The following is a 144,179-nucleotide window of genomic DNA, read 5'->3' as shown; positions in this document are numbered from 1 at the left end:
GTTAAAGGGAAAACCAAGGGACTTAAGATTTATCTCAATATCCGACGAATAAATCCAGAACAAACAACTAAAGACAATTATTTCAACTTTGTTTCATGAAAAATAAAAAGCAAAACTTCCTGTATTTACATTTTTTTAAATGAATTGAGATCAGCTGGAAGGGGCTGAATGGGATTCATATGATTGAAGATTTTTCTGAATACTTTAAGCATCTTTTTGTGATCATATCAGATCTATTATTTATTTCCCTACATGTTAAACCAGAACAGATTCTTCCCTCCCATTTTGAGCTCATTTCAGGAATTTGAGAATTGTAAAAACTAACTTGATAAATTTTTCTTTACAGTTCAAAGTGTCATAATCTGTAGATGTTTGGACTTTTAATTTCATCTGTATTTCAGTATTTTCTAATCTTGTTAGTTCTTTTCTGCTTTCTCATGTGTACATCTTGTTCACAGCAGAATAATCTGCTCTGAACAATAAGATTATTTTTTTCTTGCCTATTTCTGACTTTTTAACTGCAGTCTAAAAGATCCAAATCTGACATTTCTCAGCTAATATCAAATGCTTTGTAGTAAAAAGGTGGAACATTTTCAATCTTTCAAACCCAGAAATTTCCAAGTTGTTTTTTTCTTGAAAATTTCTGAGGTTTTTAAACAGTAAATTTTTAACTTCCCAAACTCAGACATTTCCATGTTTTTTTTCTAGAAAATTTCTGACCTTTTTCTTAAGATGTGTGTGTTTTTGGTGTAAATTTACAACTCCTTCTCTTTTTCTATGGCCCTAATTCGCCACCAAAGATTTAAATCTGTCGTGAGAAATTTGATTACCACAATGTATAAAAACACAAGTGCTCTGTCGCAGCTTGAATTCAACCTTGAATCCTTCTCTGCACCATGTAATTACATCCGAGCAGCAGCTGACGCCATGCGGCAAAGTCTCTCTCTTGCAGATCAGTTGAGTGTCTTTTCAAGGAGCACACGCCTGTTGAGGAAGGCCAGATGGTGCGATCAGCTGGCCTCCTCTCAGCGCAGCGTGCATGTGGCTTGTCCTCACTCAGATCCCTTTGTCGTCTAATGCCTTCTTGGATCTCCGTCAACCTGCACCAGGCTGGCTGGATCAAAGAGAATATTTACAAGCCTCTTCCGTGTTCTCATCGTCTTTAAAAAGAATCGGGCAGGTTTCTGCTTCTTCTGCTCTATTTTTTCCTTTTTCAAAAGAGATGAGAGCTGCAGGCTAACCTTGTACTGCTAAGATGGAGGAGGATGATTCTGAGCCTTCATGTTGGCCTGGTTTCTGTCTCTGCTTTGGCTTGATTTAGTGAGAGCCTGCAGTGTTGGGTAGTAACTAATTACACTGCAAAAACACAATCTTACCTTCGAGTGCAAACATCTTAGTACACTTGAAATAAGACAAAGCTAACTTACAAATGACTTTTCAGCAAACATGACTTTTTCTAAGTCAATAATTTTGTAATATTGATGAAAAAGTACTTGTTCTATTGGGATATTATTTCACTTAATAACAAGACATTTTTTCCATGTTTTAAGTGAAATAATCTGCCAATAGAGCAAATACTTTTTCATCAGTTTTAATGACTTGTTGACTTAGAACAAGCTCCTTTATCTTGCTGAAAAGTTTATTGAAAGTTAGTTTTGTTTTATTTCAAGATATTTGCACTACAAATAAGATTAAAAAAAATACTTGGTAAATATCTATCTCGGTGTGTCAGACTGAATTTAATTTCTTTGGTGGCAGCAAAGGTGTCTGAATATGAGATATTTTTCTACTGGTTTGCACATTAAGTGAATCATGTGTTGTATTTCTTCACCAAGAAATTGTTTGTTTTGATTTGAACTGAATGTCTGTCACACTAACAAACGTGAAAATAAAATATGAAGTTATTAAATGAACTATTATGATCTTAATTACATATATTGCATAAACATTTTTCCAGGGGTTTGTGCACTTCAGGATGAACAATTTACCTCACATCATTGTCTAATTAAAATATACATGCTTCATTTTTGTCCTGTTAATTCTAACAAATTTGGTGGAAAACATCCCTGTAAAGAAAGTAAAAGTCTCTTATTCACCAGTGATACATGCAAGTGATGATTTGAAGAACTAGAAGCATATTGGCAACTGTTTTTAGGATTACAGCTTTAATTGAACAACATTATATCTAATGCGCAGTGCTTGTGAACGTGCACGTCAAGCCTCTTGATGTTTTCCCTGAACGCCGTTTTTACCGGTCATTTCCTCAAAGCAGGCGCCATCACCAACATCAGTATTCAGCATCAAGGACATAAATACTCACTGATTAGAATGTTCTCCATTTAAATATTCAAGCTTAAATATGCAAAGATATGCACATGCTTATTTCTCACCTGCAAGCTGTGGCTCGGGGATCTGAGTAATCAACGCATCACAGTTTAATCTTATAACAAAAAGAAGATATTCCCATCTGACTGTGGGATGCGTAACAGAAAAACATCCGTTCTGACACCGTTGTTCTCTGTCTGGTGATCACAAAGTCAATAAAACATCTCACACCTGCTTAACTTTCAGAGGACCAAATTAAATGTACTGCCAAGAGGCATTAATCAAAAGCTCCTCTGTAGAAGGATAAATTTCTAGGTTTATAACAAGACGTGGACAACGAAATATAAGCAAAAATTAGGCACCTTAGGCAGCACAAGGTGACAGAAAAAAATATATATGTATATTCTGTTTGTGGAATACATATCCAATAGATGTTATTGATCCTGGAAGCAGAAGTAAATGAATTTGTGCATGACTTAAGATTACTAGAATATGCTTTTCTCTGGAAAGGAAAGCTGGAAGCCTGATGAGGTAACATTTAAAAATATATTTCACCATCACAATTTTATATAGGTTAATCATTTATGAACAAGTGATGTGTATATATTATCCTGAAATTAATAAAATATTCTATAAAAAAAATAAATGATTGTGGTTTTGAATTGTGTCACACTTTATTAAATCTTTATCGAATCAGGGCGATTCTTCAGAAAAGCATAGTAAGACCAATTGGTATGCTAATACGAGTTTGTGTTTTTACAATTTACTTTGATAAGCTAAAAGTCTCCCATGTTGAAACGCCTCTTTACCATCACCCTAATCTTTAACTCCCTCCACAAACTCTCAAACATAATGAAGTTGGGAGTTTTACTGGGCCTCTACAAAAGTTGATATCATGTCTACATAGCAGAAAAATATTGATAAAAACTAAATACACCAAGATATCTGCTGAAAAGAGCGACCAATTATTTCTCTAAACCAACATGATTTAGATGTATTTCTTATCTATAACTTATTAATGCCATTTTCATGAACTGTCTTGGCATTTATTTAGTTGCTGCTGTCAGACAATCTATTAAAAGCTGCCATCTTAAAAATAATTTTAATGCATATTGTAGTAAAAAAATAAAACAAGAGGACCTGGATGACAGCTGCACACTTCTCTCACTGTATGTGGAAGATTAAACAAAATCATGTCAGTTTTGGTTGAGTTTGAGGATATTTTACATCTCAGCCTGCTAATCTCTAAAGGTCAACCACTTACAACTGTTAAGTACAAGTCCTCTGATACGTCTCTGTCTTCAGACAGAATAATGACTTTGTGATGTGAATAAATGACAGACTGGTCTTTGTGGCACATCGTTGGGTATAATAAGCAGTGACCATGATGATGTTATCTCAGTGTGTAAAAGCTGCTTGGGAGTAAAAACATCCTGGTCTGGGAACCTTCTGCCCTTTCTTATCCTGACTGATGACTAATTGAGTCCCACAGGTCCAGGAATTACCGATGTCTATGTGAGGAAATCAAACCATGGTGTAAAACGATCAGTGTTGCTGTGGACACTTTCCTGACCTTTATCAGTTGTTATTTAGAGTTTTGCACACCTTTCTATGCATCTAATTTCTCCATAAAGAAAATAGATGTGCAATTTTCCTCCTCACACACATACATACACTCAAATGTTCTCCCTCATTATCTCTATTCCTGCAAACCCTAATTAGCTTGCAGAAGGTCAGCTCACCTCTGTGGTATGAAACAAAGCAGGGACTCACTTCATCGGCCCAGTTTCAACACGCTCAGCATACAATGAGCCTAAAAAGGAAAAAGAAACTAAGCAAACAGTTCTGCTTGTCCAATAAATATCCAGATGTTGCTCATGTTGCTGGATGCAACATGGCTTTTTCAACAGAATTTAGCCTCACAACTTGTTGCTAACTGTTAGTGCTAAGCTAGGTCAATAGCATAGCTCACCATATTGCTAACTCGTTGGCGTGTTAGCAGAACTGGTGTTTATGATTAGTGCCTTCAAGTCAAATCAAGTTTTTCTACATTTTTCAGTGTAATAATATGCTAATGCAATTAATATTTTTTTTGTACCACCAGTTACCCAGGGTGCCAATAAGGGAGGAAGGAGTTGTACTTCTGTGAATTTTTATTTACACAATCCATCAGAGAAAGTAGATATATTTGGTGAAAAATAAAAAATAAGCAACAACCTCCTAAGGAGAAATCATTAATCCCAAACCGGCACAACATCTCCACTGCTGTTTGCAGCTCTCTGGTGTTTTCCTGTCAGAAACCAAAGTAAATGCTTCGTTGGAGTGAATCAGACATGCTTTTTGTCCCACAGGGTTGCCTTTACGGTTGAGAACTTCTTAATTGGATCAGAATTTCTGCATTGAGGTGAGACATTTTGAATAGAAACATAGAAAAGACTGGGGCCGCTAAGTGACTAAGCTGCTTCCATGCTAATGATATTTTAATGAAGTGATGGGATGATGGGACACATGGGATGTTGATGCAAATTTTAAATACCTGGGAGTTTTTAATGAAAGAGAGTAGCTTTATTGCAGGTTTCATTTATTCTTGCTATAATCTGAAAACTAATTGAATACAGTCTTACAATTACTATTCTGTATGTCCTTGCCTCATAGGACAGTTGTATCTATGGAAGTGGTTGGATAATAAAAAGTGGGACCGCACTAATTCAAATTGAATTAAAAAGCCTTTTTCTGTTTTAAAGTGAACTTGTTAAGATTGTTGAGATACACATAGTTTTGCTTCAATGAGTGAAACTTGGCCAGAGCAAAGTGAGCAGGATGATAAATGGTTCTACAGATCAGAATCACAACCTGATTGTGATAGCAAAGATAGTATAAGAACTTTATGACTTATGGCCGTGAAGATATCATACGATGGTAGAAAAAAGGAGTGAAAAAATGATGAACTTCCCAAAGGAAAAGCTGATTTTAAATATCAGCCTCAATTAGTTATTTTCAGAGAAAAAGTGCTTTAATCTTAACTGGTAGCGATTCCCTCTTGTTTTCCTGTCAATATCTGCTTTCAGCAGCCTGAATTAATGATGAATTAATTATATTTCTGCTTAATGTTGAATTTAGTCTGTGGTTTGAAACGTAAAACAACATTATCAGGGTTTCAAAGACCTTTTGTGTGTTTAGTGCCCGGAAAAACCCAATAAATATTGGTAGTACTACAATTATTACCTCAAGCGAAACCAACTAAAATGTATTTATTATTAAATAATATCATACTTTATGTGTTTAATGGGACACATTGACATAAAAGTATTAAATAAGCAGCTGTGAGTTTTAGTGGTAACTTTCAAATGCTCATCCTGCAGAATATACGTCTGCCACTTTACCCATTAAGATGAGCACAAATATAAAAATCGAACTGGTTACTGGTAACTGGTTAATTAGTCAGGCTATCTGCTCCAGCAGCCAGCTGTCTAACAAATGTGCTGTTTGTAGCTTGCCAATTTGTCTTCAAACTGTTTTACCATAATAATAAATTCATGTGCAACATATTTACAATTCAAAAATAAAGGTCAAGTGGGATTTCTCTGTGTTTCATATTAAAAGATCTGTGAAATACTGTGATAATTGCTCTTTCATATTTTAACACTTTCTCTTTTATTCTAAATTTAAACCCAGCAACAAGAATATGATTCAGCGTTTAATCGAAGCATTCAAACATTCTCCAGAATGTTTGGAAAATTAGAACAGACGTAAGACTTTGTGTGATTGAAGACCAGAGTCAAGACCAGGGTGCATCTTGAGGAAGGAGCAGAGAAATCCCACAAAAGGGTTTGAACAATACCCAACATTCACATCTCCCCAAACGAACCGGACTTTCTCGGCAAACAAATTACAGTTCAAATAAAGCAGACAAAACCGGACTGCTGTGAATGCACATTAAGTTTCGTATCTGAACTGTGATCCAGTTACTTTATTCCTCAATAGTAGTGAAGCAGGGAGTGAAAATGAAAATGATTTTTTTTCCAGCACCTGAGAAAACAAAAGCAGCATGTGTGATGATGTTCTGGGCAAGATAGTTTGAAACTTAAGCTCTCTTCTTTTTAAGCACAATTTTCTTTTCTTTTTTTAAACCACAAACATGTAGAGGAGCAGCAAGGTTTCAGAAAATTGGAATGAGATTGGAATGTCTTATTAGCCAGCCCACAGCTCTCCTTGGGGAACAAACAGTAAATTAAAGCTGCTTGTTTTGAGACGGAAACTTGCATGTGTTGCATGGGCTTCCCGGGCAGTCTTGACGAAATGTGAGCTATTTTCCCAATTTAAAGGACCAGCGTCGGTGAATGTGCTGCATATAATCCCTAAATCCTCTTAATGTTTTCTCTCTGACAGCAGAACTGCACCAAGTGTTTCTCTGCAATAAAAAAAAATATATAAAAAACCATTAGATGCTGCTGGAAAACCCATGCAGCATAGAGGATTTAGTTACTAGTTATTCATAGAGGGCAAGTTTATCAGAGAATTTGTTGGTGTTAGCATGTTTTATTTCATCGTTTTATTTCATGTCATTTCTAGAAAACTGGAGGTCTTAAATTGAATTCAGAGATGTTTTTCTGCCTTCTGGTATATCCTCTTGTCGGCACCTTTTTGATCTCGTATTTCTCATTAATTTGACTGCAGCCATTTTGCTTCACGTTTATTTGGTGCTTTTCTTCTTTATAAATGCTTTTAAGCACCTTTTATTTATTAAACTAAGGCTATTTATTAGCTTGTTGTTTTAATATGATTGGTATAGAAGATTTTATGTCTGTGACTTTACAGTATTCATGTAATTATTGTCTAGAACAGTCATGTTGACTGTCCTCAGTCAAAATGGTTTGTAAAAGTACATGATGGGTTTATTTTGCAAACTTTTAGTCCCCACCGTGTTGAAGGCAATTCAATAGAATAGAAAAGGAGCCATATTTTTGCTTGACTATTGTTCATTCTCTGGTTGTTACTAGTCATTGTCACACACCTGTAGTGATTTATGTCTTTTCCTGGAAAGCCTAAGCTGTTTTCATGCTTCCATGTCAGTTTGTTGACCCTGACTCCTGAAATAGTGAGGAAATATATACACTTGAAATAAAACAAAAGGAGCTAACAAGTAGCTTTTTAGCAAGACGTAGGAGTTTAAGACAATAAATCCTCAATATTGACAAAAAAGTACTAATGATACTGACAGATTGTTTAACATAAGGAAAAAATGTCCTTTTCATAATGTTTTAATTTCCATCCATCCAGTTTTTGATGCTTCAAAAAGTCACTGGGCGAGAGGTGAGGTACATCCTGGGCTGAGCTTTCAAAAGTCTTTCATGACATTTGAGATAAGTTGGACGATGGAGTCTTTGTGCTTCACTGGGGGTCATTCAAAGTTACAGAGAACAATTAACTCACTTTTACAACCCACATTTACAGCAAGGCAGCAATTACTGATGATGAGCACAACAGGTTGAAAGGATGGATGCGGAATTATAATTTGGTCTTTCCACAGCGTGCGTTGATCTTTAAGGTCATGAACGTAGCAATCACACAGGTTTTCACATTCACAGTCGGTGAAGCAGAATGGTTGTGTTACCATCGAAACACTGAGATGATAATGCGACAAGAAAAATACAGGCTTGTGTGACACAGCTGTGCCTTTCAGCTATGAAAAATAATATACCTGTAGGCGCGGTAATTAAAGATGTAAAGGTCAACAAGAAGAGATTGATTATAAACAACTAGATTTCTCTTAAACCTATCTTTGACATTATAAATTCAGGAACTTCAATAAAACATGCTTATCTATGAAAACAGTTTGATTTTACTTAAACTTTCAGTTTTTATTTACTTTTGTTTTATGGTGATTGGCATTCAGCTTAATTATGCTCTACTGCCATAGAAAACAGATTATAACCTAATAAATAAAGCAACACAAATGCACTTCTTCCATTTTCAACATACGATCCTGTTATATACTATGAAAGTTCCCACACCAGATCTCACCTAATAATCCATTTAAAATGAATTCCTTTATTCTTGGCTCCCACATCCTAATTCTCACCCTCTCTCTGGAAACTAATGAAACACTTGTTATTCTTACTGTTTTGTTTAATGCACATGACCTCAACCTGGAAAGTATTATTTCTTTTCTCGTGTGTCCATCTCCTGGTCTGACTTACACATTTGGACGAATATAACAGGAAAAGTTTCACTTTTGATCTTCATCCCAGTCATGTTGCCAGAGTTGAATCCTGCTGCCTCTGAACATGATACTTCAATCTTTGCTTTATTAACGTTGACCTGATTTTCTGCTTTATCTTCTCATAAGTCTGAAATATCTTAGCTGAAATATCTTTCTCATTTCTTTTGATTCCTGCTGGGAACTATGGAAACAGAGTCTTGCAGATTGAGAATAGAACTGCATAAAGCATTGATGATCTTTATTTTCATCCACTCCCCTCGGAGGTGCCGCTGTCTTCCACATTTCTCTAATCCTAAAATGACTCTCTGCTCGAAGTTCTTCCATTTCTACCAAGCAGACTGATTCAGGTAAATCCCTAAATCTCGATTGCATTGTGTCAAAGCTTGCATCTGCATAATATCTCATTTGTGTAACAGTGATTTGACTGCTGATCCATAACCTACACTATAATAATGCAGAACACATCTAATCAGGGCCGACTTTCTCCAAGTTAACTGAGATGAAAATGAACTCATCCTCCCACCTGCCTCAACCCTCTGAGGCTCATTTTCATTGTTCATTGTCAGACATACTGTATGTCCCGTAATATAGCTCTAGGTTTCATTTTTTTCCTTTAGTGATGAGGCATACTGTCACAAGTCACCCTATGGATTTATGGATATCAATTTGCATCTTTTTTTAAAATGTAATCTTTGATCAGTCCTGAATGTAGACCATAAAGTTATATAAATTATTATTCCCTTCAGAGCCTGAGTTTCCTGTCTAAACTGTCTGTGATTTGAGATGCATGGATCAAAATTTGATGGCCCATTTTCTAACTTTACAAATGTTAAAAGCTGAAAATGGTAAAACAGACCAACCTGGCTTTACTTTCTCTCTCTTACTGTAGTGGTCAGAGTTATGCCAAACGATACTTGATTTAGTTCATTTGCTTTTACAGATTAATCACATTTTCATGCTTTAAAATGGCTTCTTAGATCCTTTGATTTTCTTTTATACACCTCAGTGATATCGATAATTGTTCATTTCGAGTCTTTTTTAACACAGTAATAGCTTCCAAGCCAAATTTTCTTGCTAGCTGATTTCTCTATGATTTTCTACTTGCTGACCACAAATATATTTTATTTCCCTGCTTTTGAACCCAACAGTGTTTCACAGACAGTCAGTCTGTGGCAGTATTTCCTTGATGGGACATTTGAATTCACTAGTTGAGTTTGATAACATTTCAGACACCAAGACCAGTTTATATCTCAAGTCGAGTCTTGGAGTTGTAATTTATCTTACAAGTAACATTTCAGCACAACATAAAAGCTTATTTTAAGTAAATAATTAGTTAATATTGATGAAGAAATGTTAGTTCCACCGGCAGATTATTTAATTTTTATTTAAATTTAGCACATGTTGTAAAATAATGTATTGGTGGAACTAGTGCTTTTTCATCAATATTACAGAATTTCTGACTTGAAACAAGCTGTCTAAAAGTAACTTGTAAGTTTGATTAATCTAAATACATTTACAGTACATAAAATACAGGAAATCATAACAGTTTCCATCCTAAATATTCACTTATTAAATGTTGAACTTCAACTCCAAAGTAATCTGATGATCTTTATCCTGTTCTCTAACTAAAGTTTGGGCCATTAGCAAGTGTATTTGGGGGGTTGTGCTGACTGTGAGGAGGAAGTGAAGGTTTTTTTCTCAACATCCATCTGTCTCTAGTTTGGATCATCCAAAAAATCTGAAAGATGGAGGATGTGCTGATGAAGTAGGAGGAAATGGGGGCTCAAATCACAGCCAACTGGACTCACACAGCAGTACTGCAGAAAACATCTGTGCATCTGTGTGATCACTTTTTCCAGCTTTACTCACTGCAGAAGCAGTTGTCAGGGTTTGAAGTTTTTTTGTGGTAACTTTTCTCCCCCTGGAGTTGCATCAGGGATTAGTAAAGCATCTGAACATCAAATATACATGAGATGATTATTGCATATGCTTGATGTTTCCAAGTGAGGGCTTCATTAATTAACCCTCACCCCCATTTCTGTGCAGCACGTGTGTTGTCGGCTGGTGGGTGTTGAGCTGCAGATGGCAGGGGAGCCTTCGGGGATCCGGTGTGGGCTATTTGGAGCTGCTGCGTTGGCGAGCTTATACTCCAGTCCGGTTCCCCAGGCCTGCATGTGAGCAGTCAATTTTCTCAGGGATAACAAGGTGCGAGACAAACGGTGAGAGCAAACAAGGTTCAAAGTCACTGTAGTAACAAATTTTTTTCTTTTAAGAAATTGTGCATTAGTGTCAAAGGGAAGTTTCCACTAGTATTGAGCTTTGATAAAGGCAGATTACTGTAATGTTTTCTTAAGTGTGTCCTATTATGGTTCCTTGAAGAGGTGAGGTTAGGACAGCTCTATGGACTGTACAAAACATGTTCATTTAATTTTTTTTTAGCACAAAATCATTCTTAGATAATCAGAATCCAAATGAGCTGCTGTTTGCTTTGTCCCCAACTCAATGTTTACACTCACATGTGAAAATGGCTGCAAACAGATTTGCAATTATACAACTACATCTTTGAAAAGCAGAAGTAGACCCTCCTGCACAACCAAGAAGAATGGAGCTGAACAAATCTGCTGAAGCTCCATTTGGCTTGCTAGGTAACGGCACAGTGCCCGTCGATTGTGACTCAACAATAAACACGAACATATTGGCAAAAATGGCCGGGTGTTTTTCTTTAAATGCTTGGGCTGTTTTTAGAAGCACTTGAGATCCAAATGGAAGTGCAAACCCATGTAAAATTTGAGTTTTCCATAATAGGTGCCCATTAAAGACCAATTTATGAAGTTTATCTGCAAAAAAAAAAAAAAAAATTTGGTGTTTACCCCTTAAAAAATGGAACTGCTGCATAGTACAATAAAATATGACAACATGCCAAAGGTGAGTTACAAGTACAATACATCCCTTTTTATTTCACATAAAAAGCATTTCTCTAACAACTGAAGATAACATTACCTGATTGTGATACAAAATTGCACTATGCAGCTGTAAAATACTGGACCTTTAAATTAAGGAAAAAACATTAAGAATACACAGTTTATGTGACTTGATGACATATAAATTGCGTTTCTTTGCAGTCTTGTTTCTGATGCCTATGAGATGCTTTAAAAGAGGCTGAACTGAAAGCGAACACTGGGTTGCTGCTAAGTAAGAGCTGGAGAAGCTTCATTATGACAGAACAAATCAGCGTTTCACACCCGAGCACAGACTTCCACGTTGTCAGAATCAGGAACAGTCAGAGCTGTGACTGCGGCACGGAGATGACTGGATCAGAGCAGCATGCATTTATTGCTGATACGAATATCCACCTGAAAATGTCACATTAGACAAAGTTTTCTCCTGTGCCCACGACCACGACATATTATTGAATCGACTTGAAAGTTGGGTCGGATTCTCCGGTTCGGTGCTTCCAGACCTCTCAGGTCTTCTGGTTCTGGTCTGCTCTGCATCCCCAGAACCAGAACCAAGAGAGGAGAAGCAGCTTTCAGCATCTATGCACCAAAACTTTGGAACAAACTTCCAGACAACTGTAAAACAGCGGAAACCCTGACTTCTTTTAAATCGCAACTAAAAACACACCTGTTTAGAATTGTTTTTGAAATGTAATATGTAACAATGTATTGTCTATTCTATGTTGCATGACTTTGTGTTCTTGTGTTTATGATGTAAAGCACTTTGAAATGGCTTGCTGAAATGTGCTATACAAATAAAATTTGATTGATTGATTGATCTGTTTTTGCTAAGAGAAATGCAGAACTGATGTAAACTGGTCGTCTGCGCTCCTCTTCATGGTCAAAAGCTAAAAACTGGAGTCAATGTATGATTTTCTCCATCCATTGGGCCAATATTCATTTAATTTATACTGTGAACTACAAACTTCAACTACTAATTTATGTATAATCCATTTGTGTATTCATTCTTGCTTCCAAAATTAGGATTTAGTACTTATTTCTAAACTCAGTATTCAGTTTGTGACCAAACTTATACAGGAAAGTATCATTAAATATAAACATGTTTTTAAAGATGCTAGATCCTTAATATATTACATTTAATCTGCCAAAACAATTCAACAGAACGACTCTAATGAAGTCAGAGAACTGTGATTTTTCCTTCTGTGTGGTCACGCAAGTGAAAGGAAGCATCTTCCAGTGTTTTGTGGCTTCACAGAATGCAATTAGAAGCAGGGATGCTAAACATAATTGTGTGTGACACATTTTAATTGTCTTTCATTTACACAATTTTGGATCCACGGCGTAGAGCCGGACGGAAGGGCAAAAATAGGAGAGGATGCTCTTGGAAGGCAACAAGTCATTATGTCGCTCTGCGAGCCCAGAATGCCAAATGTGTGAAGTCAAAGCCAAAGAATATCACAGCCTGATTTATTCTTCTCAAAAATAAAACCCCCGACGCTGTTATTGATGCATCTACATCTCTGAAATCTGAAATAAACACATTTTCCTCATAATTTAGTGAGTCCAGGAAGTCTCATGTATCCTGATAGAGATTTGACAAATGAGAAAAAAGTGGCCAAAAGAGAAACAAAACAAGCAAATCGATCAACATTTGAACAAAATTATCATTTTTGACAGCAGGGTTAAAAAAAGGGAAAAAATCCAGATTCATACAAACTGGAGAAAAAGCATGTAGGGAGCTGAAAGAGTGCAATCTTTTCCCTCATTCAAGTTTGAGCAGTGATTCATCTCCATTCACGCTGAGCTGGAAAATAATATATCTGACCCGGAGAGACTCCCTGCAAGGAAAGCAACAATAAAGGCAGCCGGTCCGTCCTGCAGCCTGAACTCTTATGGAAGATGAATCTCTATACAGAAACTCCAACACGCTCACATCTGCTGGGCGCTCTGGACTTTAAAGGGGCAGGATTATGTAAAACCATGTTATAAAGTGATTCTCACATACCTGGAGTGTTACCTTGATTGTTTCATGCATGTTAGAGGAATGGTTCCATGGCAACCATTCAGCTGTGCAAAACACCGAGTGGATCTTGCCCCGCCTTCGAGGTTAAGGGCCCCCTGCTGTTCATAAGCTTCTGCCTGACAGAGAAACCCTCCCATGCCATCCCCCTATTCAACTCCTTCAGACTAGCCAGCAACAATTAGCAAACACCTGGAGGAACTGCAGGTTAAGGTTTTTCACTATAAAGATTTTAATCATGAAATCCAACATGTATGAGCGGCTAAACCCACATTTTTAATTTTCTGCTATAGAAACTGCTCAAATAAAACTACATTCAATCTTTTGCAAGTCTGGAACTGGATAATTAACCATAAGCTGCATTATTTATGACTTTTTAAAACATATATGTCAACATGTCAGGGACGTAATTAGACCTTAGCCTTTTATTTTTAAAGGAAGTTCGTTGACATTCAGAAGCTTTATTATGGAGAAATATTAGAGCCTAATGATCAGAATGAGTCACTGCTTCGTGCATTGATGCTCTACCACACATTTACTTCTTGATCAGTTCTAACACACAACCCTAATTGAATATAATGAGGTTTGGGCAGAGCCCGCATAGCGCTAATATGCTGTCATAATCAAGTTCTCAATGCAGGTCCCATGTTTATGACTCAGGGATGGAGGCCAAATTGGATTTTCTCTTCACAGGAAAAAATGCTACAACTCAATGTGGAACTGGAATAACAAAACTCATTAACTAACATTTTCCACAGCTGGAAAAAAATAACATAAATACACAATCATAAAAATGTGCAAAACTTATGCAATTAAGTTTAAACATATATATTTGTGAAATTAAAACCTTTCCAACTTTCACTTGATTTATCTAAATATATATTTCAAGAATTACAAATAAATACAAATAAAACATAGCATTGGCCAGTTGAAAGCTTTGCTGCCATAAATGTAAGCAAAATTTATGGACATAAATTCAGAGAAGCTTTGTTTTAAGTTAAAACATCTATTCTTAATATTTGGCAAATTTCTGTCTCTTATGCTATGTTCATACGTAAAGCAAATGTGACCCAAATCTTTGGATCTTCAAACAGTCACAACAAAATAAAACATAGTAACAATGAAAACCCCCAAACTATTATAACTCTGCTCCTGTTGTGGACCAAAAACCACAGGAAAGAGCTGGGTTTTAAAAAATAATACTTATATCTTGGTTGTAGATTTGTATGCCAGTTCTCTGTTCTTTTTTTAATTATGCTGCCACATCTTTTTAAAAGAATGTTGCCATTCTGCTGCAGGACTAACATAGGTTCCCTTCAGTGTTTTCTGTGCAATGAGAGCTTCTGTTGCTTCCATTAGCTAACTTCCTCATGCTCAAGACTTCGCCATAAATGATTCCTGCAGGTCCAATGGAGGTCACAGATCACCAAATGCCCTTTTAACGCTGCAGCTGCTCTTTATATTTACAGCTGCAGCCTGCAGAGCAACATGCTCTTCAAGGCACACATAAAACTCATTTGTTTTCTCCACATTTGTTGCTCTTCGTTATAAAAGGAGATAATTACCAGTTGTTATTTTCTGCTGTTTTATTCAGCCTGAAGGTTAGCTGAGCAGGTGCAGTGTTTGGCTTTGTGTTTGAGATTTAAATTGTTGTTGTAGTTTATGGAAATCAATTTTTCAAGCTGTCATGTATATGAGGGGATGATCTGATATTTTATTCCTAAACATGAAGATTTTAATCATAAAATCCAAAATGGCCCAAATAAATGTTCACCCCTAAAGCACCATCTACATCCTGAAACCCAGTGGTGGCTGAGTCAGTCATGCTGTGGGTAGAGATGGATCGATACTGTTTCAGTTTCTTTCAAATTTACTAAAATTCAAGTTGTAATGTTTTCGCATATTAGTGTACCCCTGGGATTTGAGCAGAGTTATCAAATGAATTTGTAATTCAGCACATTTTATGTCTGTTTTCTTAAAAGAAATTAATATCTTAAGTCTATTCACGCTGATTATCTGTATCAGATTTATTCTAAACCTCAGATATCAGACTGTATCAAAAGTGATATGAGTGAATATTTGCGTAGTTAAATCATCAAGAAATACAAACCTGATACAAAAGACACTGAACTTATTTGGCTGCTGTTATGCAATTTAAGATTTTTCCCCCAGATATTCAGAATCTGATGCTAATAACAGAAAATATATGGACAAATGCCAGAGTATCACCCACACTGTTTGAGTCACAACTGACCAAATTGCAAACCACACCACAAAGGCTTCCAACACACAACTAGAAAATATAGAAATAACAACTTTCTACCCTTATTTCACAGCTTTGAAGCTTCACCAACATCAGGATGACCTTACAATGTGGAACAACAAGCTGAAATGTTTCTTTTTGAAACATTTGAAACACAAACTGATCCTCTAATTGTGGGTGAAACTCTGTGGGGACCGTTTTCCTCGTGCTGGGTGCCATTCTGATTCTAGGGTGTAATAATGGAGGCAATCAGAGGCTCACACCGTTTCTCCCACTGAGCTCCCAACCCATTTGTGACATGTTTACCCTCAGCTATGAAAGCCTCCACCTTTCAGTTTGGCTTTTTGCCCACGCAGGAATCGTTCACCATCAGTTTGATTAAAAGAAACTCAGAAATCATGCAGGGAACATTTGCCCTGCTATCAATTTAGAACAAAATGATTAAACATCTGCTTGTGTTATTTGATCAGGAGCATGCAGCAGAGATTCATCTGAGTTTTAGCAAACATGTAGCTACTCCTTCCTTCAAAACTCAGTTTTATAAATTAAAATGGTGAATAGGCTTTTTCTTTTAATAAAAGGTGCTATTAATCCATTGATTGTCTGTTGATGCAGCAACCCAAATCATATAATTTATTCCAATGTAGCTGGGACTTTTAAATGATCAAATAAATTTTTTTAACACCGTTTTACACAAATGGTGTTTTTGAATCCCTGCCAAGGGTTAAACACAAGAGCAAAATGTACTGATGATAAAAAAACTTAGAAACAAATGGCGATTTTTCAATCAACGGTAATCCATTGTTAGCTGAACACTATCTAAATGTAATTAAAAAAATATTAAAATTACTGTTCTTACTTCATTGTTTTGTAATGATAATGAACAAACATAAAGAGTTAAAGACTGAATAATAAACAACCTTTGGAGTATTCGACATTAAATTGATCTGGCCTGAGAAGAAAGACTGAACTAAGTTGTGGGTTGTGGGCATTATGAAAGAGCAGCTTTCATTGGTAATATGTTCCCTAAAACCAAGTATTATTGATTATTGTGGAAGCAGTATGAGGACTTCATTTTGTTTTAACTTGTGGTTGTGATTAAAGTCATGCAGCAGCAATAAAAAACAATAGTCTGCAAATTGTGCTTTTTTAAGGGCCAAAAATATTAATAACAGTTTGCAAATATTTTTTATGCAGAGCAGCCTGCATGAAGGAAACAAATGTATTTAATATGCTGGTCTTCCAGTTGTTCCCCAGAGGTTTGGAGGGGCTCTTACTATGAAATGACTCAACTTGCAATGGTGGTGTTTCTCGCTCCTGCTGTTGTGCACTGAAACTCCCAAAACGAGGCTTTTAAATGTTATGAGTTTTAATAAAACACAAGAAGCCTAAAGTCTGCAAACGTTCTTAAGATTAATATTATCCTCTTCACCTTTATAAATCACTTGAGTTGGTTTGGTTTGGATACATAAGTTGACTTTATAGCATAAGTTTTAGCTCATAAAATGTATTAATTTATTCTTTAAGATTTTTAGATTTAAATGTCAATGGAAATCTACTTATTTCTGCAATTAATATCGCTTGTATTGAAATGACTAGAGTTTATTTGAATGGACCAAATGTACTTTTTCTGGCAGAATTTCGTTTCTTTATTTTGCAGACGGTCAGTTATGAGCTACTTTGTACCAGATGAGTTTCCGGCACCACACTTTGGAGATAAAAACTGTATAAATAAACTGTTATATGGCATAATTTATTACTGTCATTAATAATATTTTGTGGTAGTATTCTACATAGGAGGAACAAATAAACTTAAAATATAACAACATTTTATGTTTTGAAATGATAATCAAATAGAGTATAAGCTTATCTTTTAAATTTGAAGAAATTTATACAATTTTTTTTTAGCAAACTTAAAACCTAAAAACAAAAGAAGTTGAGCCTGGCTTAATTTTAGATGATGATGGTCTTTTCTTTAGATGTATGTAAACTTCTGACTTCAACTATAAATATTGCTTTCCACAGTCAGGATTTTGATCTAATGTTAAATTGTGCAGTTTGACTATGAAGGACTTTCAAGGACTTCTTTATACGAATACAAACATTTTCCAAACCTTGAAAACACCGAATTGAAATTAAAAAGTTTTCAAGAATTTCAATTATTTGCTGGGTTCATTGTGTGCTGAATGAATCCAGCACTTACTATTCCAATAAATTACACTGATGCTTTTAATGTGATGAAATGTGAATAAGTTCTACATTTGCAAGGAACTGTATATAATGCAGTGGTTTCTATGTAAAATACATGCATATAAACAGCAGAACTATGGATTTCTGCAGCAGCAGACGCAAGCCATTAAACACTGCATATATGTCAAACTAAAAGATAAATTATTGAATACTGCAATAAAGTGCATCATTATGCATTTTCTTTTTTTTTTTTACAGTTTTTTTTATGTTTGCTGAATATTTTCTTCTCTGTAGTTGTTCTCCATGGCCTGTAGTTGTGGCAGATTGAATCACATGCAGCGCAACAAATTTCATCTACATCAATTTGGAGTCAAAGGTAATTGAGGCGCCATGAGAAACAGGAAACTGTATGGCATTTATCTTGCCTCCATAGCACATTGTTGCACACACTCAATTGTGAAATAATGACTTGATTAATTATCTGTGGGATGTTTAACACTGAGGTTGTTGTTTTTTAACCTAACCATTTTTTAGACTTGTTCATAACTTTATATTTGATCTCACTGCTGTGATTACTGGCCTTCATGATTAAGTTTCTTCACTGATTCTGGCTGGATTAGTCTGAGATTAATCTCTGAGTTTATACTCTGTTTACAAATTGATGACGTCTGAATGAAATTGATTTCACTGAATTTAATTGCGAGGTACCTAAGAAAATGAGGAGTAAAAATTCACTTCACAATGCAAACATTTGGAGCGACAGTTCGAAATCTCTTTAGACATTCTGGCCCCAAAGGCTCAGACAGCACATCTTCTTCTGAAAGTTTTCCACGATACTTTAAGCACTTGACACTGACAACTCAACCAGAATACTGAGCAGATTTTATATCCCCAGGCCTTTTAAGTAAGACACTTCACAAAAGGCCTGATTCAGACTAAAGTTCTGTGTAACAAAGCAGCAGCAATGCCTGGACTGTACTCTTATCAAATATTTTTATCTGGTTTCAGCGTGCAGAAAGGCTTCAGAGGTTCACTACACAGAGAGGAAGCAGTGTCTGCCCTCTTGGAGACCCTACTTTTTCATAAAACACACAGACAGTTCTCTACCTTCTGCTTTTACAACCCAGGTCTCTTCTGAACCATTTAAGTTGTTTTCACATCTGTTAGTCCATTAGGCTATCAGGTTTGATTAGAGAAAATGGCAACACTTGTTACATTTTCAGCTGGTGTGGTTTGCTTTCACATTGCACTGTGTCAAATGATGCAAACTAATTGAAGAAACATGTTCTCCCTTTCTCCTGTGGTGATGCTGCACCAAGAACCTGTGGAAGAAACACCAAAACCTCTGAAAAAGACACGAGCTGTGTTTCATTAGGCATAAAATTGCGAAAATTGAAATTCTGATTAAAAACACGCCAGTTTCCACAAACTCACTTTTTTTTTATGAAAGGTTTGAGCTAGGATGAGGTGATTTTTCAGCTGTATGGAAATGGAAAAATGTTGCAAAACTGCAACTGAAACACTTTCTCTGCATCACAGGAGTCGGATGATCAACAGCCGGATGAAATTGAAGACTATGACAAGAAGTAGGAGGAGGAAGATATTTTGTTGTTTTGTTTTTCAGACAATGTGCAGCTGGCTCCACCAGAGCCCTCTCAGCATCGCACAGTCCATAAAAAGTTGGGTTTCATTCAAACATGTTGAATCCAAAATAGCTCCATAGCTGCTCCCCTGTACGAGAGGTTAGTCACTCCAACGCCTGCATAAGACACTGGCATCTCCACTGTTTTCTTTTTTTGGTCCGATTGTGCCTTCACACCTCACCAAACCAACTGGACTTTGATTGAAGCGGACTAAACAGGGCTGGTGTGTGTCTGCACACTTAATCTCCATGTGTATGAATTGCCTCAAACTGCAACGACACTATGTCATTGCTCATTCAATTTTGAATATTTAACCACTTAGAATGAAGGGTTTGTCTGCTTTAGCAACCTGAAAAATTTTACAAATCTGTTCTGTTAGCGTCAGAGATTTGGGACACACTTGAGATCCCGCTGGTGCCTTTCTGCAGCACCCACAACGTGCATGAATCATTAAAGAGGACGGTTTGCTTTGATGTTCATCAGCGACAGTCGGATGATTCCTCTATGCATTTCCCTCAGGAATGTTTTTATTCTTCTCATCCAGATATGGCTGCAGCCTGAAACAACCCCATTCTTTCATGTGATTGCAGGCAGCCAATCAGGACAAAACATCAGTCGAAGTTCATTATGTATGTTTCTCAAATCTAAATTGATTGAAAGCTTGGCTTATTACGTGGATTATATTTTCCATTGTAATCAAAGATGATATCTTTATGTTTCAGTTAAAGAGTTTATGATAATTTGAACCAAAATCCAAATTTTTGAAATTGTTTTGTCAAATTACAGTGCTCCTCTCTCCCCCCAACTCAACGGGTTACCTTGTAAGTGAAAATGGCTGCAGACAGATGCACAATTATACTACTGTAAATCTTTGAAAAGCAGAAGTGGAGTCTCCTCCACCACCAACAAGAATGAATAGTAAGTCATCAACAAAACACTTGTCTTTTCCAGCAGCCATTATACAGCGCATACAACCAAGCCTACATTCTGGAGGTTTTTGAAGCGGCTAGTTTTTCAGACATGAAGAAACATTAATTTATCGCCAAAAAATGGCTGGATGGTTATTTAAGTGCTTGATCTGCTTTTAGAGTCAGTAGAAACCCAAATCAAAGTACAAAAACATGCAAAATGCCAATTTTACATTTTGGAAATCTGAAAGTAAAGTAATTTCTCCCTATTGCAAATGGTGTTTTTTTTTCTTAATCTTAAAACTTGAAATCATTCCTACTGACAGTGAAATACAAGCCTGTGTATTTAATGCCTTTTGGCAGAATCTAGCACTTACTCCTAAAAGGGAGTCTCACTCACTCCAATCTGCACATATTTTCCTTTTCTGATGAAATGTCACACGTCTTTCCAAGTGGAAATAATCTGTCTTTTTCTTTAGCACAAAAAGACGCTCTGACCCATCGTTTTCCATTTCTGTCCTCGCTGCAGTTTCTCTAAGCTCCTTATGTGGTGGACAGGAGGAGCTGTCTGCTGCAGTTCAGCTTTGGGAAGGACAGATTACTAAACTACTAATGCAAGTGAAAGTTCTTCACATACTGACCCAAAAAGAGGATATGTAATAACACTGAGGCACATATTAAACATAGATATTCAGCCTGGAGCCCAGTAGGGTTGTAGCTTTCTTCAGAAAAACATGAGCTGGATTACTAGTGAAAAACTGAAAGGTTATTTGCCAATGTGTCAGCTTGTACCTTTAGTTGATTTCAATGCAAATAATACAAAGGAACACACTATGTGCTGGATGCAGTTTATCTCTGCTACCACAGCTCTTTCTCTGACTGAAAAATTATTCAGTCAAAGGTTGGCAAAAGAACAAAGTGAGCAGCGATAGGACCTTTTTCGATCTCCCACTAATATCCCTCCTGAGCAATCAGACTATAGTTACTCGCTTTTTATGCAGATAAGCTCATGAATCATTTCTGACCACACAAGTTGATTTTACCCAACAGAAAGCAGTGACTTTAACTTCATAGAACATTAAGAGAAGCATGTTCTGTACATCCAGTACTGACAAGGAGCAGATAAGAAATCAGACTTCCAGGTGACAAAATTACACAAATATAGCTTTTCTTGCACTAAAATGTAAAAGTTTAAATGTGTAGTGCATGCAAATACTTCAGATTTCATCCATTTTTCCTTCCTCTGTCTCAAAACCATTTTTTCACTCCGTATTATGGATACCGGACTATCAGATGTGAGAACACCTTATAACACAAAGTATTACAATAGGAACTTGCTTTAAGTCAATAATTTCTTAATATTGATGAAAACGTACAAGTTCCATTGGCAGATTATTTCACTTGTGACTAAAGTGGAAAAAATGTCTTACTGTAAGTGAAATTATCTACCACAAATACTTTTTAAAATCAACATCAGGGAATTATAGACTTAAACAAGCTACTATAGCTTCCTGAAAAGCTACTTGTAAATTATTTTTCTCTTCAAGTGTACTGACATATTTGCACTAGAAACTTGACCAAAACACTTAGGTTTTTGTGTAAAGTGACTGAAAAATTCTTGATACATTACTTTAGTTAAACGTAGTATGCTGACATTACAAATAAACAACTCAAAGAAGCTGGTTCTTGGTCCTGTCATGAGAAATGCAGGTGCATCATGGCAGCGATAGCGCTCTCTTCTCAGTCGCTGGCAGTAGATCTAATAGTTTGGTGCCAGAAAGCTACGCAGCAGAGGAGAGACAGTGGATTCACACAAAAAAGAAACAAGGTTTATTGTGGCGCTGTGACAATTTCATCGGAACACATTTTTGGAAACAAGCCTCTCACGGTCCACGCAGCGGCTGTGTTTAGTGGTCCCTTTGTAAATGTCAGGGATGAAGCTGAAATGCCAGGCTTCTGTGTTCTTCTGGCATTCATGTGTCCTGCAGCAGAACAACAGCAGATATTTACATAAACACGGTACCAAATGTCTGCCCTGAACAAAGCTTGGCAGCATCAATTTCAAACAGGAACGTCCAAATCTCTCTGATCACTGTTTAGATGCTACTTTGACCTATCTGGAAAATGTTTGCTGTTCTTCACTGTTTCTGTATTTGAAATAGGAGAAAATTCTTAGTTTGTACATAAATATTTCAATAAAGTAATTTTGGATCGGAGTACCTCGTTAGCTCTGTTTCCCTTGACCTTAAAATGCATTTGCTTAATAGACCATGTCAATCAAGGAAACCCTCAAATTTTTTGTTTACAAATTATATTGTAATTCACAACAGTAATTTTTTAAAACTGAAATAAATTAAATGAAATTAAATAAATAAATAGTGAAATAAATTAACTCAGAATGTTTTAATCTTTTTCTGCTTAATTCCACAATCAGACTTGGCAACAGCTAACAGCTAGTGTTTACTTTCTGCTAAATTAATGCCACTTTCTTCTAATGAAATGAACCTGTTTTTATGCAGACGCTTGTCTTTCCTAAAGCTTATTTTGGTAGAAATATTAGATGTTAAGACCTTTCAATCAAGATTCTACCCAGCTTCTTCTTCTTCCCACTTGTTGGAAACATTTTCTTATTTGAGTTTCCTTATAATAAAAATGCCTTACTCGGTTGGAACAACAATGACCCAAACGGAGAATGATTTAGAATAAATTTAATTTATTTCTCCTTCTTGACAGTCTATACAGGTTGAAGAGTTGGCTTTCAGTCATGACCTCTAATTAAAATGTTGCAGGAGTTTCCAAACAGCTTAAGAAAAGCACCATTTAAATTCCTCTCAGGTAGTAAAACTTTGCATCTTTAAAAGATGTTTTTGTCTCTTGGAAACTTCCAGTTTGAATATTTTGACAGGAGCTGAAACTCAGGAGTTAAAGAACTGAAATCCTCTTAGCAATTTTCACAGCAGCAACCTCTACCTAGTCCCATCGGATTTCAATTATTTAGACTGTGAAGTGATAAAATTGGTGACCCTGATCATTGGTATTTGACTATATGTGGAGCAATTACAGGCCCAATCAATTACAGAGCGCAGACAAACATAAATGGAGATGATTCACCTAATGGGAGGCAGAGATGAGCATTATCAAGACATTCAGCAACAAAACATGAGCAGGTTCTTTTTGTCCTTTCAGTTTGGTATATATGTAGTATTTTACAATCTGGGCCACTCTGTTGCTGCAGAGGAAACCAAAGTGATGGACATGTATGTTACACACCCTGCACTGTATGCAGAATCATAAAACATTCAAACCAAACCTGAGGGGGTTTTGTGTTGTGGTGACATGTTGATTAATTTAGTTCAGAGTTCAGGTTGCTGAAGTAACTGTATGGAATTGATTGATATAGTTCTTTGCAAAAATAGACATTGTACACATTTTATTACAGTTATTGGTGCTGTTGACCGGATATGACATAAAAGGCGACCTGCTAGCTGGAGGTGCTCACTAGCTAATCAACCACCGCTTGTGTCCAGGTGATCTCTTATTGATAATCACAAAATAAACATCAAACTTAAAAACATAAACCTATTAGTCCTCTTTTTTTGCATCTTGAATGAACTGATAGAAACTGAACTGTTTACTGATTTAAATGCAAAAAGAATACACAGTTTACATATAAAACATTAAGTTTTCTCAGCTTTAATTTAAGTCACATTTTAAGAAAAACAGATAAGAAAAAAGGGGACTATGTGCATTTCTGTGACAAATTTATGCACATTCTGCTCTTTGTAACAGTATCATTTTGTTGACATGACTGAATGCACAGTAATGGCGCCTGCAGGAGTGTCACTGTCTCTACCAGCTAATTGGCGATGTTTTATCCATCAAATTATGTCCATGCAGCTCAACATGCTATATGACTGCATAACCTCATAGATGCTTCATCAGTGCCTATGGTTACAATACATTACAAACACAAATTTCAAAGTATTTTAATGGCATTTTATCCAGTAGACCAGCCCAAAAAAGCAGATAATCAAGTTTTTATTTTGTTTCTTTGCTTCAAAACTGAATACTTCTAAGGGAAACACATCTCTCAGAAGGTTGTCATACAGTGTCATCATTCTTAAAATATTCACATATTATTTGTTGTTTTTTTTCCCCTGAAGTTTTTGGGGAAGCAGAACCAACCGCCTAAATGTGACAACAGTTTCTTTTTTACTTTTCATTGCTGTTAAGGTAATGTTAAGATGAATGTTTTCTTTATCTCTAGCTCCATTATCTTGCTTCACCATTGAAGTGTTATTCTGTTTGAAGGCAAGTTATGTCTTTGTGATTTTTTTTCTCCGTTCCATCTGAGAGACATTAGAGGAAGAGACCAGAGAGGTAAAAGTTGAACCATAAACAAAAAAAAAAAAAAAAAAACTGTAAAGGCTTTGATCAATAACATGAGAGCAGATTTAAGGACATGAAATGAAATAAAGCCAAATCTTACAATTTCTTTTTAACAATTCTGAATTATAGGAATGTCCATTAGGTTTACCATTGAATAAAGTATTGGACATATTTATAGAAAAAAAATGTTACCCAGTGATTTGTGTCCTATTGTCAAAACATGAATTTTTCACAGTTAAAATGTTTACTTTTAGAATTTCCTTCCTTTTTCTGTTATTTGTACTCCACAATATGAATGAAGAGTAAATTGAGTGAGCTGATCCACCTCATTTACTTTTTTCTTTACGTTTCCAGGCTGATTGGTCCTGTGGGAATTTATTTGAATCATGACAAGCCCAGGAAGTGCCATCAATATAGACTCAAGCTTCCAGTCATCAGTGGCTTTCTATTCTCTTTAAGAAACACATTGACACTGTAACAGTGGAGACAATTTATTTCCCACATACCATGATAAATAAAGTGTTGGCTCACCCACTGCCACTGTTCCTATTCATCATCAGCTACTTTTCTCAGTGAATCCATGGATATGAGCCATCCATCATGTCCTCCACTCAGATTAATTCTCCTGTGAAAAATGTAGCTTTATAGTTGATCCCTCATCTTAGAGCAGCCTTATCCTCTCAATCTGTGTGTGTTGCATTTCCTTGGAAAAACAACAGCATTCCCCAAACATAAACGTGTGTGCGCCAGTACGGAGAGAATATATTTTCATCCGCTGTGTGTGTTTCTGAGTCTGTGTCTTTGTGTAATATCTCATTGTTCTCAGTCTTTTGTCTGCGGTAATGAGCCGTTTTGTTTTCCATGGGTTTATTCCCCCCCTTCATCCATCCATCAGTTCTGCCTCTTACCTAATAATTCATCTGTGGGTTTGTTTTCATCAGAAACAGACAGCACTACCCACTGATTTGTAAGCTTTTAATTAAAAACATCAGCCAGTTTTAGAGGTAATGTTGTGATAGTTAATCTAAAACTAATCTATCAGAAAGTGTCTTGTTCTGTTTAATAGACTCTCAGAAATCATTCTGCTATACTTATTTACAGAAAATAGAAAACATGTTCATTACATTTTTTTTCATAAAATTGTTCTTAGAAAATGGGATTTTACAGCAGTTTTTGGGTGTCTGCAAACATGGGCAATTGCACAATCATGCATCTTTGAAAAACAGAACTGGAACCTGCTGCACAACCAACAAGAGTGCAGCAAGCAATTTCTGGATACGCAACAATAAAACACTTGTCTTTTCCAGCAGCCGTTGCACAGCGCATAAAGTGGTAAAAATCACCTGACCAAATGTGCTGGAACTCTGCTTGTATTGCTAGGTGATGGGTTGGGGTTGCCAGGTTGCTAAGTGAGGGACATTCAAGAGGTTTTTGAAATGGCTCTTTTGCCAGATACTAAAAAAAACATGAACTTATTGCCAAAAACCAGCTGGATGTTTTTTCTTTTTTAAGGGCTTGGAATGTCTTAGAAGCAGAAGAAACCAAAATGTTTTTTTTTTTTTACATAATACGTCTCCTTGTGAATTTTACATAATACGTCTCCTTTAAGTCCGTTTTTTGGCTACAAGTCTCTTATATTTATAAATTCCACCAAACCTCAGTGGTACCATCCTGGAGGTGGTTGTGGGCAGAAACAGGAAGCTCGGCGCTCTCAGCACGGAGGTGGCAGATAGGCAGGGAGCTGTTTGGCAAGAACAGAACATCTCTGGGTGAGCTTCATGTTCCTCTGTTATCAGGAGCCTTCAGTTGTCTGGAACAGCAGGAAAGACTTTCTTTCAGTCTTTTTCACTAATGCACAGGACAATGGGTAAGGCAGTTTATTTCCACATCACTGTCAAGCAGTCGGGGCAGTGAAAAATGCAGCACTTTTATGAACAGGGCATTATGACAGGGTATAGACGGCACTTAACGCAAGATGAAATGAAAATGTTTCAGAGGAATAAATCTTTAGCTTTGTTTTCAACACCTGAAAATCCTTTTGTGGTTTTAATTCAGCTTTCAAGAAGTCAAATATTGAAGAATGTAAATTAATTTTAGCTTCCACATTTAAATAGTGACATTCTTATGACATTTTCTTAGAATTTGGGATGCTATAATCTGAGCTCATGTATCGCCGATGGGAGAATAATCAAAGTTGAAAACCAGTGCAGCTGTCTTCCAGGAAATTTTAAAGCTCTTCAAGCATCTGCCAACAAGCTTCATGGAGATGCTGATTTTGCTTTAATGGTATTTATTACAGATCCAACCACAAAAATGCCAGAAGCTGAAGATAAAGAATGGAGTATTTAATAAATAATTAAATGGGAAATAAAACTTAGAAACAAGCCAGGGACAATGAGCAGCAGGTCACCCAGAAGAGCTGATCAGAGGTAGGAAGAGGCAGCTGGTGAAAAGAAAGAAAGCTGAAAGCTGAGAAAAGAAGAACATAAAAAGGAAAGGGGGTGTGGAAAATACCAAAAGTGTCAGACTGTGCTTTGTGGATTTCGCTGGATTGTGATTGGCTGGTCTGCCTGTCAATCATGGTCGACAACACTAATCCTATATGTTCTAGAGAGTGTGCCGAACGGTGTTTTTTTGTTGTAGTAATTTTTGCCGTAGTTCAACAGCTTAGCAATTATATTATCAATAGAGGAGTTCTAAGTGTGATGTCTGCTGATTATTTAGTTTTGTTGCATCAAGAATTGTAAGCTGAGCAATAATAAAAGGATGCCACATCTTTGACCGGATGCCTGCAGTTTTTTCAGATACCAATCACCACACACTTCAGTTCAAAACAGTAAACAAAGAAACACTAATCTAAAGAATGTTAATCTAAATGTACAAATTAAAAGAACAAGAAGGGGAATAAACAAACAACAAAATCAGACTTAAGGAATTTAGAAATGAGTATAACCAGAAACACAAATGAAACTAAAAGTATGAACACCTATGGATAATGACAGATTTCATTTTCCAGCAGGACTCGGTACCGACCCATGGTACCAGCGGTACCTGATTTCATAATAGTCATGGTATCGCTGTGGTTGATTAAACTAACCAGTCAATAATATAAAAGATAAATGGAGTTTTTTTTTAGGAACATAAAAGAAACTAGAGACAACAATTTACTCAACAATTAATGTTATGGATTGGGCAGCCATATTGGATTTTGAAGTTGAGGTTGACAGTGCAGCTGTTATTTCAGTTTCTTGGTTTAATGAAAATTCTCATGATTTTCCTAACATCTGTCATGTTTGGTGACATTTCAGCAGTGACATAAAGTTTCCTAACAGTTAACTCATAGTTTGCAATATTTCAGCTGTTTAAATGCTTTGTGATAACCACATTCTAAATAATGTAGAACAAAGCAGAGAAGTGCCAGAGTTCATGTAATTATCTGCATTTTTTTATTCATAATGTTAACCATTTTCAAGTTTTCCCTAAACACCATAGATTTAAAGACATACTTAATGAATGGTCCATAAATTAAACACAGCATATAATGAAAGAACAACTCTAGTTATTCTTCATCTGCAAGTTAATTAAATGCAGCTTCTCTGAAGCATGCTCTTTCCCTTTTTCCTATTTGTTCAGCTAATTTTCATTCAGTTTCTTCATGTTTTCCTACAGAACAATCGCTTTTATCTCGGCACAGCAAAAACATCAAAGATGCTCTAAATGCAATTCCCACTCCTATACTTGTTCCTTATTTCAGTTTAGTTAAATCTCTAAGAGCAGCTGCTGCTTCAAATACGTAAAGTAAAAAAAAAAAAACCCTCATGTCTGCAAATTGAATTGAGAAACCATCCATCAACCTTCAGCTGGTACATCCTGACAATTCTTTTGATTCAACCTTTTAATTAAAAACACTAGCAAAGTAAAACGTCTGAAATTATGTGTTTTCATTTGCAGATGTTGATTATGTAAAGATTAAAGGTACTTTCAAGCCTCGAAAACAAAATACAGACAGAAACTGCAGCATAGGAATGGGAATTTATTGCATTACTTCAATAAATTTCTTATCCTGATAAGAATTTTGATTTATTTTTGTCATGATAAATTGCATTTAATAACGTTTTTAAAAAAGAAACTGTCCATAATATTGGAATTGTTAACTTTAGTATTTGTTCAACAAACAAGATATCAATACTTACCGCTACTTACATGTGAAGCCAATCTTATCCCATGATCTAATCTATTCCAGTAAAGGTCTAAAAATCAGCCGCAGTCCTTTTCTGTTCTCCACTGAAAGCTTTGACTGACAGATCAGTTCACCAGGTCATGTCTGCATGTTTGCAGTTAACTATTATTACTCCACCGTTACCAACTCAGTGACTTTCTTGCTATATTTAGCAACATTTCAGACAAAATAATTAGTATTGGTCAAAATCAGAATTGGCAGGTCAGGCTTTTTAAAGATTATAAGAAAACTCCAATCGGCCCAACCCTTATGTACTTCACAAAACTGCAATGGAAACATTTTTTTCGCATCATACAAATCACGTGACCAAATTCAGATGTTTCTACTGACAGAAAAAATAATGAAAACATCAGGAAGTTGTAGGAGGATGATGGCGCCACATGCTTAATGACTTGTTGAATGAAAAAAAATCATTCATATATGATTATTCATAATTGTGTGTCAAATTATAAATTGTGTCTTTTTGACATTAGCAGAATATTGCCAAAGTCTTGCATCCATTTATAATGGAAATGCAGCTAATATTCAATATGCATTTGTATATCTGTCCTCAGGCATCAGAAAGCATGCACATGTGCTGCTGGTGGCTCCATCACGTCGTATGAACATCATTTGACACGCTGCCGAAATCGATCGAGGGTAATGGCTTCAGCAGCTTACACATTCGGAGGAACCACTGGTGGAAATCCCGTGGGGAATTGGAGCCGTTATGAAGATGTAGCCAGCAACTCCGCTGGCCACATCTGTGGTGTGTGACCTCTAAGAGCAGGGGAGACAGTTAACAGCAAATGAAAACTGTGGAGAAGAGCTGATTGGATTACTCTGCTGCCTCTGCACTGAGTGTTCTTCTTTTTTATATTTTGGCAGGAGAAAATGAGGGGGGCGATACGGCTTAGAGGGAGAGACCTATTTTTGCCTCAATTACTGCTCCATTGCTGTTCATCTGGTGCTGGTGTGATGGGGAAGTGTACCTGGCAGGCCTTGTACAGAGCACATTTCAGGCTTTGAGGGGCTAAAACATCAGATCGGGATGAGACTTCAAAGGTTTTTGTCATCATCACAGAGAACCCCAGAACAGGTGTAACACCTGCAAAGACCAAAGCATATGAAGTGTGATTATTTTCTTTGTGTTCCTCTCCCGTGGTCCTTTCAAAAAAAAAAAATTGCTGTTGAAATACTGGGAATTAGACATATTTCTTCCATAAAGATGGGGATTGAAACACATGTGGATAAGCACATTTATCTCTGTAGCTCCTGACAGTGATCAACTCATCACTTTACACAAACGTTTCTCTTCCATGATCAATAAAATAAACCAAAATGATTAATAAATTAATAAATTACAAGGCTTTGGTCTGTTGGAATCCATCTTTTCTCTGTTAAGTCACTTTTTGTGATAATCTGGTAATGTAAAAAAAAAACAATTTGGCTATTTTGGTGTTTCCATTAAGTAAGAAACATAATTAAAATCACGTATGAGAAAGTTCCTTCACATCATAAGTTGTCGAAAAATGTACCGTGCCATCCTTCTCCTATCAATTCCTGTTTTATGGTTGATGGAAACACAGCTTGTGATTGAGGTTCTTCAGAAAGGGTGGGCAATATGGACATACAATCTATTGCAAGTTCAAGGGTGCCAGTATATGTATATGTATATATATCCGTATATAAAGTGAAAACCCATTTAAAAGCCTGTTATTTATTCCTCTGGTTTGAAGGTAGACTAAACTAAGCAGGAAGGTCAAACGTACATGCAGTGAATAATTCATCCCTTGAACGCTCATGCAAATATGGATTGTTTGTCTTTTTTAGGATCAAACACAAACACATCTGTGCAAACTTGCAGAGCCAGAACAATATGCTAAATGGAAACCTGTAAATAATTGATATCAATCGAAAGCATTTTTCAAACTTTCACACCAGAGTTTTCTATAATTATTATGGTTATGAATACTTAAAAAAAGTTATGTTTATAGGATCTTTTTAAGTTTATGAAAGATTGAAATATCAAAGAATGCCACATAAAACCAAAGCAGATTGGAAAATTTCACAGATCATTATATATTTACTTCTTATAACAAGCCAACACTGCAAAAACACAAACCGGTATCATGTGTCTTTGGTGTAATTTAGTTGAGAAAAGACAAAACTAAATTACAGTAACTTTTCAGCAAGATATTAGAGCATTTTAAGTAAATAATCCCTTAATATAGACAAAAAAAATACATTGGCAGATAATTTTAAGTAGCAATACATATTTTCCCATTTTATAAAACTTATAACAAACATGAGTTAAATGATGGCAGTGGTAGCAATACTTTTTCCATCAATATTAAGAAATGATTAACTTAAATCAAGCTCTTATCTTGCTGAAAAGTTACTTGTAAGTTAGTTTTGTATTATTTCAATTGTACTACGATTGAAGTAGAAATGTACCAAAAAACTGACAAAGTTGACAGTTGTTAGCATTAACCTGCAACTCTTAATCAGTTTAATTCTCCCATCTGAACACAGAAGTACTAAAACCTATCAATAGACTTATAAGGCAAAATTTCTTAAAAAGCTTCTCACGCTCTGAAGTTGACCTTTAAATGAACTGCTTGTCACCCAATGAGTGAAAATTGCTTCTGAAAGACGCAGAGTGATATGAAGAGAAGCTAATTTCCATCATTGACTGTAATTTCTCTTTCTCCTCCTGATGGCTGGGTAAGAATTGAGAGGCAGAGAGCCATAAATCAATCCACCAGGACTGTGCCTCAAGACAATACTTTTAGGGTGCACAATTTAGCACTGCAGTCACAGTGCTAAATTGGTTGGATAAGGACAAAGACACAAGATTCAATACTTTTCATGAAGCCGTGAGTTTCAAGCAGTGACAGAGACGCATGCCTGTGTTGAATAAAACTCCTCTCAGTCATTGTGCAGTAACTAAACTGGCAGTCCTGTCCAAATAAAAGGATCTTGAACGTTTAACTACATCTTGCTGAGCCATGAGAAAAGACTTTGGAAGGGGCTTCATGTTCTTTTCCCAAGAGACGATTTTGTTCTTGGAAAGCAAAAGCAACTAATTAATCCAATAACAGACTGTTCTGGTGGACAGGAACGGAAATTTACTGCAGTCACAGAATCTTGGAGACCTATTAACTCTTATTATTTAATGTCCAGATGCAAATCAATTCTTATTTTGTTCGTCTTGTAAGCATCAAAAGTATTAAAAGGGAACAAAAGGTGCAAATGTTTTCTCATTAAAAATTGTAAACTTATGGTGTTTCCTATGCATTGGCAAAACATTCACACGCTTATAAAATTTTTAGGTTTTGTTACACGATATATAACATGTATACAGTTTGGATTTCATGCAATCGTTGAACACAAAGCTACTATTTTTATGTTGGAGGAAAATCATTCATGATGTTCAGCATCACCTGGTTCATTCTCAGCAATAAAAGATGAAACAAAAAGAAAAGGCGTTTGATAAAAGGAGCAGCCGCTCTATTTGCTGTACTATGATTTGGAGGGGAGTTATGGTTTTTTGGTAGTTAACATTTTAACTGGATAAACATAACCACATACAGTACAGACCAAAAGTTTGGACACACGTTTTCATTCAATGAGTTTTCTTTATTTTCATGACTATTGACATTGTAGATTCACACTAAAGGCATCAAACTATGAATTAACACCTGAAATGGTTTGCACTTCACAGGTGTGTCCTGTCAGGTAAATAAGTGGGCTAGTTGCCTTATAAATAGTCGTGAAAATAAAGGAAACCCATTGAATGAGAAGGTTGTGTCCAAAATTTTGGTCTATATTATATAATAAGCATATATGAAAAGGACCTTTACATATAGTAATAAACATTTCCACATATCATCTCTTCATGTCACAGATCTGAATAAAACTGTAAAATAGCATTTAAAACCCAACATAATTTGGTGCATAAAAATACTGAATTACCTCCTGTAGCATCAATGCAGGTGAAATCTCCTCTATTTAGGTTTGAAAACGAAGCTCATTGCATTGCACTGCTGCTTCTTTGTCCACAGTTGTTCACATCAGGGATCGACTCCACATGATACAATATGCATTTCTGCTTCTATGGAATGAGGGGAAAAAATTTAAATATTCTTTTAAAAGCATGAAGCTGTAAATGAGGTATTTCATGTCCACGTCTGTCTGCACTCTTTCTCTGTATTCATAAAATGAGAGCAGTACACTTTGAGTAGATGGAGCGTGCAAAAACAGCAGACTATTACAGTGTGCACCAGACCGAAAAATGTGTTTCTTGCCATGACTTATCACGAAAAAGTTGTTTGTCTTATCATTCTACCTAAGCCTTGGGGCGAAAGACTATTCCCATCTGAGTCCCTGGTTAGAAAGACCCAGTATATGTGCCTGAGGAAGGAATCAGTTCTTAAAGATCAAAAAACAAACTAGTGCTATAAAATACTGCTGGAAACTGTATAAAATCAGTAGGTGGACGAAATCTGGGATGTCGGCCCTATACAAACCCACCTCATTAGGTAGAATTTAAGATTTCACACAGCAAAAATTAGTCTTAATCACTTTAATTTGTACTTTTTTGACACCACTTTAGTTTTAAAATCAGACACTGTGACAAGAAAAGCTCTGGGTGTTCCCTGCAGACATTTTTCAGAATTTGCACCACATAAACTGCCATAAAGATCACCTTTAATAATTAAGTTAAATAATAAATCAGTTGTTAAACATTGCTTTTGGTTTGGACTTATTTTATGCACAAGCGATGTTTGACTGAAAGAAAATCTTGTTGCACATCTGAAGTTTCATAAAAGCAAAGCTGAAGCTATTGGTGAGTCTGGTGGGAGTGAAATGTTTGGACACAGAAGGGGTGCCGCCTGATCCAGCTGCACTCATACCGACTGGCAGTAATAACCCTGTAAGAGTGCTCTAGTGGACTTAATCTTGCCAGGTGCAGCTGTAAATTTAGGTTAAAAATAAGTCAGTGGAGGTCCATTTGATTATTTCCAACTAATGACCTCACAAGGCTTTTCTCCCTTCAGGCTTTGACATGCCAGTCAGCAGCAACTGATGTATGTAACCCTCCACTCCATCTTCTAAGGGCTGCAAAATAAAAATAAAAAGTTCAGCTTGTCTCTAACTATTGCTTTGGGAAATTCTATGCCTGGTTTTTTGAACCCAGAGGAGGCTATTTCTAATTTTAAACCTAATAAATCGATGGATGTATGACGCATTTTCTCTGAACCTTTAAACAATATAACGTGTGATGTGTTTGGATTTTGGAGGACATCTACATCTTGAAATAAAGCGCCACTTTTTTAATGAATCCTCTCTTCTGATCATATCGTTTACATTTGCAGGAGACTGGGGTCATCAAAAGAGAAGATCAGCCATACATGAATTAGAAATCAAAACACCTCTGCGCTTCCACATCAAGCGTTGCACAACTAATTGGGAACCTTAAAGGCAATAAACAGACACTGTTAGGTGAAAGCTGTCTTGACGTTATTGAAATGCAAAACAGTAGCCCCATGGGGGCATTTTCCACCTGAATAACTTCCTGGTGTTTTTATTAACCTTTATCAACGCAATAGATGAGGACCATGAACTTTTTCAGTGACCTTTTGGTGTCATTTGTTAACAGTGGAGCAGGAAGTGTGAGCGTTTGCCAACAATTTTCAATTTGTCTCACTTTCTGAGAAGGTCAGGAGTCGAATGTCAGAAAAGTTTGAAACTTTCAAGGTTCTTGGGAAATGGCACAATAATTATTCCCGTGCTCCCACTGGGTTTCCACTCTTTACATGATTCCCTCCCTCACAAAATCTGATCATCTCATTAGAAGCAGAGTCGGAGAATGAATCCCTGATTTTCTGATTGGCTACAATTCATCATTCATTTTGATGCCAACAAAATCTTCATCTTGTTAGTCTGGTGAAGTAACACGTGTCTGTCTGTTCCCATTTTTATGCTTTTTTCAAACGACTTGAAGAGGCATCAATGCACTTTCTAGAACAACTCTGAAAATAATGAAAACATGACATCACTTTCATGAACAAATCGACAGAAACTCACAGCTTACAACAGCTGCTGTCAATGCTTCATTAAACAAAGTTTGTAATTACTGAATTGACAACAGAACACGTCTTTCTTTTCAAGAAAAACTAACTTATCTACTGACAAGTTAAGCTGATTTCTCAATTTCTTTTTTGAATGAAATGTTTTCTTTTTTGTATTATAAACAAATACATTTTATAATCTCTTTTTTCTTTTTGTTGAGGGATAAAACCTCACCCAGCAGCCTAAGGTTACACTACAACAATGAAAGATGCATTTTAAGAGACCTGCAACATTAATTTCCCATTTTCCTCTCAATCACATCTCAATGCGTGTGTTTGGAGCGACTGTGCTTCACGGGAAATCGATTAAATTATGCATGATACTCTGAACTAAAGGTGGTCCTTGTCATTAATTCCTCTGCTCTTCATTAGCTTGTTATGATTCAGATGAATAATTGAAAGGTCTATAGTGTCACTAGAACCAAAAATGCTTCTATACACTCTTTCCTTTTACTTTATCTGTTATTCTTCAACAGTGGCTTTAAATGTAAAAGATGGTTTTCTACAAGAGTCATTAATGTCTTTGCACCAAACTCTATGACGTTTCATCAAAGTTATTTATCTTTTGAAATCCATCTTAAAGTTTTTATTACCCTTCAAATAATGAAAGGTGTGTACACACAAACCTCGGTTATTGCTATGCTTGTTTGCATGAAGGTAAATCTGTGATTATTTACCCTCGTAAATAATTGACTGGTAATAAAATCAGCAAAAACAACAAAATGTTTTAATCTTTGCTGGAGCTGTATCTGTTGTTTTCACAGATCTGGTGTGCAGCAAATCTGCAAAGAAAAAAGCAGAGGGCGTTCATCGGGGAGAAAGTAATGAGCTTCACTGCATCACTCCATCAATTTGGGTTCCCAGTCGTTACCACACCCACTGCATATTGACACAACCGATGCTAACATGGTCACAAGGCTCTCAGGATGTTTGATTCAGAGCAAAATGTATGGATTTTCTCTTCACAGACAACAAGGGGCATCCTTAGTATCACTCCACTGGTCCTGTAAATTATTTATTTGCCGTCTTTCCTCAGCTATATGAAGGTCAACATGTCTGCCAGCATGTCTCACTGTGGCAGACAGTGAGACATGCTGTATGGTTTGAGATTAGCGCTGTCCAAACTTCGTCATATACGCCAAAAGCATCAAGTCAAAAGCTTTTGTGGAAAAGAAAAGCAAAAATCAAACATGTCAAGTAGTCTGATCTATTTATCTGTTGTTTTTTTTGTTGGAAATTTCTGTTATTCATTATAGATCAAAAATGTAAAAAGGACTTTGACATTTGCTGTATTAAAGGCATCTAGTTTTAACATTTTTTGGGGACTCAAAAGGTCATTTTCTTTCAAAATGTTTTCTACATTTAGCCAAGTTTGATTTGATCGAAGTCGATTTGAGGGTTTTTCAGTAAAAGTGTCTGGTTAGATGTGGTTCTGCTTATTATAAAAACTTATTATATACTTTATTTAATTTCTTTTTGAAATTTTAGATGAATAAAATTTGTTTTGTTGTGCTGTCTCAAGAAAACAGATTTTCATAATTATGCCCTAAACTTAAACTGTTCTTTTCCTGCTTGACCAAGACATTGTTATCGAAATAATTTGTATATCATAATCCACAGGTGATTATATTTGTTTACTAAATACTTCTGAGTTTATATAAATTAGTAATGTCTTCCCATATTCAGTTGATTCCTTGTGTTGAGATTATTTCTTGTGCTCTGTTTTGGTTTATTCTCCTACATTAAGGTAGATTGATTATTATTTTTTTATCTAGTTAAGCTTCCTTTGTGTTTCTGTATGTTTTCTGTTTTTATATGACATTTTTAAGTTGCAACAATGTGGCTTAAATTTTTGTCTTTTTCCTCCATGCTTCTGAGACAACCTCACACTTAATGACACAATGTGTCTTCTTTGTTATGGTTTGATTAATATTCAATTTGTGTGACAGAATCAAAGATATTTGGCAGCTTTTGCACATCATCAGGGACAGAGAACAGAAAGATCTTAAGGGTCTGTGTTAGAAAAATTAATGAGATCTCTCCAGTTTTGTCACAGCTGGACTTGGACTGCTTCAGTGCTCTCACTGGGGATCCAACTCCATAAAAGTTGTTATTTGTGCATTTATGGATAACTATGGCACACCACGCTCCTGAGATTAACCATATGCTTTGTTTAATAGAGAGGAATTCAAGCAAAACTCTTGCAAAAACTGAAATAAAAATCTTTCACTCTCGTCCTATGAGGACTGATTGGGAATCATAAAAAGCTCAGACTTATTCAGCATGATGGATCCTCCCTGAAAGTCTTTGCTGGAGGTGCCTGCCGTTCCGGCTAAGGGACGAGAACATGGCTGCTTTCTGCATCAATGTTTCAGGATCTGTTCACAGATCCTGAAACATAGATCCTCTGCTCCCCACAGAGACAAGAGCACTTCTGATTTCGTTCAGGCTGCCAGCAAACAGATCAACAGCTCCGGAGGTTAACAAAATGTGGTTTCCTGTAAACTGATTTGTACTACAAATGGTCTTTTGGTAATGAACTCATTACTTCATGAAGTAATGAAGGTAAACAAAACAGAAAGATGGATATTCAATATCTAAGGTCCTGATCTCTGCAAAAAGAACCCAGGAAAGTGTCAAACATTGAGCTGCTATGTTATTTCCCTCAGTGCAGAATTATAAATCTGTCCATCCACAAACTTTAATGCATTTTTATCAAATGATTTATTGCAGACCAGCGCAACTAACCAAGTAAACAGGGATTAAAATGTCTTATTTTCTTCTCTACGGTGTATTATCAAAAATACGACAGGCATTTTAATAAATAAAATAATTATTATAAAAATGTATGACATTTAACATTCATTAAACTATTGTATTTCAAGTTGGTAACATTTGCTGATAACTTTCTGAACTGTATTAAAACAGAAAAGATTTGGCAACTTGCCTGTCATTTAATTACAGTTGATGTTTAAACGCTCAAGTTTAATCAGAATAATGAAGAATAAACTGAATATTTATGAAGCCCAAGGACAGGTAATATGAAATTATCAAAGTACCAAATGAAATTTAAATGAGCACACTAATTAAATATACGAGGACTTCTTTCATGAGGGCAAGAAATGCCCCAAGAACTAGAAAATATTTTTTTTCTGAATGTATTTATGCTGTGCTGAGAGATCTGCTTCACTGCCAGTACATTACTTACTTTTAGTTTTCAGTATGATTAAATTAAAGGGCCTAAAACAACAAATTTCTCTGTTTTTGTATCCTCAAACAAAGAAGTCCTTTAGTTTCCTTATTCTTTGCAAAATCCCTTGTGACTTCACAACACTTGTTTGCAAAACAAATCAATCAGTCTAGACATGACGACGAGCAACTCCCAGAATCAAGATGCAATTTAATCAGCTTCACAGATAGGAAGCTGGACGTTGGGTCACAACCAGAGCCTGAGACCGATGGAGTTTAATCTGAACTTTAGAAGAAATCCAATTAAGAGCAGACACTAAAGAGACTAATGAGAGATGGAAATATCCTGTGCTACACCTTCTCGGTACAATAAAAACTATATCGTGTTTTCTCACTGTGGCACCTGGGGAAATAAGGGCCATTTGCAGCTGCTATTATCAAAGCCAGGAGTCTCTTCTGTGTGGAGGAAATACGGATCTCTCCCTCGGTACAAAAACTCTTTGTTTATGTGCTTAGTTTGTTTTTCTCAGGTTATATTTGGCTGTTTTCTTTCTCTGGAGAAAGGTAAGTGTAACAAAGAGATGCTATGGACTAAGAGTGTTTCTGTTTTATACGATCTGTTGTTGTGAGCAGAGAGCAATTTAAACCTTCACTACAGTTCCCCTTATTACCTTAAATATGGATGTGCAGTCACTTCAGGCTTTGTGCCAGAGTGACACTAAAACTTACTGAAAATAACAGCTAGCCTCAGGAATGTTAGGGGTTTGCTACAAAATAAAGCAACATGCACACAAAAAAATACAATCTACTGGTGTATAAGTAGTTCTGCCTTTTGGGCATAATCTGTGTGAAAGATTTAAGATAAAATTCTCTCAAATGCTTATAATTACTTTTTGACTTAGATAAACACAATATGGAAACATTAAAATTCAAAAACTGCATATTTGCCTTTTGATTTCTTCACATACAAGTCTATATTAAAGTCCATATTAAAGATTTATAAGTTATATTCCAGTATTCTAAGGAATGCAAACAGATTTGGTAATCCTTATTGACCGGAAACCGAAACAGGTTTAATGTTGGACAGTGAAAATAGTCAATATATACATTTACGTAAATATTTGTTTTTCTAAATGTATGTTTGCATTTTTTAAAGAAATATAATCACTATATCATCAAATATTCATCACTGTATTGGGATTATGCATCATGAAAACCCCACAGGTTTCTGAACATAGTTTCTGTGCATAAATCTTGGTCCATCTCAACTTTGTGCAGCACCGAGTGTCTTAAATAAGATTGAGACAGTTAGGCACCTTGCTAAATTTGAATTGTTTTCCAAATGGATCCAGAAACTAAATCTCAGGCCAGGATAAAAGGGCATGTGGGTGGATTAAGGGCTGCAGCTGCAGAGATGGGCTAAGGAGTCCCATATGTTTCAGCTAACAGGCTCAATAAGAGCCAGTGCAATTTTAATAACATGTTTTATTACATTTTTCGAGCCTGCCTTTGCTGCATGGTAAACCTTTCCACCCATAAGTTGATTTAATTTATACCGCTCAGTTGCAAAGCTGCTTCAGAATCAAAATTCAGACATCAGGCTTGGGATGCTGCTGTCTGTTACATCAAATTTCCGTACATGGTGCCAGTTCAATTTTGCAGCTCAGCAGAGCTTAATGCAGAAAGAGCATCTTCTAGGGAAGTAGAGCTCACATTTAGCTGAATGAACTCCTTTTACAAGCAACATATCATGTTTGAAGGGGGGAAAAACAAATCTGTGATGTTAAACCAGGAGCTTTTTTTAAACATACAACACTGAGCAAGGGGTTTTGGAAAGGCAGTCAACCAATACTAAAGTTAACTTTATTAACTTAAAGTTTCTTTTTAATTGCTGCTCTTTCATTTTATTTTTCAGAAATGCTTTAGAGATCTTTCTTTGTCTCATTAATTGTTGTGTAAAGGCTTATGTAAATTAATATACTTTTGCTGACCTAATGAAATGAATTATATTGAATCATTTTTGAAAATTAAGTGTTTTTTGTCCACCCATTTTACAGTCACTGCAGCTATATTGTGTTGGTCCATCACATAAAATCCCAATGAAAATATATGAATAAAATAGTTCCTTCAGTTTTTTGCGAATCCACAAATGCATCAGTTCAATTCACACCAAATCAACAAATCTCCTCCTTTTTTTACGGTAATGCATAATTATGAGTTTATCACAAAGTTCCTGCAAAAGTAGCTCAAACTGTTAAGTTTAAATGACTGGTAACTCCGACCAGAAGGTGGCAGTATTTCTAACTTCTGCTAAGTGAGGCTGCCTCTGCCTCACTTGATGGTGTTATAATTTGTTATCAATATGTTGAGAATCAAAAAGTCACTTTCATACATGAAAGGACAGTTCACTGTTCTTCATGAGAATCTGGAAAATTATTTTGCACATTTTACAAAATGGAAGAGAAGAGAATGGAAAACCTTGCAAATAGTTCTTCAGTTTCTCCTCCACAAATGATGATTTTGATTACAACAAATCACAGAAACAATCACAAAATCCAGGAGGGACTGAGCAAACACCGTTGTTTCACCTTGACCAAATGTCAAAAATCTAACAAATAATTTTTCAATTGAACTGTTTAATGAAGTAGTTTATGGTTGGGAGATGACTTATGCATGAATTTTCTCTGCACACATTATTTAATCATCTGATGCCTAAAGCATGATGAGCTGTCACAGTGTTAAGGGTTTTCCTATTATTTTTCAGCATAAATATCAAAAACAAGCGGAAACAACAGTTTCAACTATCTTAACGTTTTTATTCAGATCTGCTCTACACCTAGTTTCCTGGTGACAAGCATAGCAGTGCACAGCTGACAGCTTCACACAACAAAGAGTGTTAAATGCAGATAAGTATTTATAGACTGAACAGAACGTTCTGTTTACATCTTCATGAGCTTCACCTACAATATTCATACCTTCAGTCTGTGAGGATTTATTTGCAGACAGATAAAGCCAAATTCTTGGCATCATCATGCAGCAGCTAGCAGCTAAGACCCAGGGGAGGAATACTCACTAATTGAGGTCAGGAGTTTTCCTTACCGGACATTTAAAATCCGATTTCAGCTCATTTTGTCTGCACTTTCTAACACGGCGAAATGGAGGACTGTCCCCTTGGAGAGCTGTGTTTAAATTGAATGCCTTACGTCAAACCTCTTGTCACCAAGGTGGATGGAGAAACAGCTCCCATGCCAATTGCTGATGTGGGTGAGCAACGTCTCAGCGCTACTTTATTCATTAAATAGACCTATAATAGCTTCATCTGAGCTGCTGCGGCTGCTGAGATTTCAAGGCAATGGACTTGTCAATCAGAGTCTCTCTGGGATGCGGCGATAGCTATTCAGGTCCTGTAGATTCGGAGCTGGAAGGCGGAGGAAGAAGCATTTCAAGAGTCACAGCAGTCAAGCAGCTGCCTGATGGAGTTGATATGACTCAGAAAATCTCACAAAACTTCATTTGAATAACAGCATATGCAAATAAGAGCAGAATCAGCATTCATAGTAAAACACGTAATCCAGCGATATGTAATAATGCAATAAGACTGGCTTCAAAAATAAAATACTTGAACACATTTTGAATCATTTTGCATTGTCTGAAAAAGAAACTAAATGTTTGCCATTTAATTACCAAAATTTCATCTACAACATTATCTTTATTAGAAGTATAATAATAAGGATGAACACGTAAAGTTAGTCATTGTTTATCTCCACATTATTAAATGATCATTTATAGAACGTCAAAATAATCAGCAGTGCATTTAATAATGTTATTACATATTCGGCAGAAACTATTGCAAAATATGTTCAAGAAATTGATTGCATTTTTCATCTTTATATGATGTGACATGAATGGTTTATTACATTTTGAAGCCTGATTCTGCTATTATTACACATTGTGGCATAAATCTTTGTGTATCAATTTTCTAATAAAGATATGTGACAGCACTGATGGAGTTATTATGCACAGTGTGTTTTTTCATTATTATGATTTTTCCCATAAATCTTAAACCAAAACTAAAAAAGACTACATAAATCAAAGCTTCGGCTTATTCTTCTGATTCTTAGTAGGATTCAGGTCTCCATTACAAATTTGTTTTGTCACAAAAATGTGTCAATTGCTATGTTTTCATTGAGAAAGAAATTGGATTAAAATCACACTTAAATAAGTTTGTTCATGCAATAGGTCATTAAAAAACATTCTCAGCCATCGTCCTCTACTTTCTGTTGTCATCTTTGTTGTTTCCGCCAGTAGTCAGTGGAAAAGGCAGCTACTTACAATCAAGCTCTATTTAGTGCCTCAGTTCCTTGAACGGATAGTTCTGACTATCTATTTAAAGTGAAAACCCAAAACTGAGGCTTCAAAGTGATAGACATCTTATCTCAACACAAAAAGAGCAAATTAATTTAATCACAGAAAAATCTAAATTAACGATTGTTATTATAATCAACTTTCTCAGCTCTAAAGATAAATTAGTGTCTGGATGGTGCATACCAGCTGGGGTACATGACTGTGAGCCAGTGCCCAGCGGAGAGTGATTAATTGACAGTGACTGTTTCATGTCTACAGGACAGCAATAGAGCTGTGACTTTCCTGCAGCCAGAGTGCTGTTCAGAGAGCACAAAGGCAGCTTGGTCTGAAAAGGCTACCTCAAAGCATGAATACTAATGGAATTGATTTATACCTCCATTTCCTGCTGGGAGACTTGAGGAGGCGGCGTTCTCGTGTGTGTTCAACAGCCTGAAGTGGCGGAAAGGCAGGGGCGCAGTAAAACCACGAGATATATCGCAGTCCTGCTGCAGAATGAGCAGCCAGGTTCTGAGCCATTAACAGTGTTCAGAGGAGGTGGATTAGGTGAAAATCAGGGCAATTAGATGGAGAAATGTTGAACTGGAAATGTTGCTGCGTCGACTGGTGTCAAAATGTAAAATGTATGAGAGAAAACTGGTCGTAAATCAGATCATAGTTTAGCATTTTATCTGTCAGTACATGACAAAAATGCTCCTTTTGTTGTGAAACAACAAAAGGAGCATAAAAACCTTTTTTCACTGTTTGAAATTAGATACATTTTAACATTTACCTACAAATAAATGACATAATAGCAAAGTAGCTAATTTCCATCTTTAGTGTATGATTAATGAAAGGAAAGGATGACTGCACAAAACAGTTAATTAAACATTTGTTTACAATCTGTAATCTATAATGGTTCAATAATTTTCACTTTAAGCTGATCAGATGAATAGTTAGCAAAACAGCACTAAAAATAGCTATATACAGTTAAGCTATGCTAAGCTAAACAGGATAACGACTAGAAAAATGAGCCTGTGTCCTAAAACACTGTGACTAACAAATCTACTGCAAACTGTTCACATCCCGAACAGAACTATGTGTTTTGTTTGGTTCAATAAAATTTTGCCCAGTATTGTGTATTTAGGTTTAAATTGCAATTTTAGAGAGCAGTTTGTGTTCCTGCTGTCCCCCCTAAAACAAAATAAATCACAACACATTCTGACATCTGCTTCATTGCTTTTGCCTTTATTGCCACAGAAGCAGTACCTGTAGCATTTTTAATGCTTTGAACTGTTTTCAAACATCTGGATTTTGAAGTGGTTGACACTTTTAATTTATTGCAAAAAAAGCATCCAGTGGTGCCACTAAGAGGTTATGATCAGGGTGAAAAGTCCACTTTAAAGATCCCCAAAACTACTCATACCCCAGGCAGAATTACACTTAATCTTGTAAGTGTAATTCTTAATATTCGCGGTGTGAGAATGACCCAAATATGTGGAGGAAGATAAAGATTAGGGTGATGGCAAAGACCTGAAGCTTATTACCGAGGACATTTCACCAAAACAGTTTGGTATTTTCACAGCAGTACCTGCAGATGTGAAGATAATATAACAGAATGCTCCCTCCTCACAATTAGCAATCCACTGGCTAATCTTAATTAAAGTGATATTAGCAAGAAAAAGAAGAAGAATTTGAAAGGTTATAGTTCAAATTAAAACTGCTTATGGTTTAATTTCACAAATATTAAAACTTATATTAATTTGCTAGACATATTTCTGTTTAATTTTGCATAAGTGCCCATTTGACGAATCTATTTTGCATATGAGGAGCTGCATGACTTATTCAACATCTGTTGCAGCAGCCAGTAAGAAATATTTAGCTTCATCCAGTGCAAGGAACAACACATGGAGCCTAATTCATCATGCATAAGAAAATGCTTTTATTTTTACTGTGTTTATATGATTTGCTGGATTGACTTGTTTGCAACACAAAATTAAAAGGTAATTTTCACAGTAAAAATAAATAACTTCCAATCTGGGCTAAAATGATCATTTTATGAACAATTTATTAGAAATAAAAATCTCACAAATAATAAAAAGCTAATTTAAAGTTCAAACCTGGTTACCTAACCATTGGCATAACAATCGATTAATTTTCTGAGCAGAAATAAACCAAATTTAAAGAGTTGTAATCCATAATCCTTGCGTGGCATTTGAATTTTTGGGATTTTCTCATATCAAAGACCCACTTAGATCAAACAGCTTATACAGCAGAGATGCTAATTTTATCTGTTTGATGTCCATGCAGTCACTGTGAGACAATCATAAGTCAGGTCTGTCTTCAGTCATGATTTGAACGACACACTGCATTCTGTTTACAGCCCTTTTCAGTTTTATTGATGTTAAAATCCCAGTTAAAAGAAAAAATAAAGCCATGCCGAGAATGAAAAACAGTATTTACTGACAGACACATTTACATGTGGGTTACACTAAAGGTTGAGCTGATCGTCATGCAATGGGATGAACCACAACCATAAGGCTAAGTCCTAGTCTCAGAAATATAGAGTTGATTTTTACCAGAAAGCAGAAATACCAGTGGTTTCAAAACCAAATACATAAAGTGCAAAAACACAACATCTTACGGAGATATTTTGGTCTTGTTGAAACAAGAGAAAATGTACTTTTCCTCAAGAAATATGAGCTTGTTAAAGGTCAATAACTTCTTAATATTGAAAAAGTACTTGTTCTATTGTAAAATTATGGGGAAAATGTCTACCAATAGACTTAATGCATTTTCATCAATATTAAGAAATTATTCACCTAAAACGACCTCTCATATCTTGCTGAAAAATTGCTAAATTTGTTTTCTCTTATTTCAAGTGTACTCAAATATTTGTAGACCAAAATTATTTGGTAAGATTTTGTGTTTTGCATTTTGCATTTTAACAGTTTGAATGCATAAACACAAGACTATAAAACATTATATGAAATCACTTTATTCTCAGTGTGCAGTGATTCCACTTTTGCAGGAAAGTTACATATTGAAATATTTGTCTAAAATAGCATGCAGTGAGGCTAACAGGTGGAGCTTTGAAACACAGAGGACACGAAACGTTTATATCCAGTACCTTGCCTACATCGCACACCAAAAGCATGCATACACTTTTGTCAACACATAAGGAGGATACAGAGAGGAAGGGGCTGGGAGAAAGGTGAGGAGATTTTTGCAGTACAAAATAATGCAGCAAATAAACATATTTCTTTTTTTCTTTTCGACAGAATACCAGCCACCAGAGGACAGAAAACAGGACTGACAACGGACAGGGAGAAAAAACGGCACCAGAAATAGCATCTCCTCAGCACATACAGAACAGAGAAAAGACAGATGCAAGAAGAGAGAAATGTCAGACACTTACATTCAAGTCACATCAAAGGATTATTCTTCTAGAAGCCATGTTATTCATATTCAGGCAGTTTTTAAAAACCCACTAATGAGTGTATGAGTGACATTAATAGGTGACTTTCAACTGTTGTGGGCTTTTGACTCAACATTCACAAAATGGCAACATGTTGACTTCCACCAGGGCTTGGGCAGTTTGTTTGGGCAGCAGGAGAGCAATCAATTTTCTTTTTAGAAGATAATGACAAAAATGTTCATGACTGTATTTGGTGGAATATTAGATGCAGACAGTGATTGGGTTTTTATTAATTTGAAAAATACTTTTGAATAACATGATTTTTGCTAAGATGTTGTTGTTTGGCATCATTACAAGGGCAGTAATTGTAGCTTTCTAAAACATTTTAAGACCAAACGTGATAAAAGTAAATGTCACTGTGGCCTAAGTAAGAAAACCAGGTCACTAGCGATCAGACTGTTTTTAAGGCAGTTATTAAGTTTCTAACAAATCTGGGATTGAAGATATTCCAAAATAAAAGTTAGTATGTTAACTAAAAGGCAATAATTATAACTTTCTTTTTTAGATCAGGCAGTTTCTCACTATTAGCAAGGGCTTTAACAAGGGCAGGATTTGTAGCGATCGAGTTGGGCAATAGATTCAAAAATCATAGTTAACTATCTATGTATTTCCTTTATATCAGTCAAAATGTTACAAGCGACAGGACTGCTTGATTTAAGGGAGTAATAAAGTTTCAAAAATATTCCCGGGCTAAGGATTTTATTAAATTAAAGTTAATATGCGCTAACTGGCTTGCCATCAATAAGGTAGGATGCAAGAAATGAAACTACTTTATTAAAGACATAAATTTATATTAATAAAATACCATTAGACCAACAATAAAAACTTGTTCACAACAAAACAAAGACTTTTGTTGTGAACAATAAAGGTAAGTTGCTAGCAAATAAATTCACCAGTTTAAGTTTTGTTGCTTGGGAACTTATTCAAGGCAGGAATAGAAGCTTTTAAAATATTTTCTTGAGTTAAAGTATTAAAAATCAAATGTCATAATAGAGCAACTTGCTTGCTTTAAATAAAGCTAGGTTTTGCTAGCTAAACTAGCTAAACCCAATTTAGACAAGGTTAGCTAAACCTAGGTTTAAAGAACTAGCTAAACCGAGGTCGCTAAAAAAGCTGTCTAGCTAGCTAAACCTGGTTTCTAGCTAGCTGTGAAACTGGACTTCATGCCATCAAAATCCATCAGGTTTAAACCAAATATGTTAAATATGACTTCCTTTTTTTTACTTTTATGTCACTGCTTAGCAGTATTTTAGGTAGCCCAACTACTATTTAGATGAATGTATTCAAAACTAATAGTAGCTGTTGACAAGCTAAGTTGTTAGCAATGAAACTAATATGTCTTTATATTGACGGTAATTCAACAACAGCTGTAATTAACGCCTACTAATCAAACATCAAGCTATAATACCTGAGAATTTACTAAAACAAAAATGAAAGATCTTTTACTAAATCTGCTATCAACATCACTATTCTTTGGTATAATTAAATAACTGCTCCCCAACATGGCAACAACTATCAGATGGTTGACTGCTAACATAATGTTGCCACAGCGGCTGGCAGTTTACAAATGCCGTGAAGTCACAAGACGTTAAATAAATGTGCTCTATGGGTGGCATTACACCAGTGTTGTGTGTTATACTGTATTTTAAATAAATATACAGTTTACAAAACACAAAACAAAAACTAAAACCCTTACAGAAGGAACAGGAATACACAAGTTCTGCAACATCGAGGCAAAATGTGTGGCTTTTAAAACCTCAGCTACAACTACACCTACTGTGCCCAAGTGGATCACAAAACATCCAGTAACAAAATCTACCACAATATCTAAGTTACTGTTTTCAAAAGCGCATTGATGATTACAGAGATTTGATTTTGGGCTTTTCTGTACATGGCAGCTAAAATTACCCTTTAATTGGCACACATCTCATCTGTTTAACTGTAGATTGGAGTCAATCTTAAATTTTTGACTTATAAAAGCACAAATAGTTTAAGGTTTACATTGTGATGTATTTGTCTGAAAGGCAAAAAAGGCATTGACTGAGGCCTACTCCAATCATCTGTAATTAAGTAGTTGGATTACCAGCATAAATCTGGTGGAATGTCAAGAAATATCTGGAATGTTCGACAAGATACTCTGGAATGAAGTAAAACTAAAAACAAAGGCATAAAAAAAGAATTTGTACAGGTATTTGAATTTGTGCAGCTATTTCCTGGCACAACAGACTAGAATTTGTCGTAATATTAAATATTGTGCCTTGTTGGGCCATGAAGCTTTGTGAATCATTTCTCATTGTGTTAGCCTTCCTCATTACAGTGAACAATTTCCAGTTGATAAATGCTCATGTGATTAAAACACTTTTATGAGATGAAGCAAATTGTCCCACTTTCCCTCTTTAATTAAATGTGTCTGACCTACAAAACTTTCACTGCTACAGTACGTTGACATGTGTGTTAACATCGACTAACACATTTAGGGGTAACTTTGAAACACAAAACAATGAAGATTGTCTGTTATTGCTGATTTGGGACTTCACTCCCATTTGTTAAACCAACAGACACAGGACAACTTCATTTTGAACAAGATATTGCACTATTGTCACTGTCTGTCCACATATAGTGTTTACACAACATAGTTGTGTTTGTGAAGTTTCTATTCTTTTTCTTTTTTTTACATTAAAATAAAATAAGAAAACACAGAGATGTTACTCACAGCTTCAAATTAACCAGCCAGGTAATTTTTTTTTACATGTCTTGCTTTAAAAGAAGACTAATTAACACTGGCAAAAACAAAGTTTTCTAAGCCACAATCAAATATAATATAACCAGTGAACTTTTTGAATTCATCTAATTTTACCCTCCTGTTTTAAAACAGGCTTTTACATATAGAGAAAATGTTTCTCCATGGAAGAACATTTTGAACAATCAGTTATCTCCTAATGTACAGTGAAGCTGAATGAAATATTTTAATTAAATAATTTATTGCCTGAAATACCAACATCTTCTCTTTCATGACTACAAATGAAATCAGCATATGCACATCGCCTCATAGGTATTAAATGCATGCATACAAAATAAACAAATTTCAACAGAAATAAATTCCTTCACTTCACAAACTTACTTGACTTTGATTTTACACATTTAAAATGTCATGTTCATATTTCACATTCACATAATGATCAATTTAAGGGTGAATGGCCACAACGAAGAACCAATAAAAAAAATGCATGTGTCTCTGTACACTATGTATCAAAAATTAGCAGGAACGTAAAAGGAAAATTAAATGTTAATTAAATTTGATATGATTTGGATAATTCCCTAAAAGTTAAAAATATGGCTTATACTCTTAGTATTCTTGTTATATATCATACAGTATTTCACTCATATATAGTACTCTTTTATATTATTTAGGCTATTTACAAACAAAAAAGTGGTTGTCGGCAATGTTTGGACTGATTCTGAGAAATGGATTGAAAAGATGTTAAATAAAGCGATATATGTAGGTGTTTTTGTAATTTTCAAACCCGATAATTCTCTTGTCATGATATTAAAAGTATGAATCACTTTCTGAGATTGGCTAGTTCAGCTCAAAGACAAAATCATGGCACACTGCGTAATTCCAGGACACTTAGTATTTGGTTTGATGGGATTGGACAAGTGTGAAGAAGAGTGTGACGGCAGGTTGGAGTGGGACAGGCTGGTACAGCATTAATTAGAAGGATTTTGTAAGAAGTTAACCATATTTCCAAGTAAAACCCTGTTACTTTTTATTGAACATATCCATCAGAGGGGCTGGAATGAATTTCATGACAGTATCCACAATGCTCTCCTCTTCCTCCTCGTTGCCGCAGCCGGCGGGGACGGCCTTTTTAGGGCGGGTAAGGCTGCCCTCTGAGGCCTGCTCCATGGCAGCAGCCGCCTCGGCTTCCTTCTCCTCCTTCTTCTTGATGCCATACTGCAGGAACAACAAAGGATAAACGACGCAGCAGGCCAGATTTTAATAACATTTTGTCATTAATTTGTCAGATTTTAATAACATTTTGTCATTAATTTGTCAGATTTTAATAACATTTTGTCATTAATTTGTCAGATTTTAATAACATTTTGTCTTTAAAGAACTGAACATGTGTCGTTAAACACTTTTCATTGTTGCATATTTTAAAGAATACTCGTAAAAGAGGTTGAATGTCACATATTGATTTATCTACGTTTTTATTGTCTGAAATTTTTACACCTTGTTTCCATTGAGATTTTTATTTGCTGGACGGTTTATGAACGTATCAGGGATTGTAACCATTACTCAAACAAACAAAAACAACTATCAGCTATGTCCACCTATGTGGTATTGAAATGAAATGAAATTGAAATGAAATGAAATTTTATTCGAACATGATACAAATATAAAAATAAAATAGTGCACAGTAACAAAAAGTGCATAAGAAAGAAGAGAAAATACAGATTTTTTGTTTCAGTTGACATATCATGCTCAAAATGGGGTAGGAAGAAGTGAGAACTTATAAACTCCTACCCCTAAACACTTGAGACTGTAGAATCCTACTGTCATTAAAAAAAATCAAAATCAAAGTGTCAGTCAGAAGTAACAGTTACTAATATTTACCTATTCATTTTCCCATTTTATACTGGTTTGTCTTTCTTAACCCTTACACCAAGTTATCTGCAATACACACCTTATTGCTTTCTATTACACGTATGTGTATCTATTGAAAATTACCTCTTTGTACTTTCTTTTGAATTGCGTTAAACTGTTGCTTTGTTTTAAATCTTCATGTAACTTATTCCATAACTTTACACCTGTAATTGAAATACAGAAGCTTTTCCTTGTTGTTCTGAATTTGCGGATCTTGAAGTTTGAGTGACCCCTCAAGTTATACCCCCCTTCTCTTTCAGAAAACGTGCTCTGTATGTGCTCAGGTAACAGCTGTTTAGATATTTTGAACATAAATTGAGCCATTTTAAATTCTACAAGCTCGTCGAATTTGAGAATTCTGGATTTTATGAAGAGCGGATTTGTATGGTCATAATAACCGACATTATGGATGATTCTAATGGCTCTTTTCTGTAGGACGGTTACCGGATGTAAAGAGCTCTTGTAATTAACTCCCCACACTTCACAGCAATATGATAGGTATGGTAAAATCAGGGAGTTATATAGAATATGAAGTGATTTAGCATTCAATACATGTCTAGCTCTAGCCAATATGGATATACTTCTACTGAGTTTACTCTGTAAATATTTAATATGAGGTTTCCAACTGATTTTGTCATCTATTATTAAACCGAGGAACTTATTAGCAAAAACCCTTTGTAGAGTTACGTCCTCTATTTGAACTTGGATTTCAGTATTTTTATAACAGTTCCCAAAGACCATGATTTTCGTCTTGTCCAAATTTAGGGATAATTTGTTATGGTCAAACCATATCTTTAACTTACTAATCTCTGAAGTGACTGTTGAGAGAAGATGTTCTAAATTGTCGCCAGAGGCTAGAATATTTGTGTCATCAGCGAATAAGATAAATTTTAATACATTGGACACTTTACTGATATCATTTATATAAAGATTAAATAAAACTGGTCCCAATACTGATCCTTGTGGTACTCCACAGACAGTCTCCTGCCAATCAGATTCCACCTCTCCCAATTTCACAAATTGTTTCCGGCTCTTTAAGTAACTCCTCATCCAGTCAGAAACTACTCCCCTAATTCCATAGCGTTCTAATTTTTTAAGTAAGATTTCATGATTTATTGTATCGAAAGCTTTCTTTAGATCTATAAATATCCCTACTGCCAGTTTTTTACTATCTGTTGCGTTGGTTATTTCTTCTATTAAGTCAGTTACGGCCAGTGATGTTGACCGGTTTGCTCTGAATCCATATTGACTGCTGATAAGTAGTGAATGTTTTTCTATGAATTGTTCCAGTCTTTTCTTAAATAGTTTTTCCAGGATTTTAGAAAATTGTGGGAGAAGAGACACAGGCCTGTAGTTAGTGAAGAGGTGTTTGTCGCCAGTTTTATACATTGGTTTGACCTTAGCTATTTTCATTTTGTTGGGAAATAATCCTGTTTGAAATGATAAATTGCAAATATAAGTTAGTGGTTTAGAGATACCTTTAATTACTATTTTAATAGTTTTCATGTCCAGATCATCACAGTCAGTGGAAGTCTTATTTTTACCGTTATTCACAATGTTTATGATTTCTTCTTCTTGTACAGGGCTGAGATATAAGGAGCTGGGATTATTCTCAATTAGATATTGCTGAGTTGCAGTTTTTGTAGTCGGTATTTTTTCTGCTAATTGAGGTCCTATATTAACAAAAAATGTATTAAATTTATTGACGACACTTTTCAAATCGGTAATATTCTGTTCATTATCTATGAAATAGTTTGGATAGTTGTTATTGTTAGATTTTCTAATAACTCTATTTAAAATATTCCATGTTTCCTTAATGTTGTTTTTATTCCTATCCAGTAATGTATGATAATAGTCCTTTTTACATGTTTTTATAATATTAGTTAACTTATTTTTATATTTTTTGTATTTGTTTTCTGATTCAGACGTTCTATGTTTTAGAAATTCTCTATAAAGTTTGTTTTTCTTTTTACATGCCTTTTGTATTCCTTTTGTGATCCACTGTTCATTTTTTTGATTACATTTCCTGTTATATTGTTTGAATGGACAGTGCTTGTTATATAATATTTTAAATGTTTTTAAAAATTCTTCATATGCTGAATTCACGTCATTCATTTTATATATTAATCTCCAATCATAGGCTAACAACTCAGCTTCTAGAGCTTTTAGTGTCTCTTCAGACGTAACCCTTCTGTAATGTGTCTCTATTTTTTGATCGTCTGTTTTGCACTTACAGTCGTAGACTATGAACACTGGTAAGTGATCAGTTGTGTCATTCATTAATATTCCACTAGTTAAATTATTTTCCAGCACATTTGTAAAAATATTATCAATTAAGGTAGCGCAGTGCGATGTAATGCGACTGGGCCTGGTGATTTTAGGATACAGGCTTAAACTGAGCATGGTGTTAATAAATTCTTCAGTCATTCTATGTTTATTTGGATTGAGAAGGTCAATATTGAAATCCCCACAAAAAAATGTTATTTTTTGATTAATTGTTATAAATTTTTCTTCTATCCAGTTGTTGAGTACTTCAATGTTTGATCCAGGGGCTCTATAAATGCAACTCACTAAGACATTTTTCCTTTTTTCCACGAGTATTTCTATAGTCACACATTCAAACATGTTGTCCATCACAGTTGACATTGTTTCGATCAACTTATAATTAATCTTCTTGTCAACATACAAAGCTACTCCCCCTCCATTTTTGTTTTCTCTGTTCTTACAAACCATTTCATAACCATTGATTTCAAAGTCTATGCCCTTATCACTATTGAGCCAAGTTTCTGATAAGGCAATAACATTGAAGGTCTGTGAAAGTTGTTGGAGGTATTGTTTGATGCTGTCAAAATTTGCATAAAGGCTTCTGCTATTAAAGTGAATTATTGACAGCTTTTCTTCCGTGCTGTTGTGAACTGATCATCGCTGTAATAGTGACAACTATCATTGCTGACATTATAAAGTTGTAATCAGGATCAATGTCAGTTTCAATATCTTGCAGATGATAGTTTCTGTGTTGGAATACGGGTAGCTCTATATCCTCATAGGCCGTGATCTGTTGCATGTTTCTCTTTCAGAAGTGAACGTCAACTATGTCTGGCTGTCTGTCATACATTGTTGGATAATTTAGGGGTACTAGTACGTGGATGCGTGATCAACTTATCATAACGTAGGTAAGCAATGTCCCCTCTTTGACGTGCTGCTTTTAAGTCCGGCATTAGTTCCGCCCTCCTTTTCCTTACTGCATCCGTGAAGTCTTCGTTAATGAAAATCTTAGATCCCTTAAGTGCCTTGGTGCTCTGCAGAATAGTTGATCTGTCCTTGTATCGTAAAAATTTGACAACAATGGGCCTGGGTCTGTCTCCTCTATGTTTACCGGTGCGGTGAGCTCTCTCAATGTCAACCTTATGTTGAAAGTTTAGCTTTTCAATTAAAATAGTTTTCACTTTCTCCTCAGTCTCAGCCCAAGTCTCATTTGGTGATTCAATAATTCCATCAAAAACCAGATTATTTCTCCTTGATTGCCCCTCAAGGTACTCCATTTTATCAGTGATAGTCATCATACCCTCACATACTTTAAATATGTCTGACTGCACCGTGTCACTTCGGGCCTTGTACTTAGCACTTTCTACTTTAATGTCGTCAATGTCTTTCTGTGTAAATTGCAGGCTAGTTTTAATGTCCTGTAGTTCTCGTGTCATCGCGTCCATTCTGGTGTTAGTAGTGTCCACAATGATTTTAACAAAACCCTTAAAATTGTCCTGTTGTTGTTGGAGTAACTCCATATAAATTTGCTTTTGCTGGCTCAGCAACTCTTTGACTTGCGTGAGTGAAACATAGTCCTCATCTTGTCTCCCGTCGGTCTTGGATCCTTTTGGAGGCATTATTTCGCTTCTTTTTGCCTGTCGCTTCCTTAAGGCTCCTGCTCAGCAGTTGGAGGCCACTTCGCTGTCTTTCTCTGCTTGCTGTCAATCCAACGTGTCGTTTTCCACTGGTTTTCCTCTGTTAGGTCGGTTAGCTGCCGGGCGTTGGCCTCGTCCCGGTTAGCAGCCGCGATGTTAGCAAGCTAGCCACAGCAAGCTAGCCGCACTGTCGCTCTGTGAACACAAACACCCTGGGCCAGACGCGTTGTCCAAGCACAGCCGATCTCTCGCTGTTCCGCTGACTGTGGTGGATAGCGGTACTTACGGACAAGGCAGCGATGAACGAGACAACGGTGTGGCCATTTCCCGTCACGACATGATCTCAGTCCAGGGTTGCTCCATTAGTCTCTTCCCATTCGCTTCGCCTGGCTCAGCTGTCATGAGAGCGAAAGCGTTCATCTTGTTTCTTGTTTTTAATAGATCTTGTTTCTTGATAACATATTTGTTATCAAATAACTGAAGAAGTTTTTGTCGTTCCATCTACTCTTTGTTAGGGTCTCTTAATGCTCTAGACATTGTTACCGACTATTATACTTGTCTACTTCCAGCAGACTTTTTTTTTAACTTTAACTCTTAATTTTTTTTTAAAATATGCCTAATTGATGATAATATCTTATATATTTTAATCAATTAATTGATGATAATATCAATTATCATGGAGGCTATGGACCCTTTGCATGTTGTTTACATCCTGAAATTTTGTGCATTCGCACAAAGCTGGAGGGCTTTTCTTTTCCATGCTGTCCACAGCCACGGTGCTGTGGGAGAACAATAACGTTGACTAAATGAAACCTGTTGAGTCAGGGCAGTGCGGCACAGCAGAGGTAAAAAATAGCACAGAAAAACAAGACCAACTTTTTTTTCTTGCTCTCTGTGTCGTAGATTCAGCACCAAAAAAAAAAAAAAAAGCATTCAAACATTTCCCATGCAAAGAACAGAACATGCAATCTGTTACACTTTTATGTTTTTAGGCTTGATATGTATTTATTAATAAGTGCTTGTTTTGGTGGATTGGCTACTGATCCTAGTAGCTAAGCTAATACTGCGGCGGTTGATTAGCTCATTTAAACAAGTGCGCTGCTGACAATTTGTCAACGTTGGTGTTATTTTATTTTTTAACTGAACCGAAACAAACCAAATTTCTTGTCTAAATCTTACGATTGTTAAAGTCAAGCAAGCATAACATACCCTCTCCCTCACTATTTATTTTGTTTCTAAAAGCTTTTTTCTGGCCTTGTTATAGTTGTCGTAGTGTTTTTCTTTTATATATCACACCTACATTTAAGATTTATGTTATGTTGACAACTTGACAGCTAAACCCAATGGCAGTCATTCCTTCTGCCTAAGTACTTTGACCAAAAAGTTTTGAGAACGAGATTCAACATATAACTTGGGAAGTGTTTCTAACAGCGAAAGGCCACTGAAGCAATTGTTTATTGATATATCTGTTGGAGATCTTCTCTTTACTTCTCCCTCATGCTGCTTTAACTCGACCTCCTCCAATCTGTCTTGTTCGTCTCTCTCTCGCTCTCAGGCTTATTCCAAAGCAACAAAAGGCTTGCATCAGTTAAAAGTGAAGACCGTTACGCTCAGTCAGCGCCTCTCCGCAGAATGAAGTCAAACATTCCCTCAGACTCGCTGTCAAACCAGACTTTATCTCTCATCTTGTTTCCCCTTCCCTGTCTACGCTGTGGAGCTCAGAGGAGATTCTCCAACTCTTCAGAGTCTTCCTATCAAACGTTTAATGCATTATTAGCAGTGTCAAGAGTAATATTTTACCAGAAGCGTAAAACACCTGTAGAGGGTAATTAAATATTAATCATAAATCTTTGCAGTTTGAAAGATCATCAATAAACAAAACCAATCATTTTAGTGTTTTTTAAAGCCTTTAAGGTTCTAACTTCACTTTTATGCACAGAAAAGAAAATTTTAACTAATAATCTTGCGGTTTCTTTTAAGGGAAATTTGAATTTAAAAGAAATTTGGAAATTATTATGATGGAGTGATGTTGAATAAGCTGATGTTTTGTTGTGTATTTTTGTTTAGTTTACAGTTTAATCAGTTTTGGCCAGCTTCCCAGTATTCCCACAGCATGATGCCACCGTTATGCTTCACCCTGAGGAAAGTGTGTTCAGGCTAAAATACATGATTAGTCAAATATAAAGTCAGCAGGAAGTCAGAAAAACATCACTTTAGTCTCATCTGTTCAGAGCATTTTGTATCTTTTAAATAGCAACTTGGACTAGGTTTAAGAAATTACAGCCTGAAGGAATTGTATTTCATTAGACATTCGTTTATTTCCTTTTTTTTTTTCAATTTGTACAAAACAAGAAAAACATCATGAAGCCTAATGTCAAAACTTTTGCTTTACATATTGAAGGTTGTGGGTGGATGTGTAAACTTAAATCAATATTCCCACTCTTTTTCCACATACATAATCTGATATTTATTTCTTTGTGAAACAATTTTTTTATGTTTTTCAGTAATTTGTGGATTTGTCACAATCCACAAAGAGTCAGTTAATTTTACATAAAATGTGTTTTCTAAATATTCCACTTTATGGATTACCCTTATTTTTATTTTCTAATAATATTAATGCTTATATTGCAGATTTGTAATTATTGCTTGATTTCTCCACACAATAACTTAGGATTAATGAGCAATAGAGCACATGAAATGCTTTTTACAGGATAAAATTGTAACTGCTGGAGCTACCATTTATGGCAGGCTCAGCTTTCTGAGATAATTTTGGTAATTTATCATTTTTGACTGGACATCAGCCCCACACGGTGTAACTGTGAGGAGGCTGCAGAACATACTGCAGACAGGTAAAATCAACTGTTGTATCTTTTTCTCTTGCAAGTTCTTGCTGTCAGTTTCAGCAGGAGATGAGATGGAAAACATGTTTTTATTCTGCCCAGAAAAAAAAGTCATCCATGTCTGCATTTAAAGACCCTTGGATGTAAAAATCTGTAAATTATGACCAGGGATAGAGCCAAAAAAAAACCTTTAGCTAATTTAAATTCATGAATAAAAGAGTTGAATGACAAATTTATTGCACTGAAACAAAAAAAAGAGAAAATATCTTACGTTTTATTATTTCTTTTTTATTTTTGGTTTAGAATTTGGTAAGTTTAAGCTCCTTATTTCACATTTTGACCAAAAACATACAGAAAATGTCCAGATGTATTTCCTGACCTTGTCCCTGATGCCCTGTCGGATGTTTTCCCTCTCTGCCTCCATTTTCGCATATTTTGCCTTCCTCTCCTCTTCTTGTTGCCTCAGTGCTTCTTGCCTCTCCTCCTCTTTCTTCTGAGCATCAGGGTCCTTCTCCTCCTCTCCACCAAGCATTTTGCCCATGTCTTTAGTGGCCCCTGTTGACAGAAGTAGGAGAAAAGAGACGGTTACGTCAGTGAAAGCAATAAACAATTCTTATTTTTGGTGCTGCATAACTTATAGGAGCAGTGGTACATTTAATAGTTTTATAATTCAAATTTCAAGCCGGTAAAACAGCAGCAATATCTCGCTTTGACAGAAAGCAGGAGCAATAGATGGAACAAGTGCCACAATCACGACCCAGAGATAAGAGACGCTGTAATTTCACTAACAATTCTCCTGATTGCTTTGTTGTCCTTTGTCATCTCCAACAGAAATTTATATTCTCATGCAAAGAGTACACTTTGACCTTGGATCAAGGCCTGAACAAAAGGCTGTTGAAATACAAAAACAAGGGCCCATTGCGACTCAACTTGTTGCTAATTTATGATTATGATACACACTAAAGTGTGTGCTACCATCAAGTTTGTTGTTGTAATATGATAAAATATTAAGAATCTTATGAATACTTTTGCAAGGAAGTGTTTCAGCTGTCTTGAAATCATTAGGATATTTTTTAATGAAGTGCTATCTTATCGCATCAATCCAAAACTTGAAATTAAATGGAGTTTATTGTTGATGATGCAATCATCTCTCAGATTAAAGAGATACCAGAGAGCTGAGCAAATGAAGTCATTACTCAGTGAGTCTGTGCTTACGAAAACATCCACAGGCAGTTTTAAAGCTGTGCCAAGAACCAATCTATCCTCACTAAGAAAACATTTTCTGTTTGCTACTGGTACCAGCTGACACGGCTGATCTGTGTGCATTTATTTTCATGCTTGATCGATGAAAATAAAATGTTATGATTTTATGTAAAGATGAGGTGTGAAGATGGGAAAACATAATTATTTGTGATAAGAGGAAGTCTGAACTTTTATTAAACATAGAAATATTTGGTTTGTGTGCACTGCCAGAGGTATTACGGTAAGATTATTATTTATTTACACTGAAATGAATCATTTCTGTAAAGGGTGCATATTTTATATGAGTGTGAGAAGCCATATCGCTCATGCAGATGTCAAGAAACAATATATATGTTTTATGGGAACATCTTAAATATTTCTTACTTTTTAATCAACAATCAATCATATTTGTTTGAAGACCACAAAATAAAAGTCATATATATGTTTGATTTTTAACATAAAATATGATAAATATTTCATGTTAAGTTCTTATCAAGCTTGCAGTAAAGCAAAAATATTCCTGCAAATTTGAGAAATAGAGTTTACAGGATATGTTATTAAATTTTCTGAGTTTGTTATTTCTGGTTTTATGGTCTCACTGGGTCGACTGGGAAAGTTTTAAACTGGAAGATTCCAGTCCGACAGCTACACAGACTCATTTGAAGAGTCAGTCTGCACGCTGAGCTCGCTGCCTTCTCTTGGGACTCCGTCTGTGCGCTCTTACTCTTGAGATATTGGCTCTTCTTTCCGGCTCAATGGCTGGAAACAAGGCAGTGCTTTAAGTGTGGTAGGACGAGTCCTGAACCTTTGTTTCTGCACTCAATTCCAACCCACAGAAAAATAAGAGATTATAATGAGAACTGGGCCTTCTTGAGCAAATTTGAAATCCATCCCACACCCATATTGACCTCAGTAGGGCACTCTTCTTGTCTTTATTAGGGCCTTTGTCTTCACCTTGGTCTCTGCATGTCTCTGGTGAAGAGACTTGCAAAGTCTCTGGAGGAAGAACTCAAAAGCAGAGCCATCTGGCTTTGCATGGAAATTGATGAGACAGTTCTAACCTTGAGGTTCCCTGCTGACGTCTTGAGCTTGCCATATTGTACCAGAACAAGCCCCAGACATTCATGAGGGGACTGCTAATTAATTTTTATATATATATAAAAAAATATTCTTTCATGAGTCTGAACCAGCATATTTTAGCCTGATAAAAATGCATACTGTGGAACAATTTGAAGAATTTAAAACAGTAAAAAATGGATTTCAGATGGAGGTTTGCAGTTTTCATGTTTCCCAGATATGACATATAACATCCTATGTGCCATTAAAGCTGCATTATGTTAACAATATATATTTTTGAAGTGATCACTTCATGACAGTATAATATGAGACAGATAATTTGTAAAAAAAAAAAAAAAAAAAAAAAAAAGAGCTCCTTTGCTAACTAGAATCAACCAATCAAAGCCAGGAGACGGGTCTTAGTGCTGTCAATCAAGCCTGTGTGCATGCAGCACACAGGCATGATTGTCCTTTGTCATCTCCAACATAAATTTATATTCTCGTTTATATTCTCATGCAAAGTGTATACTTTGGGTGTTGACTAATCATGTATTTTAGCCTGAAGTTTCTTTTCTGTAAGAAACTTCTATTTAATTATTTAGTTTCTATAAATGTGTGGTAAACTTGCTCATGTTGTTTTTTTTAAACTCTCAGTAGATGCTGGCTCAGTTTTCCGCTGCTGTCTCAATCTCATTATTCTGGTTAATCACACACTTTGCATGCAAACACCAAGTTACATTATTAACGTGTTTCTGAGGAGTCACAAAAACAGCAGTGACTCTCTCAGCCTGGAAATAACACCCACAGGAGTTTATTCTTAAACATTCTGCTGCTCTGTGCTTCGCTGGAAGACAAAGGAGAAGTTAAACTTTTTCTGTCTTTGTTCCTTGCAGCTTGAGGAGATTTTCCAAATCTTGCATGAGTAGCAAGATTCACAAAGCAAAAGACTAATATTTTGCATGACCTCAGGTATGACAGAAAGTTTTCAAATATAAACCAGTCTTCTCTGCACCGACACTTTAAAATGAGGTGTGACACACAAAATTACATTGTTCGAGCTCATATCTTTTCTGTCCTTCCATTATGCATGATGCTGAATTTATATTACACTCACACAGAAATTTAAAATTGGATTACACTGCAGATATTGCGCAGTATTTTCTCTCCCTAATACAGACAAGAATACAAAGGCAAAATAAAATCATCGCAGGTTTAAAGACAAATCATGAGGTTAAAAACATTTTAGCTAAAGTTGGTGCATACATAAATATATATCTTAGATTATGAATTTACTTGTTGGTTATTGTTCCTTTCATTTTTTTCTCTGTCTTTGCCATATGTTGATGTTTATTTTTACTTTCTCTTTCAAACCTCCACTTGTGTAATCTTGATGCTCAAGGCTCATTAGCTTGTCTGATTGTAACAAACTTGCTGTGTGGAAATCTGTGACAGGCGTCATTCCCAAAAGTCTTGGAGTCATCAGAAACTGCCTGTGGTGGAGTCTGTATGTTGGGAGAGCTCCAGAGTAAAAGATGAGAGCGTCAGCTTCAGCAAGAACATCCCCCCCAAAGAAACAGGATGTCAGAGTCTTAATTAGAGGAGATCATGAGCAGCTCTGTGTTTTACTTGTGAATTGGTGTTTTTCCTTTAAATGGTAGTAGATGGCTACGTATTGGTCTGATGTAATTGGGCACTATTACTCTGAAATGCAATTACTGATGGAGCAAATGATTACCATCTCTCTTTGTTATTCAGTATGACTTGCATGCAAAGATAAATTTCACGCAAGTGCAACTTAATAAATCAGAATGTCATCATAGAGTTAATTTACTTCAGTATTGTAGCTCAAGATATAAAGCTGATGCAATATATAGATCTCAAGAGTTTATTTTCAGAAAATAGTCGAGGTGAAGCCTTGTGCCACACTTTTCTTTCACTGAACTTTCCATATAATTTGATGCAGTACTTCCAAAACACTGCAGTCAGAATCATGAGATCGTCTTGCAGCAAATTGTACACAAAACTGTCAAAATTTACTAAGTAACATGGAGACACACCCTAAGGTACTACTTTAGACAGTTAATCTGCAAAAAAATATATATTATTTGGGTTTTATTTATTGTTTAAGAAACAAAAAATGCTCATTGGGTTGGCAGCTAGAGCACTGAAAAAAACTTCTAACTCTTAATTAATTTAGATCACAACTGAAGTGTTTAAAAACCGTTTTGTCTGTTGCTAAGCGAAATGATTTCTAGGGATCTGAGTTCATTCCAAGTCAGTTTCTAAACAAAAATGGAAGCAGTATTGTTGTGTTTTTTTTCTGTATCAAACTTGTTTCAATGTCAGAGCAGCTAACACACTGAGCTAGCAATAACTCACTTCAGCTTTGAAGCAGCTTTCTAGGTCAGCGGAGGCCTCAGGACTAATTTTAAAGTTGGAAGAGGCTTAGCTGGAAGAAGCATGGAAACTAAAAGAAAAACTCTCAGAAGTTATGGATGGTTGGATCAAGAAGTGGATTAGAGTGTGAGCATTTACATAAAGGCTGGGTTTTAATTTAGAGAGCATGGGAAAACATAAAAAGATAGCATTAAATGTGTGTGAATAAGCCAGAACAGAAATGAGAACAAAATGTACAGCTGCTGAATCCCTGCATGCTTCTGTGCATGGATGGCTTTGCTACCATCTTGTTCCTCTGCTATTAATGCATGATTGAGTGAATTTCCTCCTGGTGCTTCTAGGCTGCTGCTGCATGTGGATATCTGTGTGTTTTCATTTATATGTCACATGTAGCTGCAAACTTTAAGGCTGAAACCACACAGGCACCAGGCACAGAAATAAACAAAAACACAAAAAATTACCAAATATTTTTGATCAAGTTTCTATTGCAAAATATTTTATTATGCTTCAAATATGACTAGTAAGAAATATGGGCTTATTTTAAGTCAGTATTTCCACAATGTTGATGATAAAGTACTTGTTCCATTGGGAGTTTATTTCACTTACAAGGTGTGAAAAATGTTTTGCTTCAAGCAAAATAATCTGTCAATGAAACAAATATTTCCTCTTCAATATTGAGGAATTACTGACTTGAAAAAGCTCCTATTCTAAGTTTAACATTACAAATCTAATGCATAAATGTTTTTAGGATTTTATATTTTTATATGATTAAATACAGCATCCCAGATTCACAATGCAATATTACTGATCAAAATTTAGTTTAAAAACATGTTTCAATTCTTCCATCAAACGTACAGCATGAGATCATAAAGTGACACAGTAACATGTTTTGTATTTGAATGTTAACTTACTTGTTTTGTTATGTATTTTCTTTCTATCATGTGTAGTGCAGAAGACAGAGCAGAACAAATAAAACAAGAGATGATGAGAGACAGGAAACAACAGAATCAGCTCAAGGACTGTATTCCTGCTCCCCCATCTGTCACCAGTCCTCAGCAGGAACATGGCTGCAGACCGGCGGGTCCCGGCTTCAGGCCCCCAGGCTCACAGCAGCCGTCATCAGTGCCCTCCTGCTCCAGGCTCGGCAGAAAGGTGGACTGAACCCCAAAGGAGAGACCGCCGAGGGAACCAGGCAGGCGACACTGCTCCACTTAGCAGGAGCAGCCATGTCTGCTCATTTGACTGCTTCCCACAAATTAAATGTCAAATTTTTTTCTGTCATAAATGTTCTCTAACACATACAGAAGGGAACTACATCCACACAAAAAAGAAGAATTTAAACTCTTTCTGAAAATGTTGACTTTTATTTCAGAATTATGATGTCAGAATTCTGACTTGATATCCCAGAATTCTGGAATTTGGACTGAAATCTCAGAATGTTTACGTTTTCACACCGTTTTCTCAGAATTTTGGCTTTTTTTCAGAATACATATTGCCACTTGAAGTACATTACCCAGTTATAATATGTACACATTATCCTATTTAAGTATTATTTCTATGCTCAATATTGGGGGGAAAACATTTATTTGAAAATGTCTCTTCTGCCCAAATATTATTTTATATTCATTTGTAATATTGTTTTTAGCTCTTAAAGTGCCAGAATTTGCACATATCCTCATATTTTGTCTGTTTGATAATATTTTAAAACATTCGATCAGATGTTATGATCAGCATCATTTTTCCCAAATACTATTTTTATTTTTGCTTGAGTAAAAATATATGGCTCTAATAACTACATATAGATGCAAAACATGCATAAAGTCCTGCAGATATTACCCTGACTAATCTACTCATTTCTGCGAATAACACAATAATAAATCTGTTTCTGCAAATAATGAATGGTGCTGCTCTTACCCACCTTATCAACACAATGCTTATCTATACATATTTTCTGCTTTTCACTGGTGGAAAAGAAAAATCGGTGTCAGTCCTCAGAGTCAGTTTTTCCTCCTGAACTTCATCGCCTTGTGCATTTTAAAATGTGTGTATTGTGCTGAGGTTTGCTCAAATGTAGGAATTGATAAAGTGAAAAACAAAACACAAAAACCTTGACAACTTATTAAAGTTGTAGAAAAAGTCTTGCACACAATGTGATGTCTTGAAAGAACTGCGTTTTTTTTACTCCTACACGAGGTTTCCTCAGTGGCACACCTTAAAAAGATCTTTTGTTGAAGCAGCACTGACTCACTCTTCACACTGAGCTGTTCATGCTCACCCTGACTGTTTACTGGTCGGGCTTTCTGGAACTCAGCTATCCTTAAAGAGCTCAAGAGACAGCGTTTGATCATGAAAGGATTATTTTTTTGTTGATGTTTACTCAGGTAAATCTCCAGTGAGTCGTTATGTAAGACATTTTGCTTTATTTTTTATCTATGTATTAGCCTAGAGACAAGAACTTGCATTAAAATAACCAACTTATTATTTAATTTACATTCATAAAAACTGTAGAACTCTAGAGGATGAAGAGCAAACTCACATGTATATTGACGGCAATATTCAAAAAGCAATGCATTTTGCTCCACTTTTGCACATTTTCTATTTACTATAATTTTGCACTAATAACTACATATAGATTCAAAACATGCATGAAGTCCTGCAGATATTATATGCATGCTTTTGCCACTTCAGCCACGGCAGGGACAGACATGTTCAAACAAATGGAGAAAAATAATTATTCACAGGAAGCATAGAGAAACAAGAATATTGTTCAAAATGTTTCTGTATCAGTAAGTGTCGTGGATGTTTTTAATTTGCATGTGCTAATCTAATGGTAAAAAACATTAAAAGGTTGAGCCCTCTGGCTGATTTATTAAAAAATATACATAAATATTGTAATATTTTCCCCTGAATGCATGCATTATTCCTCTGAGAAATGCTGAGAGATGTAAAGTCATAAGAGGTAGATTAATGCAGAAACTCTGATTTACACATGCAAGTGAGGTTTTTGCAAACATATTTCCATCCCTTTGGGTGCCTAACATTGATGCTAAATACATGCCTGCATGGCTTAAATATGTCACATAACAAACTTAAGTAAATGTATTTGATAAAATACTATTCAGCATAATCAGACAGCAGAGATTAAAAAAGTAATCTAAAGCTTAATACACAAAATCAGAAACAGTAAGTTAATTTCTTTATTCAACACATGCAAACTGTAAAGATTTAATTAAAATCAGTTCACAACATCTCCGTGCTGCAAAGCTCAGCATATCTCTGTGACACGTGGGAACAGGTTGTTAGACTCGTCTTTTGTTTGGTTTGTATCACCTTTGTCAAAAGACGACAGCCTCACAGAGTCCAACCTCATTTATCACATTCATCAGGTCTGAGGTCACCACCAAGGACAAGCTCAGTCATTCATCCACAGAAACAGAGTGTTACTCCTCCAGTGTTTCTTTACATTTACTGGAAAATACAACAAGTTGAGCAAAAATACTGTCAGGAAAATCAGCAGCAATAATGTGAAATCAGTTCTTTTCAGTTTCTCCTCCATTATTGTATAAGAAAAACTATTCCTACTAATTTATATCTGGATTTGGATACGTTTAGTAGTACTTTACGTTTGGATATAATCTATAATATATTTGTGATGAAAATAATCACATTCTCAGAGACTTCAGCATTAAAAATGCGAAGACATCTGGAAGAGACGGAAAATGGACATTTTGGTTTAGGTATCTTTTTCTATTTGATTTCTCCCTGGAAAAATTTAAAAAGTGATTTTGCAATAGGTACTGAAAACAGGGAACAAATTACTGCTAATCCATAAAGAATTTTCTGCAGTCTAACACCAAGTAAACTTATAAAACTGATATGAGCATTTAGCATTATAACATAAAAACCCTTTGACTTTTAGCAGAGCTGCAGACCCTCTTCCAACCATAAGATGATCAGGAATGCGATTTATAAAAAGTACAACCTTTTCTTCTCTAGGCAACCAGTAAGGGACATTTAAGCATCACTGATTGTATTTAATTTAGGCGTAGTTAATCAGGACCTTTTATACTTGAATGTTAATTATTACTCACATAATTACAAATACAAAGACTTTTCTTTCTTCTCCAGCTTCTCCGTTCACATACTGTGATCCAACACAAGGGTCACCAGAGGTTCAGCTCCATTATTTAGTCTAATTAAGAAGCTCAGCTCATTAGGAAATACTAAAACACTACACCAGTTGTCAAAAATGAAAAAAATAATAGAATAAGGATAATTACAAATTTCATCATTTCTACCCTGATTTATCACTAAATCACCTTAGAACTGAAAGTTTGAGTCATATTTTTTCTGCAGGCTTTATCTAATTTAAAACTGTTCTGTTTATGCAAAACAATAAATATTTTTCTGATTGAACATTCTGTTGCTGGTTAAAAATGAAGCTCAAATCTTAGAATTATGATTCTTTCACAGAAAAACAATCCAGTTCTGCAGAAAAAGTTGAATATGTGACAGAAAAAGGTGAAAAATTATTTGGCATCATTCTGAAAAACACATAAAATGTTGCCCCATGATAATTAATAGTTAATAATTATTTTATTCCAGGGTTTGGTAACATTTTCAATGAGATCATATGTGTGTTTTAATCTTAATTTTACATCATGCTGTTTCATTGGGACTTTAATTATTCACTGGATATTTTAAGGCAATAAGTGCCTGTTAAGCGCAGCCTGAAATAGCGTCTGTTCAATATGCAACACAAACAGGTGCTGTTATCCATCCAGGTCACTCAGCCACCTGGATGAGCATTGATGCAGTGACAAATCACATCAATCAAACCAAAATGATACAAATTAAGAGAGATGCAGCAAAGACTGAGAAACTGTTCCTGCAATAGACTCATATTGTCCTGCAGCCTCTTTATTTCCTCCTGTTCCTGAGATCCTTCAGCCTTTGATAGTGTGTTCATTTTATAGCACAATCAAGTAGCTATATTATTTATCCAAAATAATTTAAAAGAAATTTGACTTCCTAATTTAATGCTTTGAAATTGTCTCCTGTCTCTTTAAGAAGCTACTACTCTTTTAGAGTCTCATCACAACGATAACTTGTAATATAAAGCCCAATTTAAAGTTAACGTAAAAAGTAGACAACTTATACCTTCAGACAGCCAGGTTGTTTTAGATGTTTTGCTTAACTTTGTTTTTTCCAATGATTAAATGACTTGAAAACAGTTTTTTAAAGCGACCCAAGTTACCTTGTACATGCTTAAAGATGTCTAATCTTTCTGCATCCGCAGGAAATGTTTACGCTGCAAAAAACAAACACAACAAATGCAAATGTTCCCAAGAAATGTAAAGGAACTTTCCATTAAAACTTTTAACAGTTTTTTGCCTGTACTTTCTCCTTCATGTCAATATTTGTGAGATACATTTTAAAAATTCAAATGATTTCAATTTTTAAACAACAGAAATGTTGGTACCAGTTCTGCACTGTAAAAATATTTTTTTCTTTTCTTACATGTAAACTTTTCTTACAGTGTATGTTGTATGACAGACAAAGGAAACTGTTGTTAAGTTTGATGTTTCCTTTAATCCACCAAAAAATCTGTGAGGAAGCAACGTATTTAATGAAACCTGCTTTGTGGTTATTTAATTGAAGCTCTGTTGTAACTTTGCCTGTCAGTCAGTGGCGGTCATGGTGGCTCATTCTCTCAGTAATTAGGCCAATTCAAAACCTAATTATTTCTGCTTTGTTGTGCACTGCTGCTGTTCGCTTTGTCCTGTCAGGTAGGAGTCCTGCAGGCAATTATGTTCATGTCAGATGTCACCAAAAATTGTTTAACCATTTACAGAACTGCATAATTGATCATGGTGAATCCTTCAATAATGTGCAACGTCTGGTTTAAATCGAGCTGCTAACATTAGGAGAGCTTTGGAGTGTCTGTAAGTTATTTTATGTCGGGTTATTTTTATATTCTGTTCACACATTCAACATACCTGAGATGTGACTTTTGACACCTTTGAATTCTAATTAACAGGTTCACTAATTAACAAGTTCCTCTCTATTCTTTGTAAGCAGATGAGCACAAAACTGAACGACCAATCCTTCAATTAAAGCTGCGAATAACAAATTCTGTTCACGCCATAGTGGGAAAATAATTAAAATGCATTTTTTGCTTTTTAAAATTCTACTTTGTACCAGATGTTGGAGTGACAGTCCATTGAGAAATCCCCAAATAGGTGAAATCATGACTCCTGAACTGTGAATAGCTACTTTATATGCATGTTGTTGTGGAGTTACTACAGAAAATCCCACTAAAAACATTAATTTTATTGTTTGAGAAAACAATAAATGCATTTTGCAGTCAGAGCTGTTTCAGAGAATGTATTCGTCCTACATTTGCATTTTTCTTTACGTTTTTCCTAAATTACCAAAACAGCACTGCAATGAAATTCACCACCAGCTTTTCATCTGACAGACTCTTAAATCTAACAACACTTCTAAAGAGCAATGATCCAATCACAGGATGATTACATTAGCAGAGAGCTGCATGTGAAGGTGAGGAGGAATGCATTAGATTGGGCATTCATTTAAAACGTGACCACATACGGCACAGAAAATATGAGAGAGAAAGTGTTTAAGAACATAAGCCTTAAGCAATATAGTGTTGCCAAGCTGTAGAAAAATAGAAAAAATAAACCTAAGAAAGATGTTACTCGCTCGAAAAGTTCTTGAAGTGGGTCAAGAACTGTTTTTTCTTTCTTTTTGGTTTCAGACTTGTTTACTTTTTTGGGTGAAGAACTGGGACGCCATGAAAGTCCCTTTATCTATTGTAAGACTTTTAATAAAGAGCAGACTTTAGTTGAATTATATCTGAGATGTACACAGAGTCACAATTGTCTCCCATACACTATGTAACTTTTATAAAAATTGTTTTTTAACATATTTGTAAAAATTATCATCATCTGGTGACAGTATTAGACAGATAATCTGAAAAAATTGAGCTCCCCTGCCTTCTCCCAGTGACTTTGAGTGCTAACTCTAGAAATACACTTCTCCATCAGAAATGTCCAATCAGAGCCAGGAGGAGGGTCTTAGTGATGTCAATCACTCGCATGTACTTGCCAGTCACTCAACAGTTGTTGCTAGGTAACCCAAGAGTTAGTGAGTTGCTAGGTAACCCAAGAGTTAGTGAGTTGCTAGGTAACCCAAGAGTTAGTGAGTTGCTAGGTAACCCAACAGTGATCCAGATAGTTGACTCCACTCATCTAGCTTAGCTGGCTGTGAGAAACTGGGCTGCTAAAGTCTTCCTCTGCCTACATTCCCCAGAATGCTGTGCGTTTATGGAGCAGAGTTCAGTTAAATTATTGAACGCTGTATTGATCTCTTGTTGTGATTTATATTGTTATTGTTTTATTTTTCAGCCCTAGAATGAGCTGTGATGGTTTTCTTCACTCCATGGAACTAAGCTTAAGGAGATTTGCTTTCTGTGTATCGGCAGCGTTGTGCACACCAATTGATTCCTAAGACCCAGAGCAAGGCTTCCCTCTCTGCCCAAAGTTATGCTTTTTAGCTCTAATTTCACCTCCTGCCTCTGTGATAATACCAGGAGACGTGATTCGGTCCTCTCTGCCTCCTGATGACTTCGGAGAGCCCTGGCGTGCAAATTAGCTTGACGGGTTCGAAGCTTCCCGTGATGCATAATCACTCTGGCCTCCTCGTCCTCCCCTGCTACTCCGAGTCTACTCATCGATCACACAGGGGAGATCTGATACCAGTGATAACTAACTCCATCATTCAAACATGAGATCATGCTGACTGCCATGCTGCCACACTCGCTGTGCAGCTCTGTGAAATATGAAAATGCAATTCATACCAATCCCTCTTGCAACATGAGTGGCCATGCAAATATGACATACAGCAAAAAACTGGAGAGTTCTGCACACCCCAGATTACTGTGATCTGAATAATAAAAAAAGAGTTACAAACGCCATTCATTAAATTCATGAAAGCCCGAAGCGATCAGGGAGAGAAATAAAAATGACTCACACTTTAACATTTTCAAATCAAAGGTGCAAAATACATTCAGTGATTATTGCAGAATATCCAGCAAACTTTCATGTTGTTGATTCACTCGCTTTTATCTCATCGTGAAATAATGTGACAGCTGGTAATAAAACAGAACTGAGCTGAATAACAGAATAAATGTAGTCTCACTCAGACTCTTCAACTGCATGAAAACACTGAAATATTACAGTACAATCAGAAAATAGCAAACAGATTATTGTTGGTTTGCAATAATAATCTGTTATGTCGCAAACAGATGCATTGTTAGCAGCTTGCTAAATTTATTTTGAACACGAATAAACAGCAATTGAAATAAGAATTTAGTGATTAGACATTAGTTACTTTTAAATTGTTAAATCAGAAGTTTAAGCAAGTCTGTATGTAATCTATGGAAATATGCTAAGGTATGATAAGATCACCAAGTGTTTAAGAATGAGCACTTCATTCAAATACTGGGATGGAATAATCCAATCCCACTACTTTGAAACAATAAAAAAGAAATCACCAAATAAGATGAAATTAGATCTTATTTAGTTAAGTTTATCACTGAAACTTTCTGTTTTCTTTCAGTAAACTGTGTTTAACTAAGCAGCTACAAATGTTTTTCTGTTAATCTCAGAGCATCTGGAAACAAATTGTCAAACCAAATGAAATGGATGTTGACAAAAACTCTTTGCAATACATTGTATATATATTTTCTATTTAAACATTACAATCTTTTTCAACTTTTAGGTGAGGAAATAAGCATTTAGAAATCAGTTTGCATAAGTGGACTGACCTTAGCAAGATAGACAGTTTTATGGTTGTCTAATCTTTATTATTATAATGATAATAGATGTAGGGAGTAACAGAAATGCACAGTGCATAATGTAGCTGAAGTTATAAATGTGAAAATAAGTAGTGGTGAGGAACTTTCCAGACTAAAACAACCTTTTTGACTCCATCCTCTCTCCATAAAAGCAACTCCCACTTCTCTCTCCATGTAAGCGATAAGTGGGTGTAGTTGAGAAAAACCCAGATGAAAAGAAGCAGAATCATGAGCTTTCCTCACCACACACTCTTTGATTTCACTTCTCAGACTTCACTGCATTATTTTATGATAAGAAAGGCATGAAGCCGCAAATACCAGAAATCAAAGGTATGGTAGCTTTTTCACACATTACATACTTTTTTCCCTCTAAATCTCCTCTTGACCTCGACTTTCATGAGTTTCATTGCTGTCTGACCATTGGGTTATTTATGAAAATTGACTGCAGAAGAAAATTTAAGTCTGACCTATTATTTCAAAGCAGGGTTTGGGCATTCCTGCATGTCCTCTTATGTTCACCAGGAGACCCAACTTTCCAACATCTCTTTGAAATTTTTGTGCAAAGAGGAAAAAAAACCCAGAGAGTAAGAAGTAAGCACCAAATTTAGGTCAGCTTCAGATTCCCCTGTTTCACTACTGCAAGTCATATTTGTGGTGAGGCACTTCCTGATCTGCTTCTGCAGTTTTCAGAAATTTTAACAACCATGTGAGAAGAAAGAGAGAAAAAAAGAGTAAAAAAAGTAAAAAGAAAGAGATGCTGAAAATCAAAGATGGTAAGAGTGACTGAAGCGTTGCATGGAGAGGGAAAGGAATGGGGAAAAGTGGAAAATTGTGGAGAAAAAGAGGCTGGGAGGTAATTGTGATGGAGGAAGATAAGGAAGTAGAGTGTGACGGCGGGCTTTGTGCTGCTGACTCATTTGTGTCGCTGACCTTGGCTGGCAGAGGAAGGAGGACAGAAAGGAATATCAATGTTTTCTCCACTCATGTAGAGCGGAGTGAGCCGGGCCAAATTTTACAAGTTCTTAACAGTGTTTGACAAGTCTGGCTGTGGCTCACAAGGCCTTTGGTGAATTAAATAAACAGAGCAGTAAGAAAAAATGGCAGTACTAAAGTTTTATGAAAACTGTGCATGCAAAGTGAAAGCTTAAAAATAAATAAATAAAAACCAACAAACTAAAATATTATTTTCTGTGCACCAATTTGCTTTTCTGTTATGTATGAATAAAATGTTAAGGTAAGGAAGCTGTTGGATAAAAGTGGATCCATCCATTCAGACAAGAAAATACTGAAAACTGCTTCTTTTGGCTGGCACATTCCTGTCAAATCTGAGGAATAACATCTTTATTTTCCCTATTTCATGTGTAAATGTTTTTACCAGATCATAATATAAGTTACTTCCTGTGTTTTTCAGCAGGTCTGTTTTTAAGTTGTGTATCCTTTGTTATTTTGTAAGACCCTTTTGAGTGGAGTTATATTTCATTGATCTCTTTTATGGACCCATAAAGACACAGTTTAAAGACATTTTCTGTGTCCTTTATGTTTTTACTGCTTTGTTCCTTACTTCTTGGATTTCATATGATATCCTGCAAAAGGTTACAGATCAGGGAAGTTTAGCTGCAAAATGTTATGCCTCACTACCCCAGTGTTTATAGAATATCTTTAAATGCCAACTAGTCTATCTAGCTAGATGTACTACAACTAGAGTTTGTGTTTTGGTGTTGGAAAGAAAACAGTGGCTCATCCCTTTAAAACCAGTAACTGCTATTGCCAATGTAGTAATAAAACATTTTACCACTAGAGATAGTGAAAAAAGTAATAAAATGTATTTTGCCAATTTTTCCATGGTCTCCTAAAGCAGATTTAAGAGGTAATGTTCCTCTTACATGTTGCCACATTCTGCTGATACCAAACATGAACATGAAATCAGTGTTTATTCAACACAGGTTTTCTTATCTTTTCTGCCAAGCATTGGTCAACAACTTTTTTGAAATAAATTTCAGAAGGTGGATCAGATCAACAGTGTCCTAAATGACAGACAACAATGAGAATTTCTAAAAATTTGTCTACACACATGGCATAAAATGCGCCGTTTATTCCAGTTTTGCCTTTGGCTTGACCTGGAATGGCTTTTGTTTATTTCTATGAGCAGCTGGTTGATGTTACCTTTAGAAATAAAAAAAACACTTCAGTCTGATTAGGAGCATAAAGGCAGAGAGTCCCAAAATTGCCCTCCACTTTGAGATTGAAGCAAATTGGCCAGTTGCTGATTTGCTTGAAGTCCTGCTGATATTTTTCTGATGTCTGGTATTAAGGTCAAGTTTTTACTTCTGCTCTCTTGAGTTTATTAGATTTAGCAAAGCCAACCAGTGTGATGATAGCAGTGAAAATATTTTAATGTTTTATACCTTGAATATGCACCTGGAGAGCAGCATCTTGTAAACCATGACTTGGCCTTTCATTGGGAACTATTGAGCTGAAGTCGATCAGTTACACAAATAAAACAGATGTTGTACTTTGGAAGTCTGACCTGCATGCATCACTAGCATATACACAATCTGTGCATCCCTCACATAAAGAGGCAAGGTGTTTCACAGCATAACAATCATATTTCCATCATATTAAGCAACTTGAATTGCCGGTTGCTGAAATGTTCCATAAAAAATTTACTTGCTTTGTCTGACAGGTTGGAAATTTCTACTCAAATAAATGATTTTTTCTAATATGAGGTACCAATAAGTGTGAATGCCTATGTTACCACAATTAAATTACTTCTTATTTCAGTTTTAGTAACAGTTTTATGTTGTGAAAATATTGTTTTTTATGTGCAGAGGGTTTTTTGCAGCGCCAAAAGATGTTTTCCCTTCATCTATCCTGACGTTGTTCTCATCTAATGAAGAGGCAACACCTCCTAAAGCTGCCGCCTCAGACACCCTTCTACCCAGATCTCATGTTTCAGTTTGTTTTCACCGAAACAAATTTTATTTGTATGATGACAATAAAGGCTGATTCTGATTCTGTAGTGGTTGGACAAAGTACAAAACTAATCATAGACAGAGGCATCACATGTAGTATATTGTAAAGAGAAGAGAAGTGTTTTAATTGAGCTGAAGAATCATAACCAGGTGGTCTTTGAAACATTACTGATAATCACAGTATAGTAGGTCAAAAGACACAGTGTCTAATTAATCTGTCTGGCAAAAAAAGACAGATTAGACAGAATATTTTCCAATTTCTTCATTACGGCCTTTAAAGGCAGTGTTGTTTTCATGCTGTAGTGTAGAAACCAGCTCTCCCTCTTTCATATCCAATCTCTCTGCTCCCTCATTCTGTGCTGGTTAGCAGCAGCTAAACCAGAGCTCAGTGAACTCTTCTGACAGGCTCGATGTCTGGGAGTCACCCTGAATCATGCACGAGTCATGACCACATAAACTCTCCGCCTGCAGTCACGCACGGTCCCACACACAGCTGCAACGTTGTTTATGAATCAGCATGTTTAGACTGGAGACGGGAGCAGCTCACTCGGAAAATTAACCTTTATTCCCCAGGGCTGAATGCTGAGAGCTGGTGGCTGGCAGACTGTGTTAAGGCCTGGGAGGAGAAGCTCATGTGTGCCAGGTTTAGGAGGCTAAGTAGACCCGGAAGGTGCAGGTCCAGAAGATGGAGAATAAACAGATGTCAGAGCAGCTTAGATCACTCTCATGGCTGACTATTAAATCCCGTTGACACCATGATGTCAAAACAGGAGCAGCTGCCTGCTGTACATCAGCTCCAACAGATCAATATTGAATGAAAAATATGGTCTTTCAAACATTTTAAGTTGGTAAAAAAAGATTCGTCACAAAATATATTTATTTTTGACAAGATGCAAAAAGAGCTAATCTAAACACTTTGTTGATCGCAAAGTAAAATTAAATGCTGTCGTAAGTCACATTTATTCAAATTTTTCAGAAAGTTATTTTCCTGTAGCAGTCTGTATTTCAGGGATTTTGAGGAAGCCTCTGACTGAAAGGCTTTATTGCTTTGTGAGCATCCCTGACATATTATTCCTAAAGTTAAACATAAAGTTGAAACATTTTCTTGTTTTACTATGCAAAGTTAAATTAGATCGAACTTTTCTCGCTTTAGCTACATCAACCAAAATATTTGTATTTGCTAAATGTCAGACATTTAAAAAAAAAATAATACTGGATGCGGACCAAATTAATGTAAATATTTGGAGAGTTACAAAAAATAAATTCTGAAAAATGCTCGTCTGTGAAAAACAGAGGTCAAATAATAAACCAAATTTTGTTAAATGCTACAAAAGTGTGTTGTCAAGTTGATATGGGACATTTTACCAAATATTTGAGCTTGAAATATTTGGGTTGGTGTGGATTTTAGAAAAGTCATGTTCACCTCAAATTTGAGCACAATGAGCTGTTTTTACATTTTAATGAAACTACTCATTATATAATTACTCCAGTGTGGAACAGAATGGTTCAAATGAATAAAACAATTCATCCCAGTGATGCTACAAAGTTAATTTTCCCCTTATAATACAGTAACACCAAACCATTGCTGTGGACCACAGCTTTTTGTTTAAGGAATTGTTTTGAACCTTTTGACACACACAGAGTGACGACCCATCAGAACTTTGCAGGCTTTCCCTTTAAGGAGAAGAAAAATAGGCCAATCAAGACTTCTTGTGTCAAATGTCTTGATATCATCTCCATTTTCCTTTCAACTAGAAACCCCAATAATTAGCGGCCTCAACATTTGCATACCATCAGCAGAGCATTGAAAATTGGTCTCTCTCATTTGCATGCTGCTCATCACGTCTTCACACTCTCATTAGTTTTTTTCTCTTTCTCAGCCTTGAGATGAGCTTGACAGGCACAAAGGCAAACACACCAGTCACACACTTTAAACCTGTTCGCACAGAAATGTGTGAAAGACTTGCTTTTTTGTAAGGTGTGCTTGTCAGATCCAGAATCCCAGAAACAATATTAATCAAAACGAAAATAATGTTTCCAGGGTTGAATATTCTGTTTCCTCGTTTTAGTGCTGTAGCAGAAATTTAACAGTTTGAATCAGGTTCGTTGATGCAGGGATGAATTCAAAACGTACAGAACAAAGGCAACAGATGATAAGATTTCGGGAATAAAAGATCAAACACAAATGCAGACTAAAACTCGGGATGCAGGCAAATTTACATTGCAAAAGCACCAAATTTTTGTTTAAATTCTAGTGCAAAGATTTATTACATTTGAAATGAGACAAAAATAAGTTAAAAGAGCAATTTTGAAAAGATAAATGCTTATACTTAATATTTATGAAAGATTTTAAAAAAAACATTCTGGTAGATTCCTCCACTTACGACAGGAAAAGTGTCTTGTCATAAGTGAATAAATCTACCAGGGGAACTAGGACTTTTTAAAAACTTCAAGGATTATTGATTAAAAAAAATAAATAAAAAATCTGTATCTTGCTGAAAATGTCAACTTTAAGTTAGCATTGTCTTACTTTAAGTTTACTTAATTATTTAAATAAAACTCAATAAAAATACTTGGTAGTATTTTATATTTTTGCTGAGTTGAAAAATTTTTTTTATTATAATTGTCTTATCTTTTTAAACAAAAGTTATTCCTCTTCTGAATGACTTATGTCACATAGTGCAAGTCAAAATCTCAATTTGATTTATTTAAACATTATGTGAGGAACATCTGAGTGAAACTGAGTCTGCCTCTTGCATCAGTGACGGGAGATTTCCAGCGACAGTATTTTTACTAAAAGCTGCTTTCTGTCAAACTGAAATCCTATCTTTACAAAATGGGGGCTTTAAAATAATTAATTGTCAAAGTCAAATGTTCTTTTGAACATATTGGATGATGGAATTGATATATTCTCAGCTGCAGCCATCTCTATCAATCGTTTTCCATCAGCATGCTTCACTCTGTGCTTTGATGCCGCTCTTTTTGCCGTTAGGACAAACCTCTTTTACAGCTGCAGTAGATATGGATTGAACAGTATTGTACTGTCTCGGAGGGCAAAAATTGGCATTGATGTCTGGACTGAGCGTTGTCCTGATAACAAAGCTGCCAATTCACTCCCATAATGACTCTGGCAATAGAAAGAGCAATTCTCCCCCTAACAGCATGACACTCAGGTTATGTTGTCTTTTTGTACCTTCGTGGAGTCAGCAGGGTGACGGGATTTCAGCAACGCAGTGGAAGCTGTTAGCTAATATCGAGCCACATTTTTTCTATGAGAGGACTCACTTCTAGGAGGAAGTTTTGTCTGGACTTTTTTTTTTTTTTGCAGAGAATGGTGGGTTGGCGTGTTCACTTGAACTTCCTGCATGCAGGAACTAAAGTCGCTTATTGAACCACTGGCCAAGCATTACCAGAGTCTTTTGTCATTACACATAACACACTGACAGAAAAACCTCCATGTCTTTACATTACATTACATTTGGATTTATTAAATATGCAAATCGTCTGATTGAACTCATACAAAGGGAACCTATTTACACTTTCATGTTGTAGTTTTTTTACTTCCATTTACATGTGGCAGTGTTTTGGGGCAATAAGTTAATGTTCTTTTGGTATCTGGAAAAATGTTTATTTAAAATATCTTCTGACTGTGGCGTCAACAGGCGCTGACCTCTGACCTAGTAACCCCAGCTAAATGAAGGCCATTGCCTAGCAACCCAAGAGAAGTGCCAGGATGTTTGTAACTCTGCTGGAGTTTCAACACAAACCGCGTTCGCATCTTTAAAGATGAACAGATGTTTAGTTGAGTATCTGTCTGCAGCCATTTTCATGTATCAGGATAACTGTTGAGTTGAGAGGTGTGGCCACAGCACAGATCAATTAGGTTGAATTAGGAATATCAATCAACATATCAGCAGTAAGCATCAATAGAGAGATAGCACAGCAGCTAACTTTCAGAAAGCGTCCAACAAGACAAGGAATGGAGAATAAAACAAAACAAACATGAAATTACCATGAATATAGGAAGCGTTAATAAAACCAAATCTTATCAACGCAGCTGCTGACAAAACTGAAGTCAATCATTTGAAAGGTCCTCTTGACGACTGCTCTTTTTCAGTCCTTTTTTTAAAAAAAAATACAACCTAACTGGGTTTCCTGCTCACATTCAAACACTAATGAACACAGATGTTCGACTGATTTATTAAATAAACTCAAAAAGAAATGAACTAAGCAGACTAATATCACAAATTTATTCCATCCTGCAGGCGACACATTTAACTGTCCCTGAAATTGAGGTCTGCAAACTAATTAGTTTTCCATGGCACCATCTTTTTTTATTGGCTTGAGATCCTACAGAGGAAATATTTACTTTGCTCTATAAAGAGGCGTTCACTGAATCAGCATTCCTGTTCGTTACAGCCTTTCACACAGTCAGAGCATCTTCATTACTGAGAAAATGCTACAAGGTGGCACAGCATGCTTAAAACTGAGAATATTGTTGAAGCTATCTCACATTCCTCTTTTGCAATCTTCATTAAGGGAATTTTTTATGTTGGTATGAATAGAAGAAAGAAAATATCAGTAGCACTGCTGTGAAAACATGGACTCCAGATCAGTTTAACCTGTGAGCCAACTGCGCACGTAAGAATAGTGCGGTCTGGTTTCAGCAATCCCTGCCGCTGCTCTTTAGGCGCAGCTCTTCAAGAAGCTTAATAAAACATTTGAGCAATCACGAGAAGTTTGCATTCCCATTCACAGAAGCCCAGCAGCCTTTTCTGAACACCCACATCCGATGTACCTTCACACAGATTCACAGTTATGAAGGCTACAATTTACAATATGTACAGAGAAATACAAATGAGTTGTGATCTATTGGAAAGTTTACGTCTTAACTGCTTATTGTGCAAAACAAACAAACTGCTGCAGAAAACATTTCTGTATTACAGTTTAAACTATTTACAACATGAGATCAGTTAGATAGATTTAAGAGGAAAGCATCAGATTAGCTTGTTTTACCTGTTCAGTATTTAGTGTTTTACACGTACGTAGTACTGTTTGAAACTGGGGTATGCAAAGTGTGAGCTGGGGCCATTTTTGGATTAAAACCTTGAACGCTTAAAATTTTAAGACTGTTGTTTTGGCTTCCAAATGTCTGAAGGAAACATTGAGAATTTGTCAGCAGTTGTCCAGCAGGAAGATGTATATAGTAGAGATGGACACAACCCACTAAGATATTAATGGCTTGGGCATATCAAGTCTGACAGTTTAGCTCAACTTCAGGATTGGTGAGTTTATTCCCCAGACTCACCTGAGCTCATGATTTTTCTGGAGGACACATTGATCATGCCATGACTCAATGATGGAGGAGGGATATGTTGGGAGGTCTCCAACAAACCACAACAACAATTCCAACACATGAGCACATGGAAGGCAGCCCACAATTTAACTACCCAAATAAACACAAAAAAATGTTGCATTCAGATCAGATTTTTATATTTTATTTAAGCAAAAATGTTTTATTGAGATTAAAATCTCATTTTCAAGAGAGACCAGGACTCAAAGATACACATGAAACAGACCAAAGTTATCAAATCATATCAACTGATATTCAGCATAGATTAGAGCACAAACCTTAAGCAAGCTGCAGAAACAACAACAAAAAGAGTCACACAGACCAGGTGCAGTAACTAGTTTTGACAATCATCTGTTAACATAAATCAGTACAGTCGTCAACAACATGTTGGATGGTCTTCTTCAGAGGTTTTTGTGTCGTTACTTCATTTTGTGCTGTGGTTCTTGGTGCAGCGCCACCACAGGACAAGAGAGGAACAGATTTTCCAAAGGGTTTGGTTCGTTTGACTCAGTGCAGTGTGAAAACAAACTGCACCTGCTGAATATGTGACAATTTTCTATCAGACTATTGTAAAATACATCACACCTGAACTAAACTGGCTCCTTCATCGAGGTTGTTCTTTATTCTTTTAATTTTACTAAAATCTTACCAAACAGTTTTTACTCAAATATATGTTTTACAAATTGTGAACAGCAACAGAACCCCAACTCATTAGAGACAACTATAAATTAGCTGGATGTCCTACTAATAAACCAACAGCAACAAATACCCACGCCAATAATATCTGTATCCACCAGACTTTTAAGAATTTTTCTTCTTGCAAACCACACAGAAAATTTGACTGATGAAGAGTTATGATATTTAAATATCAAGTACTTGATTTAAAGACTGAAATCTAATTAAAACTTCAAAATCAGACAATAGTTTTGTCTTATAACAGTGAGAAATGTGGTAACCTGTATATGTTTAGCTGTGAGTGCTTGCCTTGCAGGTACATCTGCCTCTGCATTTTGTCTCTTTATATTCTGTTTCTATAGTGAGGAGGAATTTCCCAGCAACAGATGGCAGATGACGTGTACTCCATCTTATCAGCAGAGCTGCGGCAGTGTTGTGTGCTCACCATCCCCGCCTCGACCAAGCTGTCCTCGTCCTCATGTCCAACTCTTTACAGCCGCGGGATCAACCACCACCACCAGCTTTTACTCCACGGCACCATAAAAATCTGTGACTGCATACATTTTCTGCATGGCTTGGCTCAATAGGAGCAAAACCATAGAAATATTGGCAAGTTTTTTGAGGCTACTTGACATATGGCAGCCAGTAGGATAAAAAGCTTGTCCTGTACAGATCGAACCAACTAACTTAAAAGAACCAGAAGGATTTGGAAGGAAAACAAATAGAGGCTCTTAATTAGTACAATATATCAAAACTTGCTTACTTTATTTTACATGAACCGTAAATTAAAGCTATAAACAAAGATTTCTTACGTCCTATGATCTTGTTGGCTCTTACTGCTGCCAGCTAATCAGTGACTGAAGTACACTTGGGAAGCCTTGTCATGCTGTTAACACCTTTTAATTACATTAAAAACAATCACACAATGTGTACGTTGCACTGGACAAGACGGCAAAATGACTGAAAACATTTGGTTTAATGCTGATCTATGATTCATGAAGTGCATTACCCTGAACATCTATGCCCTGGAACTTGATAACCCCAAACATTTTTTTCTGTGCATTTGCTGAGTAAATTAGTACTTTGACTTTATGAGGTCAGGCTGATTAACGTTCAGTTGTACAGTCCAAAAGTGTGCCAGTCAATGTATATCTATTCATCTGAATCTATATCATTCATCTGGCTTCATTAAGCTGAGGAGATGACCCTGCACCCTGCAGGCAAGGAAACAGAAATTAAACTAATAAAGAAATGTTAATCTAGACTGCTAAAGCACTAGAGCATTGTGAAAATCTATAATTGTAAGGTATATCACATGAGTTGTGCTGATCATAACTTCCTGGGAAGGGGAGACAAAAAAGAGGATTCTGTTGCCAAAATGTCCCAATTTTCTGCAATAAAACTGTTTATAGTTTAGAAAATTTTAGAAATATTTCCTTTTGTCCCAAAATTGGAAAATGTATTTGTCTCATCTGCAATTTAAGGTAAATATTCACAGGGAGGGGAAAACAAATAAATTGTATAGTAGGATAAACTTACAACCTAAGAAATACAAATCTGTCTAGTTAGTAAAAATAGTCTATTCATATTAAAAGTAATGCACAGCTGATTAATTTAGAGAAAGAAAAATCTACCGGATGAAAAAAAAGATCAACTGGAGTGTATGTATAAACTCAGAAAAGTGACAATTGTCTCCTTAAAAACATAATGGCAAATAAGGGACAATTAATATAATTGAAAAGATTTTAAGAACTTCAACCTGAAGTAAAGATTATTGATTTAATTATCACTCTTGTGTATGGCCTTAAAAAGGATTCTGTGTTTGGAGTAATTGATCAATTATCGAATATTAAGTAAAACAATTACTTATAATATTGAAACAAATTTCCTTACAGCAAGAATGTTTTTCCAGTGTCTTTAGTGAAATAATCTGATAGTTGCACTAGTACTTTTTCATCAGTTTTAAAGTTGATGAGAAGCTCCTATATTTTGCTGAAAAGTTACCTTTAAGCTAGTTTTGTCTTATTTTAAGTGCACTAAGACATTTGCATTAGAAACAAGATCAAAATGCTTGGTAAGATTTTGGTTTTGCATGAACTTCTTTTTTCTATAGATTTCTCTTGCTGTGTGTGATCATTGTTTTCAGCTTGATGTTTTGTTCCATCAGGAGACTTGAGATAAGTAGCTTCATAACAACTCTGCTTTCAGGTTGAAAATCTGACCACAGCTTCTGGGATAAAAGCAACAGCCTTGACTGAAACCTCAGTGGGTGTTTGACGGTGTCTCTTTGATCCGCAGGCTCTCAGCTGAACCTTGTGCTGTTTATCAAACAGAGTCAGTGCTCTGTCGAGTTCAGATCCACATCAGCGCCACTAAGCATCTGCCAATAAATTCCCATAAGCCAGGGGAAGATACCCAAATCTGCAGGAACCATTTTTTTGTGCTCTTCCAAGAGGTCCTTGGATTTATGAGTCCTCAAAATAAAAGGGGGTGATAAAGTTTAATGGACCTACAGCAGCTCAATTTGCAGCATAGATAAATGACAGGCCTGTTTGTCTATTTCTCACAGGTTACTCTGTGTGAGTATGTTGATAAATTCACAGTAGAACTCAAGGAAACTCAGTCATATTCTTCTAAGAGTTTACTCGTGATTGAAAAGCTACAGCCTGGGATAGTGATGTAATGCCAAGATAACATACGGAAGAGGGCGGCCATTTTGGAGTCCCGTCAAGAGGCTGCAGTTAAGGTCAGCTGTTCCTTTTCGTTGTCGCCAGAGAGCGACACATTGTTCTCACTGGGCAGCGAAAACACAGCATGCTGGACTGGTTAGCCAAGTGGAAAATGATCAGTGATAATCTAATATCAGATCACGTCACAGTGGTTATTTTTGGCAAAAGAAGTTCCTTTACATAATCAGCAACAATATTTGCATGAAATTCGCAGTATTAGAAAAGCTAAAATACAAAAGTATGCTAAGAGTTGTAAAATCACATAATAAGATTAAAAATTATTAAAAAAGAAAACATTTTTACCTGTTTAGATATTTAGACATAAGGTTATCAGATTAGATTCTAGTTGTACATTGTTTATATGTTTGATAATTCAAGACAAAAGATTTGCTTTCAGTTAATTTATTATTTATTTATATTGGATTTTAATTTCATTTTTAATAAAATTTGTCCTTAAAAGACACCGTTTTGCAAAAATCTCAGTGTTTTCTATAGTAAAAAGAAAGTCTGTGTCACCTTATTCTTTCGGTTGAAGCTGTTCTTCTATGATTGATTTCACTTGTCCTTTCTTAGTCTTTTTTAGTCTGCTTTGTGCTATTTAAGAAAATTATCTTTGATAATGCATTTTATGAGTTGGTGGATTCTCATTCTGAACTAATCAACTGCCTTTACAAACTATTTTCATTTTTATTTCAACAACAATACATTATTACATTTCTTCTGGTCAGAGATACATTTGCTTGGTTAACTGCATTTATTTATTCATTTATTTAATGTCTTTTGGATTGGGTTAGCAGTGCATTTTCTGCACAGAGATGTACACAGTATGTGTGTGATGCTCATAAAGATGCATCAAAAGGTTTCCCAAACGAAAATGAATCCAAGCTAAAATCTAAGCGTGACTCTCTGTACCTTTAATATAACCACTGTTTAGAGAACATTTGGAAATAGTTCGACAGAACCACTTGTGTTTTAGATCTTTGTGTTCTCATTCAGCTCTGATTTTATGGCAGATGCGCTTCAATATTCTCTCTCCTCAATTCTTCTGACCCAAGCTAAACATTGCCGTTTGATGTTAAATCGGTAATAAATGGACCGTGGAAGTCGGCACAGAGATATTGCATAATGTAGGTACAAACATTCAGGCCACACAGATGACTCATTTCCTCTCTTCACAGTTACTGCAGAGGTGGAGAGGGAGCCCATCTGGGGGGTGCGTTTGTGTCACTAATGTGCTGCTCTGTGAGTCTCTGCACACATACGTGTTTTAGACCAATTTGTGTTTTCAGTTTTAGTTTACGTATGTATCAGTGCTATCATCATTGGTCTACATTTCCTGGTAATTTCATGATCTCAATGATGCATACAATCATTTTACAAGTTGGAATAATTTATAGCACACAACTTTAATAAATTTGGTGAAAAAGTTTGAATTATTTAGCTTTATCTAAAATTGAAACAGGGTCAAAATTCACACACACATTTTGTTATGATAGGCACAATTTGAATTGTTCAGGTTCCTAGCACAAACTCAACTTTTAAACCAAGTCAATGAATTTTAAATTGGTTTGAGGTTGGTTGCATCACATTCCTTTGTGAATCTCATCAGGACACATCACCGATTCCTTTGATTCCTTCTGCCCTCTGTTCAGAACGCAGTGACTGCCAGCTCAGGTGTGTTTGCTAAGTAAACAGCTGCTGACCTCTGCATAAAGACCTGCATGCTGCTGGGCCAGCTGACAGAATGTCTCCCTGCTTTCCATCGACATGCAAAGTCAGAGCTTTCTGAAAATGTTAAAATGCAAACCACATGCTGTGTTAATAGCAGAAGGCTGATGTATGCAGGCTACATTTACAGTATTTTTCAATGCAGGACTGTTGCACTCAGCAAAATGTATTTTATCAGAATGTCTCTTTGTAGTACATCAGTATGAAGACAAAGGAAACGTGTGCATAATATAATGTTTGGGTGAATATTTGTAGAGCTACTTTTACTTCAAGTACAGCAGCAACTTTTAGAGAATGGTGCTGAACAAAAAAGACAAAATATGTTTAAATCAGACATGTTAAAGCTGAGATGCATAAAAATGAACAACATTGTTTTTTTACAGACCATGTGAAAAAAGGTAACAGTAAAACATTTAAGATAGTCATTTCATTAGGATGTTTCTTCTCTGAACTTTTGCTCTGAAGGGCTCATGATCTGAAGTGGCCAGACATCAGAGAAGGATGCAGCATTATTTCCAGCATCATCCTTTATTTGTATGAGATGGTGACTCATGTCACCTGAAAGCAAATGGCACCACAACTATGACATCCATTAGCTTCTCCTCGGTCACTAATAATGGGGGATGCATGCTTGCTTTATTAATCTCATTAAATATCCAAGGTTTTGTGAGAAGCACTAATCATCTGCAAGGGCCACTCCAGCATTGAAATACTCCTGAACTTCAGATCCTGCAAGATAAATAAAGTTTTTAGAAACCCAATCTAATATTTTTTTTATGTTGAGCACTATAATAGCTTGATAAAAAGCAGCCACACACTAAATTAAAGTAATATGTGTGCACTGAGTCAGTGTTTTTAAGCAAAACTCTTTGTTATCATGTAATTTTGGAGCTAACATTCTGGATATGCCATTTTTCTTGTTCTTTTGTGCTCAAATCTCAGCTATTATCTGAAAAAATGAGATTGCTTTAACACAATCATTTTTTAACATGGACACTGTTCTCTTTAATCCTACCCACCCAGCTGCCTGGAGGAGCCTGGCAGGATGCCATCTGGTATTGTTAGATTCCTGATATTGATCTCTCAATATCCAGCCGGCGAACTACAAGAGTACCATACCATCCATCAATTCATGCAAAAAAACATATCTTGCTCTAACGATTCCAGCTTTAAAAAATTTACTTCAAACTCTCTGACAGGGAGCGTATTGGATCAATAGAAACCCCTCAAAGGAAAATAATCCAGGTGACATTTGAATTATGGTGATTCACATAACAGAGCTGCACATGCAGCTCCCTACCAAAATGGACTCTAATGTGCTATACAGCCATCCTCCTCACAGCAGCGTGTGGTTAAGGCATCATGCAGCCAGAGTGCAGACCATTAACCACTTTGTAGGTCAAATGCTGAATCATAGTAAGCCTCACTGACTGTCATGCAGAACAGAGTCTCTTGACAATGCAAGTGTTTCTAAATCCCAAACTCTGTCCCGGCAGCAGATTAAAATTGGAATCCATTTAGAGAAGTAATTAGCACAATGAAGTAAAAAAATCAAGGTGCATGCAGGTTTAACTTAAGAGAGACTTATTTGTCTGCTGGGATGAGAGACTGAGTTATTCTCTTGACAAAAGCGCTATAAAAATGTGATTTATTATTATTATTATTCACTTGTTGCTTGTGGGTTTATGTAGGCTTCCATGTTTATTTGTCATGCTGACAGCAAACTCAGAGGGAAAATATTTCATTTTAATGTCTTAGTTTTTTATTTTACAAGTGCACACATCTAAAAGAAATATATGCACTTATTATGCTTTGTTTTTTAAAAGGTTTGAATAGATTTATGGACTATACAAAACATGTTAATTATATTTTTTTGCACAAAATTATTGTTATATAGTAAGATTTTAGTCTACTCAGTTCTGCATAACTTGAGCTTCTTTCATACTGAACTGTTTTACAGCATCATGTCACTTTAACTCCAAATAAGCTGCTGCTGGCCATGACCCCCAATTCAAAATTTATGTAAAAATGACAAGCAGGAGTAGAGGCTCCTGGACAACCAACAAGAATGCAGCAAATGCTTTCTGGATGGTAAATAATGGCAGGTGCCTGTCGACTGTGACTCAACAATCAGGAGGCTTTTGAAACAGCTCATTTTCCAGACACTAAAAAACATTAATCTATTGCCAAAACAAAAATGTGAGTGGATTTTTTAAGTTCCTTGGATATTTTTTAATGCAGTTGAGACCAAAATGGAAGTTTAAAGACATGCAAAATGTGAATTTTTCAAAATTGGCCCTCTTTTGAATGGTGCTGATTGCACTTATATTAACTTATTTACTCATTCACTTGTTTTGTTTCAATATCCAATATCCAAAAATAAAAAAATTGGCCCATCAATCACTAATACACTCTGGTTAGACATATTAGAATTATTATTAATACACAATAAAAAAAAAAACATGTCAAATTGCTCTTCGCATACTCCTATGAAACAGTTTGCTTGGACTTGTACTCTATGCATCCATATCTTTGTGTTCATGCATTACAGCGGTCCTGCCTTTTGTTAGTTTAATGCTGTCCCGTTGCTCGCCTTTGTGCTGAACACATTCAAAGAGTTGTGGACTTCTGAAAGTTGCTTTATTGCCACAAAAGTGAAACTTTGTTGTCGCTTTTCTGGTCCGCAGACCTTTGACTTTTTTCTCGTTCAGTATTTTTCCTCTTACAGCTTCTTGTATTTAAGCTTCAAATCAGCTTCACCAGACTTGCCCATCAATCACTCAAGAAAACCTGGTTAATGCTAAAAGGCACAGGAACATTTAACATTTTATGAAATCAGCCTGATCACTGATTGAAACCACTGAACTACAAAAGCAAGTTGTCAGTCAAAGAAGGAGCGTTTGGGATTTTGCTTTGTACAGAGTAGCTGTGTGTCCCACCTTATTTTGCACATTCCTTTCATGTCAGTTCAAAAATGCTTCTGGAGAGTGGATACCTCAGGGACATTTGGTGTTAAAAAATGAAAAGATTTGATCGACGGGCACCTCTGCCACATGGGGATCACCTCGGCAGCAGTTGGACTGTTTGCCTCCGGCATGCTGTTGAAGGGCAAAAAACCCCCACAGACAGGAAAATGTCAATTTATTGTCATTATAAGATTTAGTTTAACAGCACTAAAAGAGTGTAGAGGCTGAATCAGAAATTGGTGTTGAAAATAACCTGACAAAAATTGTCAATTTCAACAAGATTTTGAGCAACTACTGACATCTTTGTTTTGTGTTTTATTTGCCTAAATCTTCTCTTTTAATATAATAAATCTGCATCCCCAAATGTTTTTTTAAAAAATCTTCAAACTACATAACACATTTTAAAAGGGCATAAATAATAGTTTTACACTTCATTTTCAACTCTAATCTGAAGTGTGAAAATTATAACTTAACCAAAAGTTGTGATGCTGTTATAAATGCAATACAAACAACTAACAAATAACATAAACTTAAATGAAAATTAGAAATATCTAAGTTTCTTAATTTCAGTTCATGCAAAGATGATTTATAAAGCGGTTTATTCAATAACGAGAAAGAAGGAATGAAAACTATTTCCTTAAAAGTAACAGCTTGGAGACCTAACAATCCAGAGACCTGCAGAATGATTTACATCAAATATGCAAATGAAAGCCTCACTTTTCTCCACATAATTCAAGTCACTGCAGAGAGTGTTTTATCAAACCTGCGTGAAAACACAGCAGATGGTTTTTTAATTGCTATTATTTTGCTTTTACCACCTAAGATGGGATTTGTTAAACATGGATTGAAATAACCCACAATAACTACACAATTATTTAAATTCAGTTAGGAAACATTTGGTCTATTTGTGAAGAAAAAAAAGATTTTGAGTTAGTTGAAAATGTCGTTATAGTCTTGCCTTGTTCATGTGAAGTCAGCGAGCTGAGTATGTCACTGCAAAAAAATAAAAAATTGATTGTTGAGGCTTGTGTGTTGTTTCATCATAAAAGCTGTGTCTGTGGACCGCAACTTAAGTTTACAAAAAATCCCCCGGGTCAGTCCCTGTCATTTCCTACCTGATCACCACACAGATGACACCATAAGTGTGACATAAAGACCTTCAGGGCTGAGTTACTGGACTGTGGTGGCAAGTAAAAACATCAGCCTCAGCTGTCATCAAAGAGTCATTTGAACTACTTTGAACTTCTCTCTTCTGTAGAGACTGGAAGAGAAAAATGTCTTTTCATGTGGCTTTTAAAGCAAAGGTAAAATGTGTTGTTTAGAACAACATAGATAATCATACATTAGCGATATATGTTGAAACATTACAAACATCGAGAGGTAAAGGGAGAAACTTCCTCAACTCCTTATGACGAATCACAAGAAAACCTGAAAGTTCACATTTGGCAAAATTTTAACACTTTTGCCAGAAACTACATAAAACAAGCTTCAATATTTTATAAATTAATATTTTATTATATACTTTTATTTCCCCTTGGAGACAATATATTCTATTGCATCTTTTCTATTGTCTGATGTTCCCAGAGTGAGGGTGTCCAAACTTTTTGTTATGTGAGTCAAAAGTAGTCATGGCCTAAGAGAAAAAATAAATAAATAAAAATAAAATCTGTGTATATATATATTTTTTTTGTAGGATCACAAAAAATATTTTGCATATTTACTGTATTAAAAGAAAGGTCTAGTTTTAATTTTTTATAGGATCAGTTAAACAAATTGATAAATATATTAAATAAATATCACTTCATCAGTTAACAAAGTAAATACAAGCTGATTTGGGTGCAGCAAATCAGCTTCAGCAGAGCAAAATCAGCAAAGTTGATTTTCAGTGAAAGTCACATGGTTCAACTGATGAAAGTTTGGTTTTAAAAAGATTAATACGTAATGTTGTAATTTCAGTTATAAGAAAATTATGTCAGTAAAAATGTCACCCTGATTAAAAATAAAAAGTTGAATAAAAAAATGATACAAATTCATGGAGCCACCTTTGACCTTTGGACACCTCTGCCATAAAGCCTGAGAGCTCTACAAGCACCAACCAGAATCTGATGGTATCCATGGAAACCAACTCACACACCCACCGATGCACACACACACCCTCACACACCCACGCACACACACCCTTACACACGCACACACCCCCACGCACACACCAAAGTGATATAACATTCAAACCAGTTTTTACTAATGTTTCCATTCTGTGTCTGTAATGGTTTCAGTGAGATTGAGGCTTCTGGTCGTAAAGTTACAGTTGGCTGATGCTGCATAACAGATGGAGTTTATCTTCTGACTGAAAACTGAAACATTTTCTCCGAACTCTGTCTCACATCCTTGTGTTTCGTTCATAAAAATACTGCGGAGGGAAAATTTCTTTCACATGTTGGATTTTTCAGTTTTGATAAGATAGAGTAACTAAATTAAAACAATGCTATAATTCCTCTTTTTTCATGGTTTTTAGTTTGTTTTACCTGAATTAAATATTATTATTGATATTATTCACATCAAAAGTGAAGCAAAAATGTATATGTTTTGCAGTTGGTTATAGTAGTTCTTAGTGAAAATCGTCACAACCTTTGAACTTTATTGATCATAGCAAAAAGGTTTTATATAAATTGGATTTTTGTGTAAACTGCATAAAGTATATCTTCAAAAGAAAGCAAAATGATATACAGTTTTTATTTTCTTAAAACTAAAAATCTAAAAAGCGTGACGACGCAAACATGCATCTTCTGTTTGCTGCAGAATTGTTGCTCATTCTACTTTGTAAAGTAGCTCAAGCTCAGTCTGCATGAAAAACATGCAAATAGCCATTTTTAAGTCTTGCCATAGGTTGGATTTAGGTCTAGACTTTGACTAGACCACCTAAGCAATATAACTGTTGCTCTGTCTGAATGTTTTAAGATTGTTCTGAACCTTCATCCCAGACTCAAGAGTTTTCTATATTAGCTAAGTTAAAATAAATTAGTAGATATTGATGAAAAATCATGCAGTACTGTCATCTGACTTTATAGCTTCTGTCTTTTATCAAGTTAAATTACCTTTTTCATATCCCGAGTCCTTAATAAAACTGTAATAAAACAGACAATGATGAATCACTTTACTGCCAGAGCACTTCCCTGCAAATTCTGGCAAGTCATCAGTGTTTTGATATAAATTTGTCCTTTTCTAGTCAAATTCAGGCATGATGGACCATCAGAGAGAAACATTAAGAGCAAATGTGTGACTCAGTTCATCCAATTTATCAGAATCCCAAATTGATTAAAACACTTAGTCTGTAATATCAGTACTCCCAAAGGAACGAGGGGAGGAAGAATTGGCTCTTTAGCATCTACTTCATTTTTTTCTTTTTTTTACTAATTATTTTATTAAAACTCTAATTAAGATCATTACTTTTGTTTTATTGGAAGATTTGAAGGCTTTTAAGTTTTATATTGAGCTTTACACCATCAACCCACTGTACATATTTAAATTAGATAAAAATGAGCCTGGTTTTCTATTCATAGATTAAGTCTAAATCTTATTAGAAAATCATGAAGCTTCAGATCTGATTGGCTTATTATATAATGAGAAATGTGAATCTTATGAATGTAGGCACAATCTGAAAGTAGCTTATAAAAATGTGAATAATTTAGCGCCTTTACCCAACACATTCTGCTTTCCCTTAAAGAGACAGGAACTAACTGACAATGATTTTGTCTGTCTGAGGAGGAAGTTGAGTAGGATGCAGTGATATATTCATGTATTTAAAAATATTACCTTCATAAAGAATTGGAACCACTTTAAAGGAAAGGTGTGCAAAGGATTTATGCAATAATTTGGCTTTTTTTTTCAATAAGGACAAAAAATAATTTTTTTTCTACTTTATGTTTTTGGGTAATAGTCAAAAAAGTGAAAAAGCATTTAACTTTTTTAATACAATCTAAAACAGAGAAAATAGTCTTCAAAGTGAGAGGTGGAGCTGAAGATGAAATTCTTTCTCTGCCTGTGCCGTTCTCAATTGTTTCTGTGACTTAATACAGCATGGGATTTAAGAATGTTTTTGATAAAGTAACAGCTTTTTCATTAGCTTAATTATATTTTTCTTAATCATAAAAAATATAGTTTTTATTCAGTCTGATTTTTTTTTTCCCACAGAGGCAAATTTTTCTGTTTTTGTTTATGTAATACTATATCCTACCACTGGAGGCACTGTGGTGGAACATCTGGACTCATCTTAATGTGTTGACACATTAATTTGACACCCCATGTTTTAAATACAATCATTATTTTAAAATTTAGGTCACGTGACTTAAAGATGTACAATCTCAGCTAAAAACTAGTCACAAACAAGAAAACACATAAAAATATGCATCACTTAGCTAAAAATATATTGTATGTCGGAGAACAGAATTATCACAATCAGATTTTATAAATGTTGCAACACAGAAGCCAAACTCTCAAGAGATAAACATATCTTACAAAGATGGTTAAGATGTGAAAACATCCCTCTAAAGACGATGATGTGCCATAGTTGGAGCCAACAGGAGTTTAATCTGTTCCTCCAGAATAAATGAGAAGAAATCAGAGAACTTGGCATCACTGCACCTCAGTTTATCAGAATTACATTGCTTTCTCGTTTTTGGCTCATTTATTCAAAATGGCTCAAAGTGGGATGATATTCTCTGTGAAATATTATGATTTTCTTTCAACTCAGTTGCAAGCCAGTTAAGTGTGAAGAAACCAATCAGAATTGCTCACTGTCTACTCAGTCATGTGCAAAGGTTTAATATGAAATCCAGCAGGAGTCATCTGTTAGGCTGAAATTATAGTTTGTTTCTATGTAAACTTCTGGTTAAACAGTAAAAGCTCAAACGATTTGCCAGATGTTGCTGGTCTACTTGCAACATGTGCAGATAGAAGCAGAAAAACTTTTGCATAAATTCTCCTCAAATTGTTCAGAATCAATGTTCAGAATCATTTCCTCAACAATTCTGAGACATTAGTCTCACAATTCTGACTTTAATCTAAAAAAATCTGACATCAATCTCACAGATAAACAAAGAACTTTGACTTTCTGAACTGAGAATTTAGAGAATAAAGTCAGAATTCTTTTTTTTCTCAAGTCTGTTCTACACTTTGCATTTTGTAGATGCATTTAAAAAATTGGAAGAGTAGCTCAAGTTTTTGATGCATAAAAAAGTTACAAATTCTGGTAATGAGGAAGTAAACAACCCTTTCACCAGGGTTGCTGGAAAGGCCAAACAAGAGTTGTGTATCTCCATATAGCCACTTGTCCTCCAGGGTTCTTCAGCTAATCCTAATTAATCCTTGAGGATAATAATGTGCTATCTCCTATGTGACCACACAACCACAGCACAGGGAGTTCCGCTCTGCTTTTTCACGGTTACACTATCAATATTAGTCACGGCACTTCACAATTAATGCATGGATCTAACATCACACTGACTCTTGTTATTACACACAAACATGACCCATTACACCCACAGTGCTTTAACAAATGTGTATTTGTGTGACTAATTGTGCCAGCAGCTACTGAAACTGCTACCAGGCCTTTTATGTTCGAGAGGCTCCATTTTGTCACCAAATGAGCTCGTGAATCCCTTCACTGAAGCCACTCAGCTTGTTCATAAACAGATGTTACAACAAATTTAAATATGCAAAAACTTTTCATCAAAAGAGATGGTTTTGCTGTTGAGCAGCAAATCTTGTCGTAATGTCCTCCAGTGTGATTATTTTCCTGCAGAATGGACGGTTTTATAATTAGAAGTCATTCTTTTTTTTAATGACCTCAGACATTTTGGATGGAAGCAATTAGTTGTAAATATTGTAAATATGATGTGGGTCTAGTTTAGTTGCAAAATCAAATTGATTAACGTTGGTTTAGAGCTCATGCCTGAAAAGCTGTATAGACCAATATCATTCAATTCTAATGAATTCAGTTTTTTCTCAAGCTAAACCTGAAGATACAACAACGAGTCCTGCGCTGCAGAGCTGATATGAAATGGATATAGATTCATTTCTATGACCTTTACAGGCACCCACAACACTTAATGTTTAATCTCTGTTTCTGTTTATTGCATAGTTATTGCTGGAGTACAGATCAATACTAAATACATGCTGGGCCAACAAGATATTAGATGGTCTACATGATTTCCATTCACAGGAAATCCATCAGAGGAAAGTAATGAATTTTGGGGTATAGATAATGTTTGTTGTTTCTAAAAGACACATTAAAATCCCAGATCAGGTCAAACATTCACCTCTACAGTTAAAGAAATGTTCGACTCAAGTGGCTTAAGGTTATAACCTAAGCAAAAGGTCACTTAGGGCCCAGTTTTTTTTATTTCTGTTCAGTTACACAGTAAATCACAATGAATTTATTTGCAATGATGCAATATCTTTCGATTGACCGGAACATTTTTCAGTCTCATGTTAATTTTTAATTTTCCTTGCTTATGAGCAAAGAAGATACATTAATGTGAAAATGATCAAAGCACACAAGTCATTACTTCTTAACTCAAGCAGCATTTTTTTCAGTGATTAAGTCATCAGTAGAAGTTGAGTTTGTCTGCTAAGTTTGTCGGTTTTCCCACATATCTAGTTTTAAATTTGCATATAAAAAATATATATTTGTATTTTAATTATTTTTAAACACTGCACATTTATAGACACAATGACATATTTTAGAAAGCGACTGTTTTAAGTTATCAGCAGAAAAAAATCCGATTCGAAAATACATCAGATGTTTAAATTGCTACATTGTCTCTAAATCCTGTATCCTGACTTTTATTTCAAAGTTTAAAAAAAGTTCACTTTGAGATAAATAGTTAAATACAGATTAATGCATTAATGTATTCAGAAACTTGTGTCATTGAGTAGGTCAGACTAGAAATAGAAACAATTTTTAAGATAAAATAAGATCAAATTAACTTACAAGTTACTTTTCAGCAAGATATAGGAGCTTGTTTTAGGTTAACAATTCCCTAAAAATGATGAATAAATACTAGTCATAATCAAAGCAATCTGTCAGTGGAACAAGACATTTTATCCATATTATAAGTGAAATTAGTGAAACTAGTACTTTTCTAACAATATTGATAAATTATTGATTTAAAACAAACTCATATTTCTTTCTGAAAAGTTATTCTTATTTGTCTTATTTCAAGTGTAACAAGACATATGTACTATAAACTAGACAAACATACTTTAATGTTTTGTTTTTGCACTGTATGGTTCTCCATTTTTGCTACATTTTGTTCTTTGTTTTTTTGGTCAGATGCAAAATCAGAAGCTTTATTTCCTTCAGACTGCAATCATAATTGTTTGAAGTAAAACATTCTAGGCTTTAGAGACTGTAAATATGTCTGCCAAGTCTGAATCCTTGTAATACAATTCCTGCATAAAATGTAAACTGAAGCCCAATAAAGAGCTTTTTTGTTCGCATAGAAATGCAGGGTGTATGTTTACAACATTCCTAACTTTATATTCATCAGACCCATATTGGACATTTTCTACAATAAAGTGTTTTTTATTTCCCAGAGTGAAGTTTCTTTCCTTCAGGGATTGTTTATATGTTTGCCCAGTGGTTGTGTGTAAATGGCTCAGCTGCAGGCTGCTATATCTGCACTGTTGTGGTGCTTCTCCCCCTCCTGTGGTTTTCAGCGGGGTGGGAGGTCTGTCGCATCCCACTGATTGTGATTCCCAGCGTGTGTCTGTGTGTTTGGGTTTGTTTATCAGTATGTCAGGAAGTTTGAAATTTGATGCCTTTGTACTGTGTGTGTGTGCGTGTGTGTGTGTGTGTGCAGCCTGCCAGAGGATGTGTGCTTCTCTGTATTTGTGTTTCATCACTCAAACAACTCACACATCCTAACACTTTATCATCTAATGCCAGGTAAACTCAACCACTAAGGTCCATCCAGTCTCTCATCCTGTCACACACAGCTCTCTTTCTAACTCTCCATCCATCTCTCTGTCACACACAAGCAGACACCAAATCATGGTTGCACACACAACCGCACCCTCCCATGTGGCTGCCTGACTGAGGTTTTCTCGCCTCAACCTTTAAATTTACTGTAATAGTAGAACGAGCAAGGAAGGGAAGAAAGCTAAGCTGAAGGATATAAAAACAAAGGGGAAGAGAGGGAGAGTGATGAGGTGAAAGAAGACAGAGTTAAGGAAGTGTGGTAAGAGAGAAGGAGGAAGAGTGACAGAGGTGGCAACTCAGGAGAGAGGAAAGGTGAGGAAAAAAAACGGCAGAGAGTTTGGTGGAAAGAGTGTTGGAGAAGGAGGAACTCAAAGAAAACATCTCCCATTAAAGCGCCTTTAGAGCCTCTGCTGGTCCAGACTTTACAACCTCAGTGTTCAGCCGCAGATGACATAACACCCCATTTTAAAGATCAATTTGTCACTTTTCATCTCCTCCTACAACTTATTTTCCTCCATCCTCCACTACAGGTATGATAGGACTGGCTGGTGGCTCACTATTTACCATCATTTTGGATGAAGTCATCTGGTAAATCTAATGTGCGACCATTTCTTTCTCATTCTCTGAAGCCCTCAAACAAACACAGACATGCTCAGCATCAGTCCTTTCTTTGTTTGCAGTCAGGGAGGCAATTCCCCTGAATGTCACTGATGAGCTATGGTCAAAGTCCAGGAAGTCCTAAACGAATTTACCAATTTATGAAAGGCTCTACATCAGTTTTATTCTGCCCGAAAGCCATAGTTGCTCATGATAACAATCTCATTTTTCCACTTTTGGGGTCACACCAGTTGTACTTTTTCAGTTTTTTCATACAAAGCCCAAACATTAATGTATGTAATGTGTACATTACAAAGCAGGGTACATTTATAAAGTGGAAGCAAAATGATAATTTTCACCAATAGTATAATGTGACATTGTATTAATTCCTCCCAAATCAAAAATTAGTGAAGCTTCACTACAATGCTGCTGCATGTTTTTGGCGAGATGTCTCTACCAGTTTCCACACTTAGAAATTCATGTAGAGCTGTATTTCCCTCTCCCTGCTGCAAAAAAGTGATGACCACAGAATGATACTGCCACCACTTTGTTTCACTGTTGGAATTTTCTGTTTAAGGACCCAGGTTTCCACCACACAATACAAACTTTGTCAATGTCAAAACAACACAATTTTGCAACTGCTGTGTTTAAAGAAGAAACAAAAGAAGTCAAATGTGAATAAGTTTGTTCACACAATACGTTATCAAAAAACATGCCGCGCCACCATCCTCCTGCCACTGAAAGTTTAATTTGTGAAATTATATGGTCAAGAGAAATCATCTACAGTTTTCCATGCAGTTGTTTGGTCACTATTTTGGTCTGGGAAATCTCCAAGATGGTCACAAAACAAGTTAATTTTTGGTTGAAAATAAATTACACAGTGTTGACTTTTAGTAAGGCCACCTGGTTAAGAAAAGATAGCAAATATGCAATAGTTTGTTTTTCTCTTTCACAAGCTGTCAGCACTCACTGATGTGTTTGCTTTGTCACAAAAAGTGATGAAGAAAAAATGGTATTAACCATTTTGTAAGGCATCACAAATGTTGGTTTCTGTAGAATTGATTTGATTTGTTATGTTTTTTAAGGAACACAGCAGTGTAGCCGTCAACACTGAATGGTCAAACCGTTCTACTTGAGCATTATAAGGCATGTTTGTTAAGTAGCGCTGATATGTTAGAGACAAATAAACAGTATTTGGAGCCCCAGTAAGAGTAAGATTTCAGCTATAAATAAATTTACAACAAAAAAGAGAATTTTTTTTAATTTTCACTAAATGTTTTTTTTTTTTTAACTCTTGGCTTATGAAAGGTTTTCAAGCAAACCGGAGCTAAAGAAAGAACAATATTTGGGTGGATCAGGACTGCAAAGTGTTTAAATTTGAGACAATGGACTTCTGCAAAGTTGTTCCAATGAATACAACATTTCTAATGACCATCTTAACTCCATTTAATCCAGTTATTCTGACAAAAACTGGAGCAGAAATAATTGACTTGCTCATAATGAAACAAGATTTGCCAGTTTGAAACAGGTGCAAACCGGTAATGTTAAAGCGCTTGAGATGTTTATCGAGATCAGATTTTACCCAGGTCTAACTGAGGAAAAGACTCATTAAACCTGACAAGGCACCACATTAATGATGGGCCTGTGAGTTTTTAATAATGGGATTACTTTCTCCAGGAAGCTCTGTGACAGCTGGACCAGACTGGCTACTTCAATGTCATGGACTGGCAGGAATTATCCCTGATAGTTACACCGCTGTCCTGTCACTGCACCTTCTCTATCAAGATGCAATCATCATTAAGAGCAACTTCTAGCGATGTACTAGTCTTGCATCTGCAGTCATTTCACATTATATTTATATTTCACAAGTCAAAATTATTTGAGAATTATATCAGTATTACAAGAATACAAGAATAAAGTCTTAATAATGCGAGAAAAAAAGTCATAATATTATGACAAATCTGTTAATTTGTTGTAAAGACAAAAAAATGACTGTAAAATTATACTAACTTTATTAGTTAGTCTAATAATACTGCAACGTTTTTCTCATAATATGGTTTTATTTTCATACAACTTTATTCTAGTAATTTTATGACTTCATTCTTTTCATATTATTATTGAGTATTGCTTTATAACTCTGCTGTAATAAAACTAAATCCATTTTTTGAAAAACAAAACAAAACAAATTAACAGTAAAATTAGGGTCCAAGGATCTTTAAAGTGTTTTGCAGGATATAAATCCTCAAGACAAGAAATACCAACTTACTCATATTATTGATATAACCCTTAACATAAAAGGTAATGAAGCAGTACATTGGAAGATACATTTCACCTTGGTTGCAGCACCAAACAGAAAAAAATGTGATTTTCATGGTAAATAGTCAACTTACTCTAACTGGAAAAGTTTTTGACAATGTTTACAGCGTAAACAGCCCAGAAACGTCTGGACTACAAAGGTGAAGGGGTCATGGCAACAGATGGGTGCTCCTTTAACGCTGAGTCGACCTTTCTCATCATCACTGAATGAAAAACGCAGAAAAAAAGTAGATGTCTAAATTGGAGCAGATGGAGTGTGAGTATCTCCTCGCCGTGCACAGAGAGAAAGAATTTAGATGATAGCCCACAGCTAATCCACCACACACCGAAAACTCATTACTGCTTAAGAAGGTAGCATAAAAACTTGCTCCCCTGGTTGGAAAGAATTACTGTTCTGAAGGTGAAGACCTCGGCAAAAGCTGCATGATTTTTCCCACGTGTGAAATTTCTTTTGTGCACAAGTCAGCGGCTTTGTCTCGTCTGTAATGATGGAAAGCTGACTGGTGGGAGGCACCGGCTGCTCCTGGGATACCCACTAAGGAACCAACAAGCAGTTAAACAACATGATGCATGCCATGCAAAGAGAGCAGCAACTTCAACTTAGCTGAATTGAGCTTCAGCTCCTTTCACTGTAGCTGGTGACATTTTTTTTTTTTTTTTTTATCTGCGAGTCACAAACACAAACCTGTCAACAACAGCTGTGTAAAGCCTTGGCGATAAGCAAGAGAATAGCAAACCATTCACTAATGCAAAACAGGAAGGCAAACCTTAACATTCAGGAAATATTTAAGAAAAAAAGGCTTTTCAAATGGTCATATAATTAGGTTGTTATGGCTTTTTGAAAGCAAACAGGTTAAAAAACGCTGTTTTCTTTTCAATACCAGATTAATTTTAACATCTTATTAAAAGTATGGACAATACAAGTGCATGCAGTTTCTTTCTAATCCAGAATGAGACACGATCAGCGTTTAAGCTCTAAACGAAGTAAAGTTTTTGTGATTTAATACATATCTGCAGAGAAGACGTCTGGGCCAGCTGTGGCGCCTCTTTGCTGATCCAGAGCCCAGTGGGGAACTCCTTCAAATTTCCCTGAAGCCCCCATGTCAACGCCATGTGAAACTGTGGCTTCAAAAAACAGCTGCTTTACCCTTTGATTCCTCATGACAAGAAACATTTCAAGTCAGTTGAGATATTTTGGAGTAACAACTGAAAAGGGCTTCAGTTTGGAAAATGGTGAAGTTTCAGTGCCTTTTAAAAGTATTCAAGTAAACTTGTAATGCATTTCATTGGAAGTTTATGTGATGAATTAACCCAATGTAAAGTTTTAAAGTTTGGAAAGAATGGAAATGAAGTAATCAGTGAATTTTTTGCGACAACTTGCCTTGATCTTTATAGAGACCATTTGTGTGCCATTTGCTTTCAGTGAAGAAAGTCTTCAGAGATTTGTTAGAAAAGATTATCGAACAAAAAGCTTCATGATGAACGATGAACACAGCAGATAAAGTTAAGGAGAAATTTAAAGCAGTACCACAAGTTTTACAAACTTTGAATGTATCATCCATCATCTGCAAATAGAGAGAGCCAATGATAACTCTGGAGGAGATGTAGAACTCTAAAGCTCAGGTGTGTGAATCTGTCGACATGCTAACATATAGCTGTGAACTCCACAAATCTGGATTTTATGTGAAAGTATAACAAAAAGAAAGACAGTGATGAAAGAAAACCATAAAAATCAGTGCAGTTTGTTACATTACCACAAACATGTGAAAAATTGTCTTTTTGTGAGATGAAACTAAAATGGAAACTTTTGGCCAAGAGAAAATACACTGTGTGTTGCAGAAAATCAAAACTGCATATCATATCAAACTCTATTGAGCTCCATGGTAATGGCAGTATAATGCTGTGGGGCTGCTTTACTTCAACAGGGACCGGGAAGATGGACAATGGATCTTGAGATAAAAATTAGCTACTTGAACTTGAACTAGATCAGATCAATTGAGTGAAATACAGGCAATCCTGGAAGAGATGTTTTACTTTTTGAAGAAATACAACCTTGAACACTGAAAAAGCTAGAATTGAATTAACATCTAAGAGTATTTTCATTAGAATGACTCAGTCTTGATCGAAAACCAATTAAGACTCTTTTGGAAAGACTTGAATATTGATTCTCACAGACACTCTTCATCCAATTTGACTGAACTTTAGTTATTTGTCACAGAAAAAATTGGATAAAATGTTCTAAATGCGTAAAGCTGGCAGAGGCATACTACAAAAAAAGTATCAACCCTGTCAGATTTATTACTTAAATATACTTAACAATTATGCATCATTTTCTGTTGTTCTGTCACATAAAAGCTCAAATCACATTGATGTGTTTGGTGTGAATAGTTGTATTAGTAATATGCAACACAGTTTTTCTAGAGCCTTTTTGCCTAAACTCGCAGTAAACAGCAAAGAAGATTGGCTTTTCAGATGACAAGTGGTTCGCATTTTCTCCAAACAAACAGTCACCCTGCTGAGACTCTTGCTCCTTTGTGAAAACCACTTAAAGTCCTTTCACTTTCCACTGCGTCATCCGCATATTCACACAGGACAAGCAGCTTATATTCCTTCAAAATCCATTAATCTGTTATGAGAATCTCCCGTCCGGGGACTCGCTGCAGCACAAGCAATTAGGAACTCATTCACATTCCTGAATGCTGGAATGAAATTATTGAAGATTAGATTCTGTCTCGATTAACGCCCCCATCGCCGTCTACTCCTCCTTCTTCAGAGGGAAAGTGTTCACTCAACATAGAGGGACGAGAGTCACTGCGGCATCCAGTCAAGACGCACCACACAGCAGAAATGATGAGACTGTATATAGAGCTGCTTCATGAAACACAGAATGTCCACAAAGGTTCACCAACCACAATGGAGAAAGCTCAGGGGCCCCTGGGGCCAAAAATTTCTTAAGCATCAAGCAAAACTGGTAAAATAATATATATCCAAAGACAACATATATATATGAAATGAATGCCTTTTGAAAAGGTTGGAACTTACCTCCCAACGCTTGTTTCATAACAAAATTCATGATGATGGCTTTGGATTCCTTGCCTTCCTTGTCCGATCGATGTTACATTCAATTGTTGCACAAAAGTAGAATCCTGTGTTTTCAGATCTAAAAGCAACAACAAAATAACAATTAGGCTCTTTACCAGTTGATGGAAACTTCTTTTTTTTTTTGCTTTCAAAAATACATAACAGATATTTCTGACCTCGGATAGTGAAAAAAAAAAAACAGTTTTTGAAACTGGGCTTTCTTGAGCGTTGCGCAAATTGAAGGACACAAAGGTCAATTATTCAACAGCATCTTGAATCAGTTGTTATCATGGCTTAATTGTTAATCTTATTTAAAATGTAATTGAAGCTTCGTTCGGGTTATCACTCCCAATTAGACGAGTTTTAATGAGGCTCCACAGGACGGTCCGTTGTCACGCATGTGGACTAAACCACTCCTGTGTATTTATCAAGATCATGTGGTAAAACTTTCCATCTTCCATTGGAGGGACCGTGGACACAGCCATCCCACTCCGGGAAGAAAAGCTGCTCCTAAACCACGTTAATCAGGCAAAAATATATGTAAAAAAAATACTACCTGGTGCATGCATTCATTCAAAAAACATCCTGCAAGTTTGCTCAAAGAATCAACATTGGAAGACACGCAGATGGCGTAAAAGCACACATGCACTTCCTTGTACGATCAGAGTGGTTTCAGCACCAGCGCTACCCGGATAGCTCCACATGCAAAGCCGCCTATCAGCGCTGAAGCAGCCGCATCAAACATCGGTTTACCTCCGTCCGGCAGGTTACGGTCCACCTCAGCGAGCGGGGATCACAGAGCGGGGATCAGGCTGCAACACCAGCGAAGTTCTCCTGCAGCAGGCGGCAGCGGCGCGGGCTAATGACTGCTCGTCCCTCGCATCTCCGGCTCCAGGGGCTCCGGGAAAAAAAAAAAAAAAAGAAAAAAGGACGTCCTTGGTGCTTCCTCCTGCTCTCCGATTCGTCTGCACACACACTCACAAAAACACACGTAGGAAGAGAGAGAGAGGAGAGGAGGAGGAAGCAGTGGAGTGGAGTGGAGGGGGTGGTGGTTTGCAGCCGTTTACACCGTGATGGGACCGTATCACATGCAGAGAGAGGCGTCCCGCCATCGTCCTCCTGACCGACACAGAGAGATCAATTATTCAGCCCGGAGGCAGGCTGCCTGCTTCGTTTCTGCAGCGAGAAGATGCAATCGGTTTATAGGCCACCTTTGAAATGCAGACTGGGAGAACATGTTGGCGTCTCTTGCTTTTTCAGCGCGTCTATTCGTTTCGCTCCCAGCTGGAGCTGCTAAAGAAAAATACACAATGTTCCAGTTGGGTGTCTTTAATGTTGCAATGAAGAGATCTGCTGTGTTAGTGCTGTTTTATACCATTCGGTGTTAAATTCAGATTACACCCTGTGGTGCTATATTCGGGCTAGACTGGCAAAAAGGAATCTTTTCTGTGTCAGATTCACCTAAAAGAGGCATTCAGGACTCCCAACCCTCTGACACAAAAAGGAACAAGGAGGACTTGAATTTAAACATTTATCATCATTTAGACCTCATTATCCAAACACCATTATATCTAGATAAGCCTCTGTACTTTGTACATGAGTATAGTCACAGCATGTAACGAGATTTCAGAAAAAATACTCTAAATAAGTCAGGCAATGTTCTAGAAAGATGACCCTCGTCTTTCAACTATTTCGACCTTTTATGTCCTACATTAGAGCTTAACCAAGTCCCAACAAGATGCTGTGGTTACATACACTTCCACTCCTATTGTTAAATGCACACTTCATGGGCAAGGACGGCATTAGCATTGTTTATGTCCAGTATGCGGCATACAACTTCAATTACTTTTCTGTAATTCACATCGTCAGAATTATATGTTATGACATTTTATAGAACAATCATGTAACTGTTACCTTTACTTCTTAAAAGAATTTTGACATCGTAATTTAAGGCCTTGAAATTGGCCCTCTGTCTGCTAAAAAAACCCAAATATTTCTGAAACTCCATCTTCAGGAAGTCATCACAACAGCGTTCCTCCATTACCCATTTAAAAATATTTTAGTTCTCAAAAGTAGCTCAGCAGATGTTGGCTAATTGCTGCTAGCTAGTCTAAAGGGGCACTGGGAGGCAGAAGCTTGGAAACTTAGAAACTGCATCTCTGTTTAATCTCAACATGTCCTTGCCTCATTAATCATGTCAACCACCCATATATAAAACATTTTAAAAATATTTCTTCTAATATGAGGTTTTTCAATAGTTAATATTTCATAGACTTGTGTCTAGATTCTACATTTGGTCACAAAGAACCAAACTTTCTTTGCAGATTCTTGCAAAAGTTTTAAGCTGAAGTGACTCATCTGTCCAAGTTCTGTTATTTCTGATTTTAGTTCACACTTTTACCTCAAAACTGACCTCTAATAATAACTGTGGGAGGAGCAACAGAACCATCACCTCACTTTTTCCTAAGGGTGTTGAGGTTGTGAAGACAGTGTGGAAGAGCTGAAGAAAACTCTCATTGTCACAGACTATCAAGACATGCATGTACACGGGTTCACTGTTTCTACTTTTTTTTTTTTTTTGAACTTACATTTTTATTATTATTTTCTACAGAGCAAATATACAGCCATACATCAGTGGTACATAATACAAATGTTGACAATATGATTTTCATAAAATAAACATCTCAGCATAATATCTTACGACCTCAGCATCACATTTGTTGACGTCTTACTAAACAATCCTAAAATGGAAATAGACACTTCGTGGGATAGTTAAACACCATATGACATACCTATTGGGTTTACATCAACAGAGCTTCTGCTGGGCCCCAGCGCCGACTAAAAGTGTTTTTTTGAAGTCTTAATGAGTATGTTATTTGTTCCATTCTATACAATTCCCTTACTTTTTGAACCCATAAGTCATAGGAAGGTGGCTCCAATTGCATCCACCTGATTGTAATACATTTCAGGGCTGCTGTAAAAAGGATATTTAGCAAATATACTTTAGCCCGTCCTTGCAAACCTTCTGGTATAATACCAAGTAGTGCAACTGTAACATCCTTTGGTAAAACCCCTGGAAAGATATAGCTTATAGCTCCATACACCTCATCCCAAAAGTTTTGAAGTTTGGGGCATGACCAGAAAATGTGTGTATGGTTGGGGATTGCTGAGCCACAGTTTCTCCAACACAAGCTTGGAACCGTAGGGTCCATCTTAGCAACTACATCTGGGGTCCTGAAATATCTGCTAATAATTTTCCATTTAAATTCCCGCCACATGTTCGAGTTTGTAACTCGATGTGCTTCAGTCCAGACTCCCTCCCACGTTTCGTCAGAAATGATTTTGGCCGTCTCTGCCTCCCATCTTTGCTTTGTCCAAGTGGGTTTATTAAGGTTCATTGACAGAAATACACTATATAACTTTGCTATCAGTTTTTTATTCACTTCCCCCTTCTGGAACTGGATTAGAAGATTTTCTAATGGTGTGGGATTTAGTATTCTTTTCCAGTCCCTGTGTGCAGACAAGAAAGAGCGCAACTGTAAATATCTAAAGAAATCACTTTTCTGGAGACTAAAATTTCTACATAACTCTTCAAATGACATAAGTCCGTTCCTGTCAATCAACTGGTGAATGAATATAAGCCCCTGTTCAGCCCACTTAGAAAAATTTCTGTCTAAGAAATTGGGTGTGAAGGATTTGGCATGTCCAATACTTGTTAATATTGATAAACCTCTAGGTATTTTGAATGAAATTCGCACTTTGTTCCAAATGTTAAGAGTGGTTTTAGTCCACAGAGGCAATTCCTTTACTGGAATATCTAAAAATGGCAATACCTTTAATGGTACTGAGCACTTCGCTTGCTCAATACTCAGCCATCTTGTTTGAGAGTCCTGTTGGATCCATGAAATTAAAGGCCTTAACTGAGCTGCCCAAAAATAGTATTTTAAAACAGGAAGATTGAGACCCCCTTCCATCTTACTTCTTTGAAGTGTTTTATATTTTATGCGAGGGCGCTTGCTTTGCCATATGAATTTCGATATCATTTTATCCAATTCAAGGAATGTAGATTTTGGTATGCCAACTGGCACCATCTGGAACAAATACAATAATCTGGGTAACAGATTCATACGAATGGTTTCAATGCGGCCGAGGAGGGACAGAGGCAATGCTGACCATCGCTCTAGATCCTTTTTAATTATATCCAGCGTTTTGCTGTAATTGACATGATACAAATCATTTAATGAGAGAGGAATATTGATGCCTAGGTATTTAATGCCCCTCCCTGGCCACCTAAAGCCGCTTTGTTGTTTAACCCCTAGTGGAATATTGCCATTGACATCCATTGCCTCTGTCTTATCAACATTTATTTTATAGCCCGAAAAATGGCCAAAAACAGAGATCATTTCCCTCAGACGTGGTATTGATGATGTAGGATCAGACAGATACAAAAGTACATCATCTGCGTAAAGAGATATTTTATGTTCCTCCGCACCAATCAAAATTCCTTTAATTTCATCATTGTCCCTAATTAGCTGGGCCAATGGCTCAATGCTGACTGCGAACAATAGAGGTGACAAAGGACACCCCTGTCTACATCCACGCTCCAGCTTGAAACTCGTAGACCTGAAACCATTAACTCTGACTGCCGCTTGTGGGGATGAATACAATGTTTGTATCCAATCTATGAACTTAGGCCCAAATTTAAACCTTTTTAACGCTTGGATAAGGTATTTCCATGACACCCGATCAAAAGCCTTTTGGGCATCTAAAGATATTACAGCCGTCATAGCTTTATTTTCTTTTGGTGAGTCATAATATTTAATAAACGACGCAAGTTATTTCCATAATACCTCCCAACGATAAATCCAGTTTGATCTGGATGTATGATTTGATTTATTATGACATTTAATCGTCTCGCCAGAATACCGGTTAGAATGCGTACGTCCCCATTAAGCATCGATATCGGCCTATATGACCCACAATCAGTGGGATCTTTACCTTCTTTATGTAATACAACTATTATGGCATCAGACCAGGATGGCGCCATTGTTTTGGTTTCTAAAGAGAAGCGGTATGCTTCCAATAAAAGTGGACTAACGATGTCTATGAAACATTTATAGAATTCATTTATGAAACCATCAGGACCAGGACACTTACTGTTTTTAAGGGATAAGACAACGTTTTTAATTTCTTCTTCTTGAATTGACTTATCTAATTGTTTAGCTACTGTATCGGATAACTCAGAAATATTTATATTTTGTAAATAGTCTGCTATCTTACTTTCATCAGAGCAAGTGTCAGTATCTCGGTATAAAACCTTGTAAAATTCTGCAAAAGTTTCAGCAATATCTTTTGGTTTTAGAATAGATTTATTGCCCGATTTTAGCTTTTGAACCGCATTTGAGGACTGCTGTTTTTTAAGACGGAAGGCCAAAAGTCTGCTCGCTTTATTTCCATTTTCATAGTACTGCTGCTTGGCAAAACGAAGATTACCTTCTATCTTTTCTGATAGTAAGTCTTGGAGCTCTCTGCGTGTTGTATTCAAATCGTTCAGAACCTTGGATGCCCTAGTCTTTTTATGTTGAAGTTCCAGATCCCGAATTCTATCTTCTAAATATTTCTGTTTTGCTGCCTTTTGTCTTTTTTTTGCTGTCGTGTAGGAGATTATGCTGCCTCTTAAATAGGCCTTTGCACAGTCCCACAACATTATGGGAGATGTTTCAGGGGTGTTGTTTATGTCTAAATAAGTTTTGAGCTCCGATTTAACAAAAGCAACAAAGTCTTTGTCATTAAGAAGAGAGGTATTAAGTCTCCATTGTTTAACTGATGGTGTCAATCCTATATTCCACTTGACAGTAACTGGTGCGTGGTCAGAGATTGTAATGGGTAGTATTGAGATATCCTCAATTCTGTGCAGCTCAGCCTTAGCAGTAAAAAAGTAATCTATTCGTGAGTAAGATGCATGTCTGTTTGAGTAAAATGTAAAATTTCTCTCCTTTGGAAATTTGGATCGCCATACATCCACTAATCCAGCCTCCACAGACAAATTTCTAAGCATTTTTCCCATTTTGGATAATGGGGTCTTAGCGGTTGGTTGCCTATCTAAATTTGACATTACACAATTAAAATCACCCCCACAATCAGCAGACCAGAGCTGTGCTCTGCAATCATATTAAAAACCGACTTGATAAATCCTGGAACATCTTCGTTAGGGGCATATACATTTATGAAGGATACTGCTGTTCCATCAATTATCCCATTTACCAATATAAATCTACCTTCCTTGTCCTTATGAACTAACGTTTCAGTAAAGTTAATCTGCCTATGTATTAATATAGCAACACCCCTTTTCCTTCCAGAACAGTGCGACGAATAGTAAACTTTATCAGCCCAGGACTTATTTAGTTTTGCATGTTCCAAATTTGATAAGTGAGTTTCTTGTAGTAGTGCTACTTGACATTTTGACTGTCTGAGTTGCAATAATACTTTTTTCCTTTTGATTGGACTATGCAAACCCCTGACGTTGTAACTTGTTACAGTTAGTGTACTCATATCTGCTTTAACTAAAAGAAAAATTTATATCTATATATGATGGTATTGGAGGCAGAGACGGCCTTTTGACAAATGGTACCAAACATTTGAGTAACATGGATGCTGAATTCCAAGATGATGCAATAAAATAAAAATAGTAAGGCTTTGCTGTGCAATATTTCCATAACTGAGACTCGAATGCTCTGTTTTTTAGATACAATAAGATCCTCGGAGAACAGAAGGATCAAAACGCAAAAAAACACACTTAAAAGTTTGCATTGCTAACATAATGCAAGTTGGTGGGTTTAAGTCCCTAGCCACTATAAAAGCAGCAACAAACACAACCAGAAAAGAATTGGATGTGTGAGAAAACAACAAAGAGAAATTAAGAGTGTGGAACCTCAGGCTCCTGCAGGGGAGTATAAGCATGTGTATTTTAACCCACAACATAAAATCTACTGGTGATTTTAATACAGCCTAGTTAAGGCTAAACGTGACTTAGTAAAGTAACAAGATTAAAGTGACATTGTTGCGGTACTTTTCAAATGTACCAGTTTATAGAAGTACAATTGCTGAACACCATCACAGTCAGGATTTAAGCAATTAAAGGCACATTTATTTCAGATTTGAGATCTACTGGACCTAATTGTGCCATATTAGCATTCACGGCTTCCCTACGTTTCGGTCCCAGGCGTTTGCAGCCGGGATGGTCTTCCGTATGTAGTCCATGGCCCTTTACGGATCCCGAAACTCCTTGCTGTCCTCCTTGTATGTGATTTGAATCTTGCTGATAAAGTAATCCGAAGCGCACATCGTTCCGTCCCCGCAGAGCTTTCCGTGCCTCGGTGAAGGCTGCGCGCGCCTTGGCCACACTGGTGGTATAATCCGGGAAAATCGCGATTCTTTTACCCTGGTAGGTCAGCGGGGCTTTATCCCGGGCTCTCCTCAGGATGTCAGCGGCGTCTCCATCATAGTGCAGCTTGGCGATGATCGCACGGGGTCTGGCTCCGTCCCCCGGTTTTGTCGGAGCGGCCGATCGGGTGAACGATCGACTTTTACATCCCGGTCCATTTGGAGCGCTTCTTTGATGATTTTTGAGACCTCTTTGGGACTAGCGGAATTCGGATGTTCCTCAACTCCAACTATACGGACATTTCCGCGCCTCATCCTCCCCTCCATGTCCTCGCACCTGTCCCGTATCTTCACCAGCTCGTTCCGAAGTTCAGTCCACGGTAGTTTGCAGAGTATTTACCTCATCAGACCAGGTCGACAGTCCACCTTTCACGTCTTCAATGTCCGCTTCAATTGAAGTGATATCTGCGCGAATGGGGTGGCATTGCTAGTTATTTCGGCCCTCACTGCGTGGATGTCAGCTCTGAGAGCGGTGAACTCTTCGGCCAGCGCACTCCTCATTTCCTCCCTTATAATTTTGGAGATTTCCCCTCGTATAGAGGTTAGGATATCGGCTTTCAGCTCCTCACTCATATCAGGACTCTTAGGTTGGGGTCGTCTTCTTCTGGAGCCCCGCTGCCTCGTGGTTCTGGTGCTAGCAGTTAGCTTTGCCGTATTACCGTCGTACTTGAATTTACGAAGTTTATCCGCCATTTAACAAATAACTTCCGGTGGAAAGGAGTTCTTTATAGTCTAAAATATTTGTTATTGCGATTTAGGTTGCAATTAATGAGCAGTTGTGGATTTTAGATCGAAAATGTTAATAAGCCTGCAGGAGCTCTGAAATATCCGTCCTCACTCCATCTTGGCTCAACAGCGCCCACTGTTTCTACTTTTAAAAAGTACTTCTTTCTGGAAAGAAATTCCAGAGAAATTGTGACTTTTTCCAAAATTCTGACTTTAATCTTGTGAGAAAAGTCATGTTTTTATAATTGGCCCTAATCCTCCTCCAAACAGAAGCATCTGTGATTGATGGAAAAGTTTTTTTTCCAGGAATGAGTCAAAACCGAGCTGCAGTCAATATGTGTGGAATAAACGGGATTAAAAACCGGACTTAGAGGTTTAAGGTTTTCTCTTTCTTTTTTTCAGAACTTTCTGACTGGGTCTTCAGCCTCTAGCTGTGACATTTCTTATTACGTACACTCATATGTAGCAGTAATATGCAGCAGCAATTTGATGTAATTTAGATTAATGCAATAGGTCCAATTACATCTATCAGGAAGATTATTTCTAATGGATCTATTTCCCTGTTTTGCTTTTTTTTAATCACAATTGAAGGTAATGTTAACCTTTTACAGAAATACATTTATTGAAAGTTTTTTTTTTTGTTTCTGCAAAGCATGTTCTCACAGAACACAAAACAGACAAGAATAAGATACAAATGTTTTCATATTCCCTAAAATTCAGCTGCATATATTTGGTTTCCTTGGAAACACATGTGATTTCTGCAGATCCATTGGGCGGCACTGAATGAATTTATAATTATATATCAGTGTTGAAAAGGTGACTTGGATACTTGGGGCTATTTGACAGCAGTCAAATCTAACCTTAAAAACATAATTAAATTTTATTGAGAGCAAAATTAAAATTGTTTTCCACAATGTTTTTATTAATCTCCCTTTCGCCTTTTTAATAAGAGTAATATAATAATAAAATAATCTTAATATCATTTGTATTGGAAACCTAATCTATTCGGTTCACTTAATGTTCTCAGAGATGGAACTGCTTTATTGAGTATTTGGTGCACCACAAGATAATTCAAAGAAAATATCGAAATTACTTGTAGGGGAAAAGGATAAGTTTTTCTCTCTTTTCTTAAGAGAGAAAAATTAAAGAGTAATTTTTGCCAGCAGGAGCTTCATAATGTCTTCGGAGAGCCTCAAGTCCATTTAAAGGATGAGAAGAAATGAACTTTCTGCTGTCAGTTCTTATTGCCAATAATCTTTACTTCGGTCAAGTCAGGTGAAAGGAAAATAAAAATAAAAACAAAAAACTGTTTTCCCCCAACCTCACTTTTAAGATCTTAGAGTTAATAAAAAAGTTTTTATTATTGTTTTTTATTTAAATTTGCATAAAATAGCCTTTTGGTTTCAACATGGTGGATGTCAAAGAGCGATAAGATGAAATCCTGGCATTTATTTTTTTATTAACTTTAACTCAAGTCCTGCAACTTTTGGATGCATTTCTGCTACAACACATCAAATCACAAGGCTGAATTTCCTCCTTGGGAATTTAATGACTAACTTTTGCAAAGATTTGGTCATTAACCACTCATTTGATGCAGGTGTAGCTGATGGGGGTTTAAAGAGCTGTTGGAGAGTTAAACTGATGATCAGCCGTCTTTATGAAGTCCCTCCTTTCAATATCGGGTTTGTTTGGGGATTGTGAACTGTAACATGATTCAAATGCACATGTGAATGTCAAGTGGACAGGAAATTGCTCCAAAAGCAATACAGCGCAGGGCATTCTGGGTAAATACAACCAAAACAAATAGGCAAATCTGCTGTTAGCGGGAGAAACTTCTTGTCGTCTTTTGCCAAAATCAAAAGAGAAATCCTAAATTGTCTAAATCTGACACCATTCTGTTTTTTCGTTTACGTTTTGTGAAAAAGGAAGTTGCACTGAATGTCTTCCTCTGTGGTTTTTGTGTCGTTTCTTTCAGTGGTTTTGTTCAAAACGTCTGTTCAGAGGTGAACAGGTTTAAAAAGGGATTATTTGTTTTAAAGGTGCGGCATAAAAAAGAACAGCTTCAGTTGAAAATGTAACAAATGATGCTATTTAATTTATTTACGCAGTCTTTATGTCACCAGGAAAATCCCATTCAGATTAAAAATCTCTTTTGCAAGAAAATCCTGGCCAAGACTGGCAGCAGCACACGGAAATTACAGAACATACAAAACAAAATCAAAAACATTGTCATAAATAAATAAATTGAAAGATTCCTCAGTTGGAATATTTACAGACAGACGATTCCTTCTCAAAATCGGTCAGAATAGCCTTAAAAACATTAATGACAACAGAATCTGTTGCTCCATGAAAATGGAGCAGAAAACTGAAAATATTTCTTTCCTAGTTTTGACCCTCAATCAAACCAATTCTGCCAGACAATTGGTGTTTGCCCTTCTTTGTGTAAACTTGATTTATGTTTCCCAACTTACCTACTATGTCTAAGTTCACTCTTCATGTTATTTTTTCCTTCCAAATAGAAGTCATTGTTTGGTTTCAATCCAGCCTCTGATCCTCCCTCCAAACCTCTCGGTGACAGATCTCTGAATCTCCTCCCCTGCATCTCTGTTTTCATCTCCAACACATTCTGTTCAAGACCTGGATCTCATAATCCATCTGCTCCGAGTAATATCTGGTTTGGCAACTTAAGTAACTTAAGTTACTCAGTAACTTAAGCATCCTTAGACATTCAAGACGTCTGATTTAATATTTAAATTTGTGGTGTAAAATACAGAGACGAGAGGAAAATATGAACCAGGTTTCAAGACAAAAGTAGAGAACCAGTGAAAGATCTCTGCCAAAAAGACGTTTTACAAGGTATTAAGAGAAGATGTTTCAAGAACTGTGACACAATTTTTTTAATTTAAAGATTTACAAGAACTAAAGATGACTTTAATACAGTTTTACTAGGATTAAAGTGTAGATGGAACTGCGTAAAGTCTGTCTTTTTGCAGCTATAATTCTATTTCCTTCTAAAACCCTGCTTTTATGTTCATTGTTTATTTGTTTGCTCTCTTTTTCATGCATGCCAGGACTAATTCTGCTGTCTTCTGGGAATCAGCCAGAATGCGTCAGCTCTGTTTGAACGATTTATTTTTACCATCAGTGGCCTCACATCCCACTGAGACCAACTGCAGCGCAGTGACAGCCTCTTTGCTAACACACTGGACCACTTTAGACCTTTTGCGGGGATTCCAGCAATCAAGAAGTCAAAAAATAAAACCCAGAACATGAAACCTCCTCAGAGCTTTGATCCCAAGGCTGATTGCCTTTTGGCAATTTAAAATCAAATGTCTGCTTCCGGAGAACCACCAGGAAAACCAGCAAAAGTTAGGAAGAAATGTCATTATTTTGTGCTATTGCATGTAAAACAATATTAATATACATAAAGTTTATCTTATATTATTTGATTTTAAGATTCATTTGAAGACGCAACATTACAGAGCTAATTTCATTATGAACTTTACTTGTTGTAAATGTTTACATTTACTTCCCAGGAGTCGCAGTTTACCCCAGTCTTGGCATCTGAAGGGAAAACAAAAGAACATAAAGTGAGATGAGGCTGTATATATAAGTAAAATAACCTTCATCTGTCATTTAATTACCACCAACCTGAACCACAGATATCCAGTTCTCATAACACAATCTGTATATTTTCCCTCAAATTTTTACATTTAAATGTTTCTGTATTTTTTTTAAAGTCATTGTTAATATTTTATTTTTTATTCCCTGTGTTCTGTCAGTTTGAGCTTCACTCCCTCCAGTATTTCCTTCAGACGATGTTTGAAACATCAACAAGAGTGTCAGACAGCATCTTAGTGAACTTGGAATGAACCTAAAGCATTAAATTTTTATCAGCTCAAGTTGTGGGAGAAAAATTAAATAGTTCATTTTTCAAACAACTTGAATATAACATGCCATTATTGTCCACATTATCAGTTGCTTATTAAAAAAAATGTAACAGCAGTGTTTCCATCTAATAGGAAACACAATTAAAATCATGTGATAAGTCATTAAAAATGATCCTCCTAGCACTTCCTGTCTTCATCTTTGTCGTTTGCACCAGTAGTAACACCTGGTTGTTGATCACATGACTCAGGTGATGCGGAAAAATCTTTTCCATTGCAGTTTTACAAAATACACTAATTTCGACACTGTGGAAAAAGTGACCTCAATTTGCACAAGAGTTACAAGTTTGTGTGTTTTATTATTGCTATGTTCCCATGAAGCAAATTTATTTTCATAATTCAAATTTACTCAATTTTATTGTTTATGGAAATTAAGAAAAAAATACTTTTAATTCACAGCAAGAAGATTTGAAACAGTAAGGCTCCATTCTGCATTTATTTTATGTCTATCCATCCGTCCATCCGTCCGTCCATTCGAGTTTATTTCAATATTTGTTCATGTTTCTGATGTATTTTCAAAATCTCCTTCTGTTGCACACAAGACTTAAAATCTCTCCAGTCCTTTTCTTTCTTTTTGAGTTTTTCTGTTTTCTTATTTTAATGTATTATTCAGTCTAGTCTCTTCGACTCTTCAGCTCAGCTTTAATGGCATACATTAGACAGAAGGACAAAGCAAGCCTTTCAACTCTTTCACACACTGAAGCACAATGAAATGGTCCAGAAAAGTGCTTACTCACCACTGGTGGAACCTTGTTACCTTTTATCTCTTACATGTAATGGAAAACCCTTCAGCCACTACAGTGTAAATACCTTATAAATGGAGAAGGCTGAGTCATGAAACCATGTGATGATTTGGATACTTGCAAAAAGCATTATCCCAAGTGAAATGGAGCTTAGGCGTAAATTCAAGCTGGGAGACAGAACACAGCTGATCTACATCACAGCTGATCCTCTTCAATCACGTCACACCCTGCTGCAGCCAATCAGGATCGGCGCCCTCGCGCGTCCCAGCCAATCAACGTCAAGCGGTCCATTCAAGAAGACGAGCTTCCGGGGATCTGCCTGCTCGTCAGCTGTGCTTCGTCTTTGGTCTGCAGAGCACCGTAGATGTCCTTCCCTTCTTTCACCGCTCAGGTCCAGGAATCATCCCTTGGCCGCCGGCTGCACTTCGTTAATCTTCCAGTGGCTCCTCACAGATCCTACTGCCGCTCCTAGCCTTCCTTCGGCCTCCATCGGCGGCGTCGAAGCGGGACATCTTCCCTTTTCATGTCGTGGTCACATTCCGTCATCCGACTGGTTCCCTGCTCCGGCTCACGATCGTTCAATTGCTGCGGCTCTCCGACGCTGCCCCGCAGTCGTGCGCAGGTTGTCCCCAAGACCTGCTTTGGTTCCTCCTGCTGTTTCTGCTGTCTCATCATGAACTGGCTCCATTACCTGGACGGTCTCCTCCTGTTCGTCGCCGGGCGTACGCTGCCTCCGGACCACTGCGCTCACTCCGTGTCTTGGCTCCCAGCCGGCTCTTCAGTCTCATCATACCATAACATCTCCCGCCCATCGAGGGCGTTGCCAGGTAAGACGTACCCGCTCCTGTCCGTTCATCAGCCGTTCGCTCAGCTCTCAGTCAGTGCACCAGCACTTCAATGCATGTTCATGTCGCCCCTGGGCGGGTCAATCTGTACGTCTCAGGGACAACCGAACGCTTAGTGCAGTCAGCGAGCTGGGTTCACCTCATCTCAGCCTAATCGGCTCTCAATTCAGCATTTCGTTCCGGCATTCCCCGCCCGGCCCGAAGCCCTCGCCTCAGTTGCTGGCTTAGATCGCTCCATTCCGCCAGGAGCCCAGTCGCTCCTCGGCACACCCTGCCCTCTAATCCCAGAGGCCCTCAGGCTGTCTGCCACAGCTTCAGCTTATTTAAACAGGACGTGATTCTTTAAAGTCACGGACGAGTCCGGGTGTTAAGTCTGGTTCGATAAGGGTTTGTTTCTTTGTTGCTTCTTTATATTTAGGGGTTGTGCTGGCTGAGTATCTCGTTTAGCTCCCGTAATTCTGCCTATTTTTCATTTAAATACGCGTAGTTGGTCGATCTCTTGTGCGGCTCTAGCTGGCCACCAGAGAGCGGCGCTTAAGGCAATACATGTTTTCTAAGGCGTCGGGTACGCATCTGCTATTCTACTTCCCGAATTCAGCGCGAACCGGTTTGTCTTAAACTCAAGTTGCCAACAACCTCTGGCGTTAAGAGCCCACGCTCATCGCTAAACAAGCATTTAGCATAATCGCCTAGTCCGAAAATTAATATAAGTCTCACCAGTATTTCAGTAGTTTTTTGTATATTCGTGCAATTCGAATGTATTATGGGAATTTAAGTCTCAAGCTCATGATAACGCAGTTCATGGCTTTCTCATGGTCTCCTGCTACCATCTGCTGGACAAATTTAGAAGTGACGATCATGTCAATCAAGATTTATACCTTTCATTCATTTCCTCTTCTGCGTTCCCCGTAGAACTCGCTCAGCCTATGAAAGAAGCCAGGTCTTTGCTGCCTGTCACTACTCACGGCCATTACTCTCCCTGAGCTGATCCATCCTTCTTAGAACCAACGCTCGACTAAATGACACTATATCCCTTCCTGTGTTCAGCACGTAATGGCACAAAATCGGGTTTTGCCCTTCTACTACTTCCTCGTTTACGTCGTCCGGCAATCAGTCACCAAGTCCTGCTCAGTTATGAATCCGTCTCCCTTACTCCTCCAGCTCTCTCAGATACTTTAAGACGTCCAGTTCTCACCTTCATCACTCACCGTCTCGATGATTGTTGATCCAAACTTGTCACGTCCAGTTCTGCCTGTCGGAATTATTTTCTGTGTAGCGCTTCAGCGATCTAGCACATCATCTAGTCTCTCCTCGATCCTTAGTCAAGGTATCTCCGTTACAAAGGGTCGTCTTTCACCAAGCGCCCCCATCATCCGCTTCCTTCCTAGCATCGTTCGAATTTCTTAGTCCGTTCCCAATCCTTCCCTGACCACTACAACCTCCTCATAAGCTTCCCAAACGAAAGGCACTACTATCTATTCTGCACCCACAGCCGGTTCAGCATAACCATTGTCCAAGTGTTCCTACAGCTTCTCTCTATCGCTCGGCCATCGGCCATCCCCAGCCTTCCATTTCATGTCGGACTGAACTTCAGCTGTGCGTGAAGCTCAACGTTCTTATCCGCTACGTGAGTATCTTTCAAATGCCTGGCGATGGAGCACTGACAGTCTTTAACACATTCTTACCTAGTAATCCGGCAGACCAGCGGCCTTCGGCCTTTAGTTAGCGCTGACACATCATTCACAGCTCAAAACGCGGCTTCCGCCCCTCGGCGGGCCCCCGCCAACGACGCGGCTCGCGCCCCTCGGAGGGCCCCCTCCAACCCCTCCAGCCCCTCGGAGGGCCCCCTCCAGCCCCTCGGAGGGCCCCCTCCAACAACGCGGCTCGCGCCCCTCGGAGGGCCACCGCAACAGCAGCGTGGTATTAAAAAAAAAAAAAAAAAAAAAAAAAAAAAAAAGTATATACTTTTCTACTTAAGTATTTCGAAGTACAGGGCATTTCAGATACTTTAAGACTTTTAACCAAGTAACATTTCAGTCAGTGACTCCGACTCTACAAAAGTCACATTTTGGAGAGGTTCCTATTCTTTCACCAGAGTGTAGTACTTGTACAACATCGCCCCGCAATATCGCTGCGCCTCAATATTGCAGACAACAGGTCAGCTAGGTCGACCAAGCCCTCTTGCCTAAGCTTCGCCGTACCAACCACCTGCTCGGTGATCCTCAGCCAGGAGCTGTTAATTCTACCTCATACTCTGTCACCATGTCCAACGTCCTCGCCTTCATCACCCACTGTCAACCTTCGTCAGTCAAATCCCCTATATTCTCAGTCGTTCGCAGGAATCAATCTTCACGCAAAACTTTCGCAACCAAGCACAGCACCCAGTCTCCTTTCGAACCCAGCCGCGAAACTTCTACTCTTTGACCTCTAAGCATTCCACCAGGTATCCCAACCGCTGAAGCCTATCACTCTCCCTCTACCCATAAAGCTCATCACCGTGCTCCGAGCTTGTACTTTCTCCAACTACGTTAAAGCGCTCCTCTCCTGCGCTCTTCTCCAAGCATCCTATGGTTTCCTCAGGTCGGGCGAGTTCGCCTCAGCTTCTCCAGTCTTCAACCCTCCAAAAGATTTATCAATCTCCGATATCAAGTTTTTCCCCGACCATTGCACCCTCCTAATCACGCACTCCAAAATTAAAGGTCTTCATACTTTTTCTATCGCACGCATAGACGGCCATCTTGCCCCTTCCGTGCCACACTCAAATTCGTGTGCAAAAGGCATCAAATCTATCAGGAAGCTAAACCCCAGTTTATAGCTCCCGTAGGCTTCCCCACGACCGCAGATTCGTTTATCCGCCACCTCCGCCCTATTTTACGAGAAGGCGGCCTTCTCCCCGATCATTATTCAGGAAATCCATTTAGAATAGGCGCTGCTACGTCCGCCCCAGCACAAGGCGTCCCCATCGCTTCCCTCCTCCAGCTTGGCCGCTGGTCATCTTCGGCCTTCACTTCCTACATCAGACCCAATCTCGCAACCGTGCTCGAAGCCCAACGCTCCAGGTCATCAGGTGAGCAGTCAGCATGGCGATGTAGTTTTTTTTTTTTTGGGCCATTTTTAACCATTAAATTTCAAGGGGAACCGGCCAGACCAGAGATCCTCAGCCTTCAGCCCGGCAGCAACCGGTCCCCCCTCCGCTCCTCATAGCACATCATGCTCATCAGGCCTGTATACGTCTGTCAGTCCCTTGTGGCCCCCGCCAACGATGCGGCTCGTGCCTAGCTGCCCCCGCCAACGATGCGGCTCGTGCCTAGTGGCCCCCGCCAACGATGCGGCTCGCGCCTAGTGGCCCCCGCCAACGATGCGGCTCGCGCCTAGTGGCCCCCGCCAACGATGCGGCTCGCGCCTAGTGGCCCCCGCCAACGATGCGGCTCGCGCCTAGTGGCTCGCGCCTAGTGGCCCCCGCCAACGATGCGGCTCGCGCCTAGTGGCCCCCGCCAACGATGCGGCTCGCGCCTAGTGGCCCCTGCCAACGATGCGGCTCGCGCCTAGTGGCCCCTGCCAACGATGCGGCTCGCGCCTAGTGGCTCGCGCCTAGTGGCCCCCGCCAACGATGCGGCTCGCGCCTAGTGGCCCCTGCCAACGATGCGGCTCGCGCCTAGTGGCCCCTGCCAACGATGCGGCTCGCGCCTAGTGGCCCCTGCCAATGATGCGGTTCGTGCCTAGTGGCCCCCGCCAACGATGCGGCTCGCGCCTAACAAGTCTATCAGACTGCAGGCCCCGCTTCAGAGCCTGCATACAGTCCGTCGGACTGCAGGCAGCTAGGCCTCGGCCGGCACCCTCTTTTTGGGGGGTAAGACTAGTGAGCTTCGCCGGACTCAGCATCTCCCCCCCGGCGATCTACGCTCACTAGTCTTCCGCCGGTTCGAGCGCCAAAGATTTGTTCATTAAAATCCTCTAACTGCTTATTTTTCTCTGTGTGAGTTGATCCAGATTGAAATGGAGCTTAGGCGTAAATTCAAGCTGGGAGACAGAACACAGCTGATCTACATCACAGCTGATCCTCTTCAATCACGTCACACCCTGCTGCAGCCAATCAGGATCGGCGCCCTCGCGCGTCCCAGCCAATCAACGTCAAGCGGTCCATTCAAGAAGACGAGCTTCCGGGGATCTGCCTGCTCGTCAGCTGTGCTTCGCCCACCTCCTCCCCATCTCCACCTTCAGCCCGATGACCATTCTCCAGGCGCCCTACGCGCTCCTCCATCCAAGGCTCTGCTCCATCATCAGTATTCGGACCGGGGGGTAAGACTAGTGAGCTTCGCCGCACTCAGCATCTCCCCCCCGGCGATCTACGCTCACTAGTCTTCCGCCGGTTCGAGCGCCAAAGATTTGTTCATTAAAATCCTCTAACTGCTTATTTTTCTCTGTGTGAGTTGATCCAGATTGAATTAGAGAAATACATGTTTGGAAAATATACACTTTCACAATTCAGTTTTTTGAGTCTGAGAAATTTTCTTTTATTTCAAACATATCCTTTCACTTATTTTGGTAATGACAGCAGCGGCTGGAGTGAATAAAAGCATCACGGCATGCCAGCTTTGCCCTCATTAGCAGCCTGGTCGTGCTCTCAGTCGGCTGTTTCTCCAGCGGGAAACAAGCAGAGCAGGAAGGTGGATCAGGTGAGATTTCCCCTGCATGTTTCCTCTTTCCACTGCCCTCCTCTGCAGTCCTTGTCCCTCTCCTTGAAGCCCGAGGTTGGACAGAAATGTCAGGAACACAAGGTGCCAGACAGGCTTCCGCCATCACCATGTGTTATGGCTACTGTGCCCTCATTAGAAAGTATAACAGGGTTACTCTCCAAAATTAAATAAGGACTCTCTGATGATATCTGAGTAACCTTCTGGCAATGTGTTTTATGCCCACTGAACCCTTTCTGAGTCAGAGATTATTTTTATTTTCATGCCAATCAGCTTAATTCTTCTTTGAATAATCAAGGTTTCTTAATGATTTGCTGATTATGAATGATTATCAAAGGGCCCTTAGTATGCAAAGTTCACATTTTGCATGTTTTTATATTTCCATTTGGTTCTAAAAAAAACCTGTTGTTTATTTTTATTTTTTTGTCTGGAAAATGGACTGTTTCAAAAAACCTTTCCACTGCAAATCAATGTTGCTTTTCAGGTTATTTATTTCAGACTGTTTTTAAAGGTTGTTGCCAGGAGGTAACATAAAATGCAATTTTATGTTGCATTGCAGCTTTGACCTAAAATTTTGAATTTCCAAAGTTTTTACTTCAACCTTCAACATAAAATTTAAAAGCTCTTTATTTGTTTTTATAGATTCCTTCACAGTTATTGATATCTATGTAAAATAGACATTAACAGATTTTAATGTCTGCACCGAATAATCAAGTCACCATCGCAACTATTACGTAATCTACATGTTAATCCATTGAATATGAGGTATACCAAAAAAAAAACAAAAAAAAACTTTTCTGATCTCCCATCATAAACCAAGATTTGAATTTTTTCTTCTGACTTCATGAAGTGAATCTGACATTAAGCGTTTCTGTCCAAAACGCTCCAGAAACAAAAGAAACAAAAGATAAATAAGTGGAAAATCCTGTTATTCTGTCTTAAGAAATAAATCAATGGCTTATTCTCAAATTGTTAAGAATGCATAATTAAAAAAATCACTAAACACAGAAAGTTTTTCTTAATGGTGATTTTCAAGTACAGGAAATATTTTTAAAAACATAAATAGTCCAATTTAACCCAGCCAACCCAAACATTTAAATATGTCACAGTATTTTATTTTATAATACTTTTAAAATATGTATTTTAAAAGTATGTCTGCACTCTCCCCATTGCCTCTCCCAGAAATCATACTTTATAAGCAGTTCCTCACAGTGGAGAAAATAACTGCATCTTATAAACATAATAAATATTTATAAGCTACAGAATGTGTTACTTTCTTTGGAGGATGTCCTCTAATGACGGTTTTTGCATTCTTGTTGTGTTGAGCTTCATTTTTGCAAGAATTTTGTGCAAGTAATTCATTGAGTTATATTTTACAGTTTCAATGAAGTAAAATACATTATAATCCTCTCCATAAATATTAAATTTTTTTCACAGATCTTAGCTTGCATTTAATTCCTCTTTTTATTGTATAATTGTGGATCATTTGAAATGCATTTCGAGACATTATGAATAAATGGCAGTGGTTGTAAAAGTGTAAAACCACAATATGCTTTCTTTCATTCAACTTTTTATTATTATTATTGTTATTTATCATTAGCAAATCAGATCATGACCAGAATTTTATCCTGACTGTCAATACACTTTCACAAGTACGTCTTGTTCTTGTGACAAGATTCCCATTGCCATAACTGCTTGCAGCTGGATTATGTCTTAGGTGGATGTTGATCTTTTTTTCACATAGAGTCAAATGGCAGCATGAAATGAAATTCATTTCATGAACTTATAATGGATGACTAAAATCTTTCTGACCTAGAAGATAACATTGATAATGCTTTTGTGAAGTTTCCAGAGACATTTGTAAAATATTTGAAGTCTATTATTGTGAACTAACCAGAAAATCTTACAATGAAACAATAGAAAATTAAATCATGAAGTCTGGAGGAAAAAAAATGAACTTGTCTCCATGCAAGACTAGCATAAACATATTGTTTCTATAAAGTTTGCTTTTTCCTCACTCTGGAAGAGAAGCATGGCATCAAGTTTTCAACATAAAAATTGAGTGTGTTGATTTCTGGGTTTTGTAAAGCTTTGACATGGTGATGCCTATTTTAGGTGATTCTGATTTTCTTTAGGAACTAAAAGAACTGCTACCACAAGAGCAGAATTACAATTCATGTTTTTCTAGCTTCCTGTGACTAATTATTATTAAGGATGACTTTGCAATTTGCACTAACAATTAGTACAGCTAGCATTATGAAACAGTCAAAAGCCTGCAAAAATTCCCAAATGTATTATTTCATAATAGACAAAAGAGAATTCTGATTAAGATCTTCCATTGAATATTATCACTAAAGTGCTGCAAACACTTGGAAACACAAGTGACAGTTTGCAAATCAGCTATGAATCTGCTAATGTGGTAGATCCACTCACATTTATTCCTCAATGCAGGTCAACAAAAGTCAAACGTTATTATAATGCAAATACTAATTCACCCTCTGTGTCTGAAGCATGGGCAGCAGTGGCAGCTCTCCCACCACTCTAAGGCTAATGTAATATCGCAGAGAAATTCGAAGGCATTCTGGTTACATCAGAGCTCCCAAAAAGCTACAAATGGACTGAATTATGCTTTTATCGGAATGTATTTTTTCTCATCTCCTTTTCCCCCCCCCGAGTTTATTTTTTTCCGAAGCAGCAGACATGAAAGTCTTCATCTGAAACTCTTAGAGAAATCAATTTAAGAAGGCTGCACAGCCAAGGTCAAGGATGGAAAAAATATTTCAAGCCAAAAATGAAAATAAGAGGCAGTAAATTCTAGCTGCATGAATCTAAGCAATTTTGGTCAGTTCCTGGTAGTTCACTTAAAAAGATATCCCTTTTCAAATTGTGAAACAGTTTGAGAATATCTTTCTAAATATATCAAATTCTGCTTGACAGGGTTTGCATTATGAATTAAAAGAGGCATGAGAAGGATTGGAGTCTTGTTATTGTTGCAGGTAAAATCATGTTATGTTTGTGCCAGAACCCCATGTGGAGCCAGTTCCTTTCAGCTGAATGCATTTCATTTTACCTCACATGAAAAGATGAGAAAACCCATTATGGACGGTCTTGTCATAGGAGAAGATAGAGGCTGCAAAGAAAAACAAAATGAGTAATCCCCATCCACTCTGCGTCTTTCTCCCTCTCTTAAGCACTTATTTTCCTTCAACCTAGCATGGCTTACATTGAACATAAAATGAGAAGCTCTATTAATGGACATTTCTCTTTTTGAAGAATATAACTGAGCTTCAGTAGATCTGGACAGTAAATCATATTTCCACTGCTCTCCTACAAAAGGAACAGCCCAGTCTTATAATGAATAAGATCGGGCAAACTCCGACTTTTGTTTACAACATAATGTCATTTTCATTAGCTTCAAGCATCATAGAACAGAAACAAAAGCTTGAAAACACTGGTCTGTGTGTAATTAATTTATTTAACGTATTTTATGTTGTGTACTGTCTGAAATAATTTTTTGACAATTTTCAAATTTATTAAATATGACTAGAAATGCAGAATTGTGCTTCTCAGACGCATCTTGCAGCAATATTCGATTTCAATAACTTATTACTTATTAAACTAACATGACAAAGGGGTTATAAACTGAGTTATTTTTTTATTTATCACCATGTAATGTCCATACTAGCTGCAGTTGTTGCCAAAATAGATGTTTCTGTTGCCAACCTTGAAAGAAAAATATTTTATGTAAATTATTTTTAGTTATTTTACAATTCAGAGTAGCTTCTAGATCAGTGATTTTGACACAAATCTCTTATGTGTTTCATGTTTCACGCTCCAACATCATCTGTGTTTTGTTGCATGTGGAAAACTGACATTCCTTTAATGTCAACAGGCAGCAAACTGTAGTCACTCGCTGTGTGCTGTCATTTCGAGGATACAAGCATCCTTGAGTTGTGTGATCCTCCCTGGGTTTTGTTTCAAAGAAAAACCAGCACTCTTTTCAAATCCTGGTCATTTGTGTTATTTTGCATTTAATCACTACACTGAAGCAAAGTAAAGAAAATGGGAATATATGTCATTTTTTTTGGTAAAACTCCACTTGATTGGTAGATCTAATCAGTGCATCTCTTTGTTTATGTGTTTAATCTCTTTTCTCAAAATTTGTGTTATTAAGTCATTTTAACCTTTTGTTTTTAGCAAGACAAATTAATCACTGTCCAGGGACAACAGATGAAAAAAAGACTTTCAGCCGATACTGTCGAAGTTGCAAAAAAATCTTAATGTGCATTGTCCTACTAAATTAATTAAAAGTGAATTAAATTGTGTTCATAAACTTTTCATCCCGATCTGGAAGTTGTTATTGCAAAGTGTTATTCTTATAGAATAACACTTTGCATTGATTGTACTTTTCATTTTCTATCTTTTCTAATCAAATCATTTGGATTTGATTTTGTTTAGACGAAAACATTTTTTGAACATTTTCCATGTTTTTGATTATATCATAATTAAAGAGGATTCCTTTTCCTAGTAGAAGTTTAAACATCTAATTTGTTTGGTAAAACTGACTCTGAATGCATTAAACTAAACCAACTCACTAAGCACTTAAACAATAATAGAAGAATAATATTCCTGCAGCACTCAACAGGGAAGATGTAATGAGTCATCAGGTAGTTATTAAATGCTTGGCTACATTACCTTTTTTGAACAATTATTTTACATCCAACCTCAGCTGACATTAGTGAGAAACCAAGTTGTTGTTTTTTTCATTTTTCTGGCTATTTTCCAGCCTTGCTGCATGTATCACGTCTCCAAACCAGTTTCAGTGGCTCACTTTTCTGTATGGAGGTCACCTTGCTGTTGGAAGCAGATGAAACAGAGACAGATCACAACCTCAGCTCTCACTCTGAATCCTCAAACATGTAACTAGAGATTGTTGTGCTTGAAACAATTAGCATGGAATTAATTTATGAATAAAACAAAACAAAAGCAGCTATGAGATGAAATGATGACAATCTGGATAAAAATAAGATGTTCTACCAAAACAGCACTTCTCCTATGAGTTGCACTGAATCATTTTTAGTTCACATGTGAAATCTCACCCTGACTCAAAAATACTTGGAAAGCTAACAAACTCCCAGCTGGTAAAATGCCAACCCTATTATTGTCAACATCGCAGTTTCCTTTTTATTGACAGTAATCTGAGTCAAAGAATATGTGACAAGCCTACAGAACCGAGATCTTTGAGTTGAAATGGTTTTAGACACAACTACATGAGGAGATTTAGATAAAAAAAGATTATAACCAGTTTAACCAGCAATGTTTAAACTGTTTAACCAGTTTAACCAGCTGTGGTTAAACTGTTTAACAGATTTTTCTGTAACTCAAGCTTGACGTCACTCAATCTGATACTGGGAGAAAATAAAGTGAGATTAAATGCTTCACAGTAACGACATCCTTGTTCATACGAAAGAAACAGGAAGACTGGTGACATTAAAACATACAATTCAATTAGATCTTATTGCTTTAGATTAGATTCAATTAAATTACTGCTCAGCAGATTTGCTTTTGTTTTCTCTCTTAGCTGAGCGATCATACAACAGAATCAGAACAAAACTGAGCAAGAATGTTTAGTTTGATAAAATGTGATCAAATTCCATCAGTCAATAATTGCAACTTTCCCCCTTTTAGAATTAAAAATGTATTTGTTAGAAAATTTTAGCAAATAAATTGATCTATTGGAAGTTGATTTAAAAAAATCTGCATTTTATCTGTTCAGCAACTTCTATTTTTATTTTTTTCACATACAGCATTAATATGTACTAGTTGGATAATTGCAAGATTAAGAGGTTTGTTAGAAAAGGATAAGATGTGGCATTACGTAAAACTGATCCACACATTTTTTTCATAAAGCTTCAGTCTAACTCAGAGAACATTAAAAGGTGGCTTTTTAATTTGTTAAACATATTTTATTCTCCATTGGCTTTGTGACTTTGAATGGGTATTTTGTTCTTCGCATGGTGTGAAAACAGAGCATTTAACCCGCACTACATCCTCTGATTTTCTTTCTAATTAGGACTTTTAAAACTGTAATCTCCTAAAAACTGTTAATGCCTTTATCACCTGACTTGTTTTCTAATTGCAAGACACATTTTGGGAAGCAAACTTCTAACCATTGTGAAAAAGCTTTTCTTTCTTCCTTTTCCTTTTTTACAGTGTTTTTCTAGAGCATTTTGACTCATGACATCAACAAAGATCCAACTATTTCTGTGGCATTTTGTGCGTAGATGAACACAAAACTAAGACGATTGTCTCATTCAACTGAAATAATCTTTTAAAAAAATAAAGTCAAATCCTATACAGTCATGTTGAATACTTTGGAACATTATTGAAAAGTTTATTTAATAGAACTCAAATTCCTAGTTTTGAAGTTCTGGCAAAGATTTTTTACAACTCTGAGCAGCTTCTGGGATGAGCAGCTTGAAAAATAGGACACTTTCGTTTGACATCAAAGAAAAGTAAATATAAAGGTCAAAAGAAGTTTTTCTTTTTTATATAAAACAAAAAGAGTATCTGGTATACAGAATACTTCAGAAAACCTAGGTTAGTGCAGACCGCTGCTTCTTGTTCAGGTCTCTCCGCAGGTCATCTTCAGTTCCCATCTGAGCTGCTGGTTCTACTTTTTACATCATGAAAATAATTAAAATACCAATATTTTGACTTTGACCACTTTTACAGACAAAACTTTTTAGTGATTTTCTTTAGTGGCAACTGAAGCCGTTTTTAATCAACCCTTCTGAAAAAAGTAAACTTTAACAACTAATTTAAGTTGTGTTTTTTTATTTTATTTTTTTTTTTTGCTTAACAATGGGTAATTACTCTTTTCATTCAAGGTTTTGAAAATTAATTTAACTTTTCCTGGCAGAATACCAAGGTGTGGACAAAAGCAACAGTATGTAATTATGGAGACTCTATTTTCTGTATTGAAAAGGCTCTTACTTTTCTTTTTGTCCAGGTTGTGACATTTTTTCACTCTCATGTAGGAATGAGCAAATCCAAATGAGCTTTAAAAAACAGGCCTGGGTTTCATCATCTCATACAGAGCATCCATCCATCCAGTGTCTGTACCTGCTTATCTGGCAGCTAAAGAAAATGAATTGACCTCACAGTTGCATTTTTGGACTCTGGGAAGAAGTTGGAGTACCTGGGAAGAACCTACACATGAAAACTCAATACAGAAAACCTTTCATATCTCACCATGATGTGCCTCTGCATTGAGCTGGAAGGATTTATAGTCTCCAGCATTTATGTCTAAATATTGAGGTTAAAAATTTTTATTGTTCACCTTTGAGTGAAATACAGCTGCAAAATAAAAAGGTACTGTTGGACCTCCTGTCACCATGATTAATTCCTAACAGGAAGTTGTGTTTGTTGGGAAGCAACGTAGGGTTTAACTTTGCGCTGTACTGCCCCCTATGGATGTGGCGTGTTTAAAACAACTCAGTGTTTTAAAACAACTCATATTTGTGTGACTTCATGCAGGTGAAAACTTTTCTCTGTGTATGATATTTTACAAACAGAGACATCTGTTTGTATAAAGATATAGTTCTGTGTATCTACAAGAAATGTTTGATCAAGATAACCTCAATAATCTAGACATGATAGAACTAAACCTTTATTGTCACTTAAAATGAGTTTTTAAATCGAAACCTGGTTTTACTTTTGTTACTTTGAAACTTGTTTAGCTTTATGTGGCCCCCAGATGAAGACCAGCACTCCTGGCTTTATGCTGCGGCAAAAAATATGCTTTTCTACCTCATCTGGTTTCACATCTCCCTCAAAATGAGGAGAAGCTCTACCCTGAAAAAGCAGTGGAATAGTGTGACACCAGTCAGAGGGAATAGTTAAAAGCTCTTCTCAGTGACAGCCACATTCCAGGGGGTTTCTAAAGCCCCGTGCAGCAGAACGGAGCGGAAACGTTAATGCAGCAGCGGTGTCTGTTGCTTTCCCTGTGCATCTGCAATGCGTCTTCATCAGTGGAATACAGTTGTTTGTGCAATCTCCATCTCCCTCCCCTTCTCTCAGTCTAATTTTGTCTTGGTTGTAAGCAGGAACACAATGCAATCTGCTTTGCCAAAATACCCACAACAGAGATCTGTCAAAATTTGCAATTATGCTTGTGCTTTGGATTATTAAAAAAGACTAAGCAGGTCTTATGTGTGCCAGTACAGAAAGATTTTCTGTCTTAGAAATCTGGTAAATGAAGATTTGGATGTTTTCAGTGTGGCAGTGTTCAGCTCCCTGTGGGATTTAGGTGCACAGAAAGGAGAGCATGTTCCCCCAGTTCTTCTTGATAAAATGGTAATGTTTTGAAGAATTAGGGCAAGTCAGTCAGGTCGAGTCGGTATTGAATTAAAAAAGAAGAAATAGTATATAATGTAAAGAAACCCGAGGCAGCAAAAGAAACCAGCTAAGATTTGCATAGTTTGATAAGATATGATGATTTTTGAGTTAATGGTGCAGTAGAATCAGCTGTATATTCAAAACAGCAATAGTCAAGCGACATAAATTGAAATTTTATAAGTCCATATAATAATTGGCACCAGAAGAAAGCACAAATATTAATTTTGATTAAGGGTTTTGATGGGCACAATTTACTGGCAGGAGATTTACTAAACTACTAAGATTAAATAAAAAAAAAGATAAAGTACTTTATCAACTCTTGTGTCAACAGTGATTCCTGAAGCAAAAATGAACTCTGTACTTTTTGGTATTTCCTTTTTGCTCAATGAGATTCAGTAGAAAGGTTTTCAAAAATGCATTTCTTCTCCCTGCACACGATTGAAACTACTGTGATAAAGTATTGATATTTTTGCTCATAAAATGCAGTGCAACATCTGAAAACATTCACATAAAATGAAGATTATCCTGTCAAATAGCACTGTGAGGCTCCCTAGAAAAGACTTTCTGCCAAATTATAATTAGAAGAGAAGAAAGTGTAGGCAGTAAGCAAAGAGCATCAGTTTTGATCTTAGTTTTATTGAAAAACCACTTTAATTGAAACCACAATCTTTCCTAAAATATTGGTTTATTGCAAATAAGAGCTTAAAATATAAGTTTTTTTCTGTTTCTTTGTGATCTGAAAAAAGATAACTATTTTTCTCTCTTCTAACAAAAACAGATAGGAAGCCTCAATAAACATGCATTAAAAAGAGAAAATTGCTTTATCACAGCGATTTTATTCAGTAGTTTGACACAATAAAGACATTTTTAAGCCTCATTGAAATCTCCTGAGAGTGACTCATTAACAAACCTCAATTACATGTTAATTCGAATCCAAATCCAACAAATACAAGTCTTGAGCTTTTTTGAGAGAAAAAAAAAAACTAATGAGGTTAAAGAAACTCGGGTTAAGTTAAGACCTGAAGAGAAGTCATATCTGTTGCAAGACAAATCTGTTTAGTCATGGCTTGGTAAAACAATTTTCTGTTTTTTCTGTGTTTACTGCTATTTAATGGTGAAAGCAACAAAATATTTGATGAAACTGTATTTATAACTCTGTCTCAAAACTAATTTCCAGCTGTTTCAGTCCTGTCATTTAGGTATTTGATTTAAATTACATATCTTCCCATTACATTAATCATGTATCTTTTGAATGTAGTTGTAAGCTGTAACTGCTGACTGCACCAGCGAACTGTGATTCTTGGTCTGTGAATGAAGCAGCAGCTGAAAGAAGTGACCTCCGTTAACAAGAAGAAGCCTACAGCAGAAACCAGCTCAGTGTGAAAGTCCATCTGCCGAGACAAGTTTAAATGTTATCTGAAAACAAGAATGCTGCTGGAATGCTAAAGATAGCTTAAAAAAGCTGAATTTTTTTCAATGAACCACTGAACCTGCAGGGAGAATCCGTCATCAGATGCATAAAAGCCGACTGTGAGGAGCAGCAGATGCAGAAGTTTTATTTAAGAATAGTCAGCTGCAAATTTATTTTACACTTTCGCCCAAAAAAGTCCAGAAAAAGTAACTTTTATGCGTTATTTAATTAAGTGGAATCCAATCAACAAGTTAGGACTTTTGAGACTTCAAGATGAAGGAATGTTAATTGACAGTTCTAGAAAAATTGACAATCCCTTCGCTAAAATAACTTCTCTGTTGTTTTTCCCATGCAGTTCTGTCATTTAATTTATTTTGAATATATTTAGATTTTATATAATACATTGCTAATGTACGAACAAATTAAATACTATACAAGTACTAATGTTAAACTGTCATTTTCATATTGACTTTGTCAAAAAAAGGGTAGAATAAGAGATAAAGAAATAATTGTTTTTTAGGGTGCTTTAATGCCTTTTGTGGTTTTATTTAAAACATTAAGTAGTAAACGGTCTTGATACTTGATCACAGATGCAGAAAGTAAAAATGATAACTGTTCTCTTGCATACAGTGTTACGTTTCTGATACATTTTAAATGCATTTAGAGGACAACGAATATTTTTATTGCACAAATAAATCATGTAAATCACTACATAGACTTTGAAGTACTAAACTGTTGTGTGATATGCTAGAAATTGTTACTCAAGCAAACAGAAGTTACTAAATATATCTTAAGTTGTCTTCTTCTGAATTATTTAAAGTCATTTTGAAGTTATCTTTTTCTAAGTACAATATTTCTCAAAGAAACATAACTAATGATCTGATTGCTACTGCTATACATAAGTTTATTTGAATTTCACTTCCTGACTTTTCTTTTCTAAAGAATTAATGAGCTAATCAGGGCCATTTAAGCATTTCAGTATACATATATTGATGTTGACCACACTTTATGCTCTCCTGAACTGTGCAGACAAGTAGAAAATTAATCTTCCTCTCTCCAGAGTTAGTTGTGAAGTGCCACATGATTTATTGCTCAGGTCAAATTTCTTTACAGTTCATTTGTTTCCATTAAAATCAATAAAAAGCATGAAAGGAATTTATGTTGATACTAAATGCTGATGATTTTCAGCCATATTCATTACTATATCTCTATATTACTTTGAAATGAACCGCATTGATTTTAATTTAACTTGGTCTGAACTATTTCTGTAAAGCTTTCTGTGAATGTGATCTGTTCTCTGAAGTGTCTTCACAGATTACATCTCAAAGATCAGCTTCCTTTGACTTAAATTGGACACCAAAATTAGAAAATCACTCTTTAATATAAACGTTAAGAGGAAGCAAAACTTTTTAGTGGAGCCAAGAACGTCTTCTAATGGGTTTAATAAGGGGGTGCCATGGAAGTTTAGTCTGTACATGCTTGTGTTTGTTGGCGTACGGCTGAGAGCTGGAGTTCATACTCTGTATCAAGGCCAGCTGGCAGTCTGTAATTAAAGAGCCCATTTAGCAACCGTGGTTCCTATATCTGTCTTAAAGGTGTCAGTGCCTTTAAGCACGCCTCTTTATGTGTGATGGATGCTGCAATTACAGCAGGCAAGAGAGTGATCTGCTAGAATTAGCTGCAAATCGATTGTATTTGTATATATTTTCCACCCAATTATGTGGCCTTTTCATTAAGATCCACGTTGTTTTGGTAAGATTACCAAACCAGAACCATTTAAAAACATTCTTTAACTCAAATCCTAATGTTCCTTCCAGTGAAGTTGCAGCTTTCTAATAAATCGCTGTTGCGTGGAACTTTTAGATTTTGCTGTCATTGTAATATATGAAGAGCAAACGATGAGGATTGTTAAATAATAAATTGTATCATGGGAAGAAGAATACTATTTCTGACAGCTGCCTTTTCAATTACCTGCAGGGGAAAAAGAAAGAATTATTTGCAAATATCGGGAGAAAGGAGCTGGAGGAGGAATGAGTTGGGAGAACTACACCTCAGCTGCTTTGTGTCTTCGATAATTGAGCTGTTTCCTAAATTCTGCGTAGAAAACTTTTTCTGCCTACGTGGCTAGATTGGATTATTTTCTGCTGACGGAAAAGGTTTCTCCAGTGAGAGAGTCGATGGATTACTTTTGTTTCCACGGTTCGGCTAATGGTGAGAGACTGTTGTCGTTTGCTAAGTTTCTGGGAGGGAAATGTGAGACATATATCAAAACTCTTGCAGCTAGTTTGTGATTTGGGGGATTTGCTACATGCCTGCTTGAGCGAGATGATGAAGTGGGATTGTACGTCACTGGAGACCTAAAAGAAACAAGAATTGAACAGGACAACTTCCCATCTATTTAAAAGTGAGCTTTATAGATTACAGCCCTTTAAATATGGTACTTTTTGCATAAAAATATACTTCTTTCACGTGCATGAAGGCAGAAAATGATTTGGAAATTATTGATAAAAACTGCCTGAGAAAAATGAACGAGATATTTAAGAGTTTTATCATTCTGTCTTGCAATGCATCAACAAAGCAGATTTTATCTGCAGGCTTGCTGTGCTGTCCCTGAGGTTGATTTCCTGGCTTATTGGGCTTACAGAGCAGCTCTACAGGAAGCTAATGTGCAGCTTAATCAAAGCAATTGTTTAAAAGGTCATCTAATGAGTGGTATTGAAGATCATATGTTAGCCTTTATCCCTCTGTGTGGGACCTTGTGGTGAGCAGAGACCACCTGCTAGCTCTGGTCAAAACATTAGCTGATGTTAATTACCTGCAGTGACAGCTTTTGTTTTACCCATTCAGCTGTTGGCCATGATAACACCTTCCAATTTAGATTATTTACTTCAGCGCTAAATATAGATGCTTCACTATGACACAGTACAGGGATTCCCCTTGATGTATTTGTGCTTCTTCTGTATAGTTTTGAACGTTGTGCACACACAGTCATCCTGAAATTTACATATTCATTATGCCACGTTGTTTTTTTGGAAAAAATGGAAACTGCAAAGAATTGTTGCTTTTTTTCTGAGCATCATTCATCTGATCTACTTTAAGATCAGTAGAGCAATTCAAGGACATTTCTTATCCTTGAAAAGTAAATATCCTGACTTACGGAGCAAGGAATCAAACTACTAATCTTGGACTGGTCAGCAACTCAATTAAATTCAGATGAAAAATGCATAAATAAGAAATTGGCAAAACAGGTGGAGTAGACCAATGATTAAATATGTCAAGGTATAACAGGCTGTTCATTCATCCCCAGAAAACACCAAAACAGATCTAAAATGTCAAAGAAAGAACGTCGCAGTAAGTAGCCCTGCTGTTGTAACAACACTGTTTAAAATCAGAACATCAACAATTAAACATTTTTTCATGTCAGAAACCAAAACCTTTATTCCTCCCTGCATTAGCCCTGCACTTCTCATGCAGACCTAATGATCATTGGGCTGCAGTTAGCATTCATAAGAGCCTTAATTTTGACTGAGGGTCCCTCAATCCAGCTTGAGGACACCCTTTAAATTTACAACTTGACTTTCTTTCTCCCTTAATCCTCACATTTTAATGACCCTCAGCTTTGCTGTTCCAAACCTCGGCAGGAAAGGCGCCTCGAGGAAGGAGATTTAAAAGTGGCTGTTTGGTTTTGCCATCATGTGGTAAGATCAAGAAAAAAAAATCACATGAAAGGCAGATTTATGTGCATATTTTCAATTGTTAAGGGTAAATGTTCTAAAAAAATGATCAGCTGATCAGCAACTTAAATTCAGCTGTGATTAATTTCCCTACTCTCTAACATTAAGTGTGTATGTTTAATTACACATCGTTATGAAGTTAGCAGGTATTTTTCCGTAAAAGTGCCATAAAACTTGTTTGGAAAAACTTGAAGTAGCTTTCCAAGCCTCATACATGTTCAGTAAAGACATAATTATGGATTTCCCAATTAGTCATTTAAAAAATTTATATAGGTTGTTTTCTTTTTTATTTAATTAACTTATGTTTCATGTGAAAAAAAAATGGTTTTGAAAAAATATGACTAATTCAGCTTTTAACTTAGATTCACACTGCACTTTCTGATTTTTACATAGTCTATTTTACTGTAATTGTCCTTTACTGACTCACCAATATTGTTCATGACTCTGCAATTTTTCCTGCCTTCTCATTTGACAGTGATTGGTATTTATTCCCTCAGAGCCTCTGCAGGACAGCGTTCACTGCTTTTTTGTAAGAGTCAGTGATAATTTAGCTCACAGTATGCTTCCTTGCTGTTCCGCTGAATAAGTGGACTTAAAGAAAGAGCACTTTTCCTTTGCGCTGTTCTCGCAACACACTGTGCGAATAGGACTCGAGGCTCATATGAATGTATTAAATCACACAGACGGACGGAGGACGCCAGTGACCAGCACAGTTGCTATTTCACTGCTCCAGCTTGAAGCTGCATGTAAAAAAAAATAAATGATAGCAAGCCTACGTATGTCACCATCTTGTGACAGTTTAAAAAGAGACGGCTAATCTGTGAAAAGATTAATCTCCTCCACCTCCTCTCCGAGTTACAATTTCCATTTGAAGAAATTAACCACTCCCAACCAAAAACAACCAATCAGAGCCAGGAGGAGGGTCTTAGCGCTGTTGATCAACCTCATGTAGCCACAGCTAAATGTGCTAATGGCAGAGAGACACCTTTACAAGAAAACCATTTATCCACTGTCATTGGCGTCCATGCTAATTAGCCTGATGATTCGCAACAGGCTCAATAATAAAGGAAGGAAGGAGAAGAAGGAACAGCAGCGCCACGCAGAAGTTGATTGACAGCGCTAAGACATACCTCCTGGCTCTGATTGTTTGTTTCTAGTGAGCATTGGAAGCTCAACATTTTTTCATGGATGATCTATCTCATACTATGTTGTCAATACATAGCAATAGTTTCAAGGAATATGACAAAAAAAGTTGCACACTGCAGCTTTAAGTCCAAAACTTTTTTCACTAACATGGCACCCGGTAATGAGGATGACACATGACTAAAACAAGTCAGATATTACTGGAAACAATATATATTGCAATACAATGGTGTTCAAAAGTTGAGATTTGCTCTAATCTGCTTTCTAAGACATGAAAAGTAACATTACTTTTCATGAATATAAATCTTCATATATACATATGTAAGAAATGGTTGCTGCTTTTACAGCATCAGGGTACCCTGACACAGCTATGCTGTGTCACTGTTATCTAAATTTGCTGTACTTGCAAATTTAGATAACAGTGGTGTGTCAAAGGTAAAAGGCTCTATCAATTATGGAAGCTTAGTCTTATTAAAAGTACAAGACTTTCATAAATAATGATTATAGTTAGAGTCTTATTATCCTGATGGCTGATATATTAACTGAAGAACACATAACAAAGTCTGCCTTAGGTGTTTTTCTCCTTTTGTAGATTCTATCAGAAGATTCAAAGTCAAAGGGACAAAATGAAAGCAATAACATGTTAGCTGATCCTCAAATCATTCGCCAGGAACAGATGGATGTAAAGCAACACATTTGATCAAATTTTGTTCTGCTTAGAATCATTTTTATCCATTTCACATTTATAAACTTTAATGAAAGCTTAGTAATCCCTGGACTCTGTCATTAAAATCAAAATTTTAAAATCTGCTACGTTGTTGGGGCTGATAGGAGAAGAGAAACAGGAACTGCAATCCTTCCCAGTTGATGACTCCTGAGAGAGCCGACATTGCAGCAGATTGCAGTTTGTTGTCACCATGAATCACAATGTCTCTTGGCTGCAGCCACTTTTGTCAGTCTGACCACACCGTTTAGAGGCTTCTCTTTCAGAGCAAAATATCACTGCTGGTGTCCAAAGGCAGGGATTCCTCACCAAGGATACTGTGTCTTTATTCCCATAACATATTTACAATATACAATTAGACAAATATATATTTTTCGATCACTATCTAGATAAATAGTAATGTGAAAATAGCTTTCTCTCCTCCTGACAAAGGGCTCCTGTGGATAGCCGAAGGTCAGTCCATGTATATCACACCATTAAACGGCCACACATGTCAAAACCAAAGCACCACTACAACCAGGACACACATTGAACAAAACACTTACACTTACAACAGCTCTAAACAATTCTGCAAATACTGATGCAAATAAGGAAGCAGCATGTAGGAGCTGAACTGGTTTTGAAAGAAAAAGATCACAGTAGACATCCTGTGACTCTGCTGAAACAAAACACAGAATCATTATGCAGTACATGACAAATTAAGTCTTAGATGAATAATGTGATCCATAAACTTTGGATTTTTGTTGCAACTTTGTGGCATTAGACAAAAAGAAATGCAATTTACATAACTCAAAAATTAGGAGACCGATGACATCCAGCTTAGATAAAAAGCTCAAACGTTAGCTAATTGTCACTTTATTTGCATAAAAATGACAGAAAGTATCACCATGTCATCTTTTCACTGCGGCTTTTGTTCATTAGATAGTTTGGTTCAGAAAAATCACAAAATGATACCTAAAGTACATTTAAATGATCCATAATTTGCAAAGCTGAATGTCATTTGGTTTTTTTTCTTCTGGCAGAAAACTGGTTTCAAATATATATTTTTTTAATGATGGGCACATTTATTTTATTTTCTAATAGAAAATCTTGAAGTAACACTGTCAATAGGAATGACTCAAAAGAAGAATTGTTTTGTATTGCTACTGAACAATTACAAAATTAAATGTAATCCATTGAGATTTTATGCAATAGAGCAAGACAAAGCAGTGGAAAATCTGGGAAAAAAATCATATGTGTGCTGCTTGTTCAATCCTCTTTGTTGAAACAAGTTGGAGTGAAATCAGAGAGTCCCAGAGAACTTTTGCAAAGCACCTGTCCATTTAGTCTATTCTGTTTTTTACTCTAATAAATGTAGGTATATAAAAATCTCTCACAAGATAACTTTATTCTCACAAGCCCCCAGCAGGCTTTGGTGTCAAATAAATTGTGTTTTTATTGAGGAAAACTGTCTTGTAAGGAAGATTTTTTTGTCACAAAGCCACAGCAGATTGCAGGCCCCCATGCCTCAGTGGACCCCTCATTTCAACACTGCTGTCAAAAGCAAATAGTGATAGGAGAGCCCCGGCTTCTGACAGCTGCTGACAGAGATCAGCGCTCAAGGCTCACATCCAGTCGTGTTTAATTCAAAGACCTTTGTAAGAGCGTCGGTTCTAAGTCTGAAGGCTTTAACAAGTTTTAAACCCTTCGATTGGGACCATATCTCTCTGCAGTCTTTGCCTATTTGTGATGTGCTGAAGTTACATAAATTAAGTGTTGGTGCTTTTTAAATCCTTAGTTTTAACATTTTAGCAAACTTTTTTTATTACCTGCGTCTAACGATACATTTGCACCTTACTTCAATTTCCTGTATTCGGTAGCCTGTTTATTTCAATTCGAAGCAATATTGAGTTCACTTTTATTGGGGTAATGGACCAAGCAAGTAAAGCGAGAGGATAAAGTTGTACTTATTTTAGAAAGGTAGGTTTATTTACCATAAGATTCAAAAGAACATACAAAATACAAAATATATGATAGGGGCCAAAAAAGAAATTAAATGAACTACATAAAGTTTAGGTTTGATAGCTAAAACTGTAAACAATACCATATCACTGGTCAATCTATCGACCAAATTGCTATAATTTCCTTTTGTGTTGTATTTATATTCCTTGTTTTGTATTTAATTTGTATTTTTTTGTATTTTGTGTATGCTTACTGTGTGCCACATTTTTGCCTGTGAGCTGCTGGTAACTATAATTTCCTGAGGGAGTCTTCCCAAGGGATCAATAAAGTCAAGTCTAAGTCTAAGTCTCTCTAACAGGCAAACATAAAACAACAGACCTACCCAACAAAAGACAAAGCAGATGAGAGCAGTTTGGTGGGAACACAGCAGTGTAGATAATTGTCACCTGAAATTATATATTTGAAAATAATTGGTACAATTACTCAGATCCTGAACTGCTTTTCTATGTTTATTCATTTTCCCACAGAGTCTGAGAACAAAGGTGAATTAATTACCACCTTCTCAAGGAGGATACTGGCTTCCACGTTTAATTTTTTCTTTCTTCATTATTATTTCATCAGCTGGGGAACGACAGAGAAGGCAGAGGGGATTCTCTTTTTCGTCTGATGAAACATGATGTCAGTGGGACGCAATTACATCTGTCTGTCAAACACTAAAGACACTGATACGAGTAATCCACCATCTCCATCCTTCGTGGGTCCTGAGAAAGAATTTAAAATCACTTGTTTTCCCTTTTCAATGCTTTTACACATAAAGTTATGTTGAGTGTTGTTTTTGATATGAGCGAAATGGCTCTCTACCCAGGGCGCCATGATTTAGAGGTGAATGTTGGGGTGTTTAATATTTCATCTGACCGTGTTGGCACAGAAAAAAAGTATGATCATGACCGGCTACTGGATGGCGATTCACAAATCAGACTCTGGTTTGACGCTAAATTAAAGGGATATTTCACAGTTTTTATAAGGAACCTAGACTGTATTTCTAATTCCCAGTTCCAAAGATGCCTTATAAGTCCATTTTTATGTATTACGTAAGAGTTATTTTATAACCCAGAAAAGTCCATCCATCCATCCATCCATCCATCCATCCATCCATCCATCCATCCATCCATCCATCCATCCATCCATCCATCCATCCATCCATCCATCCATCCATCCATCCATCCATCCATCCATCCATCCATCCATCCATCCATGGTGGTGCCGGTCTCCAGCTGTCAAATGTGCAAGAGGCGGTGTCCAGAAAAGATCAAATCATTTTTATTATGCAACAATATATGAAATTTGATTGAAAGGCATGTTTTCTTTTAACCACACAAAAATGAAAACTTACAAGAAAAGGTTGTTTTTCTCCCTGCTCTGTAAACTTTACAGTTTTTCTGCTTGCTCCATTAAAATCTATGGAAAAATAAAATCCAGTCTGTTGATGGGAACAAATGGTAAAATACTGTTATTTTGAGATTTTCATACCGCACTTTTGTAGCTTATTTCAAACATGCTATACAAATAAACTTGGCTTGCATGTATCTTTATTAGATTTCTTTCATTTGTCTGACTACAACCATTAGAGCATAAATCAGTTTTATTTAATAAATGGAAAAACAAACTCCTGCTGAAAAAGATCAAGAAAATAAACCATCATGAATTTTTAATTTAGGCCCAAACACCAGAGGCAGGATGCTCCATCCAATCGACTGCGGGCTTTGATGAGCCACTGAGAGTCGGACGCATCACTCTCATTTCTCCAAGGAATCTAATTAAAGCTGAGACGTGCGACCACTCGCTGAGATGAATGACATGTTTCTGGTTATGCCTCACAGCCAGTTCAGCCTTGGAGTTTCCTACAAGCTGAAGAGAAAACACTCTAGAAAAGGGAATTGTACTCTGCATCCGACACAACTGGGTTGTGATAATGTGTGTCGAAGTGTGGGTGATGTGATTAGATGCCTACTATACTATACTGCCTGTGAATAATTTATCATTTTTACCTCTCAGTTGTCTTTTTCCACAAATGCATTAGGGAGTTCTTCCCAGTTGAAGCGCCTTACGCTACAGAATTACTCATTATATCCAAACAGAGACACACATACTCAGCATGAATTGTCCAACCATGTGTTTTTCCTCTTCCCTTCACCCCAAATCACAATGAGAAATTACAGGCTGTTAGAGAAATCACAGGCTGTTGAGCCAATAACAAGAACGAGCCATTTGGAGCATGCTGTCTCATTCATTTCATGTCATTTTTCATCATTACAAAGGTCTTAATGCAGCAGACAATCACTCAGTCATTATGTGAGCAGGAAAGTATCTATGAAAGCTGCAGAACAACTCAGCATGTTTCAGTTGATAGTGGTGGCTATTTAGGTAATGATGCTTTAATTTTTAGGAGATCTTGTTAGTTTTTTCAGTCAGATTCTGCGTTCAGAGAGTACAGAGGTCTGTGTGGATGCTGCTAAAGTCCAGGTGGAGAAAGTTTCTTCTTAAACAGAGTTATCAAATCAAATCAAATTTCATTTGTAAACACATTTCAGCAACAAGGCAGTTCAAAGTGCTTTACATCATAAAAACACAAAAATATGATTCAGTTATAATGTTATTTCCTGGTGTCCTGCTTCTACCGTTACAGTTTTCCACCTTTTTTGTTGGTCTTTCAAACAAACCATATATATTTTAACTTTTTACAATATTTTTGGCAAATATTTCACTTGTTGAAGCATCACTTTTCATTTAACTTATGTCCAAGTTTAGGTTTTTAAGGTGTATAAATATATATAAGGTGTACATCACACCGTATGTTTATTGTGAGCTATATGTGAAGAATGTTTTTTGTCCATCAATTTGCATTAGAGATCATAGACGGACAGGGAAAAATAATTTAAAGGGGACCTATTGTGAAAAATTTACTTTTTGCACATTTTTATGCCTCCATTTGGGTCTCAATTTCTTCTAAAAACAGTTGAGACCCAATAGATATGCACTGAAATGGGAGAGGTGTCCACAGGTGCTCTGCCATATGTGAAAGGTGTGTTTTAACACAAACCCCCCACAACCATGTGAATGTGAGTCGTCTTTTGGGCTGCAGGTGAAATATGGGAACCCTAGTCAGAAACAGCAACTCAGAAGCATTAAATATCTCATCTGTACAGCGAAGACGCCTGTTAACTCTCAGTCTGACCTTTGAAAAATCCCTCTAAATAATAACTTTGATGTACAATTAAACCCTAATTATATCACATTTTAGAAATATCACCTTTTGACTTCACACTAAAAACTGGTTTTAAGTGCTTGAAGTGGTAATACGAATCAAAGGTAACTCCCAGCTGCTATAGAAGTGCTCTTGATGAATCCACACAAAGCTCCAAAGGTTGCATTTTAACCTACCAGCTCCATGGCTTGAATCTGAAGCAACATGTTATTGCAGTTGAATCACCTGTTCCGGACTAAATGGAGGTGAAAATACCTGACATTTTCCTCCCACTTGACGCCTCGGTTGCTGGCATGTGGTGCTACAGAGAAATGTCACAGCAAGCGGCGACAGTGTGCGAGCTCTTTGGCACGAGATGCAAACCCACACTGCAGCTGTGCGTAACAGTGTCTTTCATGCTGTCGTATGTTGTGGCTGTGGAGGACATGACAGCCCATACATTGACTTATCTCAATGCTTTGCTGGCAACGTAAAGAAGATTGCAGCAAATCAGAAAAAAGATTGGTTTTTAGTGTTGTGACATAAACTCTGAGCATCAAAAGAGATGACGTTGTTGTCTTTGTGTCATGGAGCAGATTCGGGACAGCAGAAGAAAATTGTTTTTGGGTCAAACCATCCATCATGTCAGGGAGACGAGATCTAACTGTGGTGACAAATTGTCAGGAGTGGTCGATGTTTTAGGTCCACAGAGGCACAAAACTTATCTTAGCCTCAACAGAAATACAGTAGATTTTCTTTTTATATTTGATTTGTATGCTCTCTATTGTCACTCACCATAAGACAAAGACAGATTACTTAATGTTTTTTTTATGCTGTTTACATTTTCCAACTGTGAGTTACCAGCTGAAAGCCATTCTACACAACCCAAGCATTTTGACAGAAAAAATGTGCTTATCTTTACGTAGTCACTGTGCCCACACTGGCACTATAAATGTTTGTGAGCCCTGCCAAGAAAACTGATTTCAGCGTATCAGTGAAAACTCCAGATGCAAAACCAAAAGGGCTCAAAGTTTCAGTTTTTAACAAATGCCATCTAACCCTATCGCCATACTGAAAAAAAATGTTTGTCATCTCATATTCATCAAACATTTAATTAAAGATTATGGTCATCATATTTTTACAGATTTTTGTGTGATCCATGTAATTCACACTAAATAGTGACAAGAATGAAGGTACACCAGTACATAAATCCTCCAGTTCGGTATATATTTAGGTTTTATGGTCATGTTTCTAGTATCCTTCAAATAGTAAAAATACATACAATAATATTTCATTCAGAAGTTTTTTTTTTTTTTCAGAAATTTTCCTTTTTTATACTATAGAACTTTAAAAAGTGAAAATAAAATAAAACTGGCTTTTCTTTTATGAATAAACCAGACATTGTCAATACGTGGACAGATACAGTAGATAGACTACACAAAAATAGCCACTTGAAAGCCGTCAGTGTGGAGCTCTATTGATATTGTGACAGCATAATGTCCCAGCTGTACCTGAAGGCAGCATGCACAGCTACTGGGAAAATCCCCCTCATATGCCTTACATTTGATTTGATCCAAGCAGGTTAGTTTGACTGGGTACTACAGGTAGCAATTAAGACATCAGATGATTTCTCTCCAGTATTTGTGATGTTTACATTTAGTTCCAGGTTGTTTCAGGTGAGTAAGTCAGGTAAGTGCCGAGAAAGTGTCAAACATTTATATTGTTGTGAAACACTGACATAAAGTACACCTTTCTTTCTCTACTGTACCTGCATAAAAACATGTTAATGTTTCCTCTCGGTATGTTAAGGTGTTATTTTTGAAAGTTGACCTACAGAACATTACATTGTCCACTTGTGAACACTATCTAACTAATAACAACTAATAAAACTAACAAATCCACTCCAAAACTGATTAAAGATAACAGAATAAGACAAAGAGACACAATGAAATAAAATTAAACAATAATAAAAAAATTATAAAGTATTATAACTCTAAACTTTAGTGATCAAAGAGCACCATCCACGTTATATCTTAAATTTATTTATTATTTTACTTGGTATAACTTTAAGAGATGGAAAAGAGCCTGTTTGTCTCTGTCTTTAACTTTGTGTTAAATTGAGAATCCACAAAGCAACAGCTATGATCATATTAAGTGTCCAATATTTTTGCCCTTTGAAACACAAAATATAAACACAATCCCACACAATAACTGTGAACTTTCACACAATTATTTCACACGATAACAATCCCAGTTTTCTTAAGTGACCTTGGAGTCAAATAACTGCAAAGCTGTTGCCTGGTCATACCTGGAAATTGCACACTAATACCAGCTGACTGACTCTGCAAGTCTTTGATGGGGAGAAATTGAGCTGACAACACTGATAATGGGGATAGATCCATCTTTCCTGCTCAACCATTCTTCATTTTGTTTCACCTTGGTACAAAGTTTACTTGTCTATTTGTCTCAATAGAGCTGCTGCTGCAGTTTCAATGAGCTGAAGTCTTTTGCCACAGGGTGAGAGACTTATCTTTAAATTTCTCCACAGTGAAAGTGGATCACTTTTGAATTGTATCTTGTTTCCTTTTTGTCTTAACTGAATTATATTTTGTTTTAAAGTCTCTGTTGGATCATTTCAGAAGACCCAGCGGCAACTAAATGAATCTCCAGTACAGACTGATGTTTTTCTGCTGTAGGTACATGACCAAAGATTATGGGACAAAGTGTAATGTCTGAGTCCTCAGATAATAAAGCTGCATAAACAACAAGCATTTTGTTGAAAATTTGAATCTTTCTTTGTGTCTATAAAAATTTTATGCAAGGTGCCTCGGGTGCACATCCAGGATGCTTGCAATAATCCTCACTCAAACAAAGCAATAAGATCTTGCCATCTTAATGGGGTTATTTGAATTCAAGAGCACATTATTTTTCAACAAACCTCTTATTTTAGTTCATTATTATATTTTTAAAAAGCAAATCGGTCCTTGTAATGTGTTCGCAAAACCTAATTAACTCTAAGTAACCCAAATTAAGATGTCCGGATAGAAAATTAAAATGCGAAATGTGAAAAATAGAAAATAATCAGAGTTTTACATGAAAAAAGAAATACTCTTGAAGTGGCTTGCAGCTTTATATTTTTAAGCAAGAAGTTGTGTAGAACACACTAAGTGAAGATCTGTCTTTCCTCTTTAATAAGTCTTGTGAGTGTAATTTCTTGTACAAACAATTGAGCTGTTAAAGTGATGAAGGGAAGCTCTGTGTCTCCAAGCAACTGTCAGGTTTCATGCTGTGGGGAGATGACCATGTGAAGCATGAGGAAATTAAGTCTCTTGTCCCAATTTAACTAAGATTTTGATGAATTAAACATGAATTTCCATCTTGTCCACAGAGAGAATATTTATTGCAGGAAAATTTAGTTTTCATGGAGCACTGATATTTGTAAGGGTTTTGCTGCAGCTGCAAAATTTTCATAAATCCATGAGAAACAAATCAAAATAGAAACTACTGATTACATTAGATTATGTAATACAGTGTATTTTTT

The 144,179-nt window shown here is 36.5% G+C and overlaps 1 protein-coding gene across 1 annotated transcript; it reads right to left on the bottom strand.

Moving 5' to 3' along the window:
* Positions 1–45,786: 45,786 nt before the first annotated feature.
* LOC129360738 (complexin-2-like) lies at positions 45,787–102,551 on the bottom strand. The gene is made up of 4 exons (XM_055031122.1): positions 102,397–102,551; positions 101,605–101,722; positions 58,052–58,227; positions 45,787–50,237 (listed from the first exon to the last, which is right to left on the bottom strand). The coding sequence occupies exons 2-4, from the start codon at positions 101,633–101,635 to the stop codon at positions 50,043–50,045; spliced, it is 402 nt and encodes a 133-aa protein (XP_054887097.1). The 5' UTR covers positions 101,636–101,722; positions 102,397–102,551; the 3' UTR covers positions 45,787–50,042.
* Between the last annotated feature and the right edge of the window lie 41,628 nt (positions 102,552–144,179).

This window comes from Poeciliopsis prolifica, unplaced genomic scaffold, assembly GCF_027474105.1.
Source record: "Poeciliopsis prolifica strain line A6 unplaced genomic scaffold, Auburn_PproV2 SCAFFOLD006, whole genome shotgun sequence".
NCBI classification, from domain to species: domain Eukaryota; kingdom Metazoa; phylum Chordata; class Actinopteri; order Cyprinodontiformes; family Poeciliidae; genus Poeciliopsis; species Poeciliopsis prolifica.
The sequence above is the reverse complement of the archived record's forward strand: the minus strand, read 5'-3'. Positions and strand labels throughout refer to the sequence as shown.

Excerpts from the sequence above, each read along its gene's own strand:
- LOC129360738 (XM_055031122.1), bottom strand. The coding sequence starts at position 101,635 with ATGAATTTTGTTATGAAACAAGCGTTGGGAG. Across the intron at positions 58,228-101,604 it reads TATGAAACAAGCGTTGGGAG|GGGCCACTAAAGACATGGGC; the intron begins GTAAGTTCCAAC and ends TTCTGTCAACAG. Across the intron at positions 50,238-58,051 it reads GACAGGGCATCAGGGACAAG|TATGGCATCAAGAAGAAGGA; the intron begins GTCAGGAAATAC and ends TTGTTCCTGCAG.